Genomic DNA, 142,110 nt, shown 5'->3' with positions numbered 1-142,110 from the left:
TCTTTTCACCTCAAGCTGGAAATGAGAAATTTTGTACTATTTCTGCTGTCAGACCAAAAAATTAATGATACTCTTTTATTTCATATTCACGGTCTTCATAGTTTCTATTTTTGCAGCCTTCTTACTGTAGTGGAATGCGGAATGTCTGCCTGTCTCTGCCTGTAGGTGGTCCTATATGGAGGAGTGTGCAGGTGAAAGGGAAACCCCCATCACCCCGGACCTACCACACCAACTCTGCATGTGTGGGGGAGAGGCTCTTTGTCTTTTCCGGGGGAGACGCAGGAGCCACACCAGTCCCAGACCCCCAGATCCATGTCTTTGATGCAGGTTCTTCTGATTAAATTCATATAAGCTCACACGTTTCAAAAGTATATCTAGAACAAGTATTTAAAAATCATCTTTTTTGTGTCATTTGAGGTTGTTCGTATTACCCTCTTGCCCTGTTTGCAGTGTCTTCTACCTGGTCGCAGCCAGAGTTTCACGGGAAGCCCCCATCTGCAAGGCATGGTCATGTGGTGGTTGTCAGTGGATCAAAGCTCTATGTTCATGGAGGGCTGGCAGGGGACAAATTCCACAGTGACATGTTCTGCCTGGACACCGGTAAATCTTGCTAGACAACGTGCCCCGTCACTTCTTGTAGTCAGGTTGTTTTCAACACCTGACACAGTTTTGCTTGACTTGCATTAATTTGCATTTAAGCCACACATCACATACCATAGGGCTGGATCACACAAACATAATTCACTCCCGGGTATTTCAGGTCAGGTTTATTTGTGCTTCGAGCTACCTCGATAAATTTTGGCGTCTTTTTATTGCACTTAACACACTGCAGTGGTTAGAGAGATCGGGCAATGGTGTGGATTAAATGGGTAGATAAATATTCTTAAGATTTGGAGTGGGCTCCACCACTGTTCCACACAGTCCTTGTTACATAAGCTGAAATACAGGTAGTGTGAACTGAAGTTCACAGACAGTGTATGACTGGTAATTATTCTTCAGTGACTATGACGTGGGAGCGGATTCGAGAGAAAGGAGACGTCCCGCCAGGCATGGCTGCCCACTCGGCACTGGCCTCTGGAAAGAACATCTACATATTTGGGGGCATGACTGCAGAAGGGGCAGTGAACTCCATGTACAGATTCCAAACCGGTGAGGCAAACATGGTGGGGTGGCAAAATACTACTCTTCAAACTTAAATATTCAACATTCATTTGAATACTGTCTCTCATTTATGAAGTCCATGGTAGTCAAAACATTTATTTTTTTTTTGACAGCATAAAGAAAACTCTGTACCGTATTATCAAAACATGCATGAATTCTGGATAACACATCACTTATTGTCGTCAGAGAATGCAATTATTAGGGCCACTCTGATTTTTAGCATGTGGTAACATTTCTTTTGTTTGAGCAGACCAACAGTGCTGGACTCTAGTGAAGTTCGAGGGTGATCTGCCCCCCAATCGACTGGACCACTGCATGTGTTTAGTGCCGTGGCGTACGAGGGCTGAGAGCGAGGAAGGGAGCCAGTCTCACGCTGCTGAACCAGGGACCGTGAACCTTTGCTTTGTGTTTGGTGGTATGGATACACAGGGCGTAATCCACAATGACTGTGTTGTTACTTTGCTAACATAGTAGTCTTTTTTTTTTTGAGTGTCAGGTTCTGTTTTTTTTTTTTAAGTTTTTAAATTAAACACTTCTGTGCTTGCTTATCCACAAGATGTTAACTTGTATTTTTTAATTACAGTTTAAGTAAAAAACTATCCACAATCTGTATGTAAAATAATTCAGATTATTGTGGGTGTTTTTTTTATTATTCCCAGTGGTTTAAACTTGTTTTCACATTATCCAAATTTGGGTACCAGTGTAATAAAGGTATTCAAGTGAGAGACTACAGTATTGAAGGTTCAAGTTCAAAGAGGGGCATGACTGAGCCATACATTTTGTGGAATGGCATCTGTCATTCATAAATTTCAAAAACTGTAAAAATACATACTTGGTACAAAGATACACAAGTAAGAATAAAAGTGAATGGTAAGATGTCATTAAGAATTTTTTGACTTAGAAACCTTTAGTTATAATTAATGTCTACAGTTGTGCAACAGCAGTAGGAGAACAAGTTTTATAAATTAGCTGTGGGACAGTACGAGGAACACATCAGGGTTTAGACAAAGTATAAATGCCTCAACTCAGAACAAAACAAACATTCTTTGCTGCAAAATAAGATGCAGATAAAATATAGCTTTTTGTTAGCTACTATAACCACTCTGCATGCCCACAAAAAATATTTCACAGTCAGAATAGCAGGAGAGCCTTATTCCAGGCTGATTTGAACCTCCACTTTGCAGCAAAGAGAAACTATATTTTTACTATTACAATGAAGGTTGTAACAATCACTCCACCACTTAGTCTCCTCTCAGTAATACCATCAATGGCTATGGGAGGTATCAAGAAAAATTGTGAAGGAGTTGTGAAGATCCTACAACTCATCCTTTGTGTTTAGTTTGTCTTCTCCCCCAGCTGGTGGTGGTCCACCTACACTACCATAGAGCTTGCTGATGATTGGCTGGACCACCTCCTCCAGCTCTTTCTTTTTTGCCTTGAAGTCCTGAACAAGTGCATCCTGGTGTGACTCCATCCATTCAATCTTCTCCTCCACAGCCTTCTCAATGGTTTCCTTGTCTTCCCAGGACAGCTTGCCCCTCAGCTTCTCCGTATCACCAATCTGGTTTTTCATAGAGTAGGTGTAGCTCTCCAGCTCATTCCAGGCATCAATGCGCTCCTTCAGCTTCCTGTCTTCATCAGCGAAGTGCTCCGCATCATTCACCATGCGCTCGATGTCCTCAGGAGTCAGGCGGTTCTGGTCATTCGTGATGGTAACCTTGTTCTTGTTGCCAGTGCGTTTGTCCTCTGCTGTTACTTGAAGGATGCCACTAGTATCGATTTCAAAGGTTACTTCAATCTGTGGGACACCTCGAGGTGCCTGAGGGATTCCAGAGAGGTCAAAAGTGCCCAGCAAGTGGTTGTCTTTGGTCAATGGCCGCTCACCTAAGGAAAGGGGACATGTGAAGTGTTGATTGTTGATACAGGTCATAAAGGTTTACTGCTTAAGTACTCTGATACTTATTTCATTTCTTCGCTTTTCAAGAAAAAGCAGCTTGCCTTCATAAACCTTGATGGTAACAGTAGGTTGCTTGTCAGAGGCGGTAGAGAAGACCTGGGACTTCTTGGTGGGCACCCCACTGTTCCTTGGGATCAGTTTAGTCATCACACCCCCGACAGTCTCAATGCCAAGGGTCAGGGGACACACATCCAGAAGAACGATCCCTTCTTTAAAAAAAGAAGTCATTTTAATATTAAGAAGGACCTCCTTTTCATACTGTGGACTTACAGTCAGCCAAATTTGGCCATCGTTTACGTCACCAGAATTCCAACATCAATACCCTTGAACCCAGACTCACCTATATCTTCCTGTCCAGAGAGAACACCAGCATGCACAGCTGCTCCGTAGGCCACAGCTTCATCTGGGTTGATGCCCCTAGAGGGCTCCTTGCCATTGAAAAACTCCTTCACCAGCTGTTGGATCTTGGGGATACGGGTGGAACCGCCCACCAGCACTATCTCATCAATTTCTGACTTCTTCAAGTTAGCATCTTCCAAGACCTTTTGCACAGGTTTCAGAGTGGAGCGGAACAGGTCCTATATGGAGGGAACAGTGCTTTTTATCAGCTTACCTGATCTGCAGTATGACACACTAAAGTAATATGCAAAATTTTACATTCATTACTTCAGTGCAGTGCACAAAGTCTTTAGCCAAATGGTCCAAAGCCTACCTAGGAGTCATAGGACACAAAGCAGGTGACACCCTAGACAGGTGCCTGTCCATGGCAGGGCAATCTCTCACACACACACACACACTATGGAAAATTTAGAGTCACCAATTCACCTCAAACACATGTTTTGGACTGTGGGAGAAAGCCCAAGCACCTGAAGGAAACCCATATGAATACAGGGAGAACATAACTACTCTACACAGACTGAACTAGTTTGAAACCCATGTCCAAACTCGGAACCCAGGAGATGTGACACACCAGAGCTGCTCACTGCCCTACCATGTCACCTACTACTCTGACATTAGTCACTGTATTCTACATAATGTGAAATAAACAAGCTACAAACTGTTTCTGTCCATTGGACGTGTACAATTATGTTCCCTCAGCTTAACATGTTCTAGGCTGCACGTACTATGTTGAGGTCCTCAAACTTGGCACGGGTGAGAGTCTCTGAGAAATCATTTCCCTCGAAGAAAGACTCGATCTCAATGCGGGCCTGGTGCTGGGCGGACAGCGTACGTTTGGCTTTCTCCACCTCACGCCGCAGCTTCTGCACGGCACGGTTGTCCCTGCGCACATCTTTGCCTGTTTTCTTCTTGTACAGCTTGACGAAGTGCTCCATGACACGCTGGTCAAAGTCCTCACCCCCCAGATGGGTGTCCCCATTGGTGGCCACCACCTCAAACACACCATTGTCAATGGTGAGGAGAGACACATCAAAGGTGCCACCACCTAGGTCAAACACCAGGATGTTCTTCTCATCTTCCTTCTTGCCAAATCCATAGGCAATAGCAGCAGCAGTTCTGAAGGGAAGGCAATAAGAATGAATGGTAATGAAGTTAAAATTGATTGTTTTGTTAAAAGAATAAAGTTATATACTTAGGTCTTTTACCTAGCTGGATTCACTGCAAGATTTAGGGTAAAAAACATTGGTTATTTACTTTCCATCTTAACAGTACACAGGTTTTCAGTAGAACAAAACGCACGGTTCATTGATGATCCTCAGCACTTTGAGTCCAGCAATGACACCTGCATCCTTAGTGGCCTGGCGCTGGGCATCATTGAAGTAAGCAGGAACAGTGATCACAGCATGGGTAACCTACAGTAAGCAGGAGAAGAAAGTTATCAAGGTGCCAACATTTATTGTAACATCTCCACAAGAAGTCCACATCTGACACATGTAGAGCCGTCATACACATGCCTTCTTTCCCAGGTAGGCCTCTGCAGTTTCCTTCATCTTAGACAGCACCATGGCTGAGATCTCTTCTGGAGTAAAGGTCTTCATCTGACCACCAATTTCAACCTGGATATGGGGCTTGCTCTTCTTCTCAATTACCTGAAGAACACATAAGGGACAAGACACTTAATTTTAAGAGAATGAAACAAGGCGATTCTACATGGCAGTTTAGGCATCATACGTTGAAAACGCTACTGTTAATTTACCTCAAGGGGGTCTTACCTTAAAAGGAAGGTACTTGATGTCCTGCTGCACGGAAGCATCAGACCAAGCGCGACCAATTAATCTCTTGGCGTCAAATATTGTGTTCTCAGGGTTGGAGGTCAGTTGGTTCTTGGCACCAGCACCGATGAGACGCTCACCCTTTGCAGTAAAGGCCACATAGGATGGGGTGATGCGGTTACCCTGGTCGTTAGCGATGATTTCAACACGCCGGTTCTTATAGACACCAACACTGTAATGCAGAAATTAAACTACGTGAATGAAGACTCGAGTCAAGGTTAAGGCCTAGCCTTGCTAACCATGTCTTGCTCACCTGATTCGAGACAAACGTAAGCATTTAGCCACCTCAAATGACCATCCTGCCCCATTTTGCTCTTTTGCCCCCAAAACAGAAAGCAATAAGCTCACCAAGAGTATGTTGTCCCCAGATCAATCCCCACGACCGTGCCCATGCTTTCAATCGTCTCCTCTTCCTCAGCAGCAAACACACTGCCAGTGATCAGCAGTAACACACACAGGAGTCTCATCCCTGAAGCAGTCTGTGGGAAACAACACCACTTGGTTTACCTTCAATACAAATCAATTAGTCGTGCCCCTCTATCATGTGCAATGTCACACCTGGGTCAATGGACAGGTGTCCATTTCCAGGCAGGACTCGGAGCATTCAGCCACAGTAGGTTTAAATTATTAAGCAGTTAGCAAAGGATAGTAACCTTGCTCTGGTTTCAGATCAATTGATTAACACTTCAAATGGGATTCAGATTTACTTTGCTGCTGGGGTGAGCTGAAGAGGACAAAGTAGTTCAAAACATGAGTATTCAAAATGGGCTTCTTCTTGTACGGGAGCAACTTAATTTAATTCCAGCACATTCCATTCTGCATTTATAAAATAATTGCTGTAACTCCCACACACATCATCTGAAGCTGCTTGTCCTATACAGGGTCGCAGGGAGCCGGAGCCTAACCCAGCAATACAGGGCAAAAGGCTGGAGGGGGAGGGGACACACCCAGGACAGGCCGCCAGTCCGTCACAAGGCACCCCAAGCGGGACTCGAACCCCAGCCCTACTGGAGCAGGACCCAGTCCAATCCACTGCACCACCATGCCCCCCTACTGTAATTCAATTATGAAAAATTTAACTTGGCAAAGACAAAAGATAATTATCAAAAGCTCCTAAAAATGCTGATAAACCATACATCAAAACTAATTAAATGATAATAAGAGGTTTAGATAAACATACCTTCATGAATGACATCTTAAATATGAATGAGAAGAAATATATTTGACTTGAAGTTATACTATATTACTCCCTTCTTTTTTCTTCTTCTTCTTCCTCCTCCTCTTCTTTATTATTGTTGTTGTTGTTGTTGTTGTTGTTGTTGTTGTTGTTGTTGTTGTTGTTGTGTCTCTTTTGTCGTTTTGCATATGACTGTAAATAAACAACACAAGCGCGATGCGGTGTCTATATAAAACAACACTAAATCATCGTGGTTTCCCGCCATTGGTCAGTAGCCATCTCGCTGAAAATCTATTCGCTGGAAGGAAGCGATTAGCTGCTCCTGATTGGACCACGTGCCGGTAGCGCATGCCCAACGTAAATTTGTGATTGGCTAACTGTCAAAACGCGGGCCAATCAGTTATACGCGGTTGGCTTACAGTGAAATTTTACAGCCTTGTTGCAAGTTATTTATGTGGTGTCAGTATTAGCCTTTTGCTTTCTCGCGGTAATTAAGAATTGATTAATAAAAAGTGGTATACTTTGTTTTGGGCGGTACGTGGGTCGGTGCGCAGCGCTGCTGCCTCACAGCGCCTAGGTCAGTGGTGGGCAAACTACGGCCCGTTGGGCCGTTTAATCCGGCCCGACGAGTATTTACAAAATTGTCTTAAAGACCGCATTCATTTCGCCTTTTTCCTGCAATACCCTGCGTTTCAGTTGATTCCACTAGATGGCGCTGTTCATCAACAACACTGTTCCCACTGAAATTGAATAAAAGTTTTCTTTACTTTTTAGGTAATGCCATGGGTTTCACTTGTAATTTATATTAGTTCATCCCCCCCATCTGCTACTGGCCCAGCCTGCCTGTCAAATTTTAAAATCCAGTGTGGCCCTTGAATCAAAAAGTTTGCCCACCCCTGGCCTAGGTGGTGCGAGAGGACGTAGGTTCGATCCCGCTCAGGAGTTTACGTGTTCTCTACGTGTCTGCTTGCGTTTGGCCTTGCGATAGACTGGCGTCCCATACAGGGTGAACCCCTCCGCCCCTCCAGCCTTTTTCCCAATGTTTCCGATAGATTCCGGCTCACCGCGACCCCACTCGGGACAAGCGGTTATAGAAACTGGATTCCATTGGATTCGATCTGTTCGTTTTCACATGCAATCATTTTCCCTACTATTTAAAAAATCTACAACCAGCAGCTGATGCTTTACAGTAACATTTATTCATTTAGCAGACACTCTTCTCCAAAGCGATGTACTTCTCATAGAAAATACATGTGTGCATTACGTTAGCAGGAAGGGAGACATACTTGCAAACACATGATTTCTTAAGTACAGTTACTTTCCACCATATAAACCAATGTTCAGCACACAAGTAGCTGCATTAAACTTTATCAGGATATCAACGATTCCTGATCACCTTCCTAGTAATATTTTTTTTGAGATACATACAAACATTTGCGTTACATATAGGAGTAACTGTGCAAAGGTTTATCCAGGTATGATATTAAAGTTATGATGCATGAACATTTACACCATACATGAACTTAAGAGATCACGTGCAAAGTGAGTCTGGAAGAAGAGGTGTGTTTTAAGACCCGTTTTAAATGTGGACAGAGATTCAGCAGTTCTGAGTTAGAAGGGGAGGTCGTTCCACCATAACAGAGCCAGAACTGAGAACCTTCGTGCTTTAGAGGTTGAGTTGTAGGTGGTGATCAGACATCCATGCAGAGACGTCCGACATGCAGGCAGCAAGGCGCGTGGAAATGTCTAACGCTCCACATGGAAAGGAGAGGAAGAGCTGGGTATCATCAGCATTCCAGCGGTATTTGAATCCATGGGAGGCTATGACCGGGCCGAGGGAGGAGGTGTAGATCGAGAAGAGAAGAGGACCCAGTACCAAGCCCTGCGGCACACCAGTTGAGAAGAATGAGAGCCCTGCCAGACCACTTGGTAGGATCTGTCAGATAGGTAGGACTCAAACCATCTCGGTGCTGTTCTTTGATCCCAAGATGTTTAAGAGAGAGGAGAGTAGAATCTGGTGGTTAACAGTGTCGAATGCTGCAGACAGGTCGAGGAGGATGAGGACCAAAGAGAGGGAGGTCACTTTGACTTACTACGGTACCAATTTACACGGCTGGACAATTTTTAGTAGAACAATGTTGCATGGGTAATTTGCTCGAGTGCGCCACAGCAGAAGACGGGACTCGAACCTGCTTCTCAGTATCTTAGGGATCACCACTAACCACAACACCACTGGGTGGCCCTTCGCAAGCTCATAGTATGGCTATTTTGTTTGTTACGATGTAAACTCTTGTGTGTGGATTTATGAGTGAAAGTACTTTATTACTACAGCACACGACACAGTGACAGTGTTATAGTAAACCGAAAGGTGTGGCGTTTCCTCTATTGCATTGGTGTTGCACGCCTCTTGTCGGTGTTACAGCTAATTTCATAATCTTAGACCTTCTCGTTGCATCAGATCACGATAGGCCTACTGTTTCCATACTCCCAATATACTCACAAAATTAAAAGTCATACTGTAAATACAATGATAATTCATACTAAACACTTTACCGATTAAAGTAGCTTCGGTTGTGGGTTCAGCTACAATGTTTTCTTAACTCAAGGAATCATGTACATGTCATGTATAAGATTTCAGAGGTCTTTCAGCTAAATTCTATACACTACAGTATGGTATTTGACCATAATAAATAACCGTGGTACTTAACCAAAAATAAAATCTTCCCAGGAGATGAACAAACTCTTAAAAATAGTGGTAATCAGCTTTCGACGATGTTTGGTTGTTTGTGTTATGCATTCTTTATTTAAATAATATGAAAAACACAAATTTTGCAGCTCTAGTATTTGTATGATCATCAAAATGATGTTGTTGCAAGCCTTTCACGTTCCACTTTGGCACACTGGATATAAAGATTTTGCATTTACTTTACACCGAATAGACATTACTTAGAGCGACACTGGGAATCACCGCGGGTTTTAAAATTATTTTTTTTTAAAAAATACTTATTTAAAAGTCTGAGACTAACGCTGAGGGCGAGTCGCTTAGTTTTCAGAAAAGCGTCTGCTAAATAAATAAATGTGTCCTGCATTTAATGCCGACAGTCCCAGCCCACCGAGAAAAAATAAACAATTTTTCTCTGTGATCTGAAAAATTTAATTCGTATATATAGTTATAGAAAACAAAGAGGTTTCGTCAATTGATTCAACTCAGCACCGCTACACAAACTTATAGTAAACGTCAACACCGCTAAACTAAAACGCCGACGTAGAATGTCGTCATCCGGACGCAACCATAATATTGTTTGATTGGGGGTGTCATGAAAAATAAATCGCGAACTTTTCGAAAATGTATTGTTTAATCTGATGAAATAGATTTACTTCTAATATTAATGTAAAAATTTAAAAATAAATAAATTGAAAACGTATGAATAAAACCAAGGTTTCCGGTGTTTTATATTATGGGTTTTTTTTTTTTTAGTGAAATCTTTCCCCTGTGCTCTGAGACTTATGGAGCTTCCCTTTCGGCCGGAAAGCGCGCGCTGAGCGGAGGTAAACTGTATTTTCTCTTTGATTAAAAACAGCTACTTGCTATACCTCTGGTGTGTGAAGAAGTAAACTTTCATGTGCATTTGTTTCCATGTATTTGTGCTCTGAAGAAGTCCTTGTTTGTCGCCTTAAATAACTGGCTGATGCTTACGAAAGTCTTACCTTCAGTCTTTTTCCACTACACATAACACATAATTACACACTGTAGGCTTAGTGAGTAGTAACGCATTTCCTAAAGTAAACTATTCAGTTTTTAAAAAAAAAATTGTCATTCTGAGCTCAACATTTCTAGACATCCTCCCTGACGTATTATAAATCTTGTGTTGTGAAACGAATGGTAAATCACGTAAATCATGGAAATGAAATGAATTGAGTATGTCTGCCTCCAGTAAAAATAACTGTACAGTGTATTTTGTATATTGTATATAATAATGTGTCCAGGGGTTGAAGTTTGATATTTTTAACACATCACTAAGTGGAAGTTATGCTTGTGAAAATGTGCCTGTTGTTGCCTCGAGAAATGGAAGGACTGAAGTGAATAAAAGTGAGAGGCTCAAATCCCAATCCATTGACATTTTCCTTTTTTCTCCCTTTGTCAGATTTCTTTGTTTTCCGGAGTTTGGACGGATGTCCAGGTGAAGATGTCTGCGTGTCCCGATGCACCTTGTGTCCCTGCGCTGGGCAGTGGAGACAGTCTCCATCAACAAGGTGTCCATAGCAAGGGCCTGTTTCTCCCTCATGGCCACATCTGTTGTTAATGTTGCCAGTTGTGGGAATCTATTTCAACCATTGTTGTTATTATAACCATTCATCTAGGTATTGCCTTTCTGAAGGTGACTTTGCAATGTTAAGCTTAATTAAAAAAACTGATAGAGAGCAGGTAGTGTAGTGGTTAGCGCTGCTGCCTTTGGACCTTTGGAGGTTGTAGGTTTGACTCTCCCTCCAGCTGTAGTACCCTTGAGCAAGTTGCACTGTTCTGGTAAAATTACCCAAGTGTATAAATGGGTAGGTAATTGTAAGTTGCTTTAGAGAAAAGTGTCAGCTGAATGCATAAATGTCATCATTTTACTCCTTTGAAGAGCTGGGCAATTTTTACTGAGAAAGGAAGGACCATGATCCAGGGAACAGAAGCAGGAATGTTGTTATGTATCAGTACTTCTAATTCTTGGCACTCGGTAATCCGTTTTTCCTCTTCCATCAGCTACTCTGTTGTTTAATTCATAATATTAATAAGAGGCAGTTAATGCCAGAGTTTCAATGATGAGTAATGCTGGAACTGGTTGGAGTTATGCCTTCAGTGTTCATTTACTTTCTGCTGTTCTTTCTCACATTTCAGTATTTATTTTTAAGCACTTCTAGTTGTTTTATGGATGCAGAGTCCAAAGATTTAATTCTTGCTGTTTTATTTTAGGAGGTTCTACTTTTTACATAAAGTTAAATCTTTTGCTTTTGGTTATGAATATTCACAGGTTAATGATTAATTTCAGTCACTGATTTGTGAATTAGGTTTTTTAAACTGGAGTTTGAGTGAATTAGGATTGCTAGTTGTATTGTTGTGACATTTTATAGAAATGGAGTTTTATTTTTGTTCCCAGTCCAATGACTTTGCCTGTTCCTGAACTCTTACTTTGCTGTCACGGGATGATCTTTCATTATGTTCGGGATGGTGCTTCTACAAAAGAAAGAAGTTCTGCCAAGTGTAATCGACCTCTGTGGAACACTTATGGCCTGTCCTTACTTTTGGGTTTACATGTCGTGTCCTGTACATGTTAAGTGCTGATTGTGTCCACTGTGTCCCTGCAGTCTTGGCTTCCTTCCCACTTTGTCAGCTCACTGAAGAGGACCTTACCCAGAACCCCCTCTTCTGCAAGTTCTTAGCCACACTGTCTCACCATGTGGACCGGACTGGCCTCGCTGTGTCCCTGAAGGAGGAGTTGGAGAAGGTAGGGTTGTGTCCCTCAACACTTGACTCCTTTTAGTGTTTCACTGATGCCATGGGAAGAACCCCTGCTGTTGCATGAGGAAAGGCTCCATCATAAAGCTTTGAGAGTCAGTAACGTTCCTGAGAGGTGAAGGCCACCAAAACCATAGCAAAGTTTCAAGATTTGTTTTAATCGCTGTTTATTTAGCCACAAAATCACCGTGTGTGTCGGCATGTATGTTAATTTACTGAGAGGAGATGTGTCTGTAATCTTGTGCGCCTGCAGGCAGAGAGAGAGCTCCAGACGCAGAGACTGGCCTGGCTGCAGTCAGAAAGTTTGTTCCGGCTTCTGCAGGAGATGATCCAGGACCACTGCGTCAGACAGCATCACAACAGTACCTCCTCGGAGGATAACAAGGTATGAGAGACATGAAGAAGACTTTGCTCTTCACTGTGAGGGTCTCTCTGTGTCTCCACAGTTTGCAGAGCTTTCAAGCTTCTCCTTTCTCATGTTTGTGTAAATGTATAATACGCCATTTTTCCAGTTTTTTCCAGTCATCCTTCAAAACTGGCATCATATCCAAATTATTTATAATGTTGCAAACCATATTCTTTGGTTAATTTCATGAAGAGTCGCTTTAATTTTTCCTGCCTTGTGTAGTTCTATGAAACCATGGAGCAGTGTCTGTTGGTGGCCCAGTGTGTAAGGCAGCTGGATCCCAGTTCCACCACCGGTCAGGAGCAGCCGCCTCTGCTGGGACTCTCTGCTAAACACGTCCTGGACCTTATGCCTCCTGAGAAGGTACAAACATATATGCGTATCATGTTTACAGTATTGTGTACAGATATGCATTTAGACCACAAGCACAAAAAGCCCAACAGTATATGGAGTGTAATTTGAAGATGTACATGCATCTGGAATTATCTCAAAATAACACACAGTTGTATATCGTAAGGAATCCATAAGGAACATTCAAACATCTATAAAGAAGTCTGACACTCACTATGTCGAACATACCCACACAACAAATTCATTTCAGATTATCATCACAGACTTATCCATACATTCAACTCATCACTTTTGGTGTGTTTTTTTTTTTTTCTTTTTTTAACCAGGACGTTCGGCATATGAAACAGAGGCTCCTAGCGGAGCTGGAAATCCGTTTGAAGAAGAAGTGTTTTAATATTTTGTCATACTACCAGCCTGACTGGGGTAATTACGCTATATTTAAAAGTCTACACTTCCAAAACTATGCACACCTCTGTAGCCTACTTAACTATACACATATTTTAATGTTTGCCAGCTATCAGTCTAATCATGTTGAACCTTCCACCTTTTGTGGTGTATTGACTGATGTCGATGGAGACACTAATGCAGTGTAATGTCCCCAGAGGACGAGAGTGAAGGACTGAAAAACCTGAAGCTGTCGCGGCTGCCGGAGACCCTGGAGAGCGAAAGTAAAAGAGTGGAGGCTTTGAGGGAGAAGGAGTGGGAGCGCGCCACCCTGCTGCAGAGGCAAACTCACTATTATCTGTCTGTAAGTGATGTCAGCTGACATATTATTTGCTCAGCACTGCTGTGTTTCTCAGTGTTCTTCCTTATGAACAGTTTGCCATACCTGCTCACATGGGTCCTTTACTACTGTCCACTACCCGTCTGCAGGAATTAATGGGCTGCATGCAGATCTTACAGTCACTCATTCTGGACTATCATTTGAAAGCTCAGAAGGAACTGGACAAGAAAAAGGTTGATTATCTGGAGGCCAAGTGTCAAATCGTCATTCGGAAGATCAGGTAAGGAATGAATGTATCTTTCAGTATTTTTGAATATATTGTGTACGGAACATGAATAGAATCAGTGTAGAACCAGAGCTCTTGGTAATAAAAAGCAGTGAAGTGGAAATGAACAGCCCCTTACTTCCCTTTACAGGGCAGAGATGTTGCAGCTCCAGCTGGACACTTACACAGCAGAGAAAATAAGTGCCCATCGGAAAATCAAGTGAGCAAAATTGGGTCAGGTGTCCAAATGCAGTTACACAATAACTATCTGTAACTTTACAGTTATCATGCATGCAGTTACCCCAGTATAAAAGCTTTCTCAAGACCAATCTCTCATTGACTCCTCAGCAATGAGGAATTCCTTCTTGTTCATGTTGTACATTTTTGTATCGCATGGTGTAACCCTTACCTTATCAGTCTGATTCCTGTCCACTTCTTTCTTTTACTGTGTATCACCATCATCCTCATGTCCCTCTTCATTCTCTGCATCTTCTCCATCCTGTATAAAGGGAGAAGCTGGATGCTGAGCTGAAGGCTGTTCGGGCAGAGAAGCAGTCAGCAGAGTCCATGTTGTCCTCTTTTGAGATCCTGGGGCAGGAGTTCGAGGCGTTGGTGCAGGAATACTCACAGCTGCGACTGGAGATCGACAACAAGAGCTGGGCCCTGAGGGAGTTCTCCCAGCACAGTCACTGAGGGGAAGTTCGTCTGTGTGCGCTCACCCTGTGCATTAATCATTTACTGTGTACAGTTCTGAACTCAGTCTGTCTAATATTGGAAAAATATATTGTTAATAACTCCACTTTTATTGAAAAAATAGAGCATCACCCAAACACCCACTGTGTTGATTTCTCAAGTTCTTTATTCAGATGAGTCCTTTCAGTTATCTGTTGAAAATGTCATGCAGTGATATTGATATAATTTAGGTTACGTTTCGGTTAGATGTCCTTAGCACCTTAACAATTACATTCATAGAATTTCATTCCTTTTTCATTTGAAGTAAACATGCTTCAGTATAACAGTGTAGGACTCTCCTCAGCAAATGGCTACCAAGTTAAAGCAATGGTTTGACATGAGATGCATGTTAAAAAAGAAGTGTAACAGATACTACAAATATTCATATTCTGAGGTTTTCACACATCCAGATACTCCTTCACAGTGCTGCATGTTTCTCTCACTGATATGTTCTGCAGAACTGAATTTTTCCTCAGATTAATACATTCCCAAGAGTCAAGCCCTAGAGTTTGCTGTCAGTGAAAACGCAGAAAAATATCTCACAAGTCTGAGGGCTGACATTTAAAGTGATAACTTATGTTTTAAACCCGTGTACCAGATCAATCCTGTAAGGGTATTAGTGTAATAACTTCTGGTTCAACAGTTTTCCATATGTCAGAGAGATTTAGAATTCATATGTTGAGTAGAGTGGTCCTTTCCTACACTGTTCTGCCTCATAGATTCTTGTCTCTTCAAGGCAACATAGTATCACAGAGATCATCAGTATCAGCTCCATCTCCATCATCAAGCCCCCTGGCAGCCCTACAGGCAGCCCTTCCCATAATACCATCATTACTGCCAAACCTAAGCAGTATGTCTTGTAACTCCAACACCGGCGGCAGCACCAGCACCCGATGCAGTCTAACCCGTAGACTTATGTTGCAGTGATCACTATGGAGCAGCAGATGTCACTAAAGTGTTTTAAAAGGAAGCCAAAGTTTTTCAAGCTTTTATTGAGCCCTCTTCTCACCAGTGTCACAGGCCCTGAACGCACCTGTAATTCTAAAAAAATAATTAGAAGAATTAATAATGATAAAGTTGTGACCTGATTCAATATTTTTCAGGAACATAATGAAAAAAGTGAGAAATCTCTGTTCACGTGCATCTTTTCAACATCTTGAGTGGGTGATATGAATAGCTGTCATGACAGTAAAGTGTTTCTTCAAATCCATCAGGACAGAATAAGGAACGATGCGATCAATGTAGCTGTGCCTGCAGATTTCACCTTCTGATCGGGGTTGAGATGCAGAGAACATGAAATATTACCAGGGAAGAAGGGTGCGGAGACCTTAGCGATGGAGTTGACTTTGCCTCTCAGGAACAAAGAAAATAGTCAACAGTGAGGGTGGGAGGAGGAGGAGGGAGGAAGAAATAGGAAAGAGATTGTGTGGATTCTTGGCTTCTCAAAGAAGGTAGTTTTCAATGAGGAAACTGTGGAGTAGAAGGACGCGAGGAGATCCCCATGATCCGTCAAGTCTGCGGGACTTTTTCATTTCCGCTATTACTATTCAGCAGCATACACTTTGCTTCTGTTGATTTGGAGTAGATCTCATAACCACTTCATTAAAGTCACATTAACAATATAAACACACTATAACTGAAAAAACAAAATGTGACACTCCTTGTACTCTGCAACATAGGGTTGAGCAGGTCAAATTCACCATAGTTATATGTGGCCATGGGGAGGGCAATAAAGTATGAAAGTCATGGAGGGGGAACAATAGGAAGGAAAGGGGCAATTCTTAATGTTCTGTATATGTATAGATATACACATACGGAGCAGACACTAGTACCAACTGTTCATAAACAATTGTGCTCCTTTACTGTGTAACCATACTATATTCATATCTTCATTACCCTAGTCTCCGTACTACAGAGGTATCACAGCGGTCCATTAAAACCATCTTATGTTCAATCAAGGTTTTGTATTTTATTTGACCTATTTTGTATTTTGGACACAAGAAATTTTGTTTGACCATGCAGGCCTAATAGATGTGATAATACCGTATAAAACTTTTGTGTTAAAGAGGTATATGGATACCGATCAATTAAAGTCAATGTGTTAAGAAAAAGCAGAAAAGTCCAAAAGCAGCCATTAACATTCATGTTATTTACAAATACCAACTGATTAATATTTTATCTTATAAATCAGTTTCCTTGCCTTGTCTATTAGTGCCAGCTCTCCAGTTCACTGAGTCCCTTTCTGTGCTGTGACCCTTCAGTCAGCAGCAGTTCACACTAAAATGTCAGAGGTACTTTGGTGTAAAGTAAACAATAGGGCGCTCCTCAGTGTTCACTTAAAACAGTAAAGTATTAGCTTCCAGTAGTTGGCATCACTATAGCATACCTTCATGGGATACTGTCACATTACTATTATCCATGTTATATTTACATTTACTTATTTAGCAGACAAGGGGGGTGAGGTGAGCTGGACCAGGTCCTGCTCTCCGGTGGGTCTGGGGTTCGAGTCCTGCTTGGGGTGCCTTGAGAAGGACTGGTGTCCCATCCTGGGTGTGTCCTTTCCCCCTTCAGCCCTTCGCCCTGTGTTGCCGGGTAGGCTCCGGCTCCCCGCGACCCCCTATGGGACAAGCGGTTCAGACAATGTGTGTGTATTTAGCAGATGCTTTTCTCCAAAGTGATTCCAATGAACTCTATGTAGTATTATCATCCCACACACCTGGTAGAAGCCCCTTTGTAGAAGGAACAGCAATGGAGTGTAAACTGTTGCGATAAACAAGAGACCAGCTGGAGGTGAAGGTCCAAGAGGAGAGGGGTTCCTCAGAGGAAGAGCAATATTTCCTCCCGATGCCTCTTACTGGTTTCAGTGTTCCAATAAATGTTCAGTTTTGGACAACTTCCATGCATCTTTCTTTTCTCCATCAGAGTCCAAAACCAAACTCGCTTCCATATATTACACCGTTCAATACATTACTGAGTTCCTTGCAATCCACTTTGAACAAATAACTCACTGTTGCTCTTGCTCCTGGTAGCACTTTTACACTCACAATTGCATATGTTCAGCTGACAGCATAATACTGAGAGCCATTAACTTTTGATCCAAAGGTTACCACCTTTGTAACTTTAGGTTTGAATCTCATTGACTGCTGTAGCATCCCTGAGCAAGGTATGTAAATGTATCCAGTAAAAAAGTATCCAAGTGGGTAAATGATTGCAGGTAATTTAATTCTGTAAGTTTCTTGGAAATAAACATTCAGAAACTCAGGTCGGGTCAGCAACAGTTTCTGTGCTTCTTTTCAAGAATTCCAACTGTGCATTTTTGTTCTCCGTTCTCTTTGGTTTGGACACCAGATAGCGCTTTTTTAAAATGATCAGGATCAGGATCACACCCAGCCCCATCCCCACAGTCATTCCCAACAGAAGCCCTGAAGACAGGCCCTCCCGCAAGCCCATTATCACCACCACCTCTGAAGCTCCCAAATCCAGAAACCCCAACAGCAGGAGTAAAATCAGCCACTGCAGCTGCGCCAGCAGAATCGATTGCAATGTTTCTCGCTCTCTCTGGGTCTTGTCCTGCAGAAGCCTTATCACACTGAAGGCATCTTTCACAGTCATGTATATTAACAGCACCTGGAAGAGGACAAACACCAGGAGCCCCAGGCAAAATACCACATTTAACTCCTTCCACACAGGTTTTACTTTCACTGTCACCAAGAGACCCAACAGCACCAGAAACACCAGCAGCTTCAGTATGACCACAGTCCTTCTCCAGGGCATTCCCAGATTTGAATATATTATGACCATCTGGAAGACAATGAACAGGCCCCTATTCACACCAAACGCAAAATTCATCTTCCACCCAGGTTTTACCATCACTGTCACGGAAAGCCCTAGAAGCACAAGCCCCACAGTGAGCAGCAGTAACAGGAGCATCAGCCTTGTTCCACAACGCATCTTCCGAATATCTGACCTGTGCCATAACCATGTTAGCCTTAAAATCACCAACATTTGCGAGACCAGGATGAACAGCAAAATCACAGCTGTTGGGAGAACAGAAAATTCAAATATTAATTATACAGAAACAAAAGTAACAACATTTGTTATGAAAAAGTAAAGCGAGCTGTACCTGAGATGAGCTCTGAACGAAGAACAGTAACACTGACAAACACAGTGTTGATGGTGTTGTTGGTCCTGTTGTCCATCACTCTGTACACACCACTGTCAGCTGTTGTTGTGTATTCCAGCATGAGAGTTGAGTTGTGGACAGACGCCCTGTGTTGGTACTGAGGTCCACAGTCTACAGAATCTCCCTCCACAGTACACACGGGCACACTGGTGGAGCCACCAGAACTGAACAGAACACGGACTGGTTCTACAATGTGGAGCGGCAGGAGGAGGGACTCAGATGGCTGGATGGTGATGTTTGACTGATGAGCTGAGGGAACACAGACGGAGGTTATCAGGTGAGCAGCTGCTGGTGAAGCAGTTAAAGAAGATTTAGGTAAAAGACCTGCAAGAAACAACAGCAGAACAGGCTACAGCATGCTTTTGTCATCCGAGAATGTCAGTAAATAGTTAACAGTAATTAATTGGTTCCCAGCCATCTCTAAACATATTACAATACTTTAGAATGAATATGGTAGGAATGTATTCCCCATAAAATACAGTAGGCTCAACAGCGAAGATTTTTATGTAAGGTTTCGACAGATGTTAAAACATCTAGTTCTTCTCATCATTTTCTTGTCCAACTGAAAGAGGAATGTAAGCTTCTTTAAGGGTTCACGTCATTCACACATTGTACAAACACTTGTAGTTCAACTCAAAAATGCAACTGGGACTTGAAGTGTTTAACCTTAAAGAGCAACTACTTTGATCATTCGAGACTGAGGCCACACCAACACTCCCATTCGTAAGAACCCAATTTACTACAGTTTGATCAAAAAAAGCATAATGGACATGTACCTCTATTCACTGAGTAATTTCTGTAAAAGTCTCAGATACAGCTATAATTAAAAAAAAAAACAAAAAATTATTCTAGGTTTTGGACCCCAGCCACCCTGACCAGGACAAGTGGTTAATGAAAATGGATGGTTGGATGAAATCATCATGAAATATTAATACTTATAGTTAATAGTTTTTTTGGGCATTGGTCAATAGCTCAAAAATTCATAACTCAGAAGTTTTTCACATAAGGCAGTGTACTTCTAACTGATACTAATAGCATCAGTCTGACTCCTGTCAGAGGACTGTGTTAACTCAAAGTTTGAAGACGAAACAGCAAACAAATCATACCTCACTGAACCACTTTTGACAAATGAATAACTGAACAATGAAGTCTAAAGTGTGTTAACTGTACAGAAACATCTACCCATCCATTTCCAAAAGCTGTTGCAGTGCTGCCGTAATAAAGAATCTATAACAAAAGCATGGGGCTGAACAAAAACAACACAATTAAATACACAGAGAATATTTAAGGGGTGGCATGGTGCAAATAGTTAACCACTGAGTAACTGGGTGACACTGGTGTTGTACAGCACATAGGTTGCAAGTTTGGATATGTGTTTATATCCAGCCCAGTTTGTGCTTTAATGCTGTGTTGAGAGGAATTTCCGCTTTGTGCTCCCAAAGTCCAAAGATGTGTTTCAGGTGGATCATTGAGCTTAGGTTGTCCTTAGTGTGTGGATGTGGTAGTCAATGTGTGTGACTGCCCTGTAATGGACTGGTGGTTATTAAGGATGAACAGATGGATGGATGGATGGATGGATGGATGGATGGATAGATGGAAGGAAGGATGGAAGATTTAAAGCATATTCTACCTGCAACACTGAGGATGATCCCATCAGGTGTTCCTTTATTGTCTTTGAAGAAGCACTGATAGGCTCCTCTGTCTGAGATACGTATCATGCTGAAGGTCAGTGACAGGTCACCCAGACGAACACGGTCTGGAGACACGCTGACCCGATTTCTGAACCTGGAGCCTGTGTTAACTGTGCCAGTTTGAACCTGCAGCACAGTTTCTCCGTCTTTCTCCCAACGGACGTTAAGCTGACTGTCATCCGTCTGCTTGTTGACATTGGCATAGCAGGGGAGAGTGACGGGGTCCCCTACCCATAGAGATATTGTGACAGACACTGAAAGTGAGACAGAACATGGTAAAATAAATATGCAGTCTTTTCTTAAATAAGATGGAAAAACAGGCAGATAATTAACTACTCCGTTAAACGTGATATTTAACAGCATAGGTGGTCCCCGACTTACGATGGGGTTACATTCTGCGAAGTACGGTTTCTACTGAATGTCCATCGCCAGCTCACCATCGAAAAGTCGAAAAAATCGTAAGTCGAACCATCGTAAGTCGAGAACCACCTGTACAATGTTTTGCTTTTCAGTATTTTATATGCTTAGAAGACTCTTCAAACGACAAAAACTTACCTAAAACATCTACTGTCACTGCAGCAAGATGCTTAGACCCTGTGAAACAGTCATATAAACCTTCATCATTGTACTCAACAGGTGAGATGGTGAGAGAGAAGTTTCCATCCTCTACCCGTTTCTCAGAGAGCTGGACTCTGCCCTCGTACCCAGGGCCTGCTGTGAACTGCCCCTGGGACCACTGGGCAACAAGTTGACCACCAGATGTCCACTTAAAATGTTGCTGGTCAGCAGGAGAGCCCGTGAACTCGGGCCCATAGCAGCACAGGACAGCAGTGCCTTTCAGGGACACAACCAGGGATTCTACAGCAGAGCCTTCAGTCACAAAGCCTATGGAAACTGAGAAAGACAAGCATTTAGGTTGAGGGCAAGGGAGAAAAAAAAAAAGAACACTGCAAGAATTTGACAGCTGCTTTTTAAAGGTTTTTCATTGTTTACAAACAAATTAATTTCTTTATGAAATTAAATGAACATTAACAAAAATGCATCCTTCCCAACAATTATCAGATGTATGAGTTTCTTAAAAAAACATCTATTAAATTGTTTTCACATGGCGTTATTGGAAACGGCAAACGTCTCTCTACATGTTGTGGCATTTCAGGAATGTCTGAAATGTTGGCCCAGTACATGGAGCGTTGTGGATGCTCTGCCGGTACATCAGGAATATTGCGTGATCATCCACTTTATGATATTTCATTTGGTCTGCCTGAGCATTAAGCAGAGGCCTGCTACTGTCAGGCTCATTCAGGGACAATTTCAGGTAAAGGGAACAAGGTGTTGTATTTGCTGTGTGGCAGATGACACAGCTACGCATACAGAGACATTGAATGGATGTGTGAGAAAGGCTCATACCTTCCCCCCCATATCAAATCAAAAATCTCCCTGGTGATTCCTTTCCACGGGTCTCATGATTTGTGTAATATAGTACAAAGGGAGCAACATGAACACATTTACTACTAATGTCTTCTTACACACACACAAACACACACACACACAGACACACCGCCTGAACCGCTTGTCCCTTACAGGGCGTAAGGCTGGAGGGGGAGAGGACACACCCAGGAGGGACGCCAATCCATCGCAAGGCACCCCAAGCAGGACTCAAACCCCAGACCCACCACAGAGCAGGACCTGGTCCAAGCCACTGCGTCACCGCACCCCCTGCCTTCTTACAATGAACCTAGATTTCCATCAACCAACTTTCATCATTTTTAACTGTTCCCTCCAGCTGAGGGGTGCGAACCACAGTGAGTGACACCATCAGAGGATGTGACACCAAAATGACTGTCTATAAAAATTTCTGTGCAGAAATTTTTAAAAAAAATTTCACTCTAGTTAGTCATAAAATCAAAACGATTTTTCGCAAGCCCAGTGTCATGGTGAATGCAGGAGACCAGGCGGATTGACTCAGATACAGATGCTTTATTTGAATCACACATTTACAGTTACATTTATTCATTTAGCTGACGTTTTTCTCCAAAGCGACTTACAGTGTTAAGGTTACAATTATTTACCCATTTATACAGCTGAGTAATTTTACTGGAGTAATTTAGAGTAAGTATCTTGCTCAAGGGACCACTACGCTACCAGCTGTCCCACACGAGAGTTGTACCCACAGAACAGAACATTCTCATGCGCTCCGCTCAGTGCTCTCATTATCGCCCAGTCACAACGACGCTTCGAATCACGTGGTTTTGTTTGCACGCTGTTGTTTTCATTGCCGCTGGTATTTTTGTAGTCACTGATTTTGTCACATTTTTGGATCTACCAGGGGACAGTCAAGGCTTTCTGATCTTGTGATATTATCACCTGAAAGTGAGTTGGAGTAAGGCATTGATTTCGATGAAGTGACTCACAAGTTCACAGCTTTGAAGGCCAGGAAAGGAGGAAAGTTCTGATTTACTCGAGATGTTTACTAAGTGCTGAAATGCTTGTGCATTTGTTCCTGTTTATTTTTATGGTATGGTTTAATTCATGAATTTATTTCCATATGCATTTGTCTACAACTTCTACATTATTTGGGCAATTTTTGATTATGCAAACCAAATCCAATAATGTATCTCACATAACGGTAAAGTTTAACATTAAAATAAACATAATTTTAGTTCTAAAACATTTTCACTTCAAATTCTATTGTTTTCTTACCGGATTTTCACTTTAACTGCATGAAACTATGTAAAAGTAAATACATTTAAGCTGTGCGTATCATATTGTAATTTAAAGGTGTAATAATAATTTTGCCAGTTATTTCACTACTATTGCCATTACATTCAGTGATATTCGGGAATTACAATTTACGAGTAACGATAGAAAAAACAATGCTAAGGATTTTGTACAGTCTGGTATGGGAGGAGGTCCATGAGGGGGTGGGGGGGTGACACCATCGAGGGTGAATTTTCCCTCTAAATAATCTCTCATTTCCACACTGATATAGCCCTATAGCCTTTCCGCAAACTTCCCTCCTAACTCTCTCTCTCGCACAAACACACATGTCCCTAGCATGTTACTTTGCTCCACCCAAATGCCGTTTGTCCCTTCATACCGTTACAGCACACACTTAAATACACACAGATACAGAGCTTACCAAGTAAGGCAAAGATGACTGAATGTTGGCCCATCATGTTAGCAGTTCAGCATACCTTTAATGGAACAAATGGAAAGGTTAAGTTATAGCTTTCATTTTTTGCAGAAATACTATTAGTCACGTCATGAGTCACAGGGACAATACCCTTAGATGCCAGAGGAGGTGCCACTCAGTACCACTATCCCAGACCCGTGCACCTCTTCACAATCTGGTGATCAGTCAGTTATAAAATGAACACACAACTGAGGATAGATTGCAGGTTCTTAATGAATGTTCCATTGCGATTTCCAAGGAACTTTAGTTACCGCTTTCTAAAGTCTTCAGTAAATGTTCTACAGGTGTATGTTCCAGTCCCACATGCCTGTCTTTTGTGCTCTTTTCCAGGTCCATCGTTCCAGTCTGGTATTTTGTCACACCTCCGTATTAAAGTTCTACTCACAGATTCATGGTTCACTTTTCATCTTTGTGAAAATAGACTGTGTGTCTTTTTGTCCCCTGTTCCTCGGTTCACCTCTACACCGTACTTCCCAGTTTGCACTGTGCACTTACTCTGCACGGGGCGTCACTATACTTAAAACGTCCATGTCTGGACGTTACAGCAACGCGCACCCGTATCAGGCTCACGTCCAGGTAAGCCGACATTGTGGAGTAAGACATTACAGACATTAGAGTTTCTATTCATGGTCACAAGTCATTTATTCAACATGGTATTCTTTCAGGAATAACTTGGTGTAAGTACTTTGATCTGGGTACAACAGGAATGGAGCGTGGCAGTTGAACCAGAAAGCAGGCTCACATTTTTAACCATTGCACCACCTGCTGCCCTGTTGTAAGCCTCATAGCTCAAAGAAAAGTGAGGAGATGGGAAATGAGAAGACATTGAAATGTTCAGGTAGTGCACCCAGAGCCAGCTGTATTTGATAAGAACATGAGTAGGGACCCCTAGTTGCCCCAGTGGAGTTAAGATAAAGCTGAAGGTATTGTTTTTTTGTTGAGTTTAATTGCAATAATATTTCATTTATTTTGCAGTTAGATGCCCCCTCAACATGGCATGGCGAAAAGATCAATATATTTATTGCTGCTCTTCCACACGTCGCTGTGATGTGTTTAGTTATTCTTCTTCTAAGACTCGCAACATTGTTGCTGTCTTTTTTTTTGTACTTCGTCAACGTTAAATACACACACGCACTTTATGAACCGCTTGTCCCATAGGGGGTCGCAGGGAGCCGGAGCCTAATCCGGCAATTTAGGGAGTAAGGCTGGAGGGGGAGGGGACACACCCAGGACGGGACGCCAGTCCGTCGCAAGGCACCCCAAGTGGAACTCAAACCCCAGACCCACCCGAGAGCAGGACCTGGTCCAACCCACTGTGCCACTGCGCCAACCCAAAGTTTTCATAATTTTCCGTTTTGGAATTATTAACTCGTCCGTGAAATTAAGGCATCCAACAAACTTAACCGATCAAAAATGAGATTTTTAATTTACCCCTATTATTACGTTATGGGTTTGTGTAATTTAATTTCATGAAGCCAGTTTTTAAACGATATTGCAGTATTCATTACACGGGCGGAGAAGTAAAGACTAAAATTTAGGACGAAGACAAAAGACTAAGGTTAAAATGTACTGGCGTTCAAAACCCAGAACGACGTCATGTTCCATCCCAGTAAGGCATCCAAAAAGCTGGGGCCGGGAACACAAAATAGACAATATGAAGACATCTCTCTGGCTGATTTGAAGAGCATTCAACAATCAAGATATTTCAAAAACGTTGTTTCATATAAATTTACAAAAGGTTATTTAAATCAACTATGTATGTAGTATGTTTAAATAACGCGTTTTAATACATCAGCCTCAGGGCAGTAGATTTTTATGAAATCATCTGATAAATGCACTGTGTGTGTGTGTGTAAATTCAGATATGTATATTTATATATGTATGCATATTTTATTATGAGAAATTATTATTAATTTGTGAAAACGAAAGCAAAACCGACTGCGCAAAACGAGTTTAACGACACATCTATTTACAGTATACTACAAAAAAAATCTCTGTTTTCCTCTCTCTATCTCTCCATTTCATTTCCGATTTCAGATAAAACTACTTAAAACTAAGGATCAGGCATGATGAAGTTAAATCAATCAATGACGATTTGAAATCGATACAATAAAATCTCAACAAATGAAACCAAACCAAAAACAAATGTCTCTTGGCGGACTTGATGTAACATTCAAGTACAAATAATAATCCGTAACTGAAGGCTCTAAAAACCGAGAAAAACTCACAGAACCATTTTTCACTCGATCACCAGCTCCGCCGCTCAACCGAAACGCTTCTCTAACTTTTTCCCATTTTTGGGGAGGCGTGGCCTTAGTCTGACGTCTATTAACATATTCTCGCATGACACGTATGACGAAATGTTAGACAAAAGGAATATATACAGCGAAATAATGAAATAGTAAGGTACAAATCATATGGTAATATAATTGCTTACGAACAGTAAACACCCACATGCACTGCATTATTATTACATTGAATATGAATACATAAAGTGACACATCTGAGCCATAATTTTCCAAAATAATATACTGTAAGTGGAAGGGGTGCGGTGGCGCAGTGGGTTGGACCACAGTCCTGCTCTCCGGTGGGTCTGGGGTTCGAGTCCCGCTTGGGGTGCCTTGCGGCGGACTGGCGTCCCGTCCTGGGTGTGTCCCCTCCCCCTCCGGCCTTACGCCCTGTGTTGCCGGGTAGGCTCCGGTTCCCCGTGACCCCGTAAGGGACAAGCGGTTCTGAAAATGTGTGTGTGTGTATACTGTAAGTGTCATGTAATACTACTGCAACGTTTAACCGTGAGTTACAGTGAATTTATTGTGTTTAAAAGCCCTGCACCTTTCCACATTGATTAGGTAAAACCTACAAATAAATTAAAATGTGAATCTACCCGTAAAATGTAAAGACTAGGTTTAAAACATTTAACGAAAGTTTTTCTTGCTGTGCGATTACATGACGATTTATAGCGTCAACGGTATTTAATAAATGTACAGTCTGGTATCACCAATAAATAAATATGTATATATGTAATGCTAGGGGGCGCGGTGGCGCAGTGGGTTGGACCTGGTCCTGCTCTTCGGTGGGTCTGGGGTTCGAGTCCTGCTTGGGGTGCCTTGCGACGGACTGGCGTCCCGTCCTGGGTGTGTCCCTTCTCCCTCTGGCCTTGTGCCCTGTGTTGCCGGGTAGGCTCCGGTTCCCCGTGACCCTGTATGGGACAAGTGGTTCCGAAAGTATACTTACATACACATAAATAAGTGGCTGGATAGTGTAGTGGTAAGATTGCTGTCTTTCACCTGGGAAACTGGGGTTTGAATCCTGGTCATGGCCTACCCTCTAGTAGGGGGTCCTTAGGCAAGACCTCCTTATGCTTGGCTCTGCCTACCTTGGATATGAGAGTGAAACAAACAAAGAGAACCATGCCAGCTCAGATGTTGCCTGGATTAACAAGGTCTGTGCCAGATGTTGGGGAACCAGGACATGCTGATGATAAGTGGGCTACTGGAACTAGAAGAAGGCATGCATGGACAAGAGAGGAGAATAGGGAACTGTTGGAATGCTACTACACAAGTGACCCCAGTGAAAGGGGTTACATGAAGAGGATGTGGGGCCTATGGATACTTTGAAACCCAACATCAAGACTAATGCCTAAACAACTAGTAGCTCAGTGTTACAACAACTGCTATCACAACTAGAGATTGATGAGGTACAACACAAATGTTATGCAAGGGGGAGCCAGGACAGGTTGGGGGGGGATATCATCATCCCCATACTCTGAGATTGGGAACCAAGCCCCAAGAACAATGCGCCCTTGTAAGCTGAATGCAAGAGCAGCTGACCTAAGAGATAAGATCATGGCTAAGAAGGACACCTGTGGCCAATTACCAAGACCAAGTGAAGTACCTACTGAAAGTCTATGAGAAAATGTGAATGCAGCATTATGAACAATCCCTACTGAGACCAACCAGCTGATGTACAATACAGCAACCGTGATCCTTGGATACAACATGAATACCAAGCATAAGAAGCAGTATGGAAAAGAAGGCTAGAGGCCAAGATCAAGGCAGCACAAAGGGAAGTTAGCCAGCTATCAGAACTGCAGAGAGGTGTGATGAAGACCCTGCCTAAGAACTAAGCTGTCTATACCTGAGGCCTTAGAAATTGTCAAGCAAAGACTCACTGCCTGAAGGTACACAAGAGAGAGCAATACTGGAAAAACATAGGGGAGAAGGAGGCATCACATAACAACAAAGCCCAGGGGCTAGTGGATCTAAGAGCACAGCAACCTCCCTGAACAGGATCCAGTAACCATCACAGTGGCAGACATCCAGGAAAAAGTCTCAAGTATGAAGAACTGACATGATCCATGCCTTCTGGCTAAAGAAGCTAACCCAGGGAGTGCCTGGCAACACAAATGAACCAGTTGCTAATGGATGGGACCCACCCTGAATGGTTAACAGAAGGCTGGACAATCCTGATCCTGAAGGAACAGGACACTAAGAGCCTGCGTCCAGACTGACAAACTGGTAATGGCTAACCAGACCGGACATAGTAGTGGTGGACAAACAGAGTAAGAAAGCTGTAGTGATAGATGTTGCCATCGCTTGGGAAGAAAAAAAGAACATGAGAAGCTTGAGAAATACCAAGGACTGAGAGAGGAGCTAGAAAAGATGTGGAAGGTGAAGGTCCACCACAGTGGTCCCCGTGGTAATCGGAACACTTGGGGCTGTGACCCCTAAGCTGGGAGAGTGGCTCCAGCAGATTCCGGGAACAACATCCGAGATCTCTGTCCAGAAAAGCGCGGTCCTAGGAACAGCTAAGATACTGCGCAGAACCCTCAAGCTCCCAGGCCTCTGGTAGAGGATCCAAGCTTGAAGGAGTAAGACTGCCCGCAAAAAGGGGGCGAGTGGGGAATTTTTTTTTTTTAGTCATACATATATATACATATAAACACAGTGTATATGAAATAAATAGGGGTAAGAATAAGATCTATACTGTACTTTCTCATGGTTCAGTGCTTTATGGTCCAAGTGTGTTTTCTGCCACAGGTTTCAATATCTGCATGTTTTATGCACTGACAGCAAGTTCAGAAATCACTTTTACAAGCTCACCTTGGGTGCTTCATAAAAACAAAACAAATGGAAAACAAAATTTTCTCATTTGTTTCCTGCAAAGACGGGTGTGTGGAGCCAGTCTGTAGGTATATAGGGTGTTTTAAATCAGTTATCTATTCTTGTGTTTCTTATTTTTCATTTATTCTGGTGTTTATCTGTGTGGATCAGTTTTAGAGAAATGTCTAGAGGTGTATGAACTACTATGATTAAATGTTTGAGTATATATGGAAGTTCTCAGGAGGCGTTAGGGATGATATTGATGTACAAATTAATTTATGATGTTTTTATGATCACTCCGTTCGCTGAGTGTTGTCTGAGATGTAATAGTTTTAATTGTTTTTAAAAACCGAGTTTTGGATGGTAGCAATGTACTGATTGATAAAGTCAGCTTTCTTACGAGATAATTTGCATTTATGGATATGAAATTTGGCTACTAATTTGATTTGATGTATTAAATAAAATAGTTTGTTGTCCTTGCAGCAAGCAAAGAAACCAAACGCCAAATTTCCCACAACAGCAACAATGGTTTGCGATGATGAAAACGGACATTGATGACAATTTTGCACTTTTTACCAAGGTGATGCAGTACATGAGTGCTGCCAGGAGAAGTGCAAATGCACTTCTGTCCCAGTTGTACAGATATGTTTTAAATCTGTTCCTCTCAGTATTAGTCACCATTGTTTCAATACAGGGCCACGATGGTCAGGATGAAACTCCAGAAGCACAAAGCACCAGACCACAATGTAAACTGTATTAGTAACAAGAGTCATAGCTTGATACATGGAAATTCTCCACACTAGCACTTAAAACCTACAAATAGTGTAACACATAAGAGCTCATATTACACAAATACGGCATTGCCCCCCCCCCCATTCCTGACACACATTAATACTCACACTAACTTGTCAAGTTTGTTCCCTCCTACATTTCTACAGCTGAAACTATTGCTTAGTTGCAATTATTGCACTTGTGGTTGAACCAGTCATTGACTGAGAAGGGGCAGTTATCTCTCACATCTGCAAAGACACATCTCATTATCTCCAACATCAAGGAAATAAAAGCAGTCTTTTTTCCCCTCCTCCCTCAGCTCCATTAATATACAATTCTAAATGTCAAAAATAGAAAAAATTACAATGCAGTATAGAGGATGTGGTGATGCAGTGGGTTCAGCCAGCGTCTGCTGTGTGGCAGGTCTGTGGTTCAAGCCCTTTTGGGCAGTGCCTGGTGCCAGACTGGTGTGCTGTGGCCTGTGTTGCTGGGTAAGGCTCTGGTTCAGTGCAATCCCACCTTGGTTGATGATGGATGGCAATGTGGCAAATACTTTTCCACAGTTCTGGATCAATCCAGTTTTAATATATGTTTCCACAACTACTGGATTTATATATTTCACTGAGGGTAGCTGCTTCCAGCTAGGTGCAGAAATTCAAGTTCAGTCACAGTATGGAAAACAGGATGCGTTGCAGCAGTGGACAGGCTTTGGACGGTAAGCATTAGCAGATGCTTTTCTCCAAAGCAACTTCCAATGAACGCTATATAGTGTTATCAGCTCACACACCTTATTCACCAAGGTGACTTACACTGCTAGATACACTGCTTACACTGGGTCACTCATCCATACATCAGTGGAGAACACACACACACACACACACACACACACACACACACACACACACACACACACACACACACACTCTCTGTCACTCAGACACTATTGGGGAACCTGAAAAGCATGTCTTTGGACTGTCGGTGGAAACCAGAGCACCTGGAGGAAAGCCACACAGACATGGGAGGAACCTACAAACTCCGCATGGACTGAGTAAACTTGTGTTTAGTGTTGCTGTTATCTGTTTTCATGTGCGATTGTTTTTTCTTTTACCAACTTTTTCCCCCCTTTAGTTAGTGGTAGTGTTGGTTTGTTCACTTGGTTTATTATGTGTGATGGAGGGTTTTTTTTTTTTTTTTTTAAACAAAACATAAAGTGTGGTTTTAAACACATCTGGTCACTTCCCAGATAAGACACTGCTGCATTTCACTACAACATATCTAAATTTATGACTCGATACTTTACAATACCACTGAACTTTCTCCTCATGTTTTGTTTAACTCAATAAACCCTCATCTAAATTATCTCACAAAATTTAGTTGCAGCAGTGAATGACACGTCACTTAAGAGTCAGACGTTGACAAGAGCAAATATGTGTTTTTGTCTTCTACTCCTAGCAGCTATTGTATATTAATGAGGTAAAAGACACTAATTTCATTGTCATAAAAATAATTGTCAGAGCATTTGAAGCAATCTGAAGATTTGATCAAGACCTGAGTGGCTGCAGTGACCTTATAAATATATAAACAAAACTGAACAGTGAAACTATATACACCTGTATTTTACATTTCTTGTATATATTTAGCTGACTTTCTCCAAAGCATCTTACAATGACTTACCCATTTTATACAGCTGGCTAATTTTTACCAAATTAACTTAGGGTAGATACTTTACTTTGAGTAACAGTAGGAGCATCAGTAGGGTAACAAAGTATGACAAGCATCAGGCTTTTTATTGAAAAACATTTAATTTAAAATTTAGCAATATAAATATCATCTCAATATTAAGATACTTGTCATTGTATACAATACATTGAAATTGTGAGGTAACCCTGAGAAACCAGCAGCAGAACAAACAAAATGATTAAAGTATACGTCCATGACATCTTCCAGCACCATCCAGTAGGAATGCTTATACAGACAGCACACACTCCACACAAGCACTTAAAACCTACAAATAGTGTAACACATAAGCGCTCATATTACACACAGACAGGACATTGTCCCCCCCCATTCCTGACACACATTAATACTCACACTAACTTGTCAAGTTTCAGCTCCCTCCTACATTTCTACAGCTGAAACTATAAAAAGGCACCTTATACTAATGTGCACTTCAAGTACAGGTTAAGGCTACAAACAGCTGCTCACGAGTTGAATGTGCGTCAACAATCCGTGGTCACAACAGGCGTCCAGGTGATGAATCTATTCACCATGGCCTCGTTCCCGAACTCCTCTGGACCTCCACTCTGTCTTCCTGTGCTGTTCAGGACACTGGTATCTGCACCTGTCCAGCTCCGGCCACCAACTCACAATAATGTAATGGTTGGTGAAAACTGTTCAAATTCAAGACTGACAGTTCTCTGCAAGGGCCTCCTACAAAAACACACAGCTGTATCAGTAGACAGTCACAGCGTGAAAACGTGACTGCAGACTCTGGCCAACAGCTACAGGGACCATCTAGTTGCAATTCTTGCTACAAACTGAAAGGACAGCTCTTTTCATACCAATGTGCACAATTATTTATCTTCCACACCAAAAAAATAAATTCTGTTTTTCCTCTCAGATTCATTTTTGTGAACAGACAAAAAGGTCTGATCAAACTTAATATAAAAAGGTGCAAGATTTCATAGTACCATACAGTGTTACACTTTGGTATTTGACCGTTGATCCTTCAGACAGTAACTGTTCTGGTTTGCTGGTGTATATATTCAGGATAATCTATTGCTCAGTTGATGGTTGGCTGAGAGAAACACTGCTTTCTGTGTCTGTTTTGTTTTCATGAGAGTTGCCCTGCTTCTCATATTGAGATGAGTATTAAGATACCTGTCACTATATGCAATACATTGACATTGTGAGGTAACCCTCAGGAACCAGCATGGAGGCACAACAAGAACAACAACATTATCAAGATCCCATCCCCCACAGTGAGGCCCCACAGTAACCCTAAATTAATTCCTTCCCACAACTCCTTAACCGCCAACACAACTGAAAGCACCAACTCCACGACCCACAGTAACAGCAGCACGATCAATGGCACTACCAGTCCCGCATGTAGTTCTTGCAGCTGTTCGTACCAATTGCTGTTCTCAATTTTCTGCACTGTCCTCATCACTTCCTGGAAATACTGTAGTGGCTTATATATTATCATCACGTGCAAGATCATAAACAGACCCAGCACTGGGAATGGGATCCAATTTAGCCACTTCCGCTGCGGCAACATTATCGTTGTCACTAAAAGCACCAACAGCAACACCAGCAAAACCAGCTTCAGTGTACCCCACAGAGTCTTCTCCTTCCTGATCTTGACTAACTTTTCACAAGTCATAGACATTATAACCATCTTGAAGACTAGGAACAGCCCCAGCCCCAGCCCCGCACCCAGTGTCACATACAGTTCCTTATGTCCAGGTTTAAATGTCACTGTCACTGAGAGAGCCACCAGCACCAGATTCAGCAGCAGCATCACAACCAGGAAGAGCAGATACAGTTTATGTATCAGCGTAATCTTCTTCTTCTTGAACTCTTGTACCGTCATCCATAACAACACCAATGCCCCCAGCAGCAGCAACAGAGAAAGGAGCGGGAACAGCACTGTAAAAGAGAGGAAAAAAAAAAAAAAAAAAGAGGCTGTTCAATAAAATTTTAACAGATGTATGGATAAAAACAGCAGCAACAAAATTCAAATGAAGTTACAGTAACAATACCTGTAGGAGAAACAGTAACACTGACAGATACAGTGTTGATGGTGTCATTTGTCCTGTTGTCCATCACTCTGTACACACCACTGTCAGCTGGTGTTGTGTATTCCAGCATCAGAGTTGAGTTGTGGACAGATGCCCTGTGTTGGTACTGAGGTCCACAGTCTACAGAATCTCCCTCCACAGTACACACAGACACACTGGTGCAGCCACCAGAACTGAAGAGAACATGGACTGGTTCCTTAGTGTGGAGCGGCAGGAAGAGGGACTCAGGTGACTGGATGGTGATGTTTGACTGACGGCCTGAGGGAACACAGATGGAGGTTATCAGGTCAGCAGCTGGTGAAGTGATTGAATATTTCGATAAATGACCAATAACCAACAGCAGCAGGACCTGTACGGGGTGAAATATGTCCTTTTGTCTTCAAAAAATGTTAGATTAAGAACACTGATGATCTGGATCTTGTACTTCTATAGAGTCAAACGTATCACACATAGTTAAGAGCTCAAGAAAACCTGCACCTCTGAGGAAGGAAACTGCAATAATGTATCAGCTCCACAATACAGTGCACCTGGGAAACATTTCTCAGGCTTTGACAGACCCTTGTATATTTACCTGCAATAGAAAGAATAATCCCTTCAGGTGTCCCTATATCATTGCTGAAGAAGCATCGGTAAGCTCCTCTGTCCGAGAAAAGCACCGCGCTGATGGTCAGTGACAGGTCACCCACACGAACACGGTCTGGAGACAAACTGACTCTGTTCTTGAAGCCGGAGCCTGTACCAGACTGGATATCCAGCACAGTCTGTCCATCTTTCTCCCAGCGGATGTTAAGATGACTGAGATTTGCCTGTTTGCCGACGTTGGCATAGCAGGGGAGAGTGACAGGGTCCCCAACCTGTGCAGTGATATTCCTGTCTGTGGACACTGAGAAAGTGACAGAACAGACAGTAATGATAAATAAAACATGTAAATATTGCTGTAAAGAACACAACAAGCTTACAATTAGAAGTGTACAATTTTAGTACAAATTATCCTTTATAATATTTATGTACTTAGCAGGTACTTTATTCAGTATAAGCTACAGAGCCTACGGTGTTATTACCCATTTACACAGGTGGATATTTTACCACAGTAAGTTCTCCACTTAAGAACATGACACAGATTTGCAATCTAATCTAAAAAAATTACTGAGGTTATTGATCAGTTAAAAAAAATAAACCACTGTATAGCAATAAAAACACAAAAAAGCTACTAAATACACCAATTAATGCAATACTGGCATTACAAATAAGTGACAGAACCTGAGCTTGTAATACAAAGGACAAAAACTTACCAGAAACACCTAGTGTCACCACAGCAAGATGATCAAACCCTGTGAAACAGTCATATGAACCTTCATCATTGTACTCAACAGGTGAGATGGTTAAAGAGAAGTTTCCACCCTCTATCCCTTTCTCAGAGAGCTGGACTCTGCCCTCGTACCCAGGGCCTGCTGTGAACCGCCCCCGGGACCACTGGGCAACAAGTTGGCCTTCAGCTATCCTCCAGATCACATCTTGCTGCTCTGCTGGAGTGTTTTGTGTTCTATAGCAGAACAAGACAGCAGTGCCTTTCAGGGACACAACTTGCGATGCAAAGAGTTCAGCTAGAAACCCTGGAGATGGGGGTGGGAGGAACAGTTATTTTAATAAAGTACAGTAGGTAAAGTATATGCATGCACATACAGAGTGAATCTGACAACTTACAAGGATCTGAGTAACAAACTGCTAATATGTCAATTCTAATGCCGAACCCCAACCCAAAGTGCTGACACACACCAATCCAGAACCGTAAATGCTGTTTTTTCAAGAGTGAAGGTACAGCAACAAAGGTTAGCAAGGTTAGAAGGTTAACAAACTAGGTTTACATGAGACTTTCATGTCTGCAGCTATGTCTCTTTCTCTTAAGGTAATGCATAAATTATACTTTTGCTGAGATGTGCGTCGCTTTGGATAAAAGAACCAAAGCGAAGGCAAACAAGCTACAGAAGAAGATCCTCTGACTTCTATATCTACCACCTGTGGGCCATCAGTAAAGCACTGCCTCTTAATCATCCTCCACCTCCAGAATTACGTGTTAATGTAGCGTAGACAACTTATTGTTTTTTTAAATTTCTTAGTTATGCTTCTATTTCTTATTGCTACAGTTACATGCTTGCATATTAGTGAATTTCGTATGATGCTTGCGGTAAAAAGGGGTGGAGATGAGTACAGACAGCCTGGTCTCACTCTGGGTCATGGTTCTTCATCAGCCTTTCTTATTTACAATGTGTTATAAACAACTCCGTCAGCGGGCTCAGAACACCGAGGTGCGAGCACCAGCCACCTCGATCGAGAGAGAACCGCTCGGCTGCTCTGCTCCCATCTGAAGTTCAGTCGCTCAGTCCACTACAACCATTTGTGCCAGTGCACATCACAGCAGGACCTGAACTTTACATGACAAAACCAAAACTCAGAAAGATGGCAGATGGAATCAATTAGAATAATTTATTCAATGGCAAATATTCCCCAGCCATTAAGAAATTAAAAGAAGGTACCAGAAAAGAAAGAGTGCCCTCCAGCTCCTCAACAAGTCCAACACTGTAGAACTTGGAAACAGTATCATTCACACAAAGAAACAATCCAAGGAATGTAACTGACCACTTTGCACAGTTAATTACAAGGCTGGCACTGAAAGCCACTGAAACGTTCCCATTTCCCTCAAAAATCAGTCTCCACTATGTTACCAAACTGCACTCCTCCATACAGCATCCAGTAAATTAATGCTGTGGTCTCTATACAAGTGGGCAACACAAGTGCATAAAATCTGTCATGGCAGTAAAGCACAGTAAATTGAACCTGAATTGACAGAGACGGACTAATGTTAAACTTCAGGATCAATCAGATCATGTGTGATTATTGTACTTATTATACTGCAGTTACAATAGAGTGACAAAAATTCACGTCACATGCTAGAACTCTGTGCGGTATTTGCTAATCCTATGGCAGATATTTACCACGGGGGGGGAAACACTCTCATAGCTCAAGAGTCTAGGTTTTTGCTCATTATACATGTTATTTCAACTGATCATTATGAATAACTCAATTCTCAGGTCCGAAAGGACTTGTGTTCACAATGAAGAACCACCCTGTGATGGACTGGAATCCTGTCCAACCTGTATCCTTGACTAGCTTTGTACCCTATGCTCCTGGTATAAGTTCCAGACCACCGGGAACCTGACTGACAACTGATTACGCTTTATTAATTTCTGATCACAATAAAAGCTTACTAAAAGGAAAAGGGATCGAAGAAAATAGTTAGTGGAAAATAATTCATACAAAAGTTAAGTGACGCACATTCTGTTTAACGTGATTTGAACTGTGTAACAGTCAATCAAAAGCACATTCTCCAGCAGTGTTAGCAGTTGTTAGTTCATGCCACAGTAAAACACATTTTAGTCAGGCTGTGGAGAACTTATACACATCCTCATGTTGTACTCTTTTCTACCAAGTACTGAAGTAGTTGAACGATCAGACATCAGCTCCAAGAGTTTGGTAGAGAGAGTTTTTCCATGTTTATTTTCATTAGATCAGTGGGGGGGGGGGGGGGATCCAATATAGTAATCGGACAACAACTTTTTTTAAGTTTCAGTTATTCCTCAGTTCAATGGTGTTAGTGCACCTCCAGATAAATAATCTCTCTCACACACACACACACACACACACACACACACACACACACACACACTTACCAGTGAAGATCAGGAACACTGAGCTCAAATTCATCATGTCCAGTTCAGAAAACTTAAATATCTGCAAAGGATCACATGGCAAAATTAGAATTTATCAATTTAGTTGCCCTTTTATCACATAACCTACATATATTAATAATTTACAAAACAGACTGCATAATGGATAAATATTATGCATAAAGTTATGCTCACAGAGAAGTTTGAAATAAACCGCAGTTGAATTTTCATGCATTCAAATAACGAATCTTGGCATTTCAGGTCCATCATTAATCTGTTTATCAGAAATATTTTAAAGTCCCTGGATCAAGAACTTAATACGATGGGGCTCTGCTCACGAGACTTTAGATTCCTGGGCTTGTTCCCAGCTCATCCACGCTCCCTGCTGCTGCATCCCTATCTTCCTGGACATCTGTTCTTCTTCCGTTTCTGCACGCACCTCTTCCTTTATCGCCTCCTGCCTCTCCTTCCCCTGGACTTCCATGTATCGCCATGATGGGCGATAAGCAGACCTGCTCCTCCAGATGCTACTGTACCCACCACCAGCACGCCGTGCTGTCGCAGCCAGCATCATTCTCCACTTCCTTCCTGTCCTTACCTCGATGTCTGCACCAGCAATGCGAAGATCACCGGAGTCCCTGTATTGCAGTACTTCCCTTGCCCATTTTACCTTAAACTCCTCCTCTGAGAAAGGTACCTGTTACACTGCCTGTACAAGACAACACTGAGCATCTCCTTCCTGTCCTCCTAACCTGCTTCTCACCCTAAACTGGTCCAGTGAACATTAAATAGCTCCACAAAATGGGTAGAAAAATCACAAGTTGTTCAACTCTCTAAGTGTAACTCTGAAGAGAGAGAAAAAAAAAAAAAAAAAAAAAAAAAACCCCCATCAGCTTGAATGAATAAATGTAAATTACCGACAGTGGAAAAAGAGAACCGGTGCGCAGAAAGTAACCCTAAGGTGGAAATAAATAAAATAGTAGTGAATGACCCCTCAAACAAGCGAGTCGCGGTCCACGGTCACGACATGCAGTGACAGTCTTTTCTGATGCTCTGTTTTCTGACAATCCTGTTTAACCAGTAAAGAAACACGGCGATCAGACACATGATGACGTAACTGCGCGCGGTGCGAGAACACAAAAATCGTTCTCCTCAGTCTTATTTGTCACGTGAGAGGACAACGTTGCCTGAAACAGTAACGGGCAGCTCGAGACGAGGTCGCGCTAAGCGCCACGGTAACCATCCACCGAGCTGCAAATCTTATCTCGAGTTGGACGACAGAACGGAACTTCTGAGACACCAGTACAAGAACCACCACCAACGTAAAACCCACCAGTAAAGCAAAACGAAGATAAAATTGGCTAAAGATACAAGTTGGCAGGTCGCGAACCCGTTACTCTGTCACTCAGGTGAGATATAATTTACCAAAACTTAAGGTTAAGCCTGGACGAATATGCCGAAAATACTGAAGCTCCCTTTAAAGCGCGAGACTAAACACTGATAAAAGCAAAACGGCAACTTACTGTTCTACTTCCTTCACGTGGAGGACTCCGTTTAGAAATTGTTTCGTCTCATAAATAGTGATCATCAGTCACGGAGCCTTATCTTTCCGCAGCGCTGTTTTAAAAACCGCCATTCACCTACGCCTCAAGCGTGAGTCACGTTCGCAGAACACTATATGATGTCTCCTGTCCGATCGCCCCGCCCCCCAACTACCTAATTGGTCCTTATTGGTTCCTTGGGGCGGGGCTTTGGTGAGAGGACCTTTCTTTCCTTCTCCGGCCGATCCAGCAAGCTTTTAACCCTTTGGCCAACTAGGGAAACACACACACACACACACACACACACACACAGATTTTCAGAACCCCTTGTCCCATACAGGGTCACGGGGAACCGGAGCCTACCCGGTAACACAGGGCGTAAGGCCGGAGGGGGAGGGGACACACCCAGGACGAGACGCCAGTCCGTCGCAAGGCACCCCAAGCGGGACCCGAATCCCAGACTCACCTGAAAGCAGGACCATGGTCCAACCCACTGCGCCACCACACCCCCACTAGGGAAACACGTCAAGCACAATTAAATATCGGTACAAATGCTCCTAAGTGAAATGTCCCTAAGGGAAATGTGACATGTCGCTGAGCGGCGCTTGACTCTATTTAAACGGCGGTACAGCCGGAAGAAGTCACTAAGTAAGAATACAGAAAGAAAGGAATATTCGTGAAACGTTTCTCTCGACCCAGAACCTCGGCTTGCAGCAACCCCGCTCGGGACAAGCGGCTTCAGTCAGTGTGTGTGTGTGTGTGTGTAATCAACAATGACAGCGAAATGCAAGAGTAAAAAAGTTGAAGAACCGCATGCAAGTTGTTGGTTTTATGTATTTGGATACATCAAAAGTTAAAATGATTAAGTGATGCAAGTCGAAAGTGTGCAGTTTACAGTGAGTTCAATTACACTTTATACTGACTGTTGCAGTACTTATCCCGCACTCATCCGGTACCACCGTACAGCTTGTACCACAAGGGCTCAGATGCGAATCGCCGCTCCTGCCACAGAACCTACAATCATGAAGGTACGGGGACAACTGCTGGTTGGGTCGACGCTGATCTGCGGCTTCTCTTCCTCGCCCACTTCCTTTCTGTGGTTTTCGAGTGACTCAAGGAGAGAAAAAATGGCACTAATGAGGCTTTACCGTTTACGCAGAAAACACACATTTCATTCGCACGCATTGTAACATGTAAATCAGTCGAGTCGCCCGCGTTCCTAACAGGTCACTCCGCCCCGGCCACACAATACCGCTCTGTATCGTAGTACACGTACCCAACTTGTCGTGACACTAAAAGTTTTACAGAGCATGTACGTAATATAGCTGTTGACAACAAAAACTTAACACCAGAAGGCAGTTTTCCACTCCCCGATGCCAGGTGGGTGCAGTGGCTGGGGTGTTTGGCTGCGTTCCACTCCGGCGTGGTGGGTCTGGTGTTTGAGCCCTGCTATGGACTGGCGCCCCGTCCTGGGCGTGTCTTCTTGCGCCCTGCGTTGCCGGGCTTGGGACAAGTGGCTTCAAAGAGTGTGTGTGGTTATGTGCGCGCACGTGTTTGCCACAAAAAGCATTTTAACTCTTCGTGTTACATGACGCCGGAGATGCATGTGTACATGAAAAGTTAAAAAATGCGAGCAGCCCCGTACGCTGGAGTGAGTCATGCTTTTAATGTGTGTGGGTTTTACCTGTATAGCATTTTCTTTACAGATTTTATGGCCTTGTTTTCTTAGGTTATTCTGTGCACTTCTAACCTTTTACACCGATGACTAATTTATTTGTCTGATTTTAGGAGTATTGTGGCGCGCAGCGCCGTGGGTTTGGATGGGGCGAAGGAGGACGCGGAGACTGCGTTCATAACGAACGGTTTATTTGAACACCAACACAAAGGGAATAATGCTCTCCGTCCGAGGACCCCTTTTCCTCCAAGACTTGCGCTTACAGCCAGCCTGCCTTAGCACCCCCTACGTTTTCACGACACACTGGAAGACATGGTCACCCTACTATTTTCCCCCGAAGTGGCCCCAGCGGTTACACACCCTTTAACATTATTTCCCATAATGCAACTATCTACATTTAAACAGTAACGCGGGTCGTTACAGTATGATAAAGTTTTATACTGCAATTTAGAAGTATTTTATGTGTTTTGAAGGATGCATGTAATGTATGTGACATGATGACTTAGGCTGAGCTGCTAGTATATTGGGGGACAGTCCTTTCGTGGGTATGTTGGTGTGGGAAAGACATGGGTCAGTTATATTTTTTGAAGCCAGGAAGGGGAATTGTTATAATTGTAATACTTCAGAAAACGAAAGAAAATGATAATAAAGACGCACCACACCGCCGGTAGTCATTTCAGACTACTTAAAAGTTCTTTCGTTTTCTGAATTATTTATGTGCCTATTTGCGTTTTGATCTTTTCGCTTGTTTGGTCTAATTTCTTCGTTGCTTCATTCATTGACGAGACGACTTCACTTCTTGTCTTACTTTTGTTTGATGAGTTAATACTCGGACTGCAAATGCAAAAAAGCCGCTTATTCGCAGTAGAACGTCAAGTCAAAACGAAAAACGGTTTGGAGAAGAAAAAACTGCGGTCGCCGTTTGAGCGCGATACTAGTTTGAAGAATCGCGCTTCAACCACAGAGAGGCTCAGCTGACAAGGAAGGAGCAAACGGAAGCTGGAGTTGCTTGCTAAGATTTTGCGAATTCTGCGCGTAGAGGTGTCTGTGGTGTCCGAAGGTGCTTGAAGTTTTACTTATTGCATAACTCTCTCTGTGTGTGACTATATTCTCAGAATAGTGTGTGACTGACACACAGAGAGTAATTCTGTGCGGTACGGATGAGTCACCCATTGTAAGTAGTCTATCTAGCAGTGTAAGTTACCTCGGTGAATAGGTGTGTGGGCTGATAACACTACATACTAGATCCGTGGAAGTCGCATTGAAGGAAAGCGTCTGTTAAATAAATAAATGTGTCCTGCATTTAAATGTCGACAGTCCCAGCCCACCGAGAAAAACTAAATCATTTGTGATCTGAAAAATTTAATTCATATATATTTACAGGAAACAAAGAGTCAGTTGATTGAAATCACCACCGCTACACAAGCTTAGTTAGAGCAAACATCAACAGTGTCGTAATCCGGATGCAACCTTAACATTATTTGAGTGGGGTGTCATTGAAACTAAATCGCTAACTTTTCGAAAGTGTATTGTTTCATCTTACATTTATAATATTAACGTGAAACTTTAAAAAATTAAAAACATTTAATTCAAACATTAAAATTAAAAATTATTTGAATTTAAAAATTAATTCAAATTAAAACATTAATTAAAAAATATACGAATAAAACCAAGGTCTCTGGTGTTTTATATTATGTTTTTTTTTTCTAAACTCTATCCAGTGACGTGTTCCCCCCTGTGAATAATGGAGGTTCCCTTTCGGGCGGAGGTAAACTGTATTTTCTCTCTGATTAAAAACAGCTACTTGCTATACCTCTGGTGTGTGAAGAAGTAAACTTTCACGTACATTTGTTTCCATGTATTTGTGCTCTGAACGGGTCCTTGTTTGTCGCCTTATAACTGGCTGACGCTTATGAAAAGTGAACCTCATCTAGTGACAGTAGTAACGCATTCCCTAAGCTATTTTTTTTTTAAATTGTCATTGTTTCTGAGCTCTACTTTTCTAAATATCCTCACTCACCTATTTAGAAATCTCGTGAAACGAATGGTAAATCACGTTAATCATTTAAGGAAATGAATTGATGGACCTGTTTGCCTCAACCAAGGAAAGTAAAAATAACTGTAATGTATTTTTTATATTATATATTATTGTAGAAGATCCAGCGACTGATGATGGTTAGTTGATTTATTGAAACTAACTTGACAGCCTCCTCCAACGTAAGAGCTGGTGTAAAAAAAAAAAAAAAAAAAAACAAATATATTTAACATTTAACTTCCGTTCAGTCCTTCGCCTTATCAGAGTACACTGACTGTACGTTAAACACAGCCGTAACCATCTTATTTCATGGACAAAACAAGTACACACACACACACACACACACACACACACACACACACACACCGCTTGTCCCATTCGGGGTCACGGGGAACCGGAGCCTACCCGGCAACACAGGGCGTAAGGCCGGAGGGGGAGAGGACACACCCAGGACGGGACGCCAGTCCGCCGCAAGGCACCCCAAGCGGGACTCGAACCCCAGACCCACTGGAGAGCAGGACTGCGGTCCAAAAAGAAAACATTTACAACAATATACATGTACAAACTTTATGCCTCTTCGGAGGGTTGCGAATCATTGTATTAAATAAATTCTTTAGTTCCTGCAATATCTGCGCCCCAACCGCATTAAACTAATTAGTAAAATCAAAATGCAGGGCTTGGGAATACAAGACCGTGTCAAAATAAAAGCCCCCTTATAATGACCGTATGCCATTGCAGTTATATGACAAAATAAAAGTACAAATACAAAAGGAAAAATTTAACAAAGGTATTCACAAAGGAAGACAAGTTTTAAACATCAACTGGGGTCCTTTTGTACTGTTCTGTGAGATATTTCTAGATCTGTTTTGGTTTCCTCCCACCTAGTGGTCATTTAGGAGAATAACATTATTCTTCATGTTATTTTTTACTATTACGTTATTGGATGGATAGGCCATGTGACACAAGCATACACGTGGTTTTAAAAAAAAATCTGGAAGCGTTTTCGGGGAGGGGGTGCGGGGGTGCGGTGGCGCAGTGGGTTGGACCGCAGTCCTGCTCTCCCGTGGGTCTGGGGTTTGAGTCCCACTAGGGGTGCTTTGCGATGGACTGGCCTCCCGTCCTGGGTGTGTCCCCTCCCCCTCCGGCCTTACGCCCTGTGTTACCGGGTGGGCTCCGGTTCCCCGCGACCCCGTATGGGACGAGCGGCTCTGTGTGTGTGTTTTCGGTGATGTGCGCCATGCGGTGAGCTTGCAACTCCAGTGCCTTCCAAACCATCGCTTGTAAGTTGCGTTTACATTTTTAGTAAATCATAGCAGCGTGAATGCAATACTTACGTTATGTCAACAGTGTAGACAGCATTTAGGTGTATTGATGGATATTTGTATTTAAAGATGTGTAATTGACGTTTATGTATTGTTTTAGTTTTACAAAAAAGACTGTACTTTCATGAGAAAGAAGACAACAGTAAGGCATTCAACTTTACTCCAGCCTCTGACTTTCTCTGGAAGCTTGTTAGCTATCTGTCGATTTTGTGTTTAGCGCACCGAGGACAGAATACCTTTACATATAATAATATGTCCAGAAGGGGTTGAAGTTTGATGTCTTTAACACATCACTACCTGGAAGTTATGCTTGTAAAAATGTGCCTGTTGTCACCTCTAGAAATGGAAGGACTTAAGTGAATAACAGTGACGAGAGACTCATGTCCCAATCCATTGACATCATTTACCTTTTTTCTCCCTTTGTCAGATTTCTTTGTTGTCCGGAGTTTGGACGGATGTCCAGGTGGAGATGTCTGCGTGTCCCGATGCACCTTGTGTCCCTGCGCTGGGCAGTGGAGACAGTCTCCATCAACAAGGTGTCCACAGCAAGGGCCTGTTTCTCCCTCATGTCCACATCTGTTGTTAATGTTGCCAGTTGTGGGAATCTATTTCGTCCACTGTTGTTATTATAACCATTCATCTAGGTATTGCCTTTCTGAAGGTGACTTTGCAATGTTAAGCTTAATTAAAAAAACTGATAGAGAGCAGGCAGTGTAGTGGTTAGCGCTGCTGCCTTTGAATCAGAATCAGAACGAGCTTTATTGCCAAGTATGTTCACACATACAAGGAATTTGTCTTGGTGACAGGAACTTCCAGAGCACAGACAGAATGACAGTGGCAAGATAGATGAGAAGATAGAGTATGTGAATAAGAGTTGAAAAATATATGAAAATATACAGTACCCAATATTATATACAAAAATAGTCACTAGTTACAAATGCAAGGGAGTGTGAGAAGAGATATGATGTGATAAAAAGTTAGAAATATAAATATAAATAGCATTATGTATTGCACTGGTTTACTCTCTAGGGGAGAGATTTAGGTGTTCATGAGGTAGATGGCCTGAGGAAGGAAACTTTTCTTATGCCTGGCTGTCCTGGTGCTCAGTGCTCTGTAGCGCCGGCCAGATGGCAAAGGTTCGAAGAGGAAGTGGCCTGGATGCGAGGGGTCTACAATGATTTTGCTAGTCCTTTTACTGACTCTGGACGAGTGCAGTTCTTGGAGAGCTGGGGGGGATGTGCCGATGATTCTTCCAGCAGTCCGAACTATCTACTGTAATCTTCTGATGTCTGACTTCGTAGCTGAGCTGAACCAGACAGTTATAGAAGTGCAGAGGACAGACTCGATGACTGCAGAGTAGAATTGCATCAGTAGCTCCTGTGGCAGGTTGAACTTCCTCAGCTGGCGAAGGAAGTACAACCTCTGCTGGGCCTTCTTCACAATGGAGTCTATGTGGAACTCCCACTTCAGGTCCTGTGAGATGGTGGTGCCCAGGAACCTGAATGACTCCACTGTTGCCACAGTGCTGTTCATGATGGTGAGTGGGGATAATGCTGAGGTGTTTCTCCTGAAGTCTACGATCATCTCCACCGTTTTGAGCGTGTTCAGCTCCAGGTTGTTATGACTGCACCAGACAGCCAGCTATTGGACCTCCTGCCTGTAAGCAGACTCGTCACCATCCCGGATGAGGCCGATGAGTGTGGTGTCGTCTGCAAACTTCAGGAGTTTGACAGAGGGGTCTTTAGCGGTGCAGTCGTTGGTGTACAGGGAGAAGAGCAGTGGGGAGAGCACATATCCCTGGGGGGCGCCAGTACTGATTGTGCGAGTATTGGATGAGAATTTTCCCAGCCTCACTATCTGCTGCCTGTCTGTCAGAAAGTTGGTGATCCACCGACAGATGGAGGTGGGCACAGAGAGTTGGGTTAATTTGGACAGGAGGAGGTGTGGGATGATGGTGTTGAAGGCTGAGCTGAAGTCCACGAACAGGATTCTCGCATAAGTCCCTGGTTTGTCCAGATGTTGCAGGATGTAGTGCAGTCCCATGTTGACTGCATCATCCGCAGACCTATTTGCTCGGTAAGCAAACTGCAGGGGGTCCAGCAAGGGTCCAGTGATGTCTTTCAGGTAGTCCAACACCAATTTTTCAAGTGACTTCATGACCACAGACGTTAAGGCGACAGGTCTGTAGTCATTAAGTCCTGTGATTTTGGGTTTCTTTGGGATGGGGATGATGGTGGAGCGTTTGAAGCAGGAAGGAACTTCGCACATCTCCAGTGATCTGTTGAAGATCTTTGTGAAGATAGGGGCCAGCTGGTCAGCACAGGTTTTTAGGCAGGCCGGTGAGACGCCGTCTGGGCCTGGTGCTTTCCTTGTCTTCTGTTTGACGAAGACCCGACGCACCTCCTCTTCGCAGATCAAAGGTGCAGGAGGGGGGAAGGTGGGGGTTACTGGAGGTGTTAATTGATTCGTGGAGAGAGGGTCTGAATGGGTGTGCGGTGTGAGACAGGGTTTATCAAACCTGCAATAAAAAATCATTCAAATCGTCGGCTAGTTGTTGAGTTGACACGGTGCTGGGGGGTGGTATCTTATAATTTGTGATGTCTTTCAGGCCTTTCCACACTGATGCAGGATCGTTGGCTGAAAACTGTTTCTTCAGCTTTTCAGAGTAGTTTCTCTTAGCCACTCTGATCTCCTTTGCCAGTGTGTTTTTGGCCTGTTTATACAAGACTCCGTCCCTGTTCTTGTAGGCGTCTTCTTTGGCCTGATGAAGCTGTCTGAGTTTTGCAGTGAGGACCTGAAGGTTGTAGGTTTGAACATCCCTCCAGCTGTGAAATTACCCAAGTGTATAAATGGGTAAATAATTGTAAGTTGCTTTAGAGAAAAGTGTCAGCATTTGAAGAGTTGGGTAATTTTTAGTGAGAAAGGAAGGTCCATGATCCAGGGAACAGAAGCAGGAATCTTTTTATGTATCAGTACTTCTAATTCTTGGCACTCGGTAATCCGTTTTTCCTTTTATCGGATCCTCTGTTGCTTAATTTATAATATTAATGCCAGAGTTTTAATGATGAGTAATGCTGGAACTGGGTGGAGTTACGCCTTCAGTGTTCATTTACTTTCTGCTGTTCTTTCCGACATTTCAGTATTTATTTTTAAGCACTTGCAGTTGTTTTATGGATGCAGAGTCCAAAGGTTTAAGTCTTGCTGTTATTTTAGGAGGTTTTACTTTTTACATGAAGTTAAATCTTTTGCTTTTTACCGTGTGCTTAAAAAATAATTTAATTGTTGGTTATGAATATTCGCAGGTTAATGAGTAATTTCAGTCTCTCTCACTCACACACACACACACCATACGAGGTCGTGGGGAGCCGGAGCCTAATCCAGCAGCGCAGGGCGCAGAGCCGGAGGGGGAGGGGACACACCCAGGATGGGACGCCAATCCGTCGCAAGGCACCCCAAGCGGGACTTGAACCCCAGACCCACCGGAGAGCAGGACAAGGTCCAACCCACTGCGCCACCGCACCCCCATCAAGTAGTCATAATTTTCCAAAATAATACTATGTCATGTAATATGTTCTGCAAGGTTTAACCATGACTTACAATCAATTTATTGTGTTTAAAAGCCAGGGGGCGCAGTGGCGCAGTGGGTTGGACCGCAGTCCTGCTTTCCGGTGGGTCTGGGGTTCGCGTCCTGCTTGGGGTGCCTTGCGACGGACTGGCGTCCCGTCCTGGGTGTGTCCCCTCCCCCTCTGGCCTTACGCCCTGTGTTGCCGGGTAGGCTCCGGTTCCCCCGTGACCCCGTATGGGACAAGCGGTTCTGAAAATGTGTGTGTGTGTGTGTTTAAAAGCCCTGCACCTTTCCACATGACATAAAACCTACAGAAACAATAAATTAAAATGTGTATCTACCCCTAAAATTTAAAGATTAAAGTCTAGGGTTTAAAACATTTAACAAAAGTTTTTTGTGCTGTGCGTTTACATGAGAACTATTTATAGAGTCAACAAGTTTTTTTAGCAGTTGAACTGCCCTACCTTGTACATTTATTAATTTAGTTAACAAAACCTCAAACCTCAACCTTTAAAACATCAGCAGGTTTTAAACAAACGTCAAAAAAGCGACATCTTGTGCCATTGAGAACAACATTTTTCTGAAAGATTTTTAATTACCATAATAGTACAGAAGACAAAGAGAACAATATTTTTTTAACAAAACAAAGGAAGCAGATTTCAGTGTAGATGAAAATGTTAACTGATTCAGAGTGTCAATAATTTTAATTGTTTTTAAAAACACACACACACACACATTTTCAGAACCGCTTGTCCCATACAGGGTCACGGGGAACCGGAGCCTACCCGGTAACACAGGGCGTAAGGCCGGAGGGGGAGGGGACACACACAGGACGGGACGCCAGTCCGTCGCAAGGCACCCCAAGCAGGACTTGAACCCCAAACCCACGGGAAAGCAGGACCTGGTCCAACCCACTGTGCCACTGCGCCAACCCAAAGTTTTCATAATTTTCCGTTTTGGAATTATTAACTCGTCCGTGAAATTAAGGCATCCAACAAACTTTACCGATCAAAAATGAGATTTTTAATTTACCCCTATTATTACGTTATGGGTTTGTGTAATTTAATTTCATGAAGCCAGTTTTTAAACGATATTGCAGTATTCATTGCACGGGCGGAGAAGTAAAGACTAAAATTTAGGACGAAGACAAAAAGACTAAGAAAATGTACTGGCGTTCAAAACCCAGAACGACGTCATGTTCCATCCCAGTAAGGCATCCAAAAAGCTGGGGCCGGGAACACAAAATAGACAATATGAAGACATCTCTCTGGCTGATTTGAAGAGCATTCAACAATCAACATATTTCAAAAACGTTGTTTCATATAAATTTACAAAAAGTTATTTAAATCAACTATGTAGTATGTTTAAATAACGCGTTTTAATACATCAGCCTCAGGGCAGTAGATTTTTATGAAATCATCTGATAAATGCACTGTGTGTGTGTGTGTGTGTGTGTGTGTGTGTGTGTAAATTCAGATATGTATATTTATATATGTATGCATATTTTATTATGAGAAATTATTATTATTTGTGAAAACGAAAGCAAAACCGACTGCGCAAAACGAGTTTAACGACACATCTATTTACAGTATACTACAAAAAAAATCTCTGTTTTCCTCTCTCTATCTCTCCATTTCATTTCCGATTTCAGATAAAACTACTTAAAACTAAGGATCAGGCATGATGAAGTTAAATCAATCAATGACGATTTGAAATCGATACAATAAAATCTCAACAAATGAAACCAAACCAAAAACAAATGTCTCTTGGCGGACTTGATGTAACATTCAAGTACAAATAATAATCCGTAACTGAAGGCTCTAAAAACCGAGAAAAACTCACAGAACCATTTTTCACTCGATCACCAGCTCCGCCGCTCAACCGAAACGCTTCTCTAACTTTTTCCCATTTTTGGGGAGGCGTGGCCTTAGTCTGACGTCTATTAACATATTCTCGCATGACACGTATGACGAAATGTTAGACAAAAGGAATATATATACAGCGAAATAATGAAATAGTAAGGTACAAATCATATGGTAATATAATTGCTTACGAACAGTAAACACCCACATGCACTGCATTATTATTACATTGAATATGAATACATAAAGTGACACATCTGAGCCATAATTTTCCAAAATAATATACTGTAAGTGGAAGGGGTGTGGTGGCGCAGTGGGTTGGACCACAGTCCTGCTCTCCGGTGGGTCTGGGGTTCGAGTCCCGCTTGGGGTGCCTTGCGGCGGACTGGCGTCCCGTCCTGGGTGTGTCCCCTCCCCCTCTGGCCTTACGCCCTGTGTTGCCGGGTAGGCTCCGGTTCCCCGTGACCCCGTAAGGGACAAGCGGTTCTGAAAATGTGTGTGTGTGTGTGTGTGTGTGTGTGTGTGTGTGTGTGTGTGTGTGTGTGTGTGTGTGTGTGTGTGTGTGTGTGTGAGAGACTATAAAAGGGGGTGTGGTGGCGCAGTGGGTTGGACCACAGTCCTGCTCTCCGGTGGGTCTGGGGTTCAAGTCCTGCTTGGGGTGCCTTGCGATGGACTGGCGTCCCGTCCTGGGTGTGTCCCTTCTCCCTCTTGCCTTGCGCCCTGTGTTGCCGGGTAGGCTCCGGTTCCCCGTGACCCTGTATGGGACAAGTGGTTCCGAAAGTATACTTACATACACATAAATAAGTGGCTGGATAGTGTAGTGGTAAGATTGCTGTCTTTCACCTGGGAAACTGGGGTTTGAATCCTGGTCATGGCCTACCCTCTAGTAGGGGGTCCTTAGGCAAGACCTCCTTATGCTTGGCTCTGCCTACCTTGGATATGAGAGTGAAACAAACAAAGAGAACCATGCCAGCTCAGATGTTGCCTGGATTAACAAGGTCTGTGCCAGATGTTGGGGAACCAGGACATGCTGATGATAAGTGGGCTACTGGAACTAGAAGAAGGCATGCATGGACAAGAGAGGAGAATAGGGAACTGTTGGAATGCTACTACACAAGTGACCCCAGTGAAAGGGGTTACATGAAGAGGATGTGGGGCCTATGGATACTTTGAAACCCAACATCAAGACTAATGCCTAAACAACTAGTAGCTCAGTGTTACAACAACTGCTATCACAACTAGAGATTGATGAGGTACAACACAAATGTTATGCAAGGGGGAGCCAGGACAGGTTGGGGGGGGATATCATCATCCCCATACTCTGAGATTGGGAACCAAGCCCCAAGAACAATGCGCCCTTGTAAGCTGAATGCAAGAGCAGCTGACCTAAGAGATAAGATCATGGCTAAGAAGGACACCTGTGGCCAATTACCAAGACCAAGTGAAGTACCTACTGAAAGTCTATGAGAAAATGTGAATGCAGCATTATGAACAATCCCTACTGAGACCAACCAGCTGATGTACAATACAGCAACCGTGATCCTTGGATACAACATGAATACCAAGCATAAGAAGCAGTATGGAAAAGAAGGCTAGAGGCCAAGATCAAGGCAGCACAAAGGGAAGTTAGCCAGCTATCAGAACTGCAGAAAGGTGTGATGAAGACGCTGTCTATACCTGAGGCCTTAGAAATTGTCAAGCAAAGACTCACTGCCTGAAGGTACACCAGAGAGAGCAATACTGGAAAAACATAGGGGAGAAGGAGGCATCACATAACAACAAAGCCCAGGGGCTAGTGGATCTAAGAGCACAGCAACCTCCCTGAACAGGATCCAGTAACCATCACAGTGGCAGACATCCAGGAAAAAGTCTCAAGTATGAAGAACTGACATGATCCATGCCTTCTGGCTAAAGAAGCTAACCCAGGGAGTGCCTGGCAACACAAATGAACCAGTTGCTAATGGATGGGACCCACCCTGAATGGTTAACAGAAGGCTGGACAATCCTGATCCTGAAGGAACAGGACACTAAGAGCCTGCATCCAGACTGACAAACTGGTAATGGCTAACCAGACCGGACATAGTAGTGGTGGACAAACAGAGTAAGAAAGCCGTAGTGATAGATGTTGCCATCGCTTGGGAAGAAAAAAAGAACATGAGAAGCTTGAGAAATACCAAGGACTGAGAGAGGAGCTAGAAAAGATGTGGAAGGTGAAGGTCCACCACAGTGGTCCCCGTGGTAATCGGGACACTTGGGGCTGTGACCCCTAAGCTGGGAGAGTGGCTCCAGCAGATTCCGGGAACAACATCCGAGATCTCTGTCCAGAAAAGCGTGGTCCTAGGAACAGCTAAGATACTGCGCAGAACCCTCAAGCTCCCAGGCCTCTGGTAGAGGATCCAAGCTTGAAGGAGTAAGACTGCCCGCAAAAAGGGGGCGAGTGGGGAATTTTTTTTTTTTAGTCATACATATATATACATATAAACACAGTGTATATGAAATAAATAGGGGTAAGAATAAGATCTATACTGTACTTTCTCATGGTTCAGTGCTTTATGGTCCAAGTGTGTTTTCTGCCACAGGTTTCAATATCTGCATGTTTTATGCACTGACAGCAAGTTCAGAAATCACTTTTACAAGCTCACCTTGGGTGCTTCATAAAAACAAAACAAATGGAAAACAAAATTTTCTCATTTGTTTCCTGCAAAGACGGGTGTGTGGAGCCAGTCTGTAGGTATATAGGGTGTTTTAAATCAGTTATCTATTCTTGTGTTTCTTATTTTTCATTTATTCTGGTGTTTATCTGTGTGGATCAGTTTTAGAGAAATGTCTAGAGGTGTATGAACTACTATGATTAAATGTTTGAGTATATATGGAAGTTCTCAGGAGGCGTTAGGGATGATATTGATGTACAAATTAATTTATGATGTTTTTATGATCACTCCGTTCGCTGAGTGTTGTCTGAGATGTAATAGTTTCAATTGTTTTTAAAAACCGAGTTTTGGATGGTAGCAATGTACTGATTGATAAAGTCAGCTTTCTTACGAGATAATTTGCATTTATGGATATGAAATTTGGCTACTAATTTGATTTGATGTATTAAATAAAATAGTTTGTTGTCCTTGCAGCAAGCAAAGAAACCAAACGCCAAATTTCCCACAACAGCAACAATGGTTTGCGATGATGAAAACGGACATTGATGACAATTTTGCACTTTTTACCAAGGTGATGCAGTACATGAGTGCTGCCAGGAGAAGTGCAAATGCACTTCTGTCCCAGTTGTACAGATATGTTTTAAATCTGTTCCTCTCAGTATTAGTCACCATTGTTTCAATACAGGGCCACGATGGTCAGGATGAAACTCCAGAAGCACAAAGCACCAGACCACAATGTAAACTGTATTAGTAACAAGAGTCATAGCTTGATACATGGAAATTCTCCACACTAGCACTTAAAACCTACAAATAGTGTAACACATAAGAGCTCATATTACACAAATACGGCATTGCCCCCCCCCCATTCCTGACACACATTAATACTCACACTAACTTGTCAAGTTTGTTCCCTCCTACATTTCTACAGCTGAAACTATTGCTTAGTTGCAATTATTGCACTTGTGGTTGAACCAGTCATTGACTGAGAAGGGGCAGTTATCTCTCACATCTGCAAAGACACATCTCATTATCTCCAACATCAAGGAAATAAAAGCAGTCTTTTTTCCCCTCCTCCCTCAGCTCCATTAATATACAATTCTAAATGTCAAAAATAGAAAAAATTACAATGCAGTATAGAGGATGTGGTGATGCAGTGGGTTCAGCCAGCGTCTGCTGTGTGGCAGGTCTGTGGTTCGAGCCTTTTTGGGCAGTGCTTGGTGCCAGACTGGTGTGCTGTGGCCTGTGTTGCTGGGTAAGGCTCTGGTTCAGTGCAATCCCACCTTGGTTGATGATGGATGGCAATGTGGCAAATACTTTTCCACAGTTCTGGATCAATCCAGTTTTAATATATGTTTCCACAACTACTGGATTTATATATTTCACTGAGGGTAGCTGCTTCCAGCTAGGTGCAGAAATTCAAGTTCAGTCACAGTATGGAAAACAGGATGCGTTGCAGCAGTGGACAGGCTTTGGACGGTAAGCATTAGCAGATGCTTTTCTCCAAAGCAACTTCCAATGAACACTATGTAGTGTTATCAGCTCACACACCTTATTCACCAAGGTGACTTACACTGCTAGATACACTACTTACAAAATGTCACTCATCCATACATCAGTGGAACACACACACACACACACACACACACACACACACACACACTCTCTGTCACTCAGACACTATTGGGGAACCTGAAAAGCATGTCTTTGGACTGTCGGTGGAAACCAGAGCACCTGGAGGAAAGCCACACAGACATGGGAGGAACCTACAAACTCCGCATGGACTGAGTAAACTTGTGTTTAGTGTTGCTGTTATTTGTTTTCATGTGTGATTGTTTTTTCTTTTACCAACTTTTTCCCCCCTTTAGTTAGTGGTAGTGTTGGTTTGTTCACTTGGTTTATTATGTGTGATGGAGGGTTTTTTTTTTTTTTTTTAAACAAAACATAAAGTGTGGTTTTAAACACATCTGGTCACTTCCCAGATAAGACACTGCTGCATTTCACTACAACATATCTAAATTTATGACTCGATACTTTACAATACCACTGAACTTTCTCCTCATGTTTTGTTTAACTCAATAAACCCTCATCTAAATTATCTCACAAAATTTAGTTGCAGCAGTGAATGACACGTCACTTAAGAGTCAGACGTTGACAAGAGCAAATATGTGTTTTTGTCTTCTACTCCTAGCAGCTATTGTATATTAATGAGGTAAAAGACACTAATTTCATTGTCATAAAAATAATTGTCAGAGCATTTGAAGCAATCTGAAGATTTGATCAAGACCTGAGTGGCTGCAGTGACCTTATAAATATATAAACAAAACTGAACAGTGAAACTATATACACCTGTATTTTACATTTCTTGTATATATTTAGCTGACTTTCTCCAAAGCATCTTACAATGACTTACCCATTTTATACAGCTGGCTAATTTTTACCAAATTAACTTAGGGTAGATACTTTACTTTGAGTAACAGTAGGAGCATCAGTAGGGTAACAAAGTATGACAAGCATCAGGCTTTTTATTGAAAAACATTTAATTTAAAATTTAGCAATATAAATATCATCTCAATATTAAGATACTTGTCATTGTATACAATACATTGAAATTGTGAGGTAACCCTGAGAAACCAGCAGCAGAACAAACAAAATGATTAAAGTATACGTCCATGACATCTTCCAGCACCATCCAGTAGGAATGCTTATACAGACAGCACACACTCCACACAAGCACTTAAAACCTACAAATAGTGTAACACATAAGCGCTCATATTACACACAGACAGGACATTGTCCCCCCCCATTCCTGACACACATTAATACTCACACTAACTTGTCAAGTTTCAGCTCCCTCCTACATTTCTACAGCTGAAACTATAAAAAGGCACCTTATACTAATGTGCACTTCAAGTACAGGTTAAGGCTACAAACAGCTGCTCACGAGTTGAATGTGCGTCAACAATCCGTGGTCACAACAGGCGTCCAGGTGATGAATCTGTATTCACCATGGCCTCGTTCCCGAACTCCTCTGGACCTCCACTCTGTCTTCCTGTGCTGTTCAGGACACTGGTATCTGCACCTGTCCAGCTCCGGCCACAAACTCACAATAATGTAATGGTTGGTGAAAACTGTTCAAATTCAAGACTGACAGTTCTCTGCAAGGGCCTCCTACAAAAACACACAGCTGTATCAGTAGACAGTCACAGCGTGAAAACGTGACTGCAGACTCTGGCCAACAGCTACAGGGACCATCTAGTTGCAATTCTTGCTACAAACTGAAAGGACAGCTCTTTTCATACCAATGTGCACAATTATTTATCTTCCACACCAAAAAAATAAATTCTGTTTTTCCTCTCAGATTCATTTTTGTGAACAGACAAAAAGGTCTGATCAAACTTAATATAAAAAGGTGCAAGATTTCATAGTACCATACAGTGTTACACTTTGGTATTTGACCGTTGATCCTTCAGACAGTAACTGTTCTGGTTTGCTGGTGTATATATTCAGGATAATCTATTGCTCAGTTGATGGTTGGCTGAGAGAAACACTGCTTTCTGTGTCTGTTTTGTTTTCATGAGAGTTGCCCTGCTTCTCATATTGAGATGAGTATTAAGATACCTGTCACTATATGCAATACATTGACATTGTGAGGTAACCCTCAGGAACCAGCATGGAGGCACAACAAGAACAACAACATTATCAAGATCCCATCCCCCACAGTGAGGCCCCACAGTAACCCTAAATGAATTCCTTCCCACAACTCCTTAACCGCCAACACAACTGAAAGCACCAACTCCACGACCCACAGCAACAGCAGCAGGATCAATGGCACTACCAGTCCCGCATGTAGTTCTTGCAGCTGTTCGTACCAATTGCTGTTCTCAATTTTCTGCACTGTCCTCATCACTTCCTGGAAATACTGTAGTGGCTTATATATTATCATCACGTGCAAGATCATAAACAGACCCAGCACTGGGAATGGGATCCAATTTAGCCACTTCCGCTGCGGCAACATTATCGTTGTCACTAAAAGCACCAACAGCAACACCAGCAAAACCAGCTTCAGTGTACCCCACAGAGTCTTCTCCTTCCTGATCTTGACTAACTTTTCACAAGTCATAGACATTATAACCATCTTGAAGACTAGGAACAGCCCCAGCCCCAGCCCCGCACCCAGTGTCACATACAGTTCCTTATGTCCAGGTTTAAATGTCACTGTCACTGAGAGAGCCACCAGCACCAGATTCAGCAGCAGCATCACAACCAGGAAGAGCAGATACAGTTTATGTATCAGCGTAATCTTCTTCTTCTTGAACTCTTGTACCGTCATCCATAACAACACCAATGCCCCCAGCAGCAGCAACAGAGAAAGGAGCGGGAACAGCACTGTAAAAGAGAGAGGGGAAGAAAAAAAAAAAAAAAAAAAAAAAAAAAAAAAAAAGAGGCTGTTCAATAAAATTTTAACAGATGTATGGATAAAAACAGCAGCAACAAAATTCAAATGAAGTTACAGTAACAATACCTGTAGGAGAAACAGTAACACTGACAGATACAGTGTTGATGGTGTCATTTGTCCTGTTGTCCATCACTCTGTACACACCACTGTCAGCTGGTGTTGTGTATTCCAGCATCAGAGTTGAGTTGTGGACAGATGCCCTGTGTTGGTACTGAGGTCCACAGTCTACAGAATCTCCCTCCACAGTACACACAGACACACTGGTGCAGCCACCAGAACTGAAGAGAACATGGACTGGTTCCTTAGTGTGGAGCGGCAGGAGGAGGGACTCAGGTGACTGGATGGTGATGTTTGACTGACGGCCTGAGGGAACACAGATGGAGGTTATCAGGTCAGCAGCTGGTGAAGTGATTGAATATTTCGATAAATGACCAATAACCAACAGCAGCAGGACCTGTACGGGGTGAAATATGTCCTTTTGTCTTCAAAAAATGTTAGATTAAGAACACTGATGATCTGGATCTTGTACTTCTATAGAGTCAAACGTATCACACATAGTTAAGAGCTCAAGAAAACCTGCACCTCTGAGGAAGGAAACTGCAATAATGTATCAGCTCCACAATACAGTGCACCTGGGAAACATTTCTCAGGCTTTGACAGACCCTTGTATATTTACCTGCAATAGAAAGAATAATCCCTTCAGGTGTCCCTATATCATTGCTGAAGAAGCATCGGTAAGCTCCTCTGTCCGAGAAAAGCACCGCGCTGATGGTCAGTGACAGGTCACCCACACGAACACGGTCTGGAGACAAACTGACTCTGTTCTTGAAGCCGGAGCCTGTACCAGACTGGATATCCAGCACAGTCTGTCCATCTTTCTCCCAGCGGATGTTAAGATGACTGAGATTTGCCTGTTTGCCGACGTTGGCATAGCAGGGGAGAGTGACAGGGTCCCCAACCTGTGCAGTGATATTCCTGTCTGTGGACACTGAGAAAGTGACAGAACAGACAGTAATGATAAATAAAACATGTAAATATTGCTGTAAAGAACACAACAAGCTTACAATTAGAAGTGTACAATTTTAGTACAAATTATCCTTTATAATATTTATGTACTTAGCAGGTACTTTATTCAGTATAAGCTACAGAGCCTACGGTGTTATTACCCATTTACACAGGTGGATATTTTACCACAGTAAGTTCTCCACTTAAGAACATGACACAGATTTGCAATCTAATCTAAAAAAATTACTGAGGTTATTGATCAGTTAAAAAAAATAAACCACTGTATAGCAATAAAAACACAAAAAAGCTACTAAATACACCAATTAATGCAATACTGGCATTACAAATAAGTGACAGAACCTGAGCTTGTAATACAAAGGACAAAAACTTACCAGAAACACCTAGTGTCACCACAGCAAGATGATCAAACCCTGTGAAACAGTCATATGAACCTTCATCATTGTACTCAACAGGTGAGATGGTTAAAGAGAAGTTTCCACCCTCTATCCCTTTCTCAGAGAGCTGGACTCTGCCCTCGTACCCAGGGCCTGCTGTGAACCGCCCCCGGGACCACTGGGCAACAAGTTGGCCTTCAGCTATCCTCCAGATCACATCTTGCTGCTCTGCTGGAGTGTTTTGTGTTCTATAGCAGAACAAGACAGCAGTGCCTTTCAGGGACACAACTTGCGATGCAAAGAGTTCAGCTAGAAACCCTGGAGATGGGGGTGGGAGGAACAGTTATTTTAATAAAGTACAGTAGGTAAAGTATATGCATGCACATACAGAGTGAATCTGACAACTTACAAGGATCTGAGTAACAAACTGCTAATATGTCAATTCTAATGCCGAACCCCAACCCAAAGTGCTGACACACACCAATCCAGAACCGTAAATGCTGTTTTTTCAAGAGTGAAGGTACAGCAACAAAGGTTAGCAAGGTTAGAAGGTTAACAAACTAGGTTTACATGAGACTTTCATGTCTGCAGCTATGTCTCTTTCTCTTAAGGTAATGCATAAATTATACTTTTGCTGAGATGTGCGTCGCTTTGGATAAAAGAACCAAAGCGAAGGCAAACAAGCTACAGAAGAAGATCCTCTGACTTCTATATCTACCACCTGTGGGCCATCAGTAAAGCACTGCCTCTTAATCATCCTCCACCTCCAGAATTACGTGTTAATGTAGCGTAGACAACTTATTGTTTTTTTAAATTTCTTAGTTATGCTTCTATTTCTTATTGCTACAGTTACATGCTTGCATATTAGTGAATTTCGTATGATGCTTGCGGTAAAAAGGGGTGGAGATGAGTACAGACAGCCTGGTCTCACTCTGGGTCATGGTTCTTCATCAGCCTTTCTTATTTACAATGTGTTATAAACAACTCCGTCAGCGGGCTCAGAACACCGAGGTGCGAGCACCAGCCACCTCGATCGAGAGAGAACCGCTCGGCTGCTCTGCTCCCATCTGAAGTTCAGTCGCTCAGTCCACTACAACCATTTGTGCCAGTGCACATCACAGCAGGACCTGAACTTTACATGACAAAACCAAAACTCAGAAAGATGGCAGATGGAATCAATTAGAATAATTTATTCAATGGCAAATATTCCCCAGCCATTAAGAAATTAAAAGAAGGTACCAGAAAAGAAAGAGTGCCCTCCAGCTCCTCAACAAGTCCAACACTGTAGAACTTGGAAACAGTATCATTCACACAAAGAAACAATCCAAGGAATGTAACTGACCACTTTGCACAGTTAATTACAAGGCTGGCACTGAAAGCCACTGAAACGTTTTGAATGAATTGACAGAGACGGACTAATGTTAAACTTCAGGATCAATCAGATCATGTGTGATTATTGTACTTATTATACTGCAGTTACAATAGAGTGACAAAAATTCACGTCACATGCTAGAACTCTGTGCGGTATTTGCTAATCCTATGGCAGATATTTACCACGGGGGGGAAACACTCTCATAGCTCAAGAGTCTAGGTTTTTGCTCATTATACATGTTATTTCAACTGATCATTATGAATAACTCAATTCTCAGGTCCGAAAGGACTTGTGTTCACAATGAAGAACCACCCTGTGATGGACTGGAATCCTGTCCAACCTGTATCCTTGACTAGCTTTGTACCCTATGCTCCTGGTATAAGTTCCAGACCACCGGGAACCTGACTGTGACAACTGATTACGCTTTATTAATTTCTGATCACAATAAAAGCTTACTAAAAGGAAAAGGGATCGAAGAAAATAGTTAGTGGAAAATAATTCATACAAAAGTTAAGTGACGCACATTCTGTTTAACGTGATTTGAACTGTGTAACAGTCAATCAAAAGCACATTCTCCAGCAGTGTTAGCAGTTGTTAGTTCATGCCACAGTAAAACACATTTTAGTCAGGCTGTGGAGAACTTATACACATCCTCATGTTGTACTCTTTTCTACCAAGTACTGAAGTAGTTGAACGATCAGACATCAGCTCCAAGAGTTTGGTAGAGAGAGTTTTTCCATGTTTATTTTCATTAGATCAGTGGGGGGGGGGGGGATCCAATATAGTAATCGGACAACAACTTTTTTTAAGTTTCAGTTATTCCTCAGTTCAATGGTGTTAGTGCACCTCCAGATAAATAATCTCTCTCACACACACACACACACACACACACACACACACACACACACACACACTTACCAGTGAAGATCAGGAACACTGAGCTCAAATTCATCATGTCCAGTTCAGAAAACTTAAATATCTGCAAAGGATCACATGGCAAAATTAGAATTTATCAATTTAGTTGCCCTTTTATCACATAACCTACATATATTAATAATTTACAAAACAGACTGCATAATGGATAAATATTATGCATAAAGTTATGCTCACAGAGAAGTTTGAAATAAACCGCAGTTGAATTTTCATGCATTCAAATAACGAATCTTGGCATTTCAGGTCCATCATTAATCTGTTTATCAGAAATATTTTAAAGTCCCTGGATCAAGAACTTAATACGATGGGGCTCTGCTCACGAGACTTTAGATTCCTGGGCTTGTTCCCAGCTCATCCACACTCCCTGCTGCTGCATCCCTATCTTCCTGGACATCTGTTCTTCTTCCGTTTCTGCACGCACCTCTTCCTTTATCGCCTCCTGCCTCTCCTTCCCCTGGACTTCCATGTATCGCCATGATGGGCGATAAGCAGACCTGCTCCTCCAGATGCTACTGTACCCACCACCAGCACGCCGTGCTGTCGCAGCCAGCATCATTCTCCACTTCCTTCCTGTCCTTACCTCGATGTCTGCACCAGCAATGCGAAGATCACCGGAGTCCCTGTATTGCAGTACTTCCCTTGCCCATTTTACCTTAAACTCCTCCTCTGAGAAAGGTACCTGTTACACTGCCTGTACAAGACAACACTGAGCATCTCCTTCCTGTCCTCCTAACCTGCTTCTCACCCTAAACTGGTCCAGTGAACATTAAATAGCTCCACAAAATGGGTAGAAAAATCACAAGTTGTTCAACTCTCTAAGTGTAACTCTGAAGAGAGAGAAAAAAAAAAAAAAAAAAAAAAAAAAAAACCCCCATCAGCTTGAATGAATAAATGTAAATTACCGACAGTGGAAAAAGAGAACCGGTGCGCAGAAAGTAACCCTAAGGTGGAAATAAATAAAATAGTAGTGAATGACCCCTCAAACAAGCGAGTCGCGGTCCACGGTCACGACATGCAGTGACAGTCTTTTCTGATGCTCTGTTTTCTGACAATCCTGTTTAACCAGTAAAGAAACACGGCGATCAGACACATGATGACGTAACTGCGCGCGGTGCGAGAACACAAAAATCGTTCTCCTCAGTCTTATTTGTCACGTGAGAGGACAACGTTGCCTGAAACAGTAACGGGCAGCTCGAGACGAGGTCGCGCTAAGCGCCACGGTAACCATCCACCCGGACCACCGAGCTGCAAATGATCTTATCTCGAGTTGGACGACAGAACGGAACTTCTGAGACACCAGTACAAGAACCACCACCAACGTAAAACCCACCAGTAAAGCAAAACGAAGATAAAATTGGCTAAAGATACAAGTTGGCAGGTCGCGAACCCGTTACTCTGTCACTCAGGTGAGATATAATTTACCAAAACTTAAGGTTAAGCCTGGACGAATATGCCGAAAATACTGAAGCTCCCTTTAAAGCGCGAGACTAAACACTGATAAAGCAAAACGGCAACTTACTGTTCTACTTCCTTCACGTGGAGGACTCCGTTTAGAAATTGTTTCGTCTCATAAATAGTGATCATCAGTCACGGAGCCTTATCTTTCCGCAGCGCTGTTTTAAAAACCGCCATTCACCTACGCCTCAAGCGTGAGTCACGTTCGCAGAACACTATATGATGTCTCCTGTCCGATCGCCCCGCCCCCCAACTACCTAATTGGTCCTTATTGGTTCCTTGGGGCGGGGCTTTGGTGAGAGGACCTTTCTTTCCTTCTCCGGCCGATCCAGCAAGCTTTTAACCCTTTGGCCAACTAGGGAAACACACACACACACACACACACACACACAGATTTTCAGAACCCCTTGTCCCATACAGGGTCACGGGGAACCGGAGCCTACCCGGTAACACAGGGCGTAAGGCCGGAGGGGGAGGGGACACACCCAGGACGAGACGCCAGTCCGTCGCAAGGCACCCCAAGCGGGACCCGAATCCCAGACTCACCTGAAAGCAGGACCATGGTCCAACCCACTGCGCCACCACACCCCCACTAGGGAAACACGTCAAGCACAATTAAATATCGGTACAAATGCTCCTAAGTGAAATGTCCCTAAGGGAAATGTGACATGTCGCTGAGCGGCGCTTGACTCTATTTAAACGGCGGTACAGCCGGAAGAAGTCACTAAGTAAGAATACAGAAAGAAAGGAATATTCGTGAAACGTTTCTCTCGACCCAGAACCTCGGCTTGCAGCAACCCCGCTCGGGACAAGCGGCTTCAGTCAGTGTGTGTGTGTGTGTGTGTGTGTGTGTGTGTAATCAACAATGACAGCGAAATGCAAGAGTAAAAAAGTTGAAGAACCGCATGCAAGTTGTTGGTTTTATGTATTTGGATACATCAAAAGTTAAAATGATTAAGTGATGCAAGTCGAAAGTGTGCAGTTTACAGTGAGTTCAATTACACTTTATACTGACTGTTGCAGTACTTATCCCGCACTCATCCGGTACCACCGTACAGCTTGTACCACAAGGGCTCAGATGCGAATCGCCGCTCCTGCCACAGAACCTACAATCATGAAGGTACGGGGACAACTGCTGGTTGGGTCGACGCTGATCTGCGGCTTCTCTTCCTCGCCCACTTCCTTTCTGTGGTTTTCGAGTGACTCAAGGAGAGAAAAAATGGCACTAATGAGGCTTTACCGTTTACGCAGAAAACACACATTTCATTCGCACGCATTGTAACATGTAAATCAGTCGAGTCGCCCGCGTTCCTAACAGGTCACTCCGCCCCGGCCACACAATACCGCTCTGTATCGTAGTACACGTACCCAACTTGTCGTGACACTAAAAGTTTTACAGAGCATGTACGTAATATAGCTGTTGACAACAAAAACTTAACACCAGAAGGCAGTTTTCCACTCCCCGATGCCAGGTGGGTGCAGTGGCTGGGGTGTTTGGCTGCGTTCCACTCCGGCGTGGTGGGTCTGGTGTTTGAGCCCTGCTATGGACTGGCGCCCCGTCCTGGGCGTGTCTTCTTGCGCCCTGCGTTGCCGGGCTTGGGACAAGTGGCTTCAAAGAGTGTGTGTGGTTATGTGCGCGCACGTGTTTGCCACAAAAAGCATTTTAACTCTTCGTGTTACATGACGCCGGAGATGCATGTGTACATGAAAAGTTAAAAAATGCGAGCAGCCCCGTACGCTGGAGTGAGTCATGCTTTTAATGTGTGTGGGTTTTACCTGTATAGCATTTTCTTTACAGATTTTATGGCCTTGTTTTCTTAGGTTATTCTGTGCACTTCTAACCTTTTACACCGATGACTAATTTATTTGTCTGATTTTAGGAGTATTGTGGCGCGCAGCGCCGTGGGTTTGGATGGGGCGAAGGAGGACGCGGAGACTGCGTTCATAACGAACGGTTTATTTGAACACCAACACAAAGGGAATAATGCTCTCCGTCCGAGGACCCCTTTTCCTCCAAGACTTGCGCTTACAGCCAGCCTGCCTTAGCACCCCCTACGTTTTCACGACACACTGGAAGACATGGTCACCCTACTATTTTCCCCCGAAGTGGCCCCAGCGGTTACACACCCTTTAACATTATTTCCCATAATGCAACTATCTACATTTAAACAGTAACGCGGGTCGTTACAGTATGATAAAGTTTTATACTGCAATTTAGAAGTATTTTATGTGTTTTGAAGGATGCATGTAATGTATGTGACATGATGACTTAGGCTGAGCTGCTAGTATATTGGGGGACAGTCCTTTCGTGGGTATGTTGGTGTGGGAAAGACATGGGTCAGTTATATTTTTTGAAGCCAGGAAGGGGAATTGTTATAATTGTAATACTTCAGAAAACGAAAGAAAATGATAATAAAGACGCACCACACCGCCGGTAGTCATTTCAGACTACTTAAAAGTGCTTTCGTTTTCTGAATTATTTATGTGCCTATTTGCGTTTTGATCTTTTCGCTTGTTTGGTCTAATTTCTTCGTTGCTTCATTCATTGACGAGACGACTTCACTTCTTGTCTTACTTTTGTTTGATGAGTTAATACTCGGACTGCAAATGCAAAAAAGCCGCTTATTCGCAGTAGAACGTCAAGTCAAAACGAAAAACGGTTTGGAGAAGAAAAAACTGCGGTCGCCGTTTGAGCGCGATACTAGTTTGAAGAATCGCGCTTCAACCACAGAGAGGCTCAGCTGACAAGGAAGGAGCAAACGGAAGCTGGAGTTGCTTGCTAAGATTTTGCGAATTCTGCGCGTAGAGGTGTCTGTGGTGTCCGAAGGTGCTTGAAGTTTTACTTATTGCATAACTCTCTCTGTGTGTGACTATATTCTCAGAATAGTGTGTGACTGACACACAGAGAGTAATTCTGTGCGGTACGGATGAGTCACCCATTGTAAGTAGTCTATCTAGCAGTGTAAGTTACCTCGGTGAATAGGTGTGTGGGCTGATAACACTACATACTAGATCCGTGGAAGTCGCATTGAAGGAAAGCGTCTGTTAAATAAATAAATGTGTCCTGCATTTAAATGTCGACAGTCCCAGCCCACCGAGAAAAACTAAATCATTTGTGATCTGAAAAATTTAATTCATATATATTTACAGGAAACAAAGAGTCAGTTGATTGAAATCACCACCGCTACACAAGCTTAGTTAGAGCAAACATCAACAGTGTCGTAATCCGGATGCAACCTTAACATTATTTGAGTGGGGTGTCATTGAAACTAAATCGCTAACTTTTCGAAAGTGTATTGTTTCATCTTACATTTATAATATTAACGTGAAACTTTAAAAAATTAAAAACATTTAATTCAAACATTAAAATTAAAAATTATTTGAATTTAAAAATTAATTCAAATTAAAACATTAATTAAAAAATATACGAATAAAACCAAGGTCTCTGGTGTTTTATATTATGTTTTTTTTTTCTAAACTCTATCCAGTGACGTGTTCCCCCCTGTGAATAATGGAGGTTCCCTTTCGGGCGGAGGTAAACTGTATTTTCTCTCTGATTAAAAACAGCTACTTGCTATACCTCTGGTGTGTGAAGAAGTAAACTTTCACGTACATTTGTTTCCATGTATTTGTGCTCTGAACGGGTCCTTGTTTGTCGCCTTATAACTGGCTGACGCTTGTGAAAAGTGAACCTCATCTAGTGACAGTAGTAACGCATTCCCTAAGCTATTTTTTTTTTTAAATTGTCATTGTTTCTGAGCTCTACTTTTCTAAATATCCTCACTCACCTATTTAGAAATCTCGTGAAACGAATGGTAAATCACGTTAATCATTTAAGGAAATGAATTGATGGACCTGTTTGCCTCAACCAAGGAAAGTAAAAATAACTGTAATGTATTTTTTATATTATATATTATTGTAGAAGATCCAGCGACTGATGATGGTTAGTTGATTTATTGAAACTAACTTGACAGCCTCCTCCAACGTAAGAGCTGGTGTAAAAAAAAAAAAAAAAAAAAACAAATATATTTAACATTTAACTTCCGTTCAGTCCTTCGCCTTATCAGAGTACACTGACTGTACGTTAAACACAGCCGTAACCATCTTATTTCATGGACAAAACAAGTACACACACACACACACACACACACACCGCTTGTCCCATTCGGGGTCACGGGGAACCGGAGCCTACCCGGCAACACAGGGCGTAAGGCCGGAGGGGGAGAGGACACACCCAGGACGGGACGCCAGTCCGCCGCAAGGCACCCCAAGCGGGACTCGAACCCCAGACCCACTGGAGAGCAGGACTGCGGTCCAAAAAGAAAACATTTACAACAATATACATGTACAAACTTTATGCCTCTTCGGAGGGTTGCGAATCATTGTATTAAATAAATTCTTTAGTTCCTGCAATATCTGCGCCCCAACCGCATTAAACTAATTAGTAAAATCAAAATGCAGGGCTTGGGAATACAAGACCGTGTCAAAATAAAAGCCCCCTTATAATGACCGTATGCCATTGCAGTTATATGACAAAATAAAAGTACAAATACAAAAGGAAAAATTTAACAAAGGTATTCACAAAGGAAGACAAGTTTTAAACATCAACTGGGGTCCTTTTGTACTGTTCTGTGAGATATTTCTAGATCTGTTTTGGTTTCCTCCCACCTAGTGGTCATTTAGGAGAATAACATTATTCTTCATGTTATTTTTTACTATTACGTTATTGGATGGATAGGCCATGTGACACAAGCATACACGTGGTTTTAAAAAAAAATCTGGAAGCGTTTTCGGGGAGGGGGTGCGGGGGTGCGGTGGCGCAGTGGGTTGGACCGCAGTCCTGCTCTCCCGTGGGTCTGGGGTTTGAGTCCCACTAGGGGTGCTTTGCGATGGACTGGCCTCCCGTCCTGGGTGTGTCCCCTCCCCCTCCGGCCTTACGCCCTGTGTTACCGGGTGGGCTCCGGTTCCCCGCGACCCCGTATGGGACGAGCGGCTCTGTGTGTGTGTTTTCGGTGATGTGCGCCATGCGGTGAGCTTGCAACTCCAGTGCCTTCCAAACCATCGCTTGTAAGTTGCGTTTACATTTTTAGTAAATCATAGCAGCGTGAATGCAATACTTACGTTATGTCAACAGTGTAGACAGCATTTAGGTGTATTGATGGATATTTGTATTTAAAGATGTGTAATTGACGTTTATGTATTGTTTTAGTTTTACAAAAAAGACTGTACTTTCATGAGAAAGAAGACAACAGTAAGGCATTCAACTTTACTCCAGCCTCTGACTTTCTCTGGAAGCTTGTTAGCTATCTGTCGATTTTGTGTTTAGCGCACCGAGGACAGAATACCTTTACATATAATAATATGTCCAGAAGGGGTTGAAGTTTGATGTCTTTAACACATCACTACCTGGAAGTTATGCTTGTAAAAATGTGCCTGTTGTCACCTCTAGAAATGGAAGGACTTAAGTGAATAACAGTGACGAGAGACTCATGTCCCAATCCATTGACATCATTTACCTTTTTTCTCCCTTTGTCAGATTTCTTTGTTGTCCGGAGTTTGGACGGATGTCCAGGTGGAGATGTCTGCGTGTCCCGATGCACCTTGTGTCCCTGCGCTGGGCAGTGGAGACAGTCTCCATCAACAAGGTGTCCACAGCAAGGGCCTGTTTCTCCCTCATGTCCACATCTGTTGTTAATGTTGCCAGTTGTGGGAATCTATTTCGTCCACTGTTGTTATTATAACCATTCATCTAGGTATTGCCTTTCTGAAGGTGACTTTGCAATGTTAAGCTTAATTAAAAAAACTGATAGAGAGCAGGCAGTGTAGTGGTTAGCGCTGCTGCCTTTGAATCAGAATCAGAACGAGCTTTATTGCCAAGTATGTTCACACATACAAGGAATTTGTCTTGGTGACAGGAACTTCCAGAGCACAGACAGAATGACAGTGGCAAGATAGATGAGAAGATAGAGTATGTGAATAAGAGTTGAAAAATATATGAAAATATACAGTACCCAATATTATATACAAAAATAGTCACTAGTTACAAATGCAAGGGAGTGTGAGAAGAGATATGATGTGATAAAAAGTTAGAAATATAAATATAAATAGCATTATGTATTGCACTGGTTTACTCTCTAGGGGAGAGATTTAGGTGTTCATGAGGTAGATGGCCTGAGGAAGGAAACTTTTCTTATGCCTGGCTGTCCTGGTGCTCAGTGCTCTGTAGCGCCGGCCAGATGGCAAAGGTTCGAAGAGGAAGTGGCCTGGATGCGAGGGGTCTACAATGATTTTGCTAGTCCCTTTTACTGACTCTGGACGAGTGCAGTTCTTGGAGAGCTGGGGGGGATGTGCCGATGATTCTTCCAGCAGTCCGAACTATCTACTGTAATCTTCTGATGTCTGACTTCGTAGCTGAGCTGAACCAGACAGTTATAGAAGTGCAGAGGACAGACTCGATGACTGCAGAGTAGAATTGCATCAGTAGCTCCTGTGGCAGGTTGAACTTCCTCAGCTGGCGAAGGAAGTACAACCTCTGCTGGGCCTTCTTCACAATGGAGTCTATGTGGAACTCCCACTTCAGGTCCTGTGAGATGGTGGTGCCCAGGAACCTGAATGACTCCACTGTTGCCACAGTGCTGTTCATGATGGTGAGTGGGGATAATGCTGAGGTGTTTCTCCTGAAGTCTACGATCATCTCCACCGTTTTGAGCGTGTTCAGCTCCAGGTTGTTATGACTGCACCAGACAGCCAGCTATTGGACCTCCTGCCTGTAAGCAGACTCGTCACCATCCCGGATGAGGCCGATGAGTGTGGTGTCGTCTGCAAACTTCAGGAGTTTGACAGAGGGGTCTTTAGCGGTGCAGTCGTTGGTGTACAGGGAGAAGAGCAGTGGGGAGAGCACATATCCCTGGGGGGCGCCAGTACTGATTGTGCGAGTATTGGATGAGAATTTTCCCAGCCTCACTATCTGCTGCCTGTCTGTCAGAAAGTTGGTGATCCACCGACAGATGGAGGTGGGCACAGAGAGTTGGGTTAATTTGGACAGGAGGAGGTGTGGGATGATGGTGTTGAAGGCTGAGCTGAAGTCCACGAACAGGATTCTCGCATAAGTCCCTGGTTTGTCCAGATGTTGCAGGATGTAGTGCAGTCCCATGTTGACTGCATCATCCGCAGACCTATTTGCTCGGTAAGCAAACTGCAGGGGGTCCAGCAAGGGTCCAGTGATGTCTTTCAGGTAGTCCAACACCAATTTTTCAAGTGACTTCATGACCACAGACGTTAAGGCGACAGGTCTGTAGTCATTAAGTCCTGTGATTTTGGGTTTCTTTGGGATGGGGATGATGGTGGAGCGTTTGAAGCAGGAAGGAACTTCGCACATCTCCAGTGATCTGTTGAAGATCTTTGTGAAGATAGGGGCCAGCTGGTCAGCACAGGTTTTTAGGCAGGCCGGTGAGACGCCGTCTGGGCCTGGTGCTTTCCTTGTCTTCTGTTTGACGAAGACCCGACGCACCTCCTCTTCGCAGATCAAAGGTGCAGGAGGGGGGAAGGTGGGGGTTACTGGAGGTGTTAATTGATTCGTGGAGAGAGGGTCTGAATGGGTGTGCGGTGTGAGACAGGGTTTATCAAACCTGCAATAAAAAATCATTCAAATCGTCGGCTAGTTGTTGAGTTGACACGGTGCTGGGGGGTGGTATCTTATAATTTGTGATGTCTTTCAGGCCTTTCCACACTGATGCAGGATCGTTGGCTGAAAACTGTTTCTTCAGCTTTTCAGAGTAGTTTCTCTTAGCCACTCTGATCTCCTTTGCCAGTGTGTTTTTGGCCTGTTTATACAAGACTCCGTCCCTGTTCTTGTAGGCGTCTTCTTTGGCCTGATGAAGCTGTCTGAGTTTTGCAGTGAGGACCTGAAGGTTGTAGGTTTGAACATCCCTCCAGCTGTGAAATTACCCAAGTGTATAAATGGGTAAATAATTGTAAGTTGCTTTAGAGAAAAGTGTCAGCATTTGAAGAGTTGGGTAATTTTTAGTGAGAAAGGAAGGTCCATGATCCAGGGAACAGAAGCAGGAATCTTTTTATGTATCAGTACTTCTAATTCTTGGCACTCGGTAATCCGTTTTTCCTTTTATCGGATCCTCTGTTGCTTAATTTATAATATTAATGCCAGAGTTTTAATGATGAGTAATGCTGGAACTGGGTGGAGTTACGCCTTCAGTGTTCATTTACTTTCTGCTGTTCTTTCCGACATTTCAGTATTTATTTTTAAGCACTTGCAGTTGTTTTATGGATGCAGAGTCCAAAGGTTTAAGTCTTGCTGTTATTTTAGGAGGTTTTACTTTTTACATGAAGTTAAATCTTTTGCTTTTTACCGTGTGCTTAAAAAATAATTTAATTGTTGGTTATGAATATTCGCAGGTTAATGAGTAATTTCAGTCTCTCTCACTCACACACACACACACCATAGGAGGTCGTGGGGAGCCGGAGCCTAATCCAGCAGCGCAGGGCGCAGAGCCGGAGGGGGAGGGGACACACCCAGGATGGGACGCCAATCCGTCGCAAGGCACCCCAAGCGGGACTTGAACCCCAGACCCACCGGAGAGCAGGACAAGGTCCAACCCACTGCGCCACCGCACCCCCATCAAGTAGTCATAATTTTCCAAAATAATACTATGTCATGTAATATGTTCTGCAAGGTTTAACCATGACTTACAATCAATTTATTGTGTTTAAAAGCCAGGGGGCGCAGTGGCGCAGTGGGTTGGACCGCAGTCCTGCTTTCCGGTGGGTCTGGGGTTCGCGTCCTGCTTGGGGTGCCTTGCGACGGACTGGCGTCCCGTCCTGGGTGTGTCCCCTCCCCCTCTGGCCTTACGCCCTGTGTTGCCGGGTAGGCTCCGGTTCCCCCGTGACCCCGTATGGGACAAGCGGTTCTGAAAATGTGTGTGTGTGTGTGTTTAAAAGCCCTGCACCTTTCCACATGACATAAAACCTACAGAAACAATAAATTAAAATGTGTATCTACCCCTAAAATTTAAAGATTAAAGTCTAGGGTTTAAAACATTTAACAAAAGTTTTTTGTGCTGTGCGTTTACATGAGAACTATTTATAGAGTCAACAAGTTTTTTTAGCAGTTGAACTGCCCTACCTTGTACATTTATTAATTTAGTTAACAAAACCTCAAACCTCAACCTTTAAAACATCAGCAGGTTTTAAACAAACGTCAAAAAAGCGACATCTTGTGCCATTGAGAACAACATTTTTCTGAAAGATTTTTAATTACCATAATAGTACAGAAGACAAAGAGAACAATATTTTTTTAACAAAACAAAGGAAGCAGATTTCAGTGTAGATGAAAATGTTAACTGATTCAGAGTGTCAATAATTTTAATTGTTTTTAAAAACACACACACACACACACACACACACATTTTCAGAACCGCTTGTCCCATACAGGGTCACGGGGAACCGGAGCCTACCCGGTAACACAGGGCGTAAGGCCGGAGGGGGAGGGGACACACACAGGACGGGACGCCAGTCCGTCGCAAGGCACCCCAAGCAGGACTTGAACCCCAAACCCACGGGAGAGCAGGACCTGGTCCAACCCACTGTGCCACTGCGCCAACCCAAAGTTTTCATAATTTTCCGTTTTGGAATTATTAACTCGTCCGTGAAATTAAGGCATCCAACAAACTTTACCGATCAAAAATGAGATTTTTAATTTACCCCTATTATTACGTTATGGGTTTGTGTAATTTAATTTCATGAAGCCAGTTTTTAAACGATATTGCAGTATTCATTGCACGGGCGGAGAAGTAAAGACTAAAATTTAGGACGAAGACAAAAAGACTAAGAAAATGTACTGGCGTTCAAAACCCAGAACGACGTCATGTTCCATCCCAGTAAGGCATCCAAAAAGCTGGGGCCGGGAACACAAAATAGACAATATGAAGACATCTCTCTGGCTGATTTGAAGAGCATTCAACAATCAACATATTTCAAAAACGTTGTTTCATATAAATTTACAAAAAGTTATTTAAATCAACTATGTAGTATGTTTAAATAACGCGTTTTAATACATCAGCCTCAGGGCAGTAGATTTTTATGAAATCATCTGATAAATGCACTGTGTGTGTGTGTGTGTGTGTGTGTGTGTGTGTGTGTGTGTGTGTAAATTCAGATATGTATATTTATATATGTATGCATATTTTATTATGAGAAATTATTATTATTTGTGAAAACGAAAGCAAAACCGACTGCGCAAAACGAGTTTAACGACACATCTATTTACAGTATACTACAAAAAAAATCTCTGTTTTCCTCTCTCTATCTCTCCATTTCATTTCCGATTTCAGATAAAACTACTTAAAACTAAGGATCAGGCATGATGAAGTTAAATCAATCAATGACGATTTGAAATCGATACAATAAAATCTCAACAAATGAAACCAAACCAAAAACAAATGTCTCTTGGCGGACTTGATGTAACATTCAAGTACAAATAATAATCCGTAACTGAAGGCTCTAAAAACCGAGAAAAACTCACAGAACCATTTTTCACTCGATCACCAGCTCCGCCGCTCAACCGAAACGCTTCTCTAACTTTTTCCCATTTTTGGGGAGGCGTGGCCTTAGTCTGACGTCTATTAACATATTCTCGCATGACACGTATGACGAAATGTTAGACAAAAGGAATATATATACAGCGAAATAATGAAATAGTAAGGTACAAATCATATGGTAATATAATTGCTTACGAACAGTAAACACCCACATGCACTGCATTATTATTACATTGAATATGAATACATAAAGTGACACATCTGAGCCATAATTTTCCAAAATAATATACTGTAAGTGGAAGGGGTGCGGTGGCGCAGTGGGTTGGACCACAGTCCTGCTCTCCGGTGGGTCTGGGGTTCGAGTCCCGCTTGGGGTGCCTTGCGGCGGACTGGCGTCCCGTCCTGGGTGTGTCCCCTCCCCCTCTGGCCTTACGCCCTGTGTTGCCGGGTAGGCTCCGGTTCCCCGTGACCCCGTAAGGGACAAGCGGTTCTGAAAATGTGTGTGTGTGTATACTGTAAGTGTCATGTAATACTACTGCAACGTTTAACCGTGAGTTACAGTGAATTTATTGTGTTTAAAAGCCCTGCACCTTTCCACATTGATTAGGTAAAACCTACAAATAAATTAAAATGTGAATCTACCCGTAAAATGTAAAGACTAGGTTTAAAACATTTAACGAAAGTTTTTCTTGCTGTGCGATTACATGACGATTTATAGCGTCAACGGTATTTAATAAATGTACAGTCTGGTATCACCAATAAATAAATATGTATATATGTAATGCTAGGGGGCGCGGTGGCGCAGTGGGTTGGACCTGGTCCTGCTCTTCGGTGGGTCTGGGGTTCGAGTCCTGCTTGGGGTGCCTTGCGACGGACTGGCGTCCCGTCCTGGGTGTGTCCCTTCTCCCTCTGGCCTTGCGCCCTGTGTTGCCGGGTAGGCTCCGGTTCCCCGTGACCCTGTATGGGACAAGTGGTTCCGAAAGTATACTTACATACACATAAATAAGTGGCTGGATAGTGTAGTGGTAAGATTGCTGTCTTTCACCTGGGAAACTGGGGTTTGAATCCTGGTCATGGCCTACCCTCTAGTAGGGGGTCCTTAGGCAAGACCTCCTTATGCTTGGCTCTGCCTACCTTGGATATGAGAGTGAAACAAACAAAGAGAACCATGCCAGCTCAGATGTTGCCTGGATTAACAAGGTCTGTGCCAGATGTTGGGGAACCAGGACATGCTGATGATAAGTGGGCTACTGGAACTAGAAGAAGGCATGCATGGACAAGAGAGGAGAATAGGGAACTGTTGGAATGCTACTACACAAGTGACCCCAGTGAAAGGGGTTACATGAAGAGGATGTGGGGCCTATGGATACTTTGAAACCCAACATCAAGACTAATGCCTAAACAACTAGTAGCTCAGTGTTACAACAACTGCTATCACAACTAGAGATTGATGAGGTACAACACAAATGTTATGCAAGGGGGAGCCAGGACAGGTTGGGGGGGGATATCATCATCCCCATACTCTGAGATTGGGAACCAAGCCCCAAGAACAATGCGCCCTTGTAAGCTGAATGCAAGAGCAGCTGACCTAAGAGATAAGATCATGGCTAAGAAGGACACCTGTGGCCAATTACCAAGACCAAGTGAAGTACCTACTGAAAGTCTATGAGAAAATGTGAATGCAGCATTATGAACAATCCCTACTGAGACCAACCAGCTGATGTACAATACAGCAACCGTGATCCTTGGATACAACATGAATACCAAGCATAAGAAGCAGTATGGAAAAGAAGGCTAGAGGCCAAGATCAAGGCAGCACAAAGGGAAGTTAGCCAGCTATCAGAACTGCAGAAAGGTGTGATGAAGACGCTGTCTATACCTGAGGCCTTAGAAATTGTCAAGCAAAGACTCACTGCCTGAAGGTACACCAGAGAGAGCAATACTGGAAAAACATAGGGGAGAAGGAGGCATCACATAACAACAAAGCCCAGGGGCTAGTGGATCTAAGAGCACAGCAACCTCCCTGAACAGGATCCAGTAACCATCACAGTGGCAGACATCCAGGAAAAAGTCTCAAGTATGAAGAACTGACATGATCCATGCCTTCTGGCTAAAGAAGCTAACCCAGGGAGTGCCTGGCAACACAAATGAACCAGTTGCTAATGGATGGGACCCACCCTGAATGGTTAACAGAAGGCTGGACAATCCTGATCCTGAAGGAACAGGACACTAAGAGCCTGCATCCAGACTGACAAACTGGTAATGGCTAACCAGACCGGACATAGTAGTGGTGGACAAACAGAGTAAGAAAGCCGTAGTGATAGATGTTGCCATCGCTTGGGAAGAAAAAAAGAACATGAGAAGCTTGAGAAATACCAAGGACTGAGAGAGGAGCTAGAAAAGATGTGGAAGGTGAAGGTCCACCACAGTGGTCCCCGTGGTAATCGGGACACTTGGGGCTGTGACCCCTAAGCTGGGAGAGTGGCTCCAGCAGATTCCGGGAACAACATCTGAGATCTCTGTCCAGAAAAGCGTGGTCCTAGGAACAGCTAAGATACTGCGCAGAACCCTCAAGCTCCCAGGCCTCTGGTAGAGGATCCAAGCTTGAAGGAATAAGACTGCCCGCAAAAAGGGGGCGAGTGGGGAATTTTTTTTTTTTTAGTCATACATATATACATATAAACACAGTGTATATGAAATAAATAGGGGTAAGAATAAGATCTATACTGTACTTTCTCGTGGTTCAGTGCTTTATGGTCCAAGTGTGTTTTCTGCCACAGGTTTCAATATCTGCATGTTTTATGCACTGACAGCAAGTTCAGAAATCACTTTTACAAGCTCACCTTGGGTGCTTCATAAAAACAAAACAAATGGAAAACAAAATTTTCTCATTTGTTTCCTGCAAAGACGGGTGTGTGGAGCCAGTCTGTAGGTATATAGGGTGTTTTAAATCAGTTATCTTTTCCTGTGTTTCTTATTTTTCATTTATTCTGGTGTTTATCTGTGTGGATCAGTTTTAGAGAAATGTCTAGAGGTGTATGAACTACTATGATTAAATGTTTGAGTATATATGGAAGTTCTCAGGAGGCGTTAGGGATAATATTGATGTACAAATTAATTTATGATGTTTTTATGATCACTCTGTTCGCTGAGTGTTGTCTGAGATGTAATAGTTTTAATTGTTTTTAAAAACCGAGTTTTGGATGGTAGCAATGTACTGATTGATAAAGTCAGCTTTCTTACGAGATAATTTGCATTTATGGATATGAAATTTGGCTACTAATTTGATTTGATGTATTAAATAAAATAGTTTGTTGTCCTTGCAGCAAGCAAAGAAACCAAACGCCAAATTTCCCACAACAGCAACAATGGTTTGCGATGATGAAAATGGACATTGATGACAATTTTGCACTTTTTACCAAGGTGATGCAGTACATGAGTGCTGCCAGGAGAAGTGCAAATGCACTTCTGTCCCAGTTGTACAGATATGTTTTAAATCTGTTCCTCTCAGTATTAGTCACCATTGTTTCAATACAGGGCCACGATGGTCAGGATGAAACTCCAGAAGCACAAAGCACCAGACCACAATGTAAACTGTATTAGTAACAAGAGTCATAGCTTGATACATGGAAATTGTGATGTGAGACCTTGATCTCAACAAGCAATGATTAAAATATATGTCCATGACATCTTCCAGCACCATCCAGTAGGAATGCTTACACAGACAGCACACACTCCACACAAGCACTTAAAACCTACAAATAGTGTAACACATAAGAGCTCATATTACACAGATACGGCATTGCCCCCCCCCCCCCATTCCTGACACACATTAATACTCACACTAACTTGTTAAGTTTGTTCCCTCCTACATTTCTACAGCTGAAACTATTGCTTAGTTGCAATTATTGCACTTGTGGTTGAACCAGTCATTGACTGAGAAGGGGTGGTTATCTCTCACATCTGCAAAGACACATCTCATTATCTCCAACACCAAGGAAATAAAAGCAGTCTTTTTTCCCCTCCTCCCTCAGCTCCATTAATATACAATTCTAAATGTCAAAAATAGAAAAAATTACAATGCAGTATAGAGGATGTGGTGATGCAGTGGGTTCAGCCAGCGTCTGCTGTGTGGCAGGTCTGTGGTTCGAGCCTTTTTGGGCAGTGCTTGGTGCCAGACTGGTGTGCTGTGGCCTGTGTTGCTGGGTAAGGCTCTGGTTCAGTGCAATCCCACCTTGGTTGATGATGGATGGCAATGTGGCAAATACTTTTCCACAGTTCTGGATCAATCCAGTTTTAATATATGTTTCCACAACTACTGGATTTATATATTTCACTGAGGGTAGCTGCTTCCAGCTAGGTGCAGAAATTCAAGTTCAGTCACAGTATGGAAAACAGGATGCGTTGCAGCAGTGGACAGGCTTTGGACGGTAAGCATTAGCAGATGCTTTTCTCCAAAGCAACTTCCAATGAACACTATGTAGTGTTATCAGCTCACACACCTTATTCACCAAGGTGACTTACACTGCTAGATACACTACTTACAAAATGTCACTCATCCATACATCAGTGGAACACACACACACACACACACACACACACACTCTCTGTCACTCAGACACTATTGGGGAACCTGAAAAGCATGTCTTTGGACTGTTGGTGGAAACCAGAGCACCTGGAGGAAAGCCACACAGACATGGGAGGAACCTACAAACTCCGCATGGACTGAGTAAACTTGTGTTTAGTGTTGCTGTTATCTGTTTTCATGTGCGATTGTTTTTCCTTTTACCAACTTTTTCCCCCCTTTAGTTAGTGGTAGTGTTGGTTTGTTCACTTGGTTTATTATGTGTGATGGAGGGTTTTTTTTTTTTTTAACAAAACATAAAGTGTGGTTTTAAACACATCTGGTCACTTCCCAGATAAGACACTGCTGCATTTCACTACAACATATCTAAATTTATGACTCGATACTTTACAATACCACTGAACTTTCTCCTCATGTTTTGTTTAACTCAATAAACCCTCATCTAAATTATCTCACAAAATTTAGTTGCAGCAGTGAATGACACGTCACTTAAGAGTCAGACGTTGACAAGAGCAAATATGTGTTTTTGTCTTCTACTCCTAGCAGCTATTGTATATTAATGAGGTAAAAGACACTAATTTCATTGTCATAAAAATAATTGTCAGAGCATTTGAAGCAATCTGAAGATTTGATCAAGACCTGAGTGGCTGCAGTGACCTTATAAATATATAAACAAAACTGAACAGTGAAACTATATACACCTGTATTTTACATTTCTTGTATATATTTAGCTGACTTTCTCCAAAGCATCTTACAATGACTTACCCATTTTATACAGCTGGCTAATTTTTACCAAATTAACTTAGGGTAGATACTTTACTTTGAGTAACAGTAGGAGCATCAGTAGGGTAACAAAGTATGACAAGCATCAGGCTTTTTATTGAAAAACATTTAATTTAAAATTTAGCAATATAAATATCATCTCAATATTAAGATACTTGTCATTGTATACAATACATTGAAATTGTGAGGTAACCCTGAGAAACCAGCAGCAGAACAAACAAAATGATTAAAATGTACATCCATGACATCTTCCAGCACCATCCAGTAGGAATGCTTACACAGACAGCACACACACTCAACACAAGCACTTAAAACTTACAAATAGTGTAACACATAAGAGCTCATATTACACAGATACGGCATTGCCCCCCCCCCCCCATTCCTGACACACATTAATACTCACACTAACTTGTCAAGTTTGTTCCCTCCTACATTTCTACAGGTGAAACTATAAAAAGGCACCTTATACTAATGTGCACTTCAAGTACAGGTTAAGGCTACAAACAGCTGCTCACGAGTTGAATGTGCGTCAACAATCCGTGGTCACAACAGGCGTCCAGGTGATGAATCTGTATTCACCATGGCCTCGTTCCCGAACTCCTCTGGACCTCCACTCTGTCTTCCTGTGCTGTTCAGAACACTGGTATCTGCACCAGTAGACAGTCACAGCGTGAAAACGTGACTGCAGACTCTGGCCAACAGCTACAGGGACCATCTAGTTGCAATTCTTGCTACAAACTGAAAGGACAGCTCTTTTCATACCAATGTGCACAATTATTTATCTTCCACACCAAAAAAATAAATTCTGTTTTTCCTCTCAGATTCATTTTTGTGAACAGACAAAAAGGTCTGATCAAACTTAATATAAAAAGGTGCAAGATTTCCATCCATCCATCCATCTTCCTCCGCTTTTATCCGGGGCCGGGTCGCGGGGGCAGCAGTCCGAGCAGAGTACTCCAGACCTCCCTCTCCCCGCACACCTCCTCCAGTTCCTCTGGGGGAACCCCAAGGCGTTCCCAGGCCAGCCGGGAGACATAGTCTCTCCAACGTGTCCTGGGTCTGCCCCGAGGCCTCCTCCCAGTGGGACAAGCCCGGAGCACCTCCCCAGGGAGGCGTCCAGGAGGCATCCGGAACAGATGCCCGAGCCACCTCAACTGGCTCCTCTCGATGCGGAGGAGCAGCGGCTCTACTCCGAGCTCCTCCCGGGTGACTGAGCTCCTCACCCTATCCCTAAGGGTGCGCCCAGCCACTCTGCGGAGGAAACTCATTTCTGCCGCTTGTATCCGCGATCTCATTCTTTCGGTCATGATCCAGAGTTCATGACCATAGGTGAGGGTAGGAACGTAGATCGACCGGTAAATTGAGAGCTTCGCCTTACGACTCAGCTCCCTCTTCACCACAACAGACCGGTACAATGACCGCATTACTGCAGACGCCGCACCGATCCGTCTGTCGACCTGCCGCTCCATTTTTCCCTCACTCGTGAACAAGACCCCAAGATACTTAAACTCCTCCACTTGAGGGAGCAACTCCCCCCTAACCCGGAGGGAGCAATCCACCTTTTTCCGACTGAGAACCATGGCCTCGGATTTGGAGGTGCTGATTCTCATCCCCGCCGCTTCGCACACGGCTGCAAACCTCCCCAGTGCACGCTGCAAGTCTTGACTTGATGAAGCCAACAGGACCACATCGTCCGCAAAAAGCAGAGACGAGATCTCGCGGCCACCAAAACAGACACCCTCCGTTCCCTGACTGCGCCTAGAAATTCTGTCCATAAAAATAATGAACAGAATCGGTGACAAAGGGCAGCCCTGGCGGAGTCCAACATGCACCGGGAACAGGTTTGACTTACTGCCGGCAATGCGAACCAAGCTCCTGCTCCGGTCATACAGGGAACGAACAGCCCGTAGCAACGAGCCCCGAACCCCATAATCCCGAAGCACCCCCCACAGGATGCCACAAGGGACATGGTCGAATGCCTTCTCCAGGTCCACAAAACACATATGGACTGGTTGGGCAAACTCCCACGAACCCTCCAACACCCTAGTGAGGGTATAGAGCTGGTCCAGTGTTCCACGGCCAGGGCAAAAACCGCATTGCTCCTCCTGAATCCGAGGTTCGACTATCGGTCGGATTCTCCTTTCCAGTACCCTGGCATAGACTTTCCCAGGGAGGCTAAGGAGTGTGATCCCCCTGTAGTTGGAACACAATCTCCGGTCCCCCTTCTTAAAAAGAGGGACCACCACCCCGGTCTGCCAGTCCAGAGGCACCGTTCCCGAACTCCACGCGATGCTGCAGAGGCGTGTCAGCCAAGACAGCCCCACAACATCCAGAGACTTGAGAAACTCGGGGCGGATCTCATCCACCCCCGGAGCCTTGCCACCGAGGAGTTTTTTGACTACCTCAGCAACTTCAGCCAGGGTAATGGACGAGTCCCCCTCCAAGTCCCCAGCCTCAGCTTCCTCTACGGAAGGCGTGTCGGAGGGATTGAGGAGATCCTCAAAGTACTCCTTCCACCGCCCGAGAACATCCTCAGCTGAGGTCAGCAGCGCACCACTTCCACTGTAAACAGTGTTCGTGGAACACCGCTTCCCCCCTCTGAGTCGCCGGACGGTTTGCCAGAATCTCTTTGAGGCCGACCGAAAGTCTTCCTCCATGGCCTCACCGAACTCCTCCCAAGCCCGAGTTTTTGCCGCGGCGACTGCCAGAGCCGCGCTCCGTTTGGCCCGTCGGTACCTCTCAGCTGCTTCAGGAGTCCCATGAGCCAGCCAGGCCCGATAGAACTCCTTCTTCAGCTTGACGGCATCCCTTACTTCCGGTGTCCACCACCGTGTTCGGGGATTGCCGCCGCGACAGGCACCGGAGACCTTATGGCCGCAGCTCCGAACCGCCGCACCGACAATGGAGGAGCGGAACATAGTCCATTCGGACTCAATGTCCCCCACCTCCCTCGGGACCTGGTTGAAACTCTGTCGGAGGTGGGAGTTGAAGACCTCTCTGACAGGGGCCTCCGCCAAACGTTCCCAACAGACCCTCACTATGCGTTTGGGCCTGCCAGGTCTGTCCAGCTTTTTCCCCCGCCATCGAATCCAACTCACCACCAGGTGGTGATCAGTTGACAGCTCAGCCCCTCTCTTCACCCGAGTGTCCAAAACATATGGCCGAAGGTCAGAAGAAACGACTACAAAGTCGATCATCGACCTCCGACCTAGGGTGTCCTGGTGCCAAGTGCACTGGTGGACACCCTTATGCATGAACATGGTGTTCGTTATGGATAAACCGCGACTAGCACAGAAATCCAATAACAACTCACCGCTCGGGTTCAGATCAGGGAGGCCGTTCCTCCCAATCACGCCCCTCCAGGTATCACCGTCGCTGCCCACGTGGGCGTTAAAGTCCCCCAGTAGAACGACAGAGTCCCCAGTGGGAGCGCTTTCCAGCACGCCCCCCAGGGACTCTAAAAAGGCCGGGTACTCTACACTGCCGCTAGGCGCATAAGCACAAACGACAGTGAGAGACCGTTGCCTGACCCGAAGGCGTAGGGAGATGACCCTCTCATTCACCGGGGTAGACTCCAACACATGGCGGCTGAACTGGGGGGCTATTAATAAGCCCACACCAGCCCGCCGCCTCTCACCTTGGGCAACGCCAGAATAGTGGAGAGTCCACCCTCGATCGAGTAGAGTGGTTCCAGAACCCAAGCTGTGAGTGGAAGTGAGCCCGACTATATCTAGACGGTATCTCTCAACTTCCCGCACCAGCTCAGGCTCCTTCCCCGCCAGTGAGGTGACATTCCAAGTCCCAAAAACCAGAGTTGGCGCCCGAGGTTTGGGTCGGCCGGGCACTCGGCCCCGACCACCGCCCAAATCACAATGCACCGGCCCCTTACGGTTTCTCCGGCAGGTGGTGAGCCCACCGAAGAGCGGCTCCACGTTGTGGCTTCGGGCTGAGCCCGGCCAGGCCCCGTGGGCATAGACCTGGCCACCAGGCGCTCGCATGCGAGCCCCCCCCCCCAGGCCTGGCTCCAGGGTGGGGCCCCGGTGACCCCATACCGGGCGGGGTAAACGGACGCCTTGATTTTTTTGTCATAAGGGGTTTTTGAACCGCGCTTTGTCTCGTCTGTCATCCAGGACCTGTCTGCCATGGGAGACCCTACCAGGGGCATGTAGCCCCAGACAACATAGCTCCTGGACTCATTCAGGCACTCAAACCCCTCCACCACGATAAGGTGGCGGTTCACGGAGAAGAGGTGCAAGATTTCATAGTACCATACAGTGTTACACTTTGGTATTTGACTGTTGATCCTTCGGACAGTAACTGTTCTGGTTTGCTGGTGTATATATTCAGGATAATCTATTGCTCAGTTGATGGTTGGCTGAGAGAAACACTGCTTTCTGTGTCTGTTTTGTTTTCATGAGAGTTACCCTGCTTCTCATATTGAGATGAGTATTAAGATACCTGTCACTATATGCAATACATTGACATTGTGAGGTAACCCTCAGGAACCAGCATGGAGGCACAACAAGAACAACAACATTATCAAGATCCCATCCCCCACAGTGAGGCCCCACAGTAACCCTAAATTAATCCCTTCCCACAACTCCTTAACCACCAACACAACTGAAAGCACCAACTGCACGACCCACAGCAACAGCAGCACGATCAATGGCACTACCAGTCCCGCATGTAGTTCCTGCAGCTGTTCGTACCAATTGCTGTTCTCAATTTTCTGCACTGTCCTCATCACTTCCTGGAAATACTGTAGTGGCTTATATATTATCATCACGTGCAAGATCATAAACAGACCCAGCACTGGGAATGGGATCCAATTTAGCCACTTCTGCTGCGGCAACATCATCGTTGTCACTAAAAGCACCAACAGCATCAGAAGCAACAGCAACACCAGCTTCAGTGTACCCCCCAGAGTCTTCTCCTTCCTGATCTTGACTAACTTTTCACAAGTCATAGACATTATAACCATCTTGAAGGCTAGGAACAGCCCCAGCCCCGCACCCAGTGCCACATACAGTTCCTTATGTCCAGGTTTAAATGTCACTGTCACTGAGAGAGCCACCAGCACCAGATTCAGCAGCAGCATCACAACCAGGAAGAGCAGATACAGTTTATGTTTCAGCGTAATCTTCTTCTTCTTGAACTCTTGTACCGTCATCCATAATAACACCAATGCCCCCAGCAGCAGCAACACAGAAAGGAGCGGGAACAGCACTGTAAAAGAAAGAGGGGAGAAAAAAAAAAAAAAAAAAAAAAAGAGGATGTTCAATAAAATTTTAACAGATGTATGGATAAAAACAGCAGCAACAAAATTCAAATGAAGTTACAGTAACAATACCTGTAGGAGAAACAGTAACACTGACAGATACAGTGTTGATGGTGTCATTTGTCCTGTTGTCCATCACTCTGTACACACCACTGTCAGCTGGTGTTGTGTATTCCAGCATCAGAGTTGAGTTGTGGACAGACGCCCTGTGTTGGTACTGAGGTCCACAGTCTACAGAATCTCCCTCCACAGTACACACAGACACACTGGTGCAGCCACCAGAACTGAACAGAACACGGACTGGTTCTACAATGTGGAGCGGCAGGAAGAGGGACTCAGGTGACTGGATGGTGATGTTTGACTGACGGCCTGAGGGAACACAGATGGAGGTTATCAGGTCAGCAGCTGGTGAAGTGATTGAATATTTCGATAAATGACCAATAACCAACAGCAGCAGGACCTGTACGGGGTGAAAAATGTCCTTTTGTCTTCAAAAAATGTTAGATTAAGAACACTGATGATCCGGTTCTTGTACTTCTATGGAGTCAAACGTATCACACATAGTTAAGAGCTCAAGAAAACCTGCACCTCTGAGGAAGGAAACTGCAATAATGTATCAGCTCCACAATACAGTGCACCTGGGAAACATTTCTCAGGCTTTGACAGACCCTTGTATATTTACCTGCAATAGAAAGAATAATCCCTTCAGGTGTCCCTGTATTATATATATATATGGATATCCAGCACAGTCTGTCCATCTTTCTCCCAGCGGACGTTAAGATGACTGAGATTTGCCTGTTTGCTGACGTTGGCATAGCAGGGGAGAGTGACAGGGTCCCCAACCTGTGCAGTGATATTCCTGTCTGTGGACACTGAGAAAGTGAAAGAACAGACAGTAATGATAAATAAAACATGTAAATATTGCTGTAAAGAACACAACAAGCTGACAATTAGAACTGTGTACAGTTTTAGTACAAATTATCCTTTATAATATTATATATGTACTTAGCAGGTACTTTATTCAGTATAAGCTACAGAGCGTACAGTGTTATTACCCATTTACACAGGTGGATATTTTACCACAATAAGTGCTCCACTTAAGAACATGACACAGATTTGCAATCTAACCTAAAAAGTTACTCTGATGAGGTTATTGATCAGTTAAAAAAAATAAAGCACTGTCTAGGAATAAAAACACAAAAAAGATACTAAATACATCAATTAATGCAATACTGGCATTACAAAAAAGTGACAGAACCTGAGCTTGTAATGCAAAGGACAAAAACTTACCAGAAACACCTAGTTCCACCACAGCAAGATGATCAAACCCTGTGAAACAGTCATATAAACCTTCATCATTGTACTCAACAGGTGAGATGGTTAAAGAGAAGTTTCCATCCTCTATCCCTTTCTCAGAGAGCTGGGCTCTGCCCTCGTACCCAGGGCCTGCTGTGAACCGCCCCCGGAACCACTGGGCAACAAGTTGGCCTTCAGTTATCCTCCAGATCACATCTTGCTGCTCTGCTGGAGTGTTTTGTGTTCTATAGCAGTGCAGGACAGCAGTGCCTTTCAGGGACACAACTTGCAATGCAAAGAGTTCAGCTAGAAGCCCTGGAGATGGGGGTGGGAGGAACAGTTATTTTAACAAAGTACAGTAGGTAAAGTATATGCATGCACAGAGTGAATCTGACAACTTACAAGGATCTGAGTAACAAACTGCTAATATGTCAATTCTAATGCCAAACCCCAACCCAAAGTGCTGACACACACCAATCCAGGACCGTAAATGCTGTTTTTTCAAGAGTGAAGGTACAGCAAGTGGTAGGTTAACAAACTAGGTTTACGTGAGACTTTCATGTCTGCAGCTATGTCTTTCTCTTAAGGTAATGCATAAATTATACTTTTGCTGAGATGTGCATCGCTTTGGATAAAAGCATCTGCTTAATGAATGAATGTAAATGTAAGGTGTAAAAGAACCAAAGCGAAGGCAAACAAGCTACAGAAGAAGATCCTGTGACTTCTATATCTACCACCTGTGGGCCATCAGTAAAGCACTGCCTCTTAATCATCCTCCACCTCCAGAATTACGTGTTAATTCATAGTGACATGTTATTTGTCTTGTAGAGCAGACAACTTATTGTTTTTTTTTTTTTTTTTTTTTTTTTTTTAAATTTCTTAGTTATGCTTCTATTTCTTACTACAGTTATATGCTTGCATATTAGTGAATTTCGTATGATGCTTGTGGTAAAAAGGGGTGCAGATGAGTACAGAGACCCTGGTCAAAAAGGGGTGCAGATGAGTACAGACAGCCTGGTCTCACTCTGGGTCATGGTTCTTCATCAGCCTTTCTTATTTACAACGTGTTATAAACAACTCCGTCAGCGGGCTCAGAACACCGAGGTGCGAGCACCAGCCACCTCGATCGAGAGAGAGAGAACCGCTCGGCTGCTCTGCTCCCATCTGAAGTTCAGTCGCTTAGTCCACTACAACCATTTGTGCCAGTGCACATCACAGCAGGACCTGAACTTTACAGGACAAACCCAAAACTCAGAAAGATGGCAGATGGAATCAATTAGAATAACAATTTATTCAATGGCAAATATTCCCCAGCCATTAAAAGAAGGTACCAGAAAAGAAAGAGTGCCCTCCAGCTCCTCAACTGTAGAACTCGGAAACAGTATCATTCACACAAAGACAAACAATCCAAGGAACGTAACTGACCACTTTGCACAGTTAATTACAAGGCTGGCACTGAAAGCCACTGAAACTTTCCCATTTCCCTCAAAAATAGTGGAGACTGATGTTACCAAACTGCACTCCTCCATACAGCATCCAGTAAATTAATGCTGTGGTCTCTATACAAGTGGGCAACACAAGTGCATAAAATCTGTCATGGCAGTAAAGCACAGTAAATTGAACATGAATTGACAGAGATGGACTAATGTTAAACTTCAGGATCAATCAGATCATGTGTGATTATTGTACTTATTATACTGCAGTTACAATAGAGTGACAAAAATTCACGTCACATGCTAGAACTCTGTGCGGTATTTGCTAATCCTATGGCAGATATTTACCACGGGGGGGGAAACACTCTCATAGCTCAAGAGTCTAGGTTTTTGCTCATTATACATGTTATTTCAACTGATCATTATGAATAACTCAATTCTCAGGTCCGAAAGGACTTGTGTTCACAATGAAGAACCACCCTGTGATGGACTGGAATCCTGTCCAACCTGTATCCTTGACTAGCTTTGTACCCTATGCTCCTGGTATAAGTTCCAGACCACCGGGAACCTGACTGTGACAACTGATTACGCTTTATTAATTTCTGATCACAGTAAAAGCTTACTAAAAGGAAAAGGGATCGAAGAAAATAGTTAGTGGAAAATAATTCATACAAAAGTTAAGTGACGCACATTCTGTTTAACGTGATTTGAACTGTGTAATAGTCAATCAAAAGCACATTCTCCAGCAGTGTTAGCAGTTGTTAGTTCATGCCACAGTAAAACACATTTTAGTCAGGCTGTGGAGAACTTATACACATCCTCATGTTGTACTCTTTTCTACCAAGTACTGAAGTAGTTGAACGATCAGACATCAGCTCCAAGAGTTTGGTAGAGAGAGTTTTTCCATGTTTATTTTCATTAGATCAGTAGGGGGGGGGGGGAAAAAAAAAAAAATCCAATATAGTAATCGGACAACAACTTTTAAGTTTCAGTTACTCCTCAGTTCAATGGTGTTAGTGCACCTCCAGATAGAGAGCTCTCTCTCTCTCTCTCTCTCTCTCTCTCTCTCTCTCTCTCTCATACACACACAGAAATACAGACTTACCAGTGAAGATCAGGAACACACACACACACACACACACACACACACACATTTTCAGAACCGCTTGTCCCATACGGGGTCACGGGGAACCAGAGCCTACCCGGCAACACAGGGCGTAAGGCCGGAGGGGGAGGGGACACACCCAGGACGGGACGCCAGTCCATCACAAGGCACCCCAAGTGGGACTTGAACCCCAGACCCACCAGAGAGCAGGACTGTGGTCCAACCCACTGCACCACCGCACCCCCCAGATCAGGAACACTGAGCTCAAATTCATCATGTCCACAGTTCAGAAAACTGTTAAATATCTGCAAAGGATCACATTGATAAGTTCTAATTTTGCTATTTAGTTGCCCTTTTATCACATAACCTACATATATTAATAATTTACAAAACAGACCGCATAATGGATAAAGATTATGCATAAAGTTATGCTCACAGAAGTTTCAAATAAACCGCAGTTGAATTTTCATGCATTTTAATAACAAATCTTGACATTTCAGGTCCATCATTAATCTGTTTATCAGAAATATTTTAAAGTCCCTGGATCAAGAACTTAATACGATGGGGCTCTGCTCATGAGACCTTATGTTCCTGGGCTTGTTCCCAGCTCATCCACGCTCCCTGCTGCTGCATCCCTATCTTCCTGGACATCTGTTCTTCCTTTTCTGCATGCACCTCTCCCTTTAACACCTCCTGCTTCTCCTTCCTCTGGACTTCCATGTATCGCAAGCAGACCTGCTCCTCCAGATGCTACTATACCCACCACCAGCACGCCGTGCTGTCGCAGCCAGCATCATTCTCCACTTCCTTCCTGTCCTTACCTCGATGTCTGCACCAGCAATGCGAAAATCACCGGAGTCCCTGTATTGCAGTACTTCCCTTGCCTATTTTACCTTAAACTCCTCCTCTGAGAAAGGTACCTGTTACACTGCCTGTACAAGACAACACTGAGCATCTCCTTCCTGTCCTCCTAACCTGCTTCTCACCCTAAACTGGTCCAGTGAACATTAAATAGCTCCACAAAATGGGTAGAAAAATCACAAGTTGTTCAACTCTCTAAGTGTAACTCTGAAGAGAGAGAAAAAAAAAAAAAAAAAAAAAAAAAAAACCCCCATCAGCTTGAATGAATGAATGTAAATTACCGACAGTGGAAAAAGAGAACCGGTGCGCAGAAAGTAACCCTAAAGTGGAAAAAGAGAAGGTGTTTAAATAAATAGTAGTGAATGACCCCTCAAACAAGCGAGTCGCGGTCCACGGTCACGACATGCAGTGACAGTCTTTTCTGATGCTCTGTTTCTGACAATCCTGTTTAACCAGTAAAGAAACACGGCGATCAGACACATGACGTAACTGCGCGCGGTGCGAAAACACAAAAATCGTTCTCCTCAGTCTTATTTGTCACGTGAGAGGACAACGTTGCCTGAAACACGGGCAGCTCGAGACGAGGTCGCGCTAAGCGCCACGGTAACCATCCACCCGGACCACCGAGCTGCAAATGATCTTATCTCGAGTTGGACGACAGAACGGAACTTCTGAGACACCAGTACAAGAACCACCACCAACGTAAAACCCACCAGTAAAGCAAAACGAAGATGAAATTGGCTAAAGATACAAGTTGGCAGGTCGCGAACCCGTTACTCTGTCACTCAGGTGAGATATAATTTACCAAAACTTAAGGTTAAGCCTGGACGAATATGCCGAAAATAATGAAGCTCCCTTTAAAGCGCGAGACTAAACACTGATAAAAGCAAAACGGCAACTTACTGTTCTACTTCCTTCACGTGGAGGACTCCGTTTAGAAATTGTTTCGTCTCATAAATAGTGATCATCAGTCACGGAGCCTTATCTTTCCGCAGCGCTGTTTTAAAAAACCGCCATTCACCTACGCCTCAAGCAGGAGCAGCGTAGGAGTCACGTTCGTAGAACACTATATGATGTCTCCTGTCCGATCGCCCCGCCCCCCAACTACCTAATTGGTCCCTTGGGGCGGGGCTTTGGTGAGAGGACCGTTCTTTCCTTCTCCGGCAGATCCAGCAAGCTTTTAACCCTTTGGCCAACTAGGGAAACACACACACACACACACACACACACACACACATTTTCAGAACCCCTTGTCCCATACAGGGTCACGGGGAACCGGAGCCTACCCGGTAACACAGGGCGTAAGGCCGGAGGGGGAGGGGACACACCCAGGACGGGACGCCAGTCCGTCGCAAGGCACCCCAAGCGGGACTCGAACCCCAGACTCACCTGAAAGCAGGACCATGGTCCAACCCACTGCGCCACCACACCCCCACTAGGGAAACACGTCAAGCACAATTAAATATCGGTACAAATGCTCCTAAGTGAAATGTCCCTAAGGGAAATGTGACATGTCGCTGAGCGGCGCTTGACTCTATTTAAACGGCGGTACAGCCGGAAGAAGTCACTAAGTAAGAATACAGAAAGAAAGGAATATTCGTGAAACGTTTCTCTCGACCCAGAACCTCGGCTTGCAGCAACCCCGCTCGGGACAAGCGGCTTCAGTCAGTGTGTGTGTGTGTGTGTATGGGTCAGTTATATTTTTTGAAGCCAGGAAGGGGAATTGTTATAATTGTAATACTTCAGAAAACGAAAGAAAATGATAATAAAGACGCACCACACCGCCGGTAGTCATTTCAGACTACTTAAAAGTGCTTTCGTTTTCTGAATTATTTATGTGCCTATTTGCGTTTTGATCTTTTCGCTTGTTTGGTCTAATTTCTTCGTTGCTTCATTCATTGACGAGACGACTTCACTTCTTGTCTTACTTTTGTTTGATGAGTTAATACTCGGACTGCAAATGCAAAAAAGCCGCTTATTCGCAGTAGAACGTCAAGTCAAAACGAAAAACGGTTTGGAGAAGAAAAAACTGCGGTCGCCGTTTGAGCGCGATACTAGTTTGAAGAATCGCGCTTCAACCACAGAGAGGCTCAGCTGACAAGGAAGGAGCAAACGGAAGCTGGAGTTGCTTGCTAAGATTTTGCGAATTCTGCGCGTAGAGGTGTCTGTGGTGTCCGAAGGTGCTTGAAGTTTTACTTATTGCATAACTCTCTCTGTGTGTGACTATATTCTCAGAATAGTGTGTGACTGACACACAGAGAGTAATTCTGTGCGGTACGGATGAGTCACCCATTGTAAGTAGTCTATCTAGCAGTGTAAGTTACCTCGGTGAATAGGTGTGTGGGCTGATAACACTACATACTAGATCCGTGGAAGTCGCATTGAAGGAAAGCGTCTGTTAAATAAATAAATGTGTCCTGCATTTAAATGTCGACAGTCCCAGCCCACCGAGAAAAACTAAATCATTTGTGATCTGAAAAATTTAATTCATATATATTTACAGGAAACAAAGAGTCAGTTGATTGAAATCACCACCGCTACACAAGCTTAGTTAGAGCAAACATCAACAGTGTCGTAATCCGGATGCAACCTTAACATTATTTGAGTGGGGTGTCATTGAAACTAAATCGCTAACTTTTCGAAAGTGTATTGTTTCATCTTACATTTATAATATTAACGTGAAACTTTAAAAAATTAAAAACATTTAATTCAAACATTAAAAATTAAAAATTATTTTAATTTAAAAATTAATTCAAATTAAAACATTAATTAAAAAATATACGAATAAAACCAAGGTCTCTGGTGTTTTATATTATGTTTTTTTTTTCTAAACTCTATCCAGTGACGTGTTCCCACCTGTGAATAATGGAGGTTCCCTTTCGGGCGGAGGTAAACTGTATTTTCTCTCTGATTAAAAACAGCTACTTGCTATACTTCTGGTGTGTGAAGAAGTAAACTTTCACGTACATTTGTTTCCATGTATTTGTGCTCTGAACGGGTCCTTGTTTGTCGCCTTATAACTGGCTGACGCTTATGAAAAGTGAACCTCATCTAGTGACAGTAGTAACGCATTCCCTAAGCTATTTTTTTTTTTAAATTGTCATTGTTTCTGAGCTCTACTTTTCTAAATATCCTCACTCACCTATTTAGAAATCTCGTGAAACGAATGGTAAATCACGTTAATCATTTAAGGAAATGAATTGATGGACCTGTTTGCCTCAACCAAGGAAAGTAAAAATAACTGTAATGTATTTTTTATATTATATATTATTGTAGAAGACCCAGCGACTGATGATGGTTAGTTGATTTATTGAAACTAACTTGACAGCCTCCTCCAACGTAAGAGCTGGTGTAAAAAAAAAAAAAAAAAAACAAATATATTTAACATTTAACTTCCGTTCAGTCCTTCGCCTTATCAGAGTACACTGACTGTACGTTAAACACAGCCGTAACCATCTTATTTCATGGACAAAACAAGTACACACACACACACACACCGCTTGTCCCATTCGGGGTCACGGGGAACCGGAGCCTACCCGGCAACACAGGGCGTAAGGCCGGAGGGGGAGAGGACACACCCAGGACGGGACGCCAGTCCGCCGCAAGGCACCCCAAGCGGGACTCGAACCCCAGACCCACTGGAGAGCAGGACTGCGGTCCAAAAAGAAAACATTTACAACAATATACATGTACAAACTTTATGCCTCTTCGGAGGGTTGCGAATCATTGTATTAAATAAATTCTTTAGTTCCTGCAATATCTGCGCCCCAACCGCATTAAACTAATTAGTAAAATCAAAATGCAGGGCTTGGGAATACAAGACCGTGTCAAAATAAAAGCCCCCTTATAATGACCGTATGCCATTGCAGTTATATGACAAAATAAAAGTACAAATACAAAAGGAAAAATTTAACAAAGGTATTCACAAAGGAAGACAAGTTTTAAACATCAACTGGGGTCCTTTTGTACTGTTCTGTGAGATATTTCTAGATCTGTTTTGGTTTCCTCCCACCTAGTGGTCATTTAGGAGAATAACATTATTCTTCATGTTATTTTTTACTATTACGTTATTGGATGGATAGGCCATGTGACACAAGCATACACGTGGTTTTAAAAAAAAATCTGGAAGCGTTTTCGGGGAGGGGGTGCGGTGGCGCAGTGGGTTGGACCGCAGTCCTGCTCTCCCGTGGGTCTGGGGTTTGAGTCCCACTAGGGGTGCTTTGCGATGGACTGGCCTCCCGTCCTGGGTGTGTCCCCTCCCCCTCCGGCCTTACGCCCTGTGTTACCGGGTGGGCTCCGGTTCCCCGCGACCCCGTATGGGACGAGCGGCTGTGTGTGTGTGTTTTCGGTGATGTGCGCCATGCGGTGAGCTTGCAACTCCAGTGCCTTCCAAACCATCGCTTGTAAGTTGCGTTTACATTTTTAGTAAATCATAGCAGCGTGAATGCAATACTTACGTTATGTCAACAGTGTAGACAGCATTTAGGTGTATTGATGGATATTTGTATTTAAAGATGTGTAATTGACGTTTATGTATTGTTTTAGTTTTACAAAAAAGACTGTACTTTCATGAGAAAGAAGACAACAGTAAGGCATTCAACTTTACTCCAGCCTCTGACTTTCTCTGGAAGCTTGTTAGCTATCTGTCGATTTTGTGTTTAGCGCACCGAGGACAGAATACCTTTACATATAATAATATGTCCAGAAGGGGTTGAAGTTTGATGTCTTTAACACATCACTACCTGGAAGTTATGCTTGTAAAAATGTGCCTGTTGTCACCTCTAGAAATGGAAGGACTTAAGTGAATAACAGTGACGAGAGACTCATGTCCCAATCCATTGACATCATTTACCTTTTTTCTCCCTTTGTCAGATTTCTTTGTTGTCCGGAGTTTGGACGGATGTCCAGGTGGAGATGTCTGCGTGTCCCGATGCACCTTGTGTCCCTGCGCTGGGCAGTGGAGACAGTCTCCATCAACAAGGTGTCCACAGCAAGGGCCTGTTTCTCCCTCATGTCCACATCTGTTGTTAATGTTGCCAGTTGTGGGAATCTATTTCGTCCACTGTTGTTATTATAACCATTCATCTAGGTATTGCCTTTCTGAAGGTGACTTTGCAATGTTAAGCTTAATTAAAAAAACTGATAGAGAGCAGGCAGTGTAGTGGTTAGCGCTGCTGCCTTTGAATCAGAATCAGAACGAGCTTTATTGCCAAGTATGTTCACACATACAAGGAATTTGTCTTGGTGACAGGAACTTCCAGAGCACAGACAGAATGACAGTGGCAAGATAGATGAGAAGATAGAGTATGTGAATAAGAGTTGAAAAATATATGAAAATATACAGTACCCAATATTATATACAAAAATAGTCACTAGTTACAAATGCAAGGGAGTGTGAGAAGAGATATGATGTGATAAAAGTTAGAAATATAAATATAAATAGCATTATGTATTGCACTGGTTTACTCTCTAGGGGAGAGATTTAGGTGTTCATGAGGTAGATGGCCTGAGGAAGGAAACTTTTCTTATGCCTGGCTGTCCTGGTGCTCAGTGCTCTGTAGCGCCGGCCAGATGGCAAGGGTTCGAAGAGGAAGTGGCCTGGATGCGAGGGGTCTAGAATGATTTTGCTAGCCCTTTTACTGACTCTGGACGAGTGCAGTTCTTGGAGAGCTGGGGGGGATGTGCCGATGATTCTTCCAGCAGTCCGAACTATCTGCTGTAATCTTCTGATGTCTGACTTCGTAGCTGAGCCGAACCAGACAGTTATAGAAGTGCAGAGGACAGACTCGATGACTGCAGAGTAGAATTGCATCAGTAGCTCCTGTGGCAGGTTGAACTTCCTCAGCTGGCGAAGGAAGTACAACCTCTGCTGGGCCTTCTTCACAATGGAGTCTATGTGGAACTCCCACTTCAGGTCCTGTGAGATGGTGGTGCCCAGGAACCTGAATGACTCCACTGTTGCCACAGTGCTGTTCATGATGGTGAGTGGGGATAATGCTGAGGTGTTTCTCCTGAAGTCTACGATCATCTCCACCGTTTTGAGCGTGTTCAGCTCCAGGTTGTTATGACTGCACCAGACAGCCAGCTATTGGACCTCCTGCCTGTAAGCAGACTCGTCACCATCCCGGATGAGGCCGATGAGTGTGGTGTCGTCTGCAAACTTCAGGAGTTTGACAGAGGGGTCTTTAGCGGTGCAGTCGTTGGTGTACAGGGAGAAGAGCAGTGGGGAGAGCACATATCCCTGGGGGGCGCCAGTACTGATTGTGCGAGTATTGGATGAGAATTTTCCCAGCCTCACTATCTGCTGCCTGTCTGTCAGAAAGTTGGTGATCCACCGACAGATGGAGGTGGGCACAGAGAGTTGGGTTAATTTGGACAGGAGGAGGTGTGGGATGATGGTGTTGAAGGCTGAGCTGAAGTCCACGAACAGGATTCTCGCATAAGTCCCTGGTTTGTCCAGATGTTGCAGGATGTAGTGCAGTCCCATGTTGACTGCATCATCCGCAGACCTATTTGCTCGGTAAGCAAACTGCAGGGGGTCCAGCAAGGGTCCAGTGATGTCTTTCAGGTAGTCCAACACCAATTTTTCAAGTGACTTCATGACCACAGACGTTAAGGCGACAGGTCTGTAGTCATTAAGTCCTGTGATTTTGGGTTTCTTTGGGATGGGGATGATGGTGGAGCGTTTGAAGCAGGAAGGAACTTCGCACATCTCCAGTGATCTGTTGAAGATCTTTGTGAAGATAGGGGCCAGCTGGTCAGCACAGGTTTTTAGGCAGGCCGGTGAGACGCCGTCTGGGCCTGGTGCTTTCCTTGTCTTCTGTTTGACGAAGACCCGACGCACCTCCTCTTCACAGATCAAAGGTGCAGGAGGGGGGAAGGTGGGGGTTACTGGAGGTGTTAATTGATTCGTGGAGAGAGGGTCTGAATGGGTGTGCGGTGTGAGACAGGGTTTATCAAACCTGCAATAAAAAATCATTCAAATCGTCGGCTAGTTGTTGAGTTGACACGGTGCTGGGGGGTGGTATCTTGTAATTTGTGATGTCTTTCAGGCCTTTCCACACTGATGCAGGATCGTTGGCTGAAAACTGTTTCTTCAGCTTTTCAGAGTAGTTTCTCTTAGCCACTCTGATCTCCTTTGCCAGTGTGTTTTTGGCCTGTTTATACAAGACTCCGTCCCTGTTCTTGTAGGCGTCTTCTTTGGCCTGATGAAGCTGTCTGAGTTTTGCAGTGAGGACCTGAAGGTTGTAGGTTTGAACATCCCTCCAGCTGTGAAATTACCCAAGTGTATAAATGGGTAAATAATTGTAAGTTGCTTTAGAGAAAAGTGTCAGCATTTGAAGAGTTGGGTAATTTTTAGTGAGAAAGGAAGGTCCATGATCCAGGGAACAGAAGCAGGAATCTTTTTATGTATCAGTACTTCTAATTCTTGGCACTCGGTAATCCGTTTTTCCTTTTATCGGATCCTCTGTTGCTTAATTTATAATATTAATGCCAGAGTTTTAATGATGAGTAATGCTGGAACTGGGTGGAGTTACGCCTTCAGTGTTCATTTACTTTCTGCTGTTCTTTCCGACATTTCAGTATTTATTTTTAAGCACTTGCAGTTGTTTTATGGATGCAGAGTCCAAAGGTTTAAGTCTTGCTGTTATTTTAGGAGGTTTTACTTTTTACATGAAGTTAAATCTTTTGCTTTTTACCGTGTGCTTAAAAAATAATTTAATTGTTGGTTATGAATATTCGCAGGTTAATGAGTAATTTCAGTCTCTCTCACTCACACACACACACACACACCATAGGAGGTCGTGGGGAGCCGGAGCCTAATCCAGCAGCGCAGGGCGCAGAGCCGGAGGGGGAGGGGACACACCCAGGATGGGACGCCAATCCGTCGCAAGGCACCCCAAGCGGGACTTGAACCCCAGACCCACCGGAGAGCAGGACAAGGTCCAACCCACTGCGCCACCGCACCCCCATCAAGTAGTCATAATTTTCCAAAATAATACTATGTCATGTAATATGTTCTGCAAGGTTTAACCATGACTTACAATCAATTTATTGTGTTTAAAAGCCAGGGGGCGCAGTGGCGCAGTGGGTTGGACCGCAGTCCTGCTTTCCGGTGGGTCTGGGGTTCGCGTCCTGCTTGGGGTGCCTTGCGACGGACTGGCGTCCCGTCCTGGGTGTGTCCCCTCCCCCTCTGGCCTTACGCCCTGTGTTGCCGGGTAGGCTCCGGTTCCCCCGTGACCCCGTATGGGACAAGCGGTTCTGAAAATGTGTGTGTGTGTGTGTTTAAAAGCCCTGCACCTTTCCACATGACATAAAACCTACAGAAACAATAAATTAAAATGTGTATCTACCCCTAAAATTTAAAGATTAAAGTCTAGGGTTTAAAACATTTAACAAAAGTTTTTTGTGCTGTGCGTTTACATGAGAACTATTTATAGAGTCAACAAGTTTTTTTAGCAGTTGAACTGCCCTACCTTGTACATTTATTAATTTAGTTAACAAAACCTCAAACCTCAACCTTTAAAACATCAGCAGGTTTTAAACAAACGTCAAAAAAGCGACATCTTGTGCCATTGAGAACAACATTTTTCTGAAAGATTTTTAATTACCATAATAGTACAGAAGACAAAGAGAACAATATTTTTTTAACAAAACAAAGGAAGCAGATTTCAGTGTAGATGAAAATGTTAACTGATTCAGAGTGTCAATAATTTTAATTGTTTTTAAAAACACACACACACACACACACACACACACACACACACATTTTCAGAACCGCTTGTCCCATACAGGGTCACGGGGAACCGGAGCCTACCCGGTAACACAGGGCGTAAGGCCGGAGGGGGAGGGGACACACACAGGACGGGACGCCAGTCCGTCGCAAGGCACCCCAAGCAGGACTTGAACCCCAAACCCACAGGAGAGCAGGACCTGGTCCAACCCACTGTGCCACTGCGCCAACCCAAAGTTTTCATAATTTTCCGTTTTGGAATTATTAACTCGTCCGTGAAATTAAGGCATCCAACAAACTTTACCGATCAAAAATGAGATTTTTAATTTACCCCTATTATTACGTTATGGGTTTGTGTAATTTAATTTCATGAAGCCAGTTTTTAAACGATATTGCAGTATTCATTGCACGGGCGGAGAAGTAAAGACTAAAATTTAGGACGAAGACAAAAAGACTAAGAAAATGTACTGGCGTTCAAAACCCAGAACGACGTCATGTTCCATCCCAGTAAGGCATCCAAAAAGCTGGGGCCGGGAACACAAAATAGACAATATGAAGACATCTCTCTGGCTGATTTGAAGAGCATTCAACAATCAACATATTTCAAAAACGTTGTTTCATATAAATTTACAAAAAGTTATTTAAATCAACTATGTAGTATGTTTAAATAACGCGTTTTAATACATCAGCCTCAGGGCAGTAGATTTTTATGAAATCATCTGATAAATGCCCCCTGTCAGAGAGGTCTTCAACTCCCACCTCCGACAGAGCTTCAACCAGGTCCCGAGGGAGGTGGGGGACATTGAGTCTGAATGGACTATGTTCCGCTCCTCCATTGTCGGTGCGGCTGTTCGGAGCTGCGGCCATAAGGTCTCCGGTGCCTGTCGCGGCGGCAATCCCCGAACACGGTGGTGGACACCGGAAGTAAGGGATGCCGTCAAGCTGAAGAAGGAGTTCTATCGGGCCTGGCTGGCTCATGGGACTCCTGAAGCAGCTGACGGGTACCGACGGGCCAAACGGAGCGCGGCTCTGGCAGTCGCCGCGGCAAAAACTCGGGCTTGGGAGGAGTTCGGTGAGGCCATGGAGGAAGACTTTCGGTCGGCCTCAAAGAGATTCTGGCAAACCGTCCGGCGACTCGGAGGGGGGAAGCGGTGTTCCACGAACACTGTTTACAGTGGAAGTGGTGCGCTGCTGACCTCAGCTGAGGATGTTCTCGGGCGGTGGAAGGAGTACTTTGAGGATCTCCTCAATCCCTCCGACACGCCTTCCGTAGAGGAAGCTGAGGCTGGGGACTCGGAGGGGGACTCGTCCATTACCCTGGCTGAAGTTGCTGAGGTAGTCAAAAAACTCCTCGGTGGCAAGGCTCCGGGGGTGGATGAGATCCGCCCCGAGTTTCTCAAGTCTCTGGATGTTGTGGGGCTGTCTTGGCTGACACGCCTCTGCAGCATCGCGTGGAGTTCGGGAACGGTGCCTCTGGACTGGCAGACCGGGGTGGTGGTCCCTCTTTTTAAGAAGGGGGACCGGAGATTGTGTTCCAACTACAGGGGGATCACACTCCTTAGCCTCCCTGGGAAAGTCTATGCCAGGGTACTGGAAAGGAGAATCCGACCGATAGTCGAACCTCGGATTCAGGAGGAGCAATGCGGTTTTCGCCCTGGCCGTGGAACACTGGACCAGCTCTATACCCTCACTAGGGTGTTGGAGGGTTCGTGGGAGTTTGCCCAACCAGTCCATATGTGTTTTGTGGACCTGGAGAAGGCATTCGACCGTGTCCCTCGTGGCATCCTGTGGGGGGTGCTTCGGGATTATGGGGTTCGGGGCTCGTTGCTACGGGCTGTTCGTTCCCTGTATGACCGGAGCAGGAGCTTGGTTCGCATTGCCGGCAGTAAGTCAGACCTGTTCCCGGTGCATGTTGGACTCCGCCAGGGCTGCCCTTTGTCACCGATTCTGTTCATTATTTTTATGGACAGAATTTCTAGGCGCAGTCAGGGAACGGAGGGTGTCTGTTTTGGTGGCCGCGAGATCTCGTCTCTGCTTTTTGCGGACGATGTGGTCCTGTTGGCTTCATCAAGTCAAGACTTGCAGCGTGCACTGGGGAGGTTTGCAGCCGAGTGCGAAGCGGCGGGGATGAGAATCAGCACCTCCAAATCCGAGGCCATGGTTCTCAGTCGGAAAAAGGTGGATTGCTCCCTCCGGGTTAGGGGGGAGTTGCTCCCTCAAGTGGAGGAGTTTAAGTATCTTGGGGTCTTGTTCACGAGTGAGGGAAAAATGGAGCGGCAGGTCGACAGACGGATCGGTGCGGCGTCTGCAGTAATGCGGTCATTGTACCGGTCTGTTGTGGTGAAGAGGGAGCTGAGTCGTAAGGCGAAGCTCTCAATTTACCGGTCGATCTACGTTCCTACCCTCACCTATGGTCATGAACTCTGGATCATGACCGAAAGAATGAGATCGCGGATACAAGCGGCAGAAATGAGTTTCCTCCGCAGAGTGGCTGGGCGCACCCTTAGGGATAGGGTGAGGAGCTCAGTCACCCGGGAGGGGCTCGGAGTAGAGCCGCTGCTCCTCCGCATCGAGAGGAGCCAGTTGAGGTGGCTCGGGCATCTGTTCCGGATGCCTCCTGGACGCCTCCCTGGGGAGGTGCTCCGGGCTTGTCCCACTGGGAGGAGGCCTCGGGGCAGACCCAGGACACGTTGGAGAGACTATGTCTCCCGGCTGGCCTGGGAACGCCTTGGGGTTCCCCCAGAGGAACTGGAGGAGGTGTGCGGGGAGAGGGAGGTCTGGAGTACTCTGCTCGGACTGCTGCCCCCGCGACCCGGCCCCGGATAAGCGGAGGAAGATGGATGGATGGATGGATCTGATAAATGCACTGTGTGTGTGTGTGTGTGTGTGTGTGTGTGTGTGTGTAAATTCAGATATGTATATTTATATATGTATGCATATTTTATTATGAGAAATTATTATTATTTGTGAAAACGAAAGCAAAACCGACTGCGCAAAACGAGTTTAACGACACATCTATTTACAGTATACTACAAAAAAAATCTCTGTTTTCCTCTCTCTATCTCTCCATTTCATTTCCGATTTCAGATAAAACTACTTAAAACTAAGGATCAGGCATGATGAAGTTAAATCAATCAATGACGATTTGAAATCGATACAATAAAATCTCAACAAATGAAACCAAACCAAAAACAAATGTCTCTTGGCGGACTTGATGTAACATTCAAGTACAAATAATAATCCGTAACTGAAGGCTCTAAAAACCGAGAAAAACTCACAGAACCATTTTTCACTCGATCACCAGCTCCGCCGCTCAACCGAAACGCTTCTCTAACTTTTTCCCATTTTTGGGGAGGCGTGGCCTTAGTCTGACGTCTATTAACATATTCTCGCATGACACGTATGACGAAATGTTAGACAAAAGGAATATATATACAGCGAAATAATGAAATAGTAAGGTACAAATCATATGGTAATATAATTGCTTACGAACAGTAAACACCCACATGCACTGCATTATTATTACATTGAATATGAATACATAAAGTGACACATCTGAGCCATAATTTTCCAAAATAATATACTGTAAGTGGAAGGGGTGTGGTGGCGCAGTGGGTTGGACCACAGTCCTGCTCTCCGGTGGGTCTGGGGTTCGAGTCCCGCTTGGGGTGCCTTGCGGCGGACTGGCGTCCCGTCCTGGGTGTGTCCCCTCCCCCTCTGGCCTTACGCCCTGTGTTGCCGGGTAGGCTCCGGTTCCCCGTGACCCCGTAAGGGACAAGCGGTTCTGAAAATGTGTGTGTGTGTATACTGTAAGTGTCATGTAATACTACTGCAACGTTTAACCGTGAGTTACAGTGAATTTATTGTGTTTAAAAGCCCTGCACCTTTCCACATTGATTAGGTAAAACCTACAAATAAATTAAAATGTGAATCTACCCGTAAAATGTAAAGACTAGGTTTAAAACATTTAACGAAAGTTTTTCTTGCTGTGCGATTACATGACGATTTATAGCGTCAACGGTATTTAATAAATGTACAGTCTGGTATCACCAATAAATAAATATGTATATATGTAATGCTAGGGGGCGCGGTGGCGCAGTGGGTTGGACCTGGTCCTGCTCTTCGGTGGGTCTGGGGTTCGAGTCCTGCTTGGGGTGCCTTGCGACGGACTGGCGTCCCGTCCTGGGTGTGTCCCTTCTCCCTCTGGCCTTGCGCCCTGTGTTGCCGGGTAGGCTCCGGTTCTCCGTGACCCTGTATGGGACAAGCGGTTCTGAAAGTGTGTGTGTGTGTGTGTGTGTGTGTGTGTGTGTGTGTGTGTGTGTGTGTGTGTGTGTGTGAGACTATAAAAGGGGGTGTGGTGGCGCAGTGGGTTGGACCACAGTCCTGCTCTCCGGTGGGTCTGGGGTTCAAGTCCTGCTTGGGGTGCCTTGCGATGGACTGGCGTCCCGTCCTGGGTGTGTCCCTTCTCCCTCTTGCCTTGCGCCCTGTGTTGCCGGGTAGGCTCCGTGACCCTGTATGGGACAAGTGGTTCCGAAAGTATACTTACATACACATAAATAAGTGGCTGGATAGTGTAGTGGTAAGATTGCTGTCTTTCACCTGGGAAACTGGGGTTTGAATCCTGGTCATGGCCTACCCTCTAGTAGGGGGTCCTTAGGCAAGACCTCCTTATGCTTGGCTCTGCCTACCTTGGATATGAGAGTGAAACAAACAAAGAGAACCATGCCAGCTCAGATGTTGCCTGGATTAACAAGGTCTGTGCCAGATGTTGGGGAACCAGGACATGCTGATGATAAGTGGGCTACTGGAACTAGAAGAAGGCATGCATGGACAAGAGAGGAGAATAGGGAACTGTTGGAATGCTACTACACAAGTGACCCCAGTGAAAGGGGTTACATGAAGAGGATGTGGGGCCTATGGATACTTTGAAACCCAACATCAAGACTAATGCCTAAACAACTAGTAGCTCAGTGTTACAACAACTGCTATCACAACTAGAGATTGATGAGGTACAACACAAATGTTATGCAAGGGGGAGCCAGGACAGGTTGGGGGGGGATATCATCATCCCCATACTCTGAGATTGGGAACCAAGCCCCAAGAACAATGCGCCCTTGTAAGCTGAATGCAAGAGCAGCTGACCTAAGAGATAAGATCATGGCTAAGAAGGACACCTGTGGCCAATTACCAAGACCAAGTGAAGTACCTACTGAAAGTCTATGAGAAAATGTGAATGCAGCATTATGAACAATCCCTACTGAGACCAACCAGCTGATGTACAATACAGCAACCGTGATCCTTGGATACAACATGAATACCAAGCATAAGAAGCAGTATGGAAAAGAAGGCTAGAGGCCAAGATCAAGGCAGCACAAAGGGAAGTTAGCCAGCTATCAGAACTGCAGAAAGGTGTGATGAAGACGCTGTCTATACCTGAGGCCTTAGAAATTGTCAAGCAAAGACTCACTGCCTGAAGGTACACCAGAGAGAGCAATACTGGAAAAACATAGGGGAGAAGGAGGCATCACATAACAACAAAGCCCAGGGGCTAGTGGATCTAAGAGCACAGCAACCTCCCTGAACAGGATCCAGTAACCATCACAGTGGCAGACATCCAGGAAAAAGTCTCAAGTATGAAGAACTGACATGATCCATGCCTTCTGGCTAAAGAAGCTAACCCAGGGAGTGCCTGGCAACACAAATGAACCAGTTGCTAATGGATGGGACCCACCCTGAATGGTTAACAGAAGGCTGGACAATCCTGATCCTGAAGGAACAGGACACTAAGAGCCTGCATCCAGACTGACAAACTGGTAATGGCTAACCAGACCGGACATAGTAGTGGTGGACAAACAGAGTAAGAAAGCCGTAGTGATAGATGTTGCCATCGCTTGGGAAGAAAAAAAGAACATGAGAAGCTTGAGAAATACCAAGGACTGAGAGAGGAGCTAGAAAAGATGTGGAAGGTGAAGGTCCACCACAGTGGTCCCCGTGGTAATCGGGACACTTGGGGCTGTGACCCCTAAGCTGGGAGAGTGGCTCCAGCAGATTCCGGGAACAACATCTGAGATCTCTGTCCAGAAAAGCGTGGTCCTAGGAACAGCTAAGATACTGCGCAGAACCCTCAAGCTCCCAGGCCTCTGGTAGAGGATCCAAGCTTGAAGGAATAAGACTGCCCGCAAAAAGGGGGCGAGTGGGGAATTTTTTTTTTTTTAGTCATACATATATACATATAAACACAGTGTATATGAAATAAATAGGGGTAAGAATAAGATCTATACTGTACTTTCTCGTGGTTCAGTGCTTTATGGTCCAAGTGTGTTTTCTGCCACAGGTTTCAATATCTGCATGTTTTATGCACTGACAGCAAGTTCAGAAATCACTTTTACAAGCTCACCTTGGGTGCTTCATAAAAACAAAACAAATGGAAAACAAAATTTTCTCATTTGTTTCCTGCAAAGACGGGTGTGTGGAGCCAGTCTGTAGGTATATAGGGTGTTTTAAATCAGTTATCTTTTCCTGTGTTTCTTATTTTTCATTTATTCTGGTGTTTATCTGTGTGGATCAGTTTTAGAGAAATGTCTAGAGGTGTATGAACTACTATGATTAAATGTTTGAGTATATATGGAAGTTCTCAGGAGGCGTTAGGGATAATATTGATGTACAAATTAATTTATGATGTTTTTATGATCACTCTGTTCGCTGAGTGTTGTCTGAGATGTAATAGTTTTAATTGTTTTTAAAAACCGAGTTTTGGATGGTAGCAATGTACTGATTGATAAAGTCAGCTTTCTTACGAGATAATTTGCATTTATGGATATGAAATTTGGCTACTAATTTGATTTGATGTATTAAATAAAATAGTTTGTTGTCCTTGCAGCAAGCAAAGAAACCAAACGCCAAATTTCCCACAACAGCAACAATGGTTTGCGATGATGAAAATGGACATTGATGACAATTTTGCACTTTTTACCAAGGTGATGCAGTACATGAGTGCTGCCAGGAGAAGTGCAAATGCACTTCTGTCCCAGTTGTACAGATATGTTTTAAATCTGTTCCTCTCAGTATTAGTCACCATTGTTTCAATACAGGGCCACGATGGTCAGGATGAAACTCCAGAAGCACAAAGCACCAGACCACAATGTAAACTGTATTAGTAACAAGAGTCATAGCTTGATACATGGAAATTGTGATGTGAGACCTTGATCTCAACAAGCAATGATTAAAATATATGTCCATGACATCTTCCAGCACCATCCAGTAGGAATGCTTACACAGACAGCACACACTCCACACAAGCACTTAAAACCTACAAATAGTGTAACACATAAGAGCTCATATTACACAGATACGGCATTGCCCCCCCCCCCCATTCCTGACACACATTAATACTCACACTAACTTGTTAAGTTTGTTCCCTCCTACATTTCTACAGCTGAAACTATTGCTTAGTTGCAATTATTGCACTTGTGGTTGAACCAGTCATTGACTGAGAAGGGGTGGTTATCTCTCACATCTGCAAAGACACATCTCATTATCTCCAACACCAAGGAAATAAAAGCAGTCTTTTTTCCCCTCCTCCCTCAGCTCCATTAATATACAATTCTAAATGTCAAAAATAGAAAAAATTACAATGCAGTATAGAGGATGTGGTGATGCAGTGGGTTCAGCCAGCGTCTGCTGTGTGGCAGGTCTGTGGTTCGAGCCTTTTTGGGCAGTGCTTGGTGCCAGACTGGTGTGCTGTGGCCTGTGTTGCTGGGTAAGGCTCTGGTTCAGTGCAATCCCACCTTGGTTGATGATGGATGGCAATGTGGCAAATACTTTTCCACAGTTCTGGATCAATCCAGTTTTAATATATGTTTCCACAACTACTGGATTTATATATTTCACTGAGGGTAGCTGCTTCCAGCTAGGTGCAGAAATTCAAGTTCAGTCACAGTATGGAAAACAGGATGCGTTGCAGCAGTGGACAGGCTTTGGACGGTAAGCATTAGCAGATGCTTTTCTCCAAAGCAACTTCCAATGAACACTATGTAGTGTTATCAGCTCACACACCTTATTCACCAAGGTGACTTACACTGCTAGATACACTACTTACAAAATGTCACTCATCCATACATCAGTGGAACACACACACACACACACACACACACACACACACACACTCTCTGTCACTCAGACACTATTGGGGAACCTGAAAAGCATGTCTTTGGACTGTTGGTGGAAACCAGAGCACCTGGAGGAAAGCCACACAGACATGGGAGGAACCTACAAACTCCGCATGGACTGAGTAAACTTGTGTTTAGTGTTGCTGTTATCTGTTTTCATGTGCGATTGTTTTTTCTTTTACCAACTTTTTCCCCCCTTTAGTTAGTGGTAGTGTTGGTTTGTTCACTTGGTTTATTATGTGTGATGGAGGGTTTTTTTTTTTTTTAAACAAAACATAAAGTGTGGTTTTAAACACATCTGGTCACTTCCCAGATAAGACACTGCTGCATTTCACTACAACATATCTAAATTTATGACTCGATACTTTACAATACCACTGAACTTTCTCCTCATGTTTTGTTTAACTCAGTAAACCCTCATCTAAATTATCTCACAAAATTTAGTTGCAGCAGTGAATGACACGTCACTTAAGAGTCAGACGTTGACAAGAGCAAATATGTGTTTTTGTCTTCTACTCCTAGCAGCTATTGTATATTAATGAGGTAAAAGACACTAATTTCATTGTCATAAAAATAATTGTCAGAGCATTTGAAGCAATCTGAAGATTTGATCAAGACCTGAGTGGCTGCAGTGACCTTATAAATATATAAACAAAACTGAACAGTGAAACTATATACACCTGTATTTTACATTTCTTGTATATATTTAGCTGACTTTCTCCAAAGCATCTTACAATGACTTACCCATTTTATACAGCTGGCTAATTTTTACCAAATTAACTTAGGGTAGATACTTTACTTTGAGTAACAGTAGGAGCATCAGTAGGGTAACAAAGTATGACAAGCATCAGGCTTTTTATTGAAAAACATTTAATTTAAAATTTAGCAATATAAATATCATCTCAATATTAAGATACTTGTCATTGTATACAATACATTGAAATTGTGAGGTAACCCTGAGAAACCAGCAGCAGAACAAACAAAATGATTAAAATGTACATCCATGACATCTTCCAGCACCATCCAGTAGGAATGCTTACACAGACAGCACACACACTCAACACAAGCACTTAAAACTTACAAATAGTGTAACACATAAGAGCTCATATTACACAGATACGGCATTGCCCCCCCCCCCCCATTCCTGACACACATTAATACTCACACTAACTTGTCAAGTTTGTTCCCTCCTACATTTCTACAGGTGAAACTATAAAAAGGCACCTTATACTAATGTGCACTTCAAGTACAGGTTAAGGCTACAAACAGCTGCTCACGAGTTGAATGTGCGTCAACAATCCGTGGTCACAACAGGCGTCCAGGTGATGAATCTGTATTCACCATGGCCTCGTTCCCGAACTCCTCTGGACCTCCACTCTGTCTTCCTGTGCTGTTCAGAACACTGGTATCTGCACCAGTAGACAGTCACAGCGTGAAAACGTGACTGCAGACTCTGGCCAACAGCTACAGGGACCATCTAGTTGCAATTCTTGCTACAAACTGAAAGGACAGCTCTTTTCATACCAATGTGCACAATTATTTATCTTCCACACCAAAAAAATAAATTCTGTTTTTCCTCTCAGATTCATTTTTGTGAACAGACAAAAAGGTCTGATCAAACTTAATATAAAAAGGTGCAAGATTTCCATCCATCCATCCATCTTCCTCCGCTTTTATCCGGGGCCGGGTCGCGGGGGCAGCAGTCCGAGCAGAGTACTCCAGACCTCCCTCTCCCCGCACACCTCCTCCAGTTCCTCTGGGGGAACCCCAAGGCGTTCCCAGGCCAGCCGGGAGACATAGTCTCTCCAACGTGTCCTGGGTCTGCCCGAGGCCTCCTCCCAGTGGGACAAGCCCGGAGCACCTCCCCAGGGAGGCGTCCAGGAGGCATCCGGAACAGATGCCCGAGCCACCTCAACTGGCTCCTCTCGATGCGGAGGAGCAGCGGCTCTACTCCGAGCTCCTCCCGGGTGACTGAGCTCCTCACCCTATCCCTAAGGGTGCGCCCAGCCACTCTGCGGAGGAAACTCATTTCTGCCGCTTGTATCCGCGATCTCATTCTTTCGGTCATGATCCAGAGTTCATGACCATAGGTGAGGGTAGGAACGTAGATCGACCGGTAAATTGAGAGCTTCGCCTTACGACTCAGCTCCCTCTTCACCACAACAGACCGGTACAATGACCGCATTACTGCAGACGCCGCACCGATCCGTCTGTCGACCTGCCGCTCCATTTTTCCCTCACTCGTGAACAAGACCCCAAGATACTTAAACTCCTCCACTTGAGGGAGCAACTCCCCCCTAACCCGGAGGGAGCAATCCACCTTTTTCCGACTGAGAACCATGGCCTCGGATTTGGAGGTGCTGATTCTCATCCCCGCCGCTTCGCACACGGCTGCAAACCTCCCCAGTGCACGCTGCAAGTCTTGACTTGATGAAGCCAACAGGACCACATCGTCCGCAAAAAGCAGAGACGAGATCTCGCGGCCACCAAAACAGACACCCTCCGTTCCCTGACTGCGCCTAGAAATTCTGTCCATAAAAATAATGAACAGAATCGGTGACAAAGGGCAGCCCTGGCGGAGTCCAACATGCACCGGGAACAGGTCTGACTTACTGCCGGCAATGCGAACCAAGCTCCTGCTCCGGTCATACAGGGAACGAACAGCCCGTAGCAACGAGCCCCGAACCCCATAATCCCGAAGCACCCCCCACAGGATGCCACAAGGGACATGGTCGAATGCCTTCTCCAGGTCCACAAAACACATATGGACTGGTTGGGCAAACTCCCACGAACCCTCCAACACCCTAGTGAGGGTATAGAGCTGGTCCAGTGTTCCACGGCCAGGGCGAAAACCGCATTGCTCCTCCTGAATCCGAGGTTCGACTATCGGTCGGATTCTCCTTTCCAGTACCCTGGCATAGACTTTCCCAGGGAGGCTAAGGAGTGTGATCCCCCTGTAGTTGGAACACAATCTCCGGTCCCCCTTCTTAAAAAGAGGGACCACCACCCCGGTCTGCCAGTCCAGAGGCACCGTTCCCGAACTCCACGCGATGCTGCAGAGGCGTGTCAGCCAAGACAGCCCCACAACATCCAGAGACTTGAGAAACTCGGGGCGGATCTCATCCACCCCCGGAGCCTTGCCACCGAGGAGTTTTTTGACTACCTCAGCAACTTCAGCCAGGGTAATGGACGAGTCCCCCTCCAAGTCCCCAGCCTCAGCTTCCTCTACGGAAGGCGTGTCGGAGGGATTGAGGAGATCCTCAAAGTACTCCTTCCACCGCCCGAGAACATCCTCAGCTGAGGTCAGCAGCGCACCACTTCCACTGTAAACAGTGTTCGTGGAACACCGCTTCCCCCCTCTGAGTCGCCGGACGGTTTGCCAGAATCTCTTTGAGGCCGACCGAAAGTCTTCCTCCATGGCCTCACCGAACTCCTCCCAAGCCCGAGTTTTTGCCGCGGCGACTGCCAGAGCCGCGCTCCGTTTGGCCCGTCGGTACCTGTCAGCTGCTTCAGGAGTCCCATGAGCCAGCCAGGCCCGATAGAACTCCTTCTTCAGCTTGACGGCATCCCTTACTTCCGGTGTCCACCACCGTGTTCGGGGATTGCCGCCGCGACAGGCACCGGAGACCTTATGGCCGCAGCTCCGAACCGCCGCACCGACAATGGAGGAGCGGAACATAGTCCATTCGGACTCAATGTCCCCCACCTCCCTCGGGACCTGGTTGAAACTCTGTCGGAGGTGGGAGTTGAAGACCTCTCTGACAGGGGCCTCCGCCAAACGTTCCCAACAGACCCTCACTATGCGTTTGGGCCTGCCAGGTCTGTCCAGCTTTTTCCCCCGCCATCGAATCCAACTCACCACCAGGTGGTGATCAGTTGACAGCTCAGCCCCTCTCTTCACCCGAGTGTCCAAAACATATGGCCGAAGGTCAGAAGAAACGACTACAAAGTCGATCATCGACCTCCGACCTAGGGTGTCCTGGTGCCAAGTGCACTGGTGGACACCCTTATGCATGAACATGGTGTTCGTTATGGATAAACCGCGACTAGCACAGAAATCCAATAACAACTCACCGCTCGGGTTCAGATCAGGGAGGCCGTTCCTCCCAATCACGCCCCTCCAGGTATCACCGTCGCTGCCCACGTGGGCGTTAAAGTCCCCCAGTAGAACGACAGAGTCCCCAGTGGGAGCGCTTTCCAGCACGCCCCCCAGGGACTCTAAAAAGGCCGGGTACTCTACACTGCCGCTAGGCGCATAAGCACAAACGACAGTGAGAGACCGTTCCCTGACCCGAAGGCGTAGGGAGATGACCCTCTCATTCACCGGGGTAGACTCCAACACATGGCGGCTGAACTGGGGGGCTATTAATAAGCCCACACCAGCCCGCCGCCTCTCACCTTGGGCAACGCCAGAATAGTGGAGAGTCCACCCTCGATCGAGTAGAGTGGTTCCAGAACCCAAGCTGTGAGTGGAAGTGAGCCCGACTATATCTAGACGGTATCTCTCAACTTCCCGCACCAGCTCAGGCTCCTTCCCCGCCAGTGAGGTGACATTCCAAGTCCCAAAAACCAGAGTTGGCGCCCGAGGTTTGGGTCGGCCGGGCACTCGGCCCCGACCACCGCCCAAATCACAATGCACCGGCCCCTTACGGTTTCTCCGGCAGGTGGTGAGCCCACCGAAGAGCGGCTCCACGTTGTGGCTTCGGGCTGAGCCCGGCCAGGCCCCGTGGGCATAGACCTGGCCACCAGGCGCTCGCATGCGAGCCCCCCCCCCCAGGCCTGGCTCCAGGGTGGGGCCCCGGTGACCCCATACCGGGCGGGGTAAACGGACGCCTTGATTTTTTTGTCATAAGGGGTTTTTGAACCGCGCTTTGTCTCGTCTGTCATCCAGGACCTGTCTGCCATGGGAGACCCTACCAGGGGCATGTAGCCCCAGACAACATAGCTCCTGGACTCATTCAGGCACTCAAACCCCTCCACCACGATAAGGTGGCGGTTCACGGAGAAGAGGTGCAAGATTTCATAGTACCATACAGTGTTACACTTTGGTATTTGACTGTTGATCCTTCGGACAGTAACTGTTCTGGTTTGCTGGTGTATATATTCAGGATAATCTATTGCTCAGTTGATGGTTGGCTGAGAGAAACACTGCTTTCTGTGTCTGTTTTGTTTTCATGAGAGTTACCCTGCTTCTCATATTGAGATGAGTATTAAGATACCTGTCACTATATGCAATACATTGACATTGTGAGGTAACCCTCAGGAACCAGCATGGAGGCACAACAAGAACAACAACATTATCAAGATCCCATCCCCCACAGTGAGGCCCCACAGTAACCCTAAATTAATCCCTTCCCACAACTCCTTAACCACCAACACAACTGAAAGCACCAACTGCACGACCCACAGCAACAGCAGCACGATCAATGGCACTACCAGTCCCGCATGTAGTTCCTGCAGCTGTTCGTACCAATTGCTGTTCTCAATTTTCTGCACTGTCCTCATCACTTCCTGGAAATACTGTAGTGGCTTATATATTATCATCACGTGCAAGATCATAAACAGACCCAGCACTGGGAATGGGATCCAATTTAGCCACTTCTGCTGCGGCAACATCATCGTTGTCACTAAAAGCACCAACAGCATCAGAAGCAACAGCAACACCAGCTTCAGTGTACCCCCCAGAGTCTTCTCCTTCCTGATCTTGACTAACTTTTCACAAGTCATAGACATTATAACCATCTTGAAGGCTAGGAACAGCCCCAGCCCCGCACCCAGTGCCACATACAGTTCCTTATGTCCAGGTTTAAATGTCACTGTCACTGAGAGAGCCACCAGCACCAGATTCAGCAGCAGCATCACAACCAGGAAGAGCAGATACAGTTTATGTTTCAGCGTAATCTTCTTCTTCTTCTTGAACTCTTGTACCGTCATCCATAATAACACCAATGCCCCCAGCAGCAGCAACACAGAAAGGAGCGGGAACAGCACTGTAAAAGAAAGAGGGGAGAAAAAAAAAAAAAAAAAAAAAGAGGATGTTCAATAAAATTTTAACAGATGTATGGATAAAACAGCAGCAACAAAATTCAAATGAAGTTACAGTAACAATACCTGTAGGAGAAACAGTAACACTGACAGATACAGTGTTGATGGTGTCATTTGTCCTGTTGTCCATCACTCTGTACACACCACTGTCAGCTGGTGTTGTGTATTCCAGCATCAGAGTTGAGTTGTGGACAGACGCCCTGTGTTGGTACTGAGGTCCACAGTCTACAGAATCTCCCTCCACAGTACACACAGACACACTGGTGCAGCCACCAGAACTGAACAGAACACGGACTGGTTCTACAATGTGGAGCGGCAGGAAGAGGGACTCAGGTGACTGGATGGTGATGTTTGACTGACGGCCTGAGGGAACACAGATGGAGGTTATCAGGTCAGCAGCTGGTGAAGTGATTGAATATTTCGATAAATGACCAATAACCAACAGCAGCAGGACCTGTACGGGGTGAAAAATGTCCTTTTGTCTTCAAAAAATGTTAGATTAAGAACACTGATGATCCGGTTCTTGTACTTCTATGGAGTCAAACGTATCACACATAGTTAAGAGCTCAAGAAAACCTGCACCTCTGAGGAAGGAAACTGCAATAATGTATCAGCTCCACAATACAGTGCACCTGGGAAACATTTCTCAGGCTTTGACAGACCCTTGTATATTTACCTGCAATAGAAAGAATAATCCCTTCAGGTGTCCCTGTATTATATATATATATATGGATATCCAGCACAGTCTGTCCATCTTTCTCCCAGCGGACGTTAAGATGACTGAGATTTGCCTGTTTGCTGACGTTGGCATAGCAGGGGAGAGTGACAGGGTCCCCAACCTGTGCAGTGATATTCCTGTCTGTGGACACTGAGAAAGTGAAAGAACAGACAGTAATGATAAATAAAACATGTAAATATTGCTGTAAAGAACACAACAAGCTGACAATTAGAACTGTGTACAGTTTTAGTACAAATTATCCTTTATAATATTATATATGTACTTAGCAGGTACTTTATTCAGTATAAGCTACAGAGCGTACAGTGTTATTACCCATTTACACAGGTGGATATTTTACCACAATAAGTGCTCCACTTAAGAACATGACACAGATTTGCAATCTAACCTAAAAAGTTACTCTGATGAGGTTATTGATCAGTTAAAAAAAATAAAGCACTGTCTAGGAATAAAAACACAAAAAAGATACTAAATACATCAATTAATGCAATACTGGCATTACAAAAAAGTGACAGAACCTGAGCTTGTAATGCAAAGGACAAAAACTTACCAGAAACACCTAGTTCCACCACAGCAAGATGATCAAACCCTGTGAAACAGTCATATAAACCTTCATCATTGTACTCAACAGGTGAGATGGTTAAAGAGAAGTTTCCATCCTCTATCCCTTTCTCAGAGAGCTGGGCTCTGCCCTCGTACCCAGGGCCTGCTGTGAACCGCCCCCGGAACCACTGGGCAACAAGTTGGCCTTCAGTTATCCTCCAGATCACATCTTGCTGCTCTGCTGGAGTGTTTTGTGTTCTATAGCAGTGCAGGACAGCAGTGCCTTTCAGGGACACAACTTGCGATGCAAAGAGTTCAGCTAGAAGCCCTGGAGATGGGGGTGGGAGGAACAGTTATTTTAACAAAGTACAGTAGGTAAAGTATATGCATGCACAGAGTGAATCTGACAACTTACAAGGATCTGAGTAACAAACTGCTAATATGTCAATTCTAATGCCAAACCCCAACCCAAAGTGCTGACACACACCAATCCAGGACCGTAAATGCTGTTTTTTCAAGAGTGAAGGTACAGCAAGTGGTAGGTTAACAAACTAGGTTTACGTGAGACTTTCATGTCTGCAGCTATGTCTTTCTCTTAAGGTAATGCATAAATTATACTTTTGCTGAGATGTGCATCGCTTTGGATAAAAGCATCTGCTTAATGAATGAATGTAAATGTAAGGTGTAAAAGAACCAAAGCGAAGGCAAACAAGCTACAGAAGAAGATCCTGTGACTTCTATATCTACCACCTGTGGGCCATCAGTAAAGCACTGCCTCTTAATCATCCTCCACCTCCAGAATTACGTGTTAATTCATAGTGACATGTTATTTGTCTTGTAGAGCAGACAACTTATTGTTTTTTTTTTTTTTTTTTTTTTTTTTTAAATTTCTTAGTTATGCTTCTATTTCTTACTACAGTTATATGCTTGCATATTAGTGAATTTCGTATGATGCTTGTGGTAAAAAGGGGTGCAGATGAGTACAGAGACCCTGGTCAAAAAGGGGTGCAGATGAGTACAGACAGCCTGGTCTCACTCTGGGTCATGGTTCTTCATCAGCCTTTCTTATTTACAACGTGTTATAAACAACTCCGTCAGCGGGCTCAGAACACCGAGGTGCGAGCACCAGCCACCTCGATCGAGAGAGAGAGAACCGCTCGGCTGCTCTGCTCCCATCTGAAGTTCAGTCGCTTAGTCCACTACAACCATTTGTGCCAGTGCACATCACAGCAGGACCTGAACTTTACAGGACAAACCCAAAACTCAGAAAGATGGCAGATGGAATCAATTAGAATAACAATTTATTCAATGGCAAATATTCCCCAGCCATTAAAAGAAGGTACCAGAAAAGAAAGAGTGCCCTCCAGCTCCTCAACTGTAGAACTCGGAAACAGTATCATTCACACAAAGACAAACAATCCAAGGAACGTAACTGACCACTTTGCACAGTTAATTACAAGGCTGGCACTGAAAGCCACTGAAACTTTCCCATTTCCCTCAAAAATAGTGGAGACTGATGTTACCAAACTGCACTCCTCCATACAGCATCCAGTAAATTAATGCTGTGGTCTCTATACAAGTGGGCAACACAAGTGCATAAAATCTGTCATGGCAGTAAAGCACAGTAAATTGAACATGAATTGACAGAGATGGACTAATGTTAAACTTCAGGATCAATCAGATCATGTGTGATTATTGTACTTATTATACTGCAGTTACAATAGAGTGACAAAAATTCACGTCACATGCTAGAACTCTGTGCGGTATTTGCTAATCCTATGGCAGATATTTACCACGGGGGGGGAAACACTCTCATAGCTCAAGAGTCTAGGTTTTTGCTCATTATACATGTTATTTCAACTGATCATTATGAATAACTCAATTCTCAGGTCCGAAAGGACTTATGTTCACAATGAAGAACCACCCTGTGATGGACTGGAATCCTGTCCAACCTGTATCCTTGACTAGCTTTGTACCCTATGCTCCTGGTATAAGTTCCAGACCACCGGGAACCTGACTGTGACAACTGATTACGCTTTATTAATTTCTGATCACAGTAAAAGCTTACTAAAAGGAAAAGGGATCGAAGAAAATAGTTAGTGGAAAATAATTCATACAAAAGTTAAGTGACGCACATTCTGTTTAACGTGATTTGAACTGTGTAATAGTCAATCAAAAGCACATTCTCCAGCAGTGTTAGCAGTTGTTAGTTCATGCCACAGTAAAACACATTTTAGTCAGGCTGTGGAGAACTTATACACATCCTCATGTTGTACTCTTTTCTACCAAGTACTGAAGTAGTTGAACGATCAGACATCAGCTCCAAGAGTTTGGTAGAGAGAGTTTTTCCATGTTTATTTTCATTAGATCAGTAGGGGGGGAAAAAAAAAAAAAAAATCCAATATAGTAATCGGACAACAACTTTTAAGTTTCAGTTACTCCTCAGTTCAATGGTGTTAGTGCACCTCCAGATAGAGAGCTCTCTCTCTCTCTCTCTCTCTCTCTCTCTCTCTCTCTCTCTCTCTCTCTCTCTCATACACACACAGAAATACAGACTTACCAGTGAAGATCAGGAACACACACACACACACACACACACACACACACACACACACACACATTTTCAGAACCGCTTGTCCCATACGGGGTCACGGGGAACCAGAGCCTACCCGGCAACACAGGGCGTAAGGCCGGAGGGGGAGGGGACACACCCAGGACGGGACGCCAGTCCATCACAAGGCACCCCAAGTGGGACTTGAACCCCAGACCCACCAGAGAGCAGGACTGTGGTCCAACCCACTGCACCACCGCACCCCCCAGATCAGGAACACTGAGCTCAAATTCATCATGTCCACAGTTCAGAAAACTGTTAAATATCTGCAAAGGATCACATTGATAAGTTCTAATTTTGCTATTTAGTTGCCCTTTTATCACATAACCTACATATATTAATAATTTACAAAACAGACCGCATAATGGATAAAGATTATGCATAAAGTTATGCTCACAGAAGTTTCAAATAAACCGCAGTTGAATTTTCATGCATTTTAATAACAAATCTTGACATTTCAGGTCCATCATTAATCTGTTTATCAGAAATATTTTAAAGTCCCTGGATCAAGAACTTAATACGATGGGGCTCTGCTCATGAGACCTTATGTTCCTGGGCTTGTTCCCAGCTCATCCACGCTCCCTGCTGCTGCATCCCTATCTTCCTGGACATCTGTTCTTCCTTTTCTGCATGCACCTCTCCCTTTAACACCTCCTGCTTCTCCTTCCTCTGGACTTCCATGTATCGCAAGCAGACCTGCTCCTCCAGATGCTACTATACCCACCACCAGCACGCCGTGCTGTCGCAGCCAGCATCATTCTCCACTTCCTTCCTGTCCTTACCTCGATGTCTGCACCAGCAATGCGAAAATCACCGGAGTCCCTGTATTGCAGTACTTCCCTTGCCTATTTTACCTTAAACTCCTCCTCTGAGAAAGGTACCTGTTACACTGCCTGTACAAGACAACACTGAGCATCTCCTTCCTGTCCTCCTAACCTGCTTCTCACCCTAAACTGGTCCAGTGAACATTAAATAGCTCCACAAAATGGGTAGAAAAATCACAAGTTGTTCAACTCTCTAAGTGTAACTCTGAAGAGAGAGAAAAAAAAAAAAAAAAAAAAAAAAAAAAAAAAACCCCCATCAGCTTGAATGAATAAATGTAAATTACCGACAGTGGAAAAAGAGAACCGGTGCGCAGAAAGTAACCCTAAAGTGGAAAAAGAGAAGGTGTTTAAATAAATAGTAGTGAATGACCCCTCAAACAAGCGAGTCGCGGTCCACGGTCACGACATGCAGTGACAGTCTTTTCTGATGCTCTGTTTCTGACAATCCTGTTTAACCAGTAAAGAAACACGGCGATCAGACACATGATGACGTAACTGCGCGCGGTGCGAGAACACAAAAATCGTTCTCCTCAGTCTTATTTGTCACGTGAGAGGACAACGTTGCCTGAAACACGGGCAGCTCGAGACGAGGTCGCGCTAAGCGCCACGGTAACCATCCACCGAGCTGCAAATGATCTTATCTCGAGTTGGACGACAGAACGGAACTTCTGAGACACCAGTACAAGAACCACCACCAACGTAAAACCCACCAGTAAAGCAAAACGAAGATGAAATTGGCTAAAGATACAAGTTGGCAGGTCGCGAACCCGTTACTCTGTCACTCAGGTGAGATATAATTTACCAAAACTTAAGGTTAAGCCTGGACGAATATGCCGAAAATAATGAAGCTCCCTTTAAAGCGCGAGACTAAACACTGATAAAAGCAAAACGGCAACTTACTGTTCTACTTCCTTCACGTGGAGGACTCCGTTTAGAAATTGTTTCGTCTCATAAATAGTGATCATCAGTCACGGAGCCTTATCTTTCCGCAGCGCTGTTTTAAAAAACCGCCATTCACCTACGCCTCAAGCAGGAGCAGCGTAGGAGTCACGTTCGTAGAACACTATATGATGTCTCCTGTCCGATCGCCCCGCCCCCCAACTACCTAATTGGTCCCTTGGGGCGGGGCTTTGGTGAGAGGACCGTTCTTTCCTTCTCCGGCAGATCCAGCAAGCTTTTAACCCTTTGGCCAACTAGGGAAACACACACACACACACACACACACACACACACACACACACACACACACACACACACACACACACACACATTTTCAGAACCCCTTGTCCCATACAGGGTCACGGGGAACCGGAGCCTACCCGGTAACACAGGGCGTAAGGCCGGAGGGGGAGGGGACACACCCAGGACGGGACGCCAGTCCGTCGCAAGGCACCCCAAGCGGGACTCGAACCCCAGACTCACCTGAAAGCAGGACCATGGTCCAACCCACTGCGCCACCACACCCCCACTAGGGAAACACGTCAAGCACAATTAAATATCGGTACAAATGCTCCTAAGTGAAATGTCCCTAAGGGAAATGTGACATGTCGCTGAGCGGCGCTTGACTCTATTTAAACGGCGGTACAGCCGGAAGAAGTCACTAAGTAAGAATACAGAAAGAAAGGAATATTCGTGAAACGTTTCTCTCGACCCAGAACCTCGGCTTGCAGCAACCCCGCTCGGGACAAGCGGCTTCAGTCAGTGTGTGTGTGTGTGTGTGTGTGTGTGTGTAATCAACAATGACAGCGAAATGCAAGAGTAAAAAAGTTGAAGAACCGCATGCAAGTTGTTGGTTTTATGTATTTGGATACATCAAAAGTTAAAATGATTAAGTGATGCAAGTCGAAAGTGTGCAGTTTACAGTGAGTTCAATTACACTTTATACTGACTGTTGCAGTACTTATCCCGCACTCATCCGGTACCACCGTACAGCTTGTACCACAAGGGCTCAGATGCGAATCGCCGCTCCTGCCACAGAACCTACAATCATGAAGGTACGGGGACAACTGCTGGTTGGGTCGACGCTGATCTGCGGCTTCTCTTCCTCGCCCACTTCCTTTCTGTGGTTTTCGAGTGACTCAAGGAGAGAAAAAATGGCACTAATGAGGCTTTACCGTTTACGCAGAAAACACACATTTCATTCGCACGCATTGTAACATGTAAATCAGTCGAGTCGCCCGCGTTCCTAACAGGTCACTCCGCCCCGGCCACACAATACCGCTCTGTATCGTAGTACACGTACCCAACTTGTCGTGACACTAAAAGTTTTACAGAGCATGTACGTAATATAGCTGTTGACAACAAAAACTTAACACCAGAAGGCAGTTTTCCACTCCCCGATGCCAGGTGGGTGCAGTGGCTGGGGTGTTTGGCTGCGTTCCACTCCGGCGTGGTGGGTCTGGTGTTTGAGCCCTGCTATGGACTGGCGTCCCGTCCTGGGCGTGTCTTCTTGCGCCCTGCGTTGCCGGGCTTGGGACAAGTGGCTTCAAAGAGTGTGTGTGTGTGTGTGTGGTTATGTGCGCGCGGTTATGTGCGCGCACGTATTTGCCGCAAAAAGCATTTTAACTCTTCGTGTTACATGATGCCGGAGATGCATGTGTACATGAAAAGTTAAAAAATGCGAGCAGCCCCGTACGCTGGAGTGAGTCATGCTTTTAATGTGTGTGGGTTTTACCTGTATAGCATTTTCTTTACAGATTTTATGGCCTTGTTTTATTAGGTTATTCTGTGCACTTCTAACCTTTTACACCGATGACTAATTTATTTGTCTGATTTTAGGGGTATTGTGGCGCGCAGCGCCGTGGGTTTGGATGGGGCGAAGGAGGACGCGGAGGCAGCGTTCATAACGAACGGTTTATTTGAACACCAACACAAAGGGAATAATGCTCTCGGTCCGAGGACCCCTTTTTCTCCAAGACTTGCGCTTACAGCCAACCAGCCTGCCTTAGTACCCCCTACGTTTTCACGACACACTGGAAGACATGGTCACCCTACTATTTTCCCCCGAAGTGGCCCCAGCGGTTACACACCCTTTAACATTATTTCCCATAATGCAACTATCTACATTTAAACAGTAACGCGGGTCGTTACAGTATGATAAAGTTTTATACTGCAATTTAGAAGTATTTTATGTGTTTTGAAGGATGCATGTAATGTATGTGACATGATGACTTAGGCTGAGCTGCTAGTATATTGGGGGACAGTCCTTTCGTGGGTATGTTGGTGTGGGAAAGACATGGGTCAGTTATATTTTTTGAAGCCAGGAAGGGGAATTGTTATAATTGTAATACTTCAGAAAACGAAAGAAAATGATAATAAAGACGCACCACACCGGTAGTCATTTCAGACTACTTAAAAGTTCTTTCGTTTTCTGAATTATTTATGTGCCTATTTGCGTTTTGATCTTTTCGCTTGTTTGGTCTAATTTCTTCGTTGCTTCATTCATTGACGAGACGACTTCACTTCTTGTCTTACTTTTGTTTGATGAGTTAATACTCGGACTGCAAATGCAAAAAAGCCGCTTATTCGCAGTAGAACGTCAAGTCAAAACGAAAAACGGTTTGGAGAAGAAAAAACTGCGGTCGCCGTTTGAGCGCGATACTAGTTTGAAGAATCGCGCTTCAACCACAGAGAGGCTCAGCTGACAAGGAAGGAGCAAACGGAAGCTGGAGTTGCTTGCTAAGATTTTGCGAATTCTGCGCGTAGAGGTGTCTGTGGTGTCCGAAGGTGCTTGAAGTTTTACTTATTGCATAACTCTCTCTGTGTGTGACTATATTCTCAGAATAGTGTGTGACTGACACACAGAGAGTAATTCTGTGCGGTACGGATGAGTCACCCATTGTAAGTAGTCTATCTAGCAGTGTAAGTTACCTCGGTGAATAGGTGTGTGGGCTGATAACACTACATACTAGATCCGTGGAAGTCGCATTGAAGGAAAGCGTCTGTTAAATAAATAAATGTGTCCTGCATTTAAATGTCGACAGTCCCAGCCCACCGAGAAAAACTAAATCATTTGTGATCTGAAAAATTTAATTCATATATATTTACAGGAAACAAAGAGTCAATTGATTGAAATCACCACCGCTACACAAGCTTAGTTAGAGCAAACATCAACAATGTCGTAATCCGGATGCAACCTTAACGTTATTTGAGTGGGGTGTCATTGAAACTAAATCGCTAACTTTTCGAAAGTGTATTGTTTCATCTTACATTTATAATATTAACGTGAAACTTTAAAAAATTAAAAACATTTAATTCAAACATTAAAAATTAAAAATTATTTTAATTTAAAAATTAATTCAAATTAAAACATTAATTAAAAAATATACGAATAAAACCAAGGTCTCTGGTGTTTTATATTATGTTTTTTTTTTCTAAACTCTATCCAGTGACGTGTTCCCCCCTGTGAATAATGGAGGTTCCCTTTCGGGCGGAGGTAAACTGTATTTTCTCTCTGATTAAAAACAGCTACTTGCTATACTTCTGGTGTGTGAAGAAGTAAACTTTCACGTACATTTGTTTCCATGTATTTGTGCTCTGAACGGGTCCTTGTTTGTCGCCTTATAACTGGCTGACGCTTATGAAAAGTGAACCTCATCTAGTGACAGTAGTAACGCATTCCCTAAGCTATTTTTTTTTTTAAATTGTCATTGTTTCTGAGCTCTACTTTTCTAAATATCCTCACTCACCTATTTAGAAATCTCGTGAAACGAATGGTAAATCACGTTAATCATTTAAGGAAATGAATTGATGGACCTGTTTGCCTCAACCAAGGAAAGTAAAAATAACTGTAATGTATTTTTTATATTATATATTATTGTAGAAGACCCAGCGACTGATGATGGTTAGTTGATTTATTGAAACTAACTTGACAACCTCCTCCAACGTAAGAGCTGGTGTAAAAAAAAAAAAAAAACTAAAACAAATATATTTAACATTTAACTTCCGTTCAGTCCTTCGCCTTATCAGAGTACACTGACTGTACGTTAAACACAGCCGTAACCATCTTATTTCATGGACAAAACAAGTACACACACACACACACACACACACACACACACCGCTTGTCCCATTCGGGGTCACGGGGAACCGGAGCCTACCCGGCAACACAGGGCGTAAGGCCGGAGGGGGAGAGGACACACCCAGGACGGGACGCCAGTCCGCCGCAAGGCACCCCAAGCGGGACTCGAACCCCAGACCCACTGGAGAGCAGGACTGCGGTCCAAAAAGAAAACATTTACAACAATATACATGTACAAACTTTATGCCTCTTCGGAGGGTTGCGAATCATTGTATTAAATAAATTCTTTAGTTCCTGCAATATCTGCGCCCCAACCGCATTAAACTAATTAGTAAAATCAAAATGCAGGGCTTGGGAATACAAGACCGTGTCAAAATAAAAGCCCCCTTATAATGACCGTATGCCATTGCAGTTATATGACAAAATAAAAGTACAAATACAAAAGGAAAAATTTAACAAAGGTATTCACAAAGGAAGACAAGTTTTAAACATCAACTGGGGTCCTTTTGTACTGTTCTGTGAGATATTTCTAGATCTGTTTTGGTTTCCTCCCACCTAGTGGTCATTTAGGAGAATAACATTATTCTTCATGTTATTTTTTACTATTACGTTATTGGATGGATAGGCCATGTGACACAAGCATACACGTGGTTTTAAAAAAAAATCTGGAAGCGTTTTCGGGGAGGGGGTGCGGTGGCGCAGTGGGTTGGACCGCAGTCCTGCTCTCCCGTGGGTCTGGGGTTTGAGTCCCACTAGGGGTGCTTTGCGATGGACTGGCCTCCCGTCCTGGGTGTGTCCCCTCCCCCTCCGGCCTTACGCCCTGTGTTACCGGGTGGGCTCCGGTTCCCCGCGACCCCGTATGGGACGAGCGGCTGTGTGTGTGTGTTTTCGGTGATGTGCGCCATGCGGTGAGCTTGCAACTCCAGTGCCTTCCAAACCATCGCTTGTAAGTTGCGTTTACATTTTTAGTAAATCATAGCAGCGTGAATGCAATACTTACGTTATGTCAACAGTGTAGACAGCATTTAGGTGTATTGATGGATATTTGTATTTAAAGATGTGTAATTGACGTTTATGTATTGTTTTAGTTTTACAAAAAAGACTGTACTTTCATGAGAAAGAAGACAACAGTAAGGCATTCAACTTTACTCCAGCCTCTGACTTTCTCTGGAAGCTTGTTAGCTATCTGTCGATTTTGTGTTTAGCGCACCGAGGACAGAATACCTTTACATATAATAATATGTCCAGAAGGGGTTGAAGTTTGATGTCTTTAACACATCACTACCTGGAAGTTATGCTTGTAAAAATGTGCCTGTTGTCACCTCTAGAAATGGAAGGACTTAAGTGAATAACAGTGACGAGAGACTCATGTCCCAATCCATTGACATCATTTACCTTTTTTCTCCCTTTGTCAGATTTCTTTGTTGTCCGGAGTTTGGACGGATGTCCAGGTGGAGATGTCTGCGTGTCCCGATGCACCTTGTGTCCCTGCGCTGGGCAGTGGAGACAGTCTCCATCAACAAGGTGTCCACAGCAAGGGCCTGTTTCTCCCTCATGTCCACATCTGTTGTTAATGTTGCCAGTTGTGGGAATCTATTTCGTCCACTGTTGTTATTATAACCATTCATCTAGGTATTGCCTTTCTGAAGGTGACTTTGCAATGTTAAGCTTAATTAAAAAAACTGATAGAGAGCAGGCAGTGTAGTGGTTAGCGCTGCTGCCTTTGAATCAGAATCAGAACGAGCTTTATTGCCAAGTATGTTCACACATACAAGGAATTTGTCTTGGTGACAGGAACTTCCAGAGCACAGACAGAATGACAGTGGCAAGATAGATGAGAAGATAGAGTATGTGAATAAGAGTTGAAAAATATATGAAAATATACAGTACCCAATATTATATACAAAAATAGTCACTAGTTACAAATGCAAGGGAGTGTGAGAAGAGATATGATGTGATAAAAAGTTAGAAATATAAATATAAATAGCATTATGTATTGCACTGGTTTACTCTCTAGGGGAGAGATTTAGGTGTTCATGAGGTAGATGGCCTGAGGAAGGAAACTTTTCTTATGCCTGGCTGTCCTGGTGCTCAGTGCTCTGTAGCGCCGGCCAGATGGCAAAGGTTCGAAGAGGAAGTGGCCTGGATGCGAGGGGTCTACAATGATTTTGCTAGTCCTTTTACTGACTCTGGACGAGTGCAGTTCTTGGAGAGCTGGGGGGGATGTGCCGATGATTCTTCCAGCAGTCCGAACTATCTACTGTAATCTTCTGATGTCTGACTTCGTAGCTGAGCTGAACCAGACAGTTATAGAAGTGCAGAGGACAGACTCGATGACTGCAGAGTAGAATTGCATCAGTAGCTCCTGTGGCAGGTTGAACTTCCTCAGCTGGCGAAGGAAGTACAACCTCTGCTGGGCCTTCTTCACAATGGAGTCTATGTGGAACTCCCACTTCAGGTCCTGTGAGATGGTGGTGCCCAGGAACCTGAATGACTCCACTGTTGCCACAGTGCTGTTCATGATGGTGAGTGGGGATAATGCTGAGGTGTTTCTCCTGAAGTCTACGATCATCTCCACCGTTTTGAGCGTGTTCAGCTCCAGGTTGTTATGACTGCACCAGACAGCCAGCTATTGGACCTCCTGCCTGTAAGCAGACTCGTCACCATCCCGGATGAGGCCGATGAGTGTGGTGTCGTCTGCAAACTTCAGGAGTTTGACAGAGGGGTCTTTAGCGGTGCAGTCGTTGGTGTACAGGGAGAAGAGCAGTGGGGAGAGCACATATCCCTGGGGGGCGCCAGTACTGATTGTGCGAGTATTGGATGAGAATTTTCCCAGCCTCACTATCTGCTGCCTGTCTGTCAGAAAGTTGGTGATCCACCGACAGATGGAGGTGGGCACAGAGAGTTGGGTTAATTTGGACAGGAGGAGGTGTGGGATGATGGTGTTGAAGGCTGAGCTGAAGTCCACGAACAGGATTCTCGCATAAGTCCCTGGTTTGTCCAGATGTTGCAGGATGTAGTGCAGTCCCATGTTGACTGCATCATCCGCAGACCTATTTGCTCGGTAAGCAAACTGCAGGGGGTCCAGCAAGGGTCCAGTGATGTCTTTCAGGTAGTCCAACACCAATTTTTCAAGTGACTTCATGACCACAGACGTTAAGGCGACAGGTCTGTAGTCATTAAGTCCTGTGATTTTGGGTTTCTTTGGGATGGGGATGATGGTGGAGCGTTTGAAGCAGGAAGGAACTTCGCACATCTCCAGTGATCTGTTGAAGATCTTTGTGAAGATAGGGGCCAGCTGGTCAGCACAGGTTTTTAGGCAGGCCGGTGAGACGCCGTCTGGGCCTGGTGCTTTCCTTGTCTTCTGTTTGACGAAGACCCGACGCACCTCCTCTTCGCAGATCAAAGGTGCAGGAGGGGGGAAGGTGGGGGTTACTGGAGGTGTTAATTGATTCGTGGAGAGAGGGTCTGAATGGGTGTGCGGTGTGAGACAGGGTTTATCAAACCTGCAATAAAAAATCATTCAAATCGTCGGCTAGTTGTTGAGTTGACACGGTGCTGGGGGGTGGTATCTTGTAATTTGTGATGTCTTTCAGGCCTTTCCACACTGATGCAGGATCGTTGGCTGAAAACTGTTTCTTCAGCTTTTCAGAGTAGTTTCTCTTAGCCACTCTGATCTCCTTTGCCAGTGTGTTTTTGGCCTGTTTATACAAGACTCCGTCCCTGTTCTTGTAGGCGTCTTCTTTGGCCTGACGAAGCTGTCTGAGTTTTGCAGTGAGGACCTGAAGGTTGTAGGTTTGGTTGAAGGTTGCAGTGAGGACCTGAAGGTTGTAGGTTTGAACATCCCTCCAGCTGTGAAATTACCCAAGTGTATAAATGGGTAAATAATTGTAAGTTGCTTTAGAGAAAAGTGTCAGCATTTGAAGAGTTGGGTAATTTTTAGTGAGAAAGGAAGGTCCATGATCCAGGGAACAGAAGCAGGAATCTTTTTATGTATCAGTACTTCTAATTCTTGGCACTCGGTAATCCGTTTTTCCTTTTATCGGATCCTCTGTTGCTTAATTTATAATATTAATGCCAGAGTTTTAATGATGAGTAATGCTGGAACTGGGTGGAGTTACGCCTTCAGTGTTCATTTACTTTCTGCTGTTCTTTCCGACATTTCAGTATTTATTTTAAGCACTTGCAGTTGTTTTATGGATGCAGAGTCCAAAGGTTTAAGTCTTGCTGTTATTTTAGGAGGTTTTACTTTTTACATGAAGTTAAATCTTTTGCTTTTTACCGTGTGCTTAAAAAATAATTTAATTGTTGGTTATGAATATTCGCAGGTTAATGAGTAATTTCAGTCTCTCTCACTCACACACACACACACACCATACGAGGTCGTGGGGAGCCGGAGCCTAATCCAGCAGCGCAGGGCGCAGAACCGGAGGGGGAGGGGACACACCCAGGACGGGACGCCAATCCGTCGCAAGGCACCCCAAGCAGGACTTAAACCCCAGACCCACCGAAGAGCAGGACAAGGTCCAACCCACCCCTCCATTTCAGTCACTGATTTGTGAATTAAAAGTTTTCTTTTTTTAACTGGAGTATGAGTTTATTAGGATTGTTAGCTGTATTGTTGTGACATTTTATAGAAATGGAGTTTTGTTTTTGTTCCCAGTCCAATTACCTTGGATGTTCCTGGACTCTTACTTTGCTGTGCTGAGGATTGTGCCCCTCAACACTTGACTCCTTTTAGTGTTTCACTGATGCCATGGGAAGAACCCCTGCTGTTGCATGAGGAAAGGCTCCATCATAAAGCCTTGAGAGTCAGTAACGTTCCTGAGAGGTGAAGGCCACCAAAACCATAGCAAAGCTTCAAGATTTGTTTTAATCGCTGTTTATTTAGCCACAAAATCACCGTGTGTGTCGGCATGTATGTTAATTTACTGAGAGGAGATGTGTCTGTAATCTTGTGCGCCTGCAGGCAGAGAGAGAGCTCCAGACGCAGAGACTGGCCTGGATGCAGTCAGAAAGTTTGTTTCGGCTTCTGCAGGAGATGATCCAGGACCACTGCGTCAGACAGCATCACAACAGTACCTCCTCGGAGGATAACAAGGTATAAGAGACATGAAGAAGACTTTGCTCTTCATTGCGAGGGTCTCTCTGTGTCTCTACTGCTTGCAGAGCTTTCAAGCTTCTCCTTTCTCATGTTTGTGTAAAACCGAAAAACCAGTCATCCAGTCAGACCAGTTCCAGTCATCCTTCAAAACTGGCATCATATCCAAATTATTTATAATGTTGCAAACCATATTCTTTGGTTAATTTCATGAAGAGTCGCTTTAATTTTTCCTGCCTTGTGTAGTTCTATGAAACCATGGAGCAGTGTCTGTTGGTGGCCCAATGTGTAAGGCAGTTGGATCCCAGTTCCACCACCAGTCAGGAGCAGCCGCCTCTGCTGGGACTCTCTGCTAAACACGTCCTGGACCTTATGCCTCCTGAGAAGGTACAAACATATATGCGTATCATGTTTACAGTATTGTGTACAGATATGCATTTAGACCACAAGCACAAAAAGCCAAACAGTATATGGAGTGTAATTTGAAGATGTACATGCATCTGGAATTATCTCAAAATAACACACAGTTGTATATCGTAAGGAATCCATAAGGAACATCCAAACATCTATAAGGGCATGTGACACTCACTATGACTAACATACCCACACAACAAATTCATTATTCACGCCATTTCAGATTATCATCACATACCGATCAAACATGACATTTTTATTTACCACTATACATTACGTTATGAGTTTCTGTAATTTAATTCCATGAAGTCAGTTTTAAACAATATTGCATCATTCATTACACGGGCGGAGAAGTAAAGACTAAAATTTAGGATGAAGACGAAAGACTAAGGTTAAAATGTGCCGTTTAAAACCCATAATAAAACGTGTTCGAACCCTGCTTTGGGCTCCCAAAAAGCTGCGGCCGGGAACACAAAATTGTCAATATGAAGACATCTCTGGCTGATTTGAAGAGCATTTAACAAACAACATATTTTAAAAACGTTATTTTATAGATAAATTCACATAACTTATTTAAATCAATTCCTCCGTGAACCGCCACCTTATCGTGGTGGAGGGGTTTGAGTGCCTGAATGAGTCCAGGAGCTATGTTGTCTGGGGCTACATGCCCCTGGTAGGGTCTCCCATGGCAGACAGGTCCTGGATGACAGACGAGACAAAGCGCGGTTCAAAAACCCCTTATGACGAAAATATCAAGGCGTCCGTTTACCCCGCCCGGTATGGGGTCACCGGGGCCCCACCCTGGAGCCAGGCCTGGGGGGGGGCTCGCATGCGAGCGCCTGGTGGCCAGGTCTATGCCCACGGGGCCTGGCCGGGCTCAGCCCGAAGCCACAACGTGGAGCCGCTCTTCGGTGGGCTCACCACCTGCCGGAGAAACCATAAGGGGCCGGTGCGTTGTGATTTGGGCGGTGGTCGGGGCCGAGTGCCCGGCCGACCCAAACCTCGGGCGCCAACTCTGGTTTTTGGGACTTGGAATGTCACCTCACTGGCGGGGAAGGAGCCTGAGCTGGTGCGGGAAGTTGAGAGATACCGTCTAGATATAGTCGGGCTCACTTCCACTCACAGCTTGGGTTCTGGAACCACTCTACTCGATCGAGGGTAGACTCTCCACTATTCTGGCGTTGCCCAAGGTGAGAGGCGGCGGGCTGGTGTGGGCTTATTAATAGCCCCCCAGTTCAGCCGCCATGTGTTGGAGTCTACCCCGGTGAATGAGAGGGTCATCTCCCTACGCCTTCGGGTCAGGGAACGGTCTCTCACTGTCGTTTGTGCTTATGCACCTAGCGGCAGTGTAGAGTACCCGGCCTTTTTAGAGTCCCTGGGGGGCGTGCTGGAAAGCGCTCCCACTGGGGACTCTGTCGTTCTACTGGGGGACTTTAACGCCCACGTGGGCAGCGACGGTGATACCTGGAGGGGTGTGATTGGGAGGAACGGCCTCCCTGATCTGAACCCGAGCGGTGAGTTGTTATTGGATTTCTGTGCTAGTCGCGGTTTATCCATAACGAACACCATGTTCATGCATAAGGGTGTCCACCAGTGCACTTGGCACCAGGACACCCTAGGTCGGAGGTCGATGATCGACTTTGTAGTCGTTTCTTCTGACCTTCGGCCATATGTTTTGGACACTCGGGTGAAGAGAGGGGCTGAGCTGTCAACTGATCACCACCTGGTGGTGAGTTGGATTCGATGGCGGGGGAAAAAGCTGGACAGACCTGGCAGGCCCAAACGCATAGTGAGGGTCTGTTGGGAACGTTTGGCGGAGGCCCCTGTCAGAGAGGTCTTCAACTCCCACCTCCGACAGAGTTTCAACCAGGTCCCGAGGGAGGTGGGGGACATTGAGTCCGAATGGACTATGTTCCGCTCCTCCATTGTCGGTGCGGCTGTTCGGAGCTGCGGCCATAAGGTCTCCGGTGCCTGTCGCGGCGGCAATCCCCGAACACGGTGGTGGACACCGGAAGTAAGGGATGCCGTCAAGCTGAAGAAGGAGTTCTATCGGGCCTGGCTGGCTCATGGGACTCCTGAAGCAGCTGAGAGGTACCGACGGGCCAAACGGAGCGCGGCTCTGGCAGTCGCCGCGGCAAAAACTCGGGCTTGGGAGGAGTTCGGTGAGGCCATGGAGGAAGACTTTCGGTCGGCCTCAAAGAGATTCTGGCAAACCGTCCGGCGACTCAGAGGGGGGAAGCGGTGTTCCACGAACACTGTTTACAGTGGAAGTGGTGCGCTGCTGACCTCAGCTGAGGATGTTCTCGGGCGGTGGAAGGAGTACTTTGAGGATCTCCTCAATCCCTCCGACACGCCTTCCGTAGAGGAAGCTGAGGCTGGGGACTCGGAGGGGGACTCGTCCATTACCCTGGCTGAAGTTGCTGAGGTAGTCAAAAAACTCCTCGGTGGCAAGGCTCCGGGGGTGGATGAGATCCGCCCCGAGTTTCTCAAGTCTCTGGATGTTGTGGGGCTGTCTTGGCTGACACGCCTCTGCAGCATCGCGTGGAGTTCGGGAACGGTGCCTCTGGACTGGCAGACCGGGGTGGTGGTCCCTCTTTTTAAGAAGGGGGACCGGAGATTGTGTTCCAACTACAGGGGGATCACACTCCTTAGCCTCCCTGGGAAAGTCTATGCCAGGGTACTGGAAAGGAGAATCCGACCGATAGTCGAACCTCGGATTCAGGAGGAGCAATGCGGTTTTCGCCCTGGCCGTGGAACACTGGACCAGCTCTATACCCTCACTAGGGTGTTGGAGGGTTCGTGGGAGTTTGCCCAACCAGTCCATATGCGTTTTGTGGACCTGGAGAAGGCATTCGACCATGTCCCTCGTGGCATCCTGTGGGGGGTGCTTCGGGATTATGGGGTTCGGGGCTCGTTGCTACGGGCTGTTCGTTCCCTGTATGACCGGAGCAGGAGCTTGGTTCGCATTGCCGGCAGTAAGTCAGACCTGTTCCCGGTGCATGTTGGACTCCGCCAGGGCTGCCCTTTGTCACCGATTCTGTTCATTATTTTTATGGACAGAATTTCTAGGCGCAGTCAGGGAATGGAGGGTGTCTGTTTTGGTGGCCGCGAGATCTCGTCTCTGCTTTTTGCGGACGATGTGGTCCTGTTGGCTTCATCAAGTCAAGACTTGCAGCGTGCACTGGGGAGGTTTGCAGCCGAGTGCGAAGCGGCGGGGATGAGAATCAGCACCTCCAAATCCGAGGCCATGGTTCTCAGTCGGAAAAAGGTGGATTGCTCCCTCCGGGTTAGGGGGGAGTTGCTCCCTCAAGTGGAGGAGTTTAAGTATCTTGGGGTCTTGTTCACGAGTGAGGGAAAAATGGAGCGGCAGGTCGACAGACGGATCGGTGCGGCGTCTGCAGTAATGCGGTCATTGTACCGGTCTGTTGTGGTGAAGAGGGAGCTGAGTCGTAAGGCGAAGCTCTCAATTTACCGGTCGATCTACGTTCCTACCCTCACCTATGGTCATGAACTCTGGATCATGACCGAAAGAATGAGATCGCGGATACAAGTGGCAGAAATGAGTTTCCTCCGCAGAGTGGCTGGGCGCACCCTTAGGGATAGGGTGAGGAGCGCAGTCACCCGGGAGGAGCTCGGAGTAGAGCCGCTGCTCCTCCGCATCGAGAGGAGCCAGTTGAGGTGGCTCGGGCATCTGTTCCGGATGCCTCCCGGACGCCTCCCTGGGGAGGTGCTCCGGGCTTGTCCCACTGGGAGGAGGCCTCGGGGCAGACCCAGGACATGTTGGAGAGACTATGTCTCCCGGCTGGCCTGGGAACGCCTTGGGGTTCCCCCAGAGGAACTGGAGGAGGTGTGCGGGGAGAGGGAGGTCTGGAGTACTCTGCTCGGACTGCTGCCCCCGCGACCCGGCCCCGGATAAAAGCGGAGGAAGATGGATGGATGGATGGATGGTAAACATGCTTCAGTATAACAGTGTAGGACTCTTCTCAGCAAATGGCTACCAAGTTAGAGCAGGGGTTTGACATGAGATGCATGTTAAAAGTGTAACATACTACAAATATTCATATTGAGGTTTTCACATATCCAGACATTCCTTCACACTGCTGCATGTTTCTCTCACTGACATGTTCTGCACTGCAAAACTGAATCTCAGCTTTTGATTAACACATTCCCAAAGTTCAGCCCTAGAGTTTGCTGTCAATGAAAACGCAGAAAAATATCTCACAAGTCTGAGGGCTGACATTTAAAGTGATAACTTATGTTTTAAACGTGTGTACCAGCTCAATCCTGTAAGAGTATTAGTGTAATAACTTCTGGCTCAACAGTTTTCCATATGTCAGAGAGATTTAGAATTCATAGGTTGAGTAGAGTGGTACTTTCCTACACTGTTCTGCCTCATAGATTCTTGTCTCTTCAAGGCAACATAGTATCACTGAGATCATCAGTATCAGCTCCATCTCCACCATCAAGCCCCCTGGCAGTCCTACGGGCAGCCCTTCCCATAATACCATCATCACTGCCAAACCTAAGCAGTATGTCTTGCAACTCCAACACCAGTGGCAGCACCAGCATCGGATGCAGTCTAACCCATAGACTCATGGTGCAGTGATCACTATGGAACAGCAGATGTCACAGGCCCTGAACGCACCTGTAATGCTAAAAAAAAAAATTAGAATTAATAATGATAAAGTTGTGACCTGATTCAATATTTGAGAACATAATGGAAAAAAGAAATCTCTGTTCATGTGCATCTTTTCAACATCTTGAGTGGGTGATATGAATAGCTGTCATGAGAGTAAAGTGTTTCTTCAAATCCATCAGGACAGAATAAGGAACAATGTGATCAATGTAGCTAGTGCCTGCAGATTTCACCTTCTGATTGGGGTTGAGATGCAGAGAACATCAACTATTACCAGGGAAGAAGGATGTGGAGACCTTAGCGATGGAGTTGACTTTGCCTCTCAGGAACAAAGAAAATAGTCAACAGTGAGGGTGAGAGAAAAGAGAAAAGTAGGAAAGAGTTTGTGTGGATTCTTGGCTTCTCAAAGAAGATAGTTTTCAATGAGAAAACTGGAGTAAAAGGACACGAGATCCCCGTGATCCGCCAAGTCTGCGGGACTTTCATTTCCACTCTTGTTCAGTAGCACACACTTTGCTTCTCCAAACCAACAGAAGATCTCCAAACCAGTTCATTAAAGTCACATTAACAATAAACATACTGTAATTGAACAAACTATTGTTCAGCATATGTTCAGCTGACAGCATAATATTCAGAACCATTACCTTCTCATTACCACCTTTGTAACTTTAGGTTTGAATTTCATCTACTGCTGTAGTAGCCCTGAGCAAGGTATGTAAGTGTATCCAGTAAAAAAAGTATCCAAGTGGATAAATGATTGCAGGTAATTTAATTCTGTAAGTTTCTTGGAAATAAACATTCAGAAACTCAGGTCGGGTCAGCAACAGTTTCTGTGCTTCTTTTCAAGAATTCCAACTGTGTATTTTTGTTCTCCGTTCTCTTTGGTTTGGACACCAGATAGCGCCTTCTTAAAATGATCAGGATCAGGATCACACCCAGCCCCATCCCCACAGTCATTCCCAACAGAAGCCCTGAAGACAGGCCCTCCCGCAAGCCCATTATCACCACCACCTCTGAAGCTCCCAAATCCAGAAACCCCAACAGCAAGAGTAAAATCAGCCACTGCAGCTGCGCCAGCAGAATCGATTGCAATGTTTCTCGCTCTCTCTGGGTCTTGTCCTGCAGAAGCCTTATCACACTGAAGGCATCTTTCACAGTCATACATATTAACAGCACCTGGAAGAGGACAAACACCAGGAGCCCCAGGCAAAATACCACATTTAACTCCTTCCACACAGGCTTTACTTTCATTGTCACCAAGAGACCCAACAGCACCAGAAACACCAGCAGCTTCAGTATGACCACAGTCCTTCTCCAAGGCATTCCCAGATTTGAATATATTATGACCATCTGGATGACTATAAACAGGCCCCTGTTCACACCAAACGCAAAATTCATCTTCCACCCAGGTTTTACCATCACTGTCACGGAAAGCCCTAGAAGCACAAGCCCCACAGTGAGCAGCAGTAACAGGAGCATCAGCCTTGTTCCACAACGCATCTTCCGAATATCCGACCTGTGCCATAACCACGTTAGCCTTAAAATCACCAACATTTGCGAGACCAGGATGAACAGCAAAATCACAGCTGTTGGGAGAACAGAAAATTCAAATATTAATTATATAGAAACAAAAGTAACAACATTTGTTATGAAAAAGGAAAGCGAGCTGTACCTGAGATGAGCTCTGAACGAAGAACAGTAACACTGACAAACACAGTGTTGATGGTGTCGTTGGTCCTGTTGTCCATCACTCTGTACACACCACTGTCAGCTTGTGGTGAAGCAGTTGAAGATTTAGGTAAATGCATGAATAAATGTGAAAGATCTGAAAGAAAGAGCAGCAGAACAGGCTACAGTGTGCTTTTGTTATTTGAAAATGTCAAGTAGTCAACAGTAACGAATTGGTTCCCAGCCATCTCTAAATACATTACAATACTTTAGAATGAATATGGTAGGAATGTATTCCCCATAAAATACAGTAGGCTCAACAGCGAAGATTTTCATCTTAGGTTTTGACAGATGTTAGAACAAGTTCTTCGTCATTTTCTTGTCCAACTGATGAGACTGAGGGTTTAGGTTTGAATTTGAATTGAAACCAACACTGCCATTGGGAAGCACCCAATTTATTAGTTTCATCAAAAAAAGCATAATGGACATGTAACTTCTATTCACTGAGTAATTTCTGTAAAAGTCTCAGATACAGCTATAATTAAAAAAAAAAAAAAACAACAAGAAATTATTCTAGGTTTTTGACCCCAGCCACCCTGACTGGGACAAGCGGTTAATGAAAATGGATGGTTGGATGAAATTTTTGGGCATTGGCCAATAGCTCAAAAATTCATAACTCAGAAGTTCTTCACACAAGGCAGTGTACTTCTGATACTAATAGCATCAGTCTGACTCGGAGGACTGCGTTAACTCAAAGTTTGAAGACGAAACGGTACGTGTGTGTGTATGTGTATATATATATATATATATATATATATATATACATACATACATACATACATACATACACACACACACACACACACACACACACACGCTTAGAAGACTCTTCAAAAGACCCACAAAAAAAAAAAAAAAAAAAAAAAAAACTTACCTAAAACATCTAGTGTCACTGCAGCAAGATGATGACACCCTGCAAAATAGTCATATGAACCTTCATCATTGTACTCAACAGGTGAGATGGTGAGAGAGAAGTTTCCACCCTCTATCCCTTTCTCAGAGAGCTGGACTCTGCCCTCGTACCCAGGGCCTGCTGTGGACCGCCCCAGGGACCACTGGGCAACAAGTTGGCCTTCAGCTATCCTCCAGATCACATCTTGCTGCTCTGCTGGAGTGTTTTCTGTTCTATAGCAGGGCAGGACAGCAGTGCCTTTCAAGGACACAACTTGCAATGCAAAGAGTTCAGCTAGAAGCCCTGGAGATAGGGGTGGGAGGAACAGTTATTTTAATAAAGTACAGTAGGTAAAGTATATGCATGCACAGAGTGAATCTGACAACTTACAAGGATCTGAGTAACAAACTGCTAATATGTCAATTCTAATGCCGAACCCCAACCCAAAGTGCTGACACACACCAATCCAGAACCATAAATGCTGTTTTTTCAAGAGTGAAGGTACAGCAAGTGGTAGGTTAACAAACTAGGTTTACTCGAGACTTTCATGTCTGCAGCTGTCTCTCTTTCTCTTAAGGTAATGCATAAATTATACTTTTGCTGAGATGTGCGTCACTTTGGATAAAAGCATCTGCTAAATGAATGAATGTAAATGTAAGGTGTAAAAGAACCAAAGTGAAGGCAAACAAGCTACAGAAGAAGATCCTGTGACTTCTATATCTACCACCTGTGGGCCATCAGTAAAGCACTGCCTCTTAATCATTCTCCACCTCCAGAATTACGTGTTAATGTAGAGCAGACAACTTATTCTTTTTTTAAATTTTAGTTATGCTTCTATTTCTTATTACTACAGTTATATGCTTGCATATTAGTGAATTTCGTATGATGCTTGCGGTAAAAAGGGGTGGAGATGAGTACAGACAGCCTGGTCTCACTCTGGGTCATGGTTCTTCATCAGCCTTTCTTATTTACAACGTGTTATAAACAACTCCGTCAGTGGGCTCAGAACACCGAGGTGCGAGCACCAGCCACCCCGATCGAGAGAGAGAACTGCTCGGCTGCTCTGCTCCCATCTGAAGTTCAGTCGCTTAGTCCACTACAACCACTTGTGCCAGTGCACATCACAGCAGGACCTGAACTTTACACGACAAACCCAAAACTCAGAAAGATGGCAGATGAATAAATTGTTATTCTGATTGATTCCAATGGCAAATATTCCCCAGCCATTAAAAGAAGGTACCAGAAAAGAAAGAGTGCCCTCCAGCTCCTCAACAAGTCCAACACTGTAGAACTCGGAAACAGTATCGTTCACACAAAGAAACAATCCAAGGAATGTAACTGACCACTTTGCACAGTTCAGGTTGGCACTGAAAGCCACTGAAACTTTCCCATTTCCCTCAAAAATAGTGGAGACTGATGTTACCGAACTGCACTCCTCCATACAGCATCCAGTAAATTAATGCTGTGGTCTCTATACAAGTGGGCAACACAAGTGCATAAAATCTGTCATGGCAGTAAAGCACAGTAAATTGAACCTGAATTGACAGAGACGGACTAATGTTAAACTTCAGGATCAATCAGATCATGTGTGATTATTGTACTTATTATACTGCAGTTACAATAGAGTGACAAAAATTCACGTCACATGCTAGAACTCTGTGCGGTATTTGCTAATCCTATGGCAGATATTTACCACGGGGGGGGGAAACACTCTCATAGCTCAAGAGTCTAGGTTTTTGCTCATTATACATGTTATTTCAACTGATCATTATGAATAACTCAATTCTCAGGTCCGAAAGGACTTGTGTTCACAATGAAGAACCACCCTGTGATGGACTGGAATCCTGTCCAACCTGTATCCTTGACTAGCTTTGTACCCTATGCTCCTGGTATAAGTTCCAGACCACCGGGAACCTGACTGTGACAACTGATTACGCTTTATTAATTTCTGATCACAGTAAAAGCTTACTAAAAGGAAAAGGGATCGAAGAAAATAGTTAGTGGAAAATAATTCATACAAAAGTTAAGTGACGCACATTCTGTTTAACGTGATTTGAACTGTGTAATAGTCAATCAAAAGCACATTCTCCAGCAGTGTTAGCAGTTGTTAGTTCATGCCACAGTAAAACACATTTTAGTCAGGCTGTGGAGAACTTATACACATCCTCATGTTGTACTCTTTTCTACCAAGTACTGAAGTAGTTGAACGATCAGACATCAGCTCCAAGAGTTTGGTAGAGAGAGTTTTTCCATGTTTATTTTCATTAGATCAGTAGCGAGGAAAAAAAAAAAAAAAACCAATATAGTAATCGGACAACAACTTTTAAGTTTCAGTTACTCCTCAGTTCAATGGTGTTAGTGCACCTCCAGATAGAGAGAGAGAGAGAGAGAGATCTCTCTCTCTCTCTCTCTCTCTCTCTCATACACACACAGAAATACAGACTTACCAGTGAAGATCAGGAACACTGAGCTCAAATTCATCATGTCCAGTTCAGAAAACTGTCAAATATCTGCAAAGGATCACATTGATAAATTCTAATTTTGCTATTTAGTTGTCCTTTTATCACATAACCTACATATTAATAATTTACAAAACAGACTGCATAATGGATAAAGATTATGCATAAAGTTATGCTCACAGAGAAGTTTGAAATAAACCGCAGTTGAATTTTCATGCATTCTAATAACGAATCTTGGTATTTCAGGTCCATCATTAATCTATTTATCAGAAATGTTTTAAAGTCCCTGGATCAAGAACTTAATACGATGGGGCTCTGCTCACGAGACTTTAGATTCCTGGGCTTGTTCCCAGCTCATCCACACTCCCTGCTGCTGCATCCCTATCTTCCTGGACATCTGTTCTTCTTCCGTTTCTGCACGCACCTCTTCCTTTATCGCCTCCTGCCTCTCCTTCCCCTGGACTTCCATGTATCGCCATGATGGGCGATAAGCAGACCTGCTCCTCCAGATGCTACTGTACCCACCACCAGCACGCCGTGCTGTCGCAGCCAGCATCATTCTCCACTTCCTTCCTGTCCTTACCTCGATGTCTGCACCAGCAATCCGAAGACCACCGGAGTCCCTGTATTGCAGTACTTCCCTTGCCCATTTTACCTTAAACTCCTCCTCTGAGAAAGGTACCTGTTACACTGCCTGTACAAGACAACAGAGCATCTCCTACCTGTCCTCCTAAAACTGGTCCAGTGAACATTAAATAGCTCCATAAAATGGGAAGAAAATCACAAGTTGTTCAACTCTCTCAGTGTAACTCTGAAAAGGAAAAAAAAAAAAAGCATCAGCTTGAATGAATAAATCATGTAAATTACCGACAGAAGAAACAGAAGCAGAGAACCGCTGCGCAAAAAAAAAAAACCCTAAGGTGAAAAAGAGAAGGTGTTTAAATAAAATAGTAGTGAGTGACCCGTCACAGTTAGTCGTGGTCCATGGTCACGACCTGGACTGCAGTGACACTGAGTCTTCTCTGTTTCTGACACACTCCTGTGTTTACCTCACTTGGTTCGGAGTAGAAACACGCGGCGATCAGATACGTAACTGCGAGCGCGGTGTGTACAGAGCAGAGTGTGAGCAGCATCACAAAAATCGTTCTTCTCAGTCTTATTTGTCCTGACGACAACGTTGCTTGAAACAGTAAAGAGCAGCTCGAGACGACGTCGCGCTAAGCAAAACCGGGCATCCGCCGAGCTGCCAAATCCTTATTTTGTTTACCTCGAGCTGGACGTTACGTTAGAACGGAACTTTTTCTGACACACCAAAGAACCAGCAACGTAAAACTCACCAGTAAGCAAAACGAAGATGAATTTGCTAAAGATTCAAGTTGGCAGCGAACCCGTCGTTGATTCCGACGCCGGCGCCGGTGAGATAAGGGACGAATAATGCCGAAAATACTGAAGCTCCCTAAAGCGCGAGACTAAACACTGATAACTTACTGTTCTACTTCCTACACGCGCAGGACTTCGTTTAGAAATTGTTTCGTCTCATATAGTAACCATCAGTCACAGAGCCTTTCCCGCCGCAGCGCTGTTAAAATTACGCTATTCCCTCGCGCCGCAAGCAGGAGCAGCGTATGAGACATTTCTCGCGGGACACTAAATGAGGGCTCCTGTTCGATCGCCCCGCCCCCCAACTACCTAACTGGTTCTCATGTTCCTTGGAGGCGGGGCTTTGGTGAGAGGGGCTTTCTTTTCTTATCTAGCCCATCCAGCAAATTTTTAACGTTTTGGCCAAACAGAGAGACACAAAAGTCGTTCAGCACAATTAAATATGGGTACAAACGCTACTAATAAAATGTGCCTAAGCGAAATATGACATGTCGCTAAGCGGCGCTAGACTGTATTTAAACGGCCGGACGGGGGATAAAAAGTCACTAAGTAAGAGATACAGGAATATTCGTAAAGCGTTACTCTCGATGCAGATTTACCTCGGTTTGTTCTCGGACTCGCACCTCATAGCACCTAACAGGTGCTTCTCCCTCCAGTCCCTCTGCACTCGCAAAACTATTACAATTTGTAAGTAATTGTTTTTTAACTATGAGATTTAATAAAGTTACGTAAAAACCCACAAATATTCATTTCCTCAATCAGTAATCAATAAGCTTACAGCCGATAGTACTGCTGTATTGCATGTAAATGTTTGTGTACGTTTTTAAAAAAATATTCTAGGAAGGTGATTAGGGTTAGTTGTCACAGCGTAATTCAAAGACAGGCAAGGAGTCGAGGCAGACCAGGGAGTCAATCACGAGGAGCAGAACGAGGAGCAATTGCTAGGAGCGCGAATAAGTCATGAGGCTGAAGCAAGGTTCCACAGCTTGCTAAGGTCCGGCCTGCCCTTGTATGTCCCCGGAGCCTGATTAGCCGCTGGTGTTGCTTGTCGCTAAGTTCGTGGGCGTGACAGTACCCCCCCCCCCCACGAGCGGCTCTCACCACTCGATGGCGAGCCGGGGGACGCCCCCTAGACCTGGGCGCTGGACGGTCAGGATGGTGTCTGTGGAAAGCTGCGATCAGGTCCGGGTCCAAGATGTCCTTAGCAGCCACCCAGCAGCGCTCTTCCGGCCCGTAGCCTTCCCAGTCGACGACGTACTGCAGGACTCGCTGGCGACAGGAATCCAACAAGGCCCGCACAGCGTATGCCGGAGCACCACCGTCCTGTAGGGGAATCGGAGAAGGAGAGGACAACTGGGGCTGGTGGAAGGACATGGCACAGGGTTTCAGGAACGAGGCGTGAAAGGTTGGGTGGACCCGTACGTGAGCAGGCAGCTGGAGACGGTAGGAAACCAGGGAGATGCGTCTCAGAACCCTAAATGGACCAATGTACTGAGCTTCTTGGTGAGGTAAGATCCCCGGAGACCCCGGGTGGACAACCAGACTCTCTGCCCGGGGGAGAAGGTAAGCGGGCGCCTCCAGCGGGCCGCCTGGCGTTTCATCTGAGTTTGGCTGCGGAGGAGATGCTGCCAGACCTCTCTCCAAACGTCTGCACTGGACCGGTACCACTCATCTACCGCTGGCACATCACTGGAGGCAGGCTGCCATGGGAACAACGGGGGTTGGTAACCCAATACGCACTGAAACGGAGAGCGGCCAGTAGAACTGTGAGGTAGAGAGTTGTGCGCGTATTCCGCCCAAGGTAAGTATCTTACCCATTGCTGTGGCTTCTCCAGGCAATAAATGCGCAGGAACCGACCAATGTCCTGTTGGATTCTCTCCACTTGCCCATTCGCCTGGGGATGATAACCCAATGTGAGACTTACGGACACGCCTAGTTTCTTCCAGAATGCCTTCCACAACCAGGACGTGAATTGGGGACCCCTGTCGGACACAATGTCTTTGGGCAGACCAAAGAGACGAAACACGTGGAGGAAGAGAAGTTGGGCGGTCTCCATGGCCGTCGGAAGCTTGGGAAGGGGCACCAGACGGCAAGCCTTAGAAAAACAATTGACAACAGTCAGGATTGTGGTCTTACCATCTGAGGCGGGTAAATCAACGAGGAAGTCCAATGCGATGTGGGACCAGGGACGGTTTGGTACAGGCTGGGGCTCCAGGAGTCCCCCAGGTTTCTGGTTTGACTGCTTGACTTGTGCGCATACCTGGCAGGCCCAAATGTAATCCTGGGTGTCCTCCTACAAGGACGGCCACCAGAAATGCCTCTGGAGGAGAGCTTGGGTCTTGCTGTACCCAGGGTGGCCGGAGGCCGGATGGTCATGCACCCATTGTAGGATGGTGGCTCTCATCCCGGGGGGTACGTATTGTTTGCCTGCGGGTTTACCTGGAGGCTCGGGATCCATGGCTTGGGCTCTGGCTAGGTCCTGGTTAAAATCCCATTGTACCAGTGCCACAACACAAGACCAAAGCAAGATGTATTCAGGTCCCCGTTCTTATGGCTCCCGGTTGTACATGCAGGAGAGGGCGTCTGCCTTGGTGTTTTTGCTACCTGGCCAATAGGAGACAGTAAAGTTAAATCTGGTGAAGAAAAGTGCCAGGCGCTTTGCCTTCTGCAGATTTTCCAGGTTCTTGTGGTCTGTAAGGACGACGAATTGGTGACGAGCCCCTTCCAGCCAGTGCCTCCACTCTTCGAGAGCCATCTTGACTGCCAGGAGCTCTCGGTTTCCGATGTCGTAATTCCTTTCGGCCGGGGACATCTTCCTTGAGAAGAAAGCGCAGGGGTACAGTTTAGGGGGGTCTCTCTGGCGTTGAGACAGCACGGCTCCTACCCCAGTTTCCGAAACACCCACCTCCACCATAAACGGGACCTCAGGATCGGGATGGCGGAGGATGGGTGCTGTCGTGAACCTTCCCTTCAGGGTGTCGAAGGCGCGTTGCGCGTCGTCTGTCCAGGGGCTGGTCGTTTTCAAAGAGGTGAGGCTCATCAGAGGAGCAGCCAGAGTACTAAAGCCCCGGATGAAACGACAATAGAAATTAGCAAAACCTAGGAACCATTGTAAGGCCTTTACCATAGTGAGTCTTAGCCACTGGAGTACTGCCCTTACCTTTTCGGGGTCCATAGCCACCCCTTCTCGGCTCAGAATGAAACCTAAAAAGGCGATCTGTTTTCGGTGGAAACTGCACTTCTCACCTTTCACGAAAAGTCTGTTCTGCAGCAGTCGCTGGAGGACCTGACGAACTAGGGCCACATGTTCTTCCATGGAAGGGGAATAAATCAGAATATCATCTAGATACACCATGATCCCTTGGTTAATGAGATCCCCGAGAACGTGATTTACAAAAGCCTGGAAAACACTGGGAGTATTGGCTAAACCGAAAGGCATTACCAGGTATTCATAGTGTCCAAGGGCGGTGCTGAAAGCTGGCCCTCACGTATCCTGACCAGGTTGTATGCACTGTGCAGGTCCAATTTTGTGAACCACTGGGCACGGTGGACCTGCTCCAGTGCTGCAGTAATCAGTGGCAGGGGATGGGGGTACTTGACAGTGATACTGTTGAGTCCACGATAGAATGAAGAACCATGAAGAAGAACCCCGTCACAGTGGGGGAAGTGGAAGGCTGGATGATCCCCGTGGCGAGGGCCTCAGTGATGTACTGTTGCATAGCCTGTTGCTTCGGAATGGAGAGCGGGTAGACCCAGCCCCGAGGTGGTGTTGTTCCCGGGAGAAGATCTATGGCGCAGTCCCAGGGCTGATGTGGAGGGAGGACAGCAGCCTGTTCTTTACTGAACACCTCCACCAGGTCTCGATACACGGGAGGAATGTGTACCTGTTGGAGAGGGTCAGCACATTCAACAGACGTAGCTCTGCACGGGACACATATACAGGCCGTCCCACATTGTGGACCGCAGGACACTAGGTCCCCCGTGCTCCACTTGAAAACTGGGTCATGCAGGGCGAGCCAAGGAAACCCTTAAATAACTGGGGTTTCGGGAGCAGGAATCAGATAGAAGCGTAGCTGTTCTTGGTGAGTGACCCCCACAGCCAAATGGAGCGGTTCTGTCTGGGAGTTGACATAACCTTTCCCGAAAGGCTGTCCATCAAGAGCAACTGCTTTCATCCGGACTTTACATGGGGACCAGGGAAAACCATGAGATTTAGCAAAGCCGACATCCATAAAGCAGCCGGCCGCCCCTGAGTCAATTAAAGCAGAGGTCTCAACTAACGTTGTCCCCAGAAAATGACTACAGCTACAGAAAGGCGGTTGCAGCGGAGGGTACCACTTATTGGCGGGTCAGGGTGGGTCAGGTCGGATCGGGCATTTGGCCTGGAGATGTTCTGGTTCTCCACAGTAGAGGCAGAGCCGACCCTGTAAACGGCGCTGTCTTTCGCTGGTGGCGAGGCGGCCTTGGTAGAGGTGAAGGGAGTTAATCCCGTTGCTTGGAGGGCAGTGGTTATCTGGAACGGGTTGCATGCGGGCCTCTCTCTCCCTGACTTCATTGTCAAGAGCTACAGCCGCCACGATGTACTGGTCAAGGGTCAATGCCTCGCCTCTGAATACCAATTCTTTGTGCAGCCTGGGGGTTCAGCCCCCGTCGAAAGTCAAAAGCAGGCACGCAAGGCGCTTCGATCCCACTCACTTTTCTCCGCGAGGATCCGGAATTCCACCGCATAGTCTGACATGGGACGATCACCCTGAGTTAGGTCCATGAGGCGTTCGCTGGCCATCAGGTCTGGGCAGGGAAGCCCGAACACTGCCTGAAAAAGGTCTTTGAATTCCTCATATTTAACTAAGGAACAGCGCCCCCATGCGGCAGTGGCCCAGTCAAGTGCTCGGCTGGACAGGAGGGAAATTATGTAAACAATGCGACTTAGATCAGAATGGTAGACGTGGGGCATACTAGAAAACATGAGTTCACACTGCAACAAAAAGTCTGTACAACGAGCAGGTGTACCATCAAAGTGGTTCGGGGGGGTCAGGTGACTGTAGTGCGGTATTGACGGGGTGTGTTTGGGAGGTTAGGCACTGCAGGAGCGGTTGTGCGCGGTGCGCAGATGCCAACTGCGGTTTTCAGGGCGCTTACCACTCCATTGTAGGCGGTGATTAGATTGGTGAGCGTTCGTTCCATCCCCTCCAGACGCGCCTTACGAGCGTCTAATACCCCCAGTACTTGGTCCAGCTCCTCTCTGTCCACGTCTAAGGAGGAACCTTCTGTCACGGTGTTTCCCCGGGGCGGGTGCGTCGAACCCAAGCGCGAAGCAGGGTAAGCTGGTTCAGGGGCGATCCGGAAGACATGGTCGAGGAGGCAGGCAAGGGTAACCGATGTGCGCACGTGGTCCGAAGGGAGAATCCGAGAGGCGTAATTCAAAGACAGACAAGGAGTCGAGGCAGACCAGGGAGTCAATCACAAGGAGCAAGTGAGTGAGTCACAAGGCTGAAGCAAGGTTCCGCAGCTTCCTAAGGTCCGGGCTGCCCTTGTATGTCCCCAGAGCCTGATTAGCCGCCGGTGTTGCTTGTCGCCGAGTTCGTGGGCGTGACATTAGTCTCTCCTGAGTTTTGTGCACCTACTTGTGCAATGAGCATCGATGCATAAAGTGGAAAGAAACAAATTAACTGTACTCTTTAAGAATCA

The 142,110-nt window shown here is 44.6% G+C and overlaps 9 protein-coding genes and 2 long non-coding RNA genes across 14 annotated transcripts in view; 3 read left to right on the top strand and 8 right to left on the bottom strand.

Annotated features, from left to right (window-relative positions):
* Window positions 1-2,015, top strand: part of LOC114910681 (rab9 effector protein with kelch motifs-like) — a 3,096-nt gene extending 1,081 nt beyond the window's left edge. The window contains exons 4-7 of the mRNA XM_029252690.1: window positions 166-327; window positions 451-600; window positions 1,000-1,149; window positions 1,412-2,015. Coding sequence (XP_029108523.1) covers window positions 166-327; window positions 451-600; window positions 1,000-1,149; window positions 1,412-1,632 — 683 coding nt within the window. The 3' untranslated portion in view covers window positions 1,633-2,015. The remainder of the gene's footprint in view (window positions 1-165; window positions 328-450; window positions 601-999; window positions 1,150-1,411) is intronic.
* Window positions 2,016-2,026: 11 nt separating this feature from the next.
* Window positions 2,027-6,576, bottom strand: LOC114910680 (endoplasmic reticulum chaperone BiP-like). The gene is made up of 9 exons (XM_029252689.1): window positions 6,530-6,576; window positions 5,698-5,828; window positions 5,290-5,521; window positions 5,032-5,166; window positions 4,817-4,929; window positions 4,243-4,633; window positions 3,459-3,696; window positions 3,160-3,327; window positions 2,027-3,045 (listed from the first exon to the last, which is right to left on the bottom strand). The coding sequence occupies exons 1-9, from the start codon at window positions 6,542-6,544 to the stop codon at window positions 2,477-2,479; spliced, it is 1,992 nt and encodes a 663-aa protein (XP_029108522.1). The 5' UTR covers window positions 6,545-6,576; the 3' UTR covers window positions 2,027-2,476.
* Window positions 6,577-10,038: 3,462 nt separating this feature from the next.
* LOC108927197 (HAUS augmin-like complex subunit 4) lies at window positions 10,039-14,604 on the top strand. 3 transcript variants are annotated; one of them, XM_018740314.2, is made up of 10 exons: window positions 10,039-10,075; window positions 10,672-10,780; window positions 11,876-12,015; window positions 12,280-12,411; window positions 12,655-12,795; window positions 13,110-13,206; window positions 13,386-13,531; window positions 13,657-13,787; window positions 13,924-13,992; window positions 14,282-14,604. In XM_018740314.2, exons 2-10 carry the CDS (start codon window positions 10,714-10,716, stop codon window positions 14,463-14,465), a joined length of 1,107 nt encoding a protein of 368 aa, XP_018595830.2. In that variant the 5' UTR covers window positions 10,039-10,075; window positions 10,672-10,713; the 3' UTR covers window positions 14,466-14,604. The 3 variants fall into 3 exon arrangements, with proteins under 3 accessions (XP_018595830.2, XP_018595829.2, XP_029108419.1); XM_018740313.2 differs by having other exon boundaries at window positions 10,672-10,795; XM_029252586.1 differs by lacking the exon at window positions 10,039-10,075 and adding an exon at window positions 10,090-10,125 and having other exon boundaries at window positions 10,672-10,795.
* Window positions 14,605-17,762: 3,158 nt separating this feature from the next.
* On the bottom strand, window positions 17,763-25,947 carry LOC114910701 (uncharacterized). The gene is made up of 6 exons (XM_029252848.1): window positions 25,800-25,947; window positions 23,518-23,572; window positions 20,934-21,272; window positions 20,318-20,632; window positions 18,628-18,936; window positions 17,763-18,541 (listed from the first exon to the last, which is right to left on the bottom strand). Exons 2-6 carry the CDS (start codon window positions 23,552-23,554, stop codon window positions 17,763-17,765), a joined length of 1,779 nt encoding a protein of 592 aa, XP_029108681.1. The 5' UTR covers window positions 23,555-23,572; window positions 25,800-25,947.
* Window positions 25,948-32,364: 6,417 nt separating this feature from the next.
* LOC114910700 (uncharacterized) lies at window positions 32,365-38,790 on the bottom strand. The gene is made up of 7 exons (XM_029252847.1): window positions 38,493-38,790; window positions 37,308-37,575; window positions 36,973-37,033; window positions 34,537-34,857; window positions 33,816-34,127; window positions 33,206-33,502; window positions 32,365-33,092 (listed from the first exon to the last, which is right to left on the bottom strand). Exons 3-7 carry the CDS (start codon window positions 37,007-37,009, stop codon window positions 32,365-32,367), a joined length of 1,695 nt encoding a protein of 564 aa, XP_029108680.1. The 5' UTR covers window positions 37,010-37,033; window positions 37,308-37,575; window positions 38,493-38,790.
* Window positions 38,791-54,728: 15,938 nt separating this feature from the next.
* Window positions 54,729-56,380, bottom strand: LOC114910713 (uncharacterized). Its single transcript, XM_029252870.1, has 2 exons — window positions 56,143-56,380; window positions 54,729-56,006 (listed from the first exon to the last, which is right to left on the bottom strand). The coding sequence occupies exons 1-2, from the start codon at window positions 56,249-56,251 to the stop codon at window positions 55,279-55,281; spliced, it is 837 nt and encodes a 278-aa protein (XP_029108703.1). The 5' UTR covers window positions 56,252-56,380; the 3' UTR covers window positions 54,729-55,278.
* On the bottom strand, window positions 56,251-136,667 carry LOC114910699 (polymeric immunoglobulin receptor-like). The gene is made up of 7 exons (XM_029252845.1): window positions 136,379-136,667; window positions 135,365-135,852; window positions 135,030-135,092; window positions 57,474-57,794; window positions 56,753-57,064; window positions 56,338-56,439; window positions 56,251-56,276 (listed from the first exon to the last, which is right to left on the bottom strand). The coding sequence occupies exons 3-7, from the start codon at window positions 135,064-135,066 to the stop codon at window positions 56,251-56,253; spliced, it is 798 nt and encodes a 265-aa protein (XP_029108678.1). The 5' UTR covers window positions 135,067-135,092; window positions 135,365-135,852; window positions 136,379-136,667.
* Window positions 82,319-84,235, bottom strand: LOC114910711 (uncharacterized). Its single transcript, XR_003797758.1, has 4 exons — window positions 83,726-84,235; window positions 83,118-83,307; window positions 82,508-82,804; window positions 82,319-82,383 (listed from the first exon to the last, which is right to left on the bottom strand). It is a non-coding gene; the product is annotated as an uncharacterized LOC114910711 (long non-coding RNA).
* LOC114910710 (uncharacterized) lies at window positions 108,985-110,526 on the bottom strand. The gene is made up of 2 exons (XM_029252868.1): window positions 110,144-110,526; window positions 108,985-110,022 (listed from the first exon to the last, which is right to left on the bottom strand). Exons 1-2 carry the CDS (start codon window positions 110,250-110,252, stop codon window positions 109,292-109,294), a joined length of 840 nt encoding a protein of 279 aa, XP_029108701.1. The 5' UTR covers window positions 110,253-110,526; the 3' UTR covers window positions 108,985-109,291.
* Window positions 124,695-131,159, top strand: haus4 (HAUS augmin-like complex, subunit 4). Of its 2 annotated transcripts, none has more exons than XM_029252869.1 (3): window positions 124,695-124,912; window positions 125,159-125,299; window positions 130,860-131,159. In XM_029252869.1, exons 1-3 carry the CDS (start codon window positions 124,817-124,819, stop codon window positions 130,872-130,874), a joined length of 252 nt encoding a protein of 83 aa, XP_029108702.1. In that variant the 5' UTR covers window positions 124,695-124,816; the 3' UTR covers window positions 130,875-131,159. The 2 variants fall into 2 exon arrangements, with proteins under 2 accessions (XP_029108702.1, XP_018605171.1); XM_018749655.2 differs by lacking the exon at window positions 130,860-131,159 and adding an exon at window positions 129,742-130,812.
* On the bottom strand, window positions 125,235-132,643 carry LOC114910712 (uncharacterized). The gene is made up of 3 exons (XR_003797759.1): window positions 132,565-132,643; window positions 131,635-131,787; window positions 125,235-125,291 (listed from the first exon to the last, which is right to left on the bottom strand). It is a non-coding gene; the product is annotated as an uncharacterized LOC114910712 (long non-coding RNA).
* Window positions 136,668-142,110: the final 5,443 nt, after the last annotated feature.

The sequence above is a fragment of the Scleropages formosus genome, chromosome 6 (assembly GCF_900964775.1).
Source record: "Scleropages formosus chromosome 6, fSclFor1.1, whole genome shotgun sequence".
Taxonomy (NCBI): domain Eukaryota; kingdom Metazoa; phylum Chordata; class Actinopteri; order Osteoglossiformes; family Osteoglossidae; genus Scleropages; species Scleropages formosus.
Note: the sequence above shows the minus strand (reverse complement) of the source record. Positions and strands in the feature narration are given on the sequence as shown.

Bases quoted from the DNA above. Each gene is read 5' to 3' on its own strand.
- LOC114910680 (XM_029252689.1), bottom strand. The intron at 4,930-5,031 runs GCATGTGTATGA...TGCTTACTGTAG, and splicing joins AGGCCTACCTGGGAAAGAAG to GTTACCCATGCTGTGATCAC. The intron at 3,046-3,159 runs GCAAGCTGCTTT...CCCTTTCCTTAG, and splicing joins TACCATCAAGGTTTATGAAG to GTGAGCGGCCATTGACCAAA.
- LOC108927197 (XM_018740313.2), top strand. From the start codon at position 10,714: ATGTCTGCGTGTCCCGATGCACCTTGTGTCCCTGCGCTGGGCAGTGGA. The intron at 10,796-11,875 runs GCCTGTTTCTCC...GTGTCCCTGCAG, and splicing joins ACAAGGTGTCCATAGCAAGG to TCTTGGCTTCCTTCCCACTT. The intron at 12,796-13,109 runs GTACAAACATAT...TTTTTTAACCAG, and splicing joins ACCTTATGCCTCCTGAGAAG to GACGTTCGGCATATGAAACA.
- LOC114910701 (XM_029252848.1), bottom strand. From the start codon at position 23,554: ATGATGGGCCAACATTCAGTCATCTTTGCCTTACTTG. The intron at 20,633-20,933 runs GTAAGTTTTTGT...TCTCACTTTCAG, and splicing joins AGTGACAGTAGATGTTTTAG to TGTCTGTCACAATATCTCTA. The intron at 18,542-18,627 runs GTACAGCTCGCT...TTCTCCCAACAG, and splicing joins TCGTTCAGAGCTCATCTCAG to CTGTGATTTTGCTGTTCATC.
- LOC114910700 (XM_029252847.1), bottom strand. From the start codon at position 37,009: ATGATGAATTTGAGCTCAGTGTTCCTGATCTTCACTG. The intron at 34,858-36,972 runs GTAAGTGTGTGT...CCCCATCTCCAG, and splicing joins AGTGTTCCTGATCTTCACTG to GGTTTCTAGCTGAACTCTTT. The intron at 34,128-34,536 runs GTAAGTTTTTGT...TCACTTTCTCAG, and splicing joins GGTGACACTAGGTGTTTCTG to TGTCCACAGACAGGAATATC.
- LOC114910713 (XM_029252870.1), bottom strand. From the start codon at position 56,251: ATGCTGGAATACACAACACCAGCTGACAGTGGTGTGTACAGAGTGATG. The intron at 56,007-56,142 runs GTATTGTTACTG...TCTCTTTTACAG, and splicing joins TGTTACTGTTTCTCCTACAG to TGCTGTTCCCGCTCCTTTCT.
- LOC114910710 (XM_029252868.1), bottom strand. From the start codon at position 110,252: ATGCTGGAATACACAACACCAGCTGACAGTGGTGTGTACAGAGTGATG. The intron at 110,023-110,143 runs GTATTGTTACTG...TTTCTTTTACAG, and splicing joins TGTTACTGTTTCTCCTACAG to TGCTGTTCCCGCTCCTTTCT.
- haus4 (XM_029252869.1), top strand. From the start codon at position 124,817: ATGCAGTCAGAAAGTTTGTTTCGGCTTCTGCAGGAGATGATCCAGGAC. The intron at 124,913-125,158 runs GTATAAGAGACA...TGCCTTGTGTAG, and splicing joins CCTCCTCGGAGGATAACAAG to TTCTATGAAACCATGGAGCA.
- LOC114910699 (XM_029252845.1), bottom strand. From the start codon at position 135,066: ATGATGAATTTGAGCTCAGTGTTCCTGATCTTCACTG. The intron at 57,795-135,029 runs GTAAGTCTGTAT...CCCCATCTCCAG, and splicing joins AGTGTTCCTGATCTTCACTG to GGTTTCTAGCTGAACTCTTT. The intron at 56,277-56,337 runs GTGTGTCTGTGT...GTACCAACACAG, and splicing joins CAGTTCTGGTGGCTGCACCA to GGCATCTGTCCACAACTCAA.